The sequence below is a fragment of the Gigantopelta aegis genome, chromosome 4 (genome assembly GCF_016097555.1).
Source record: "Gigantopelta aegis isolate Gae_Host chromosome 4, Gae_host_genome, whole genome shotgun sequence".
In the NCBI taxonomy this organism is placed as follows: domain Eukaryota; kingdom Metazoa; phylum Mollusca; class Gastropoda; order Neomphalida; family Peltospiridae; genus Gigantopelta; species Gigantopelta aegis.
In genome coordinates this window covers 18,038,732-18,182,910 of record NC_054702.1, presented here as the reverse complement: position 1 = coordinate 18,182,910, position 144,179 = coordinate 18,038,732, and the positions used below count along the sequence as shown (strand labels likewise).

The window sequence follows — 144,179 nt, the reverse complement described above, 5'->3', positions numbered from 1 at the left end:
AATGAAAACCTATATAATGAAATATACTACAAACTGGTCATTCAATTATATTAAAATAAAACTGTTTCAAGAAAACTCTGAGCCTGTAAAGAACAAAATTAAAATGCTATTGTAATCTTTTTATCCTGTATTCATTTCCAATGATCCCAGTTGTCATTTTGTACATTAAATATTCTGTAATATATTATTCTTGCATGAATATTGTACATACCGTATGCTTTTGTCATCGGAAATGCTAATGAAAGACTTGTCATTTTTCATAAATAAAGCAGCTCGGATGTTTGAAGCATGACCACTGAACACCTGAGGCTCTGCAATAATACAAAAACACCAATTATACATACTTAACAAGAGAAGTCTCTCAATATATTTAATACAAACACAAATACTAAGAAAACTGAAATTATGGCTCATGCTAAACAAAATATGAGTTGTAATAATTATTATTACCCATATGGCTAAAAGTATTTTAGTACATATCAAAATGATACGTTCCACTAGAATGCCAAGTGGGACGTAACACTTCATGACATCATCGATTGGCGCACCACAACCTTACAGGAATGTCAATCAAATGAATCGAGTGATATAAATTAAGACTGATTATGGGTAATAAATAGGATAATAAACTCGCTACCATTTTGTATCATGTCTTTGTCCCCCATGAAATAATTTTAATTGTCCTCACTAAAGCTCGTGACAACTGAAAATTATTTCACTCTGGACATAGTCTGTCCCGGACCAGACCACTGGCTATCCAGAGACCGGACCCGGGATGGACATGCCCGAAACGTTAGTGGTACAGGGGCATGTTAAAAAGGTACTCTCTCTCTCTGGACATAGTCTGTCCCGGACCAGACCACTGGCTATCCAGAGACCGGACCCGGGATGGGTATGCCCGAAACGTTAGTGGTACAGGGGCATGTTAAAAAGGTACTCTCTCTCTCTGGACATAGTCTGTCCCGGACCAGACCACTGGCTATCCAGAGACCGGACCCGGGATGGACATGCCCGAAACGTTAGTGGTACAGGGGCATGTTAAAAAGGTACTCTCTCTCAATGGACATAGTCTGTCCCGGACCAGACCACTGGCTATCCAGAGACCGGACCCGGGATGGACATGCCCGAAACGTTAGTGGTACAGGGGCATGTTAAAAAGGTACTCTCTCTCTCTCTGGACATAGTCTGTCCCGGACCAGACCACTGGCTATCCAGAGACCGTACCCGGGATGGACATGCCCGAAACGTTAGTGGTACAGGGGCATGTTAAAAAGGTACTCTCTCTCTCTGGACATAGTCCCCGGACCAGACCACTGGCTATCCAGAGACCGGACCCGGGATGGACATGCCCGAAACGTTAGTGGTACAGGGGCATGTTAAAAAGGTACTCTCTCTCTCTCTGGACATAGTCTGTCCCGGACCAGACCACTGGCTATCCAGAGACCGTACCCGGGATGGACATGCCCGAAACGTTAGTGGTACAGGGGCATGTTAAAAAGGTACTCTCTCTCTCTGGACATAGTCTGTCCCGGACCAGACCACTGGCTATCCAGAGACCGGACCCGGGATGGACATGCCCGAAACGTTAGTGGTACAGGGGCATGTTAAAAAGGTACTCTCTCTCTCTGGACATAGTCTGTCCCGGACCAGACCACTGGCTATCCAGAGACCGGACCCGGGATGGACATGCCCGAAACGTTAGTGGTACAGGGGCATGTTAAAAAGGTACTCTCTCTCTCTCTGGACATAGACATGATATGGAATGGAAGCTCGTTTAATATCCTATAATTACATGATAGAAAATGAAAAACAAATGAAAGGAATATTTGCTTCATGACACCTGAGCACATTTTAACCTCCAGTTATCAACACTTAGGACAGGAAACCTGCTGCTGTCACATATGCACCTCCTATTAAAAGGGATCTCTTATATGCTCTTTGTTACAGACAGGACAGTACATACGATGGCTTTCGATCCATCCATCATAGGACACTGATTATGATGAGGGAAAACTTGAGTCCACCGAGTGAGATTATTCAAATGACCCATCACACCGTAGGTGAGTGCCTTACCACTGAGCCACTGAGCGATATCTAGCCAGAGTACTGTTCCATTGGAGAGCTAGATGAACCTTTGGACAGTTATAATCGTTCTCTTGTTCAGAAATAATTATTTAAAGAAAACACATTTCTGAGTACGCTCGGTAGACAAACATTTCCACTCTAATACATCAATAATCCCATGTACATTGATCATTTTCTAGTTTGTATCCCAACTACTAATCCACATACTACAGGAAGAGACCTGACAGCACCCCATTTCCACAATGTTTCAGTTAAATATGTACTAGTTGCTGATGGGTTTCTTCCTGTAGTGTGTGCATTGGCAATTAAAGTGCTGTGCCAGACCATACACTAAAATTTCAAATTCAACAATTAAATGCTTTCTTAATTCATTGCAATAATATTTTACACCGATATGTAAATCAATAATTACGAAAATGCCCCATAAAAGTATTAAAACATCACTCCCGTAGAACACTGCCGGAAACGACCGAGTAAAATTCTCGGTAAAAACATTTGCCTGTAAATAGCCATGACGTCATGAAGGGAACGCGCTTCACAGAAACCTACCACGAGACGACTTTCAGCGCAAGCGATAGTGGGACCGACAGCGACTGCCAAGCTCATTGATCATGCGATTCTTCTTTCGATGATGAATAGTGTAGTAATGACGACTGGACTAATATTTGTGCAACACAACAAATAATGCCTTATCAGTTTGAACCTGGAACATCTTCCGATGAACCACCGGCCTGACAGATGACGATGAAAATGGTCGTGGAGACAGGTTACCACTAATTTACAACTTTTATTCTTGTTTTGTTCTTTAGCTTTTGGTGCGAATTATTTTGCTACACTGTATGTTCTAATACTTGTGATGTAGTAGAGAAGACGATAAATAACTCTTGAATTCTACGAGTCAAGTGGACCCGATATCAGTAATTTTAAGAAATAAACAAAAACGACTTTTAGTCCGTCCCCATCCCTCTATGAAGATGTGGTTTTTTATGAACAATTTCAGTTTAGTTTGACGTTAAAAAAAAAGTAAAAGTGTTTTGGAAATAACAAAACAATACTATTTTTTGTGTGTAGTTGTGAAAACAGTCTGCTCAGAAATAAATAACTTATTTTAATTTTAAAAAATAAACAAAAATGACTTTTAGTCCGTCCCATCCATGAAGATATTTTTTTGTGCGAATAATTTCAGTTTAGTTTGACGTAAAAAAAAAAGTAAAAGTGTTTTGGAAATAACAAAACAATACTATTTTTTTGTGTGCAGTTGTGAAAACAGTCTACTCAGAAATAAATAACTTATATCACATTCCATAGTATGAAAAAAGGTTTTCTTTGTGGGAAGGTATAGTAAAATTAATTTAATGTATTTATAGTCGGTTTCACAGGGAACGCCTTTTTTCATACTATGGAATTTACAAGTCATTTATTTCTGAGCCGATTGTTTTCTAAGATGCATACAAAATTAGCTTCTTTTTTTTCTTTTTTTACAAAAAAACCCTACATTTTTGTAGGATGGGACGGACATGGCTATAGATACTTACTTGTTTGTACTTTATTGTTTTAATGTTTTCGAACTGTAAAGAAAAATCTCACAAATGAACGAGATGCAAACGACAACAAATCGGATCTCGATGATTGCACGAACCGTGCATGAAAAAACAAACTGACCGGAGTTGAAAGCATAACGCAATTTGGGACATTGACGATATGCAGCCCAAGGTCGTTTCGGTGTGGATGGCATAGGCTGTTGTCATTTGTTTTGTGTCGCAGAAAAATTGTTGGTACGGCATCTTTTTTTAAAAGCCATAACACATGGTATTCCCATATCTCGCTTAAGCCGACAAGCCAGTTCGGACGAATCGAAACTAAGTGCCTGCAGTCAACGGTCTCCGGCATTTTCTTCCTGTCCAGTATTTTCACGTTGTTTTAATAAAATTTACACACAGATTATTCACAGCAACATTACTAGGAAATGCGTGAAGACTAAATTTATCGGCTTTTGTATTGCTACAGCCGCCAACAACACGCCGTTTAACCACAATAAACACAAAAGAAGCAATGAATAATGACGCTGACTATCGAAGGGAGTTCCCTTCGTGACGTCACAGATCAAATCTTACGGAAATTCCCGAAACGAATTCAGCTGGTTCTGTTTTTCAGGGGAATATTTTTAAATGGAAAATATACCGTTATATAAATTTTTTACATTTTTTTTTTTAATTTTCTAATCATATTAACTAATATCTTGATTGTATAGCTCAATACATCATACATCTGGAACAGCACTTTAATATGTGAAATATCTAATATCAGAGAACTGAAAAATTATTGATGTAACGGTATCTAACGTCAAACAATGGAATATTGTTGTATTAGAGCGGCATACTTAGCCTACCTGATGGTAAAAAGAAATTTTATGTTTTCTTCGAACAGCAGAATACTTGAGCTAAATGACATCCCACCACTATAAGTTAGGTTACTGCAAAAAATACCTGAAGGCTTGCGCATAATAAGATGATTTTGTTTAGAAACAGAAATGACATAAAACAACTTGTGCAAATTTGATTTAATCTGATCTGAAATTATGAATAACGACCTTTATTTTAGTACTTTTTCAAAATCATTTCAGCTTTATTTTTAAATGGCTATTGGCATCTCATCTCTGATCGGTTATACATCATCATGCCTGGAGATGTTGAATTTGAACGTACTACAAATACCATAATCATACCTTGTTCTGGCTTAGAAATATCGAAGATTCTGAGATTTTTGTCGTGACAGCCTGTAAGCAGAACGCTACTGTCCGAGGAGAAGTCGACACACTTGACAATGTGTTTGTGTGGAAACGTGTGCAGCTCTTCTCCCTTCTCTGCATTCCAGAGCTTCCTGAAAAAACAAAAAACATCCAACAATCAGATGAGTGCATGTCTGCAATATTTTGAACAGCAAAACAGTTTGATTGGGTTTTAAATCAATGTTTTGAACACTGTACTAAGACGTTAAAGTAAAAAAGTTCAAACATCATGCATGATATAGGTAGCTCATAAGAACATAACCAATTGTATAAATCGTAATATTTGTCTTGTTAGTCGGCTATTCTGAGGCACTCGTATTGTGTGGCGTCACCTATAGTGATAGTTCATTGATTGAAGTTGACAATAGTCACTTTTCGCACCATTGTTTTGGCTACGTACAAAAAATATAACATATTCCTTAATTTCACTTCAAATCCATATTTCATTAAAGGGACACACCCTAGTTACGGCTAATTGTTAACCATTACGGCATTGTTTTTCGCTATTAAACCCATTTTTTCACAAATAAAATTGCACTTTACTTACATTTTATTATTTAGAATACACATGTCCATTCACCTGAAGTGCTTTTTGGTAATCCTGGTAATCCTGATGTTTGTAAAATCACGAAATGCATTTTTTGTATTTCTTAAAAAGCTGCTTGCACTCGAGAAAAAACTGTTACGCAAGCAAGGTCCAATCTATTTTTACAGGGAATCTTCCTGTGTAAACGTCACAGACGTTGGTATACCACGTGACCGTTATCATTTTGGTTCGGTTTGTTTTCTCGTGCACGGTTCGCGCAATCAAAAATCCGATTTGTTGTCGTTTGCTTGTTGTTCTTTTGTGAGATTTTTCTTCACAGTTCATGAACATTTTCAGTAACAATAAAGTTCAGACAAGTAAGTGTCTCAATACAAAACGTTACAAACCCTTAAAACCAATAATTTTGCTACGTCCAGTGTTCTCGCTGGGTGAAAATTAAAGGAGGGCGGCCGCTCGGCACCATACCCTTCAAAAAACCCAAACACACATCAATAAACGAAAAGCAAAAAAAAAAAAAAAAAAAAAAAAAAGGGGGGGGGGGGGAGTAGTTTGGTTACCATATTGTTGTGTGTTGGTAGACTTTGAGAAAAGACATACTCCTTATTTTGCCTACAAAAAAGTGCAAAGGCGTTTATAAAAAAAAAACCTCGTCTTTTAATTGAACCGAAGATGATATCGGTCTGACATTCACAGGCAGTTCCGGTTTTGCTGGACCAATCAAAGTTTTAATATTATTTTTAATAAAGATTTCAAGATATACGAAAAACAATAAAGATGTTTGTAAAGTGATCTCCTAATGTCAGATACATTTTTGTTATTTCCATCTGATCGCTGTGATAAAATATTATTGCCAGCTGATAAAAAGTAGTTTCGTTTTTGTAAAGACGGTGTATATATTATTTGGCACTCAAGATAAATGATTTTAATGATAAACACTACCACTTCCGTTGTTTTTATAAGTGTTCATATCCCCACAAAATGAAAAGTTTACAATATTTTATAAAGAACTGCTGAATAAACAGAATAACAGAAAGTAAAAAGCATCAGTTTCAACCAATTATATCTGCAACTGAGGACAAAATATCAAACGATAGTTAGTGGAAACAAAAGACAGAATGACCGTTCTGATCACATGACAAATTTGGCGCCAAATAAGAGGGGTTTTTTTCAATCGGAGATTGCCGAATCCGTAAAAAATAAAAAGTTTTCATTGCTTACATAAAATATAACTTTTATTTTGTCTATCAAACATACAAATGAATACAGATATTGGACAAAATAGAGGCTGTTAAAAATACTGTTAAATTACGTTACAGTAACTATCGTAAATGTTTCGTCAATTGCTTTTTCGTACACAACGCGGCTTGTTTCCTTTGATGTCCAGTGTGCAGACTGATCGTTGTTTTTTGTGTGGAAAAAAGTGCATTTGGAAATAGCAGAGATAGGTGTTGAAAATAAAGTGGGGCGCTCAAAAATAAAGGAGGGCGCTCAAAAATAAAGGAGGGCGGGGAACGTGAAAGGAGGGCGGCAAAATGGAATAGCGGGGCGGGACGCCCCGCTTAAATGGAGCAGCGAGAACACTGTAAGTCTTATGATATCTGGAGAGGGGATACAACCAGGACAGAACAGTTGGAACATGTCCAGGAGAGGTGAAAGGAACGCACCCCAAGTCTGTGAAATTTGTCGTGACGTAGGCATTGTTGTGCTTCGAGCGACATCTACCGGTGACATCAGAATACTAACTTTCAAAATTATTTCAAGCAATTGGGACATGGGGATTCCCATGGTATTTATCGATATAAAACCTGCTTTTTCACTCCATTTGATAAAAACGTGATCCAAGTGTGTTACAGGTTTGTAGATTAACCAAATTATAATTTATTTTCGCTGGATGGAACTAGGGTGTGCGGCTTTAATAGTACAATTTAATTAAAAGGTTTTTTTCAAACACAGTCAGGTGCTTTAATAAGTTCTGTAATTTAAAAAAAAACCTTTTCAATAGCAATTTTGCATTGTAATTTTCCAGTGTTCTGAAATACTTAAATTGACCCCTGTCAAATTGTTGCAAGTTCTATATTGAGAAAGCAATACTGTTTACAGGTCGGCCCATGTACGTTTTTATTTTTCACAATTTTAGACAAAATATAAAGGCAATAAGTTTAAAATGATGAAAGCAATAAAAAATCTAATATTTATTGCGTAAAAAGCCAAAATAAGGCTATTTGTGTGTATATACATGTGTGTGCAGTCTTCATCAGGTAAAATAATCCTAGAAAAAATATAATATTTAATAGCACAATCATTGTTTTAGACATATATAATAGCGTATTATAACTGACGCTGTGAAGTCGGCAGCACCAGTAGCTGCCACTGTTGCATCCTTGTTCAGTGTCGCTCCCCACACAGCTCCTTTGTGACCCACAAACGTGCCAATCCAATCTCCCGTGTCACCTTGTCTTAGCATGGGCTTGCCATCTACAATAGCAAATAATGACAGTTTAAATTCTTATAATTACACAGTTTAAGAAACAATATATACAAATGTACATCATCATCAGGGCTATCTCTGATTCTAGCCCGAGTACGCTGACCATATGAAAAGTAGATGGACATCTGGACAGTTATCACACTCTCTAATCATCAGACAACAATTTGGTACAGCAGACACATTCAAGCAATTACTTATTGATAGATCCTTCATTGACAACAATTAGCTATTAAATAAGTAACTACTGCTCAAGGCCATAATAAAAAGAAAGTTCTAACCATAAAAAAAACATGAGGAAAACTATATGTGGGACAGACAGATGGACAGACAGACAGACGGAGATGAAACCTATAGTCCCTTCCAGTTGGACCGGTAGGGGACTAATAACAAGTCTGATTAAATGCCTGAAACTGCCACCCAGGACCACTGTTCTTCCCTGCATATGGAAAAAAATAAGGACTACCACTAACTTTGTTTTGCTTTCACTTGGTCTAACACATGCTAGATATAAAATATTACTATTTATTTTCCTAACATTGTAACAACTATATCCAGAGGACATGATCTCAATCATCAATGTAACATTGGTAATGAATACTGAACAGTGTAAGGAGTGGCGGATGAGGATGGGGGTGGGGGGGGGACTACTTTGAAAGTCACTTTACGTGTCTAAAAACAAATAAAGAACCTATGAAATTCTTAATAAAAACAAACCTTTACAAGCACTAATTAGAAAATAACCGTATGAGGTTATATCGCTAAAAGCAAGATGTACAACTGGGCGCGTATGACCACTGCAAGTCAACGGAGTCTGCCGCATGCCTGCCATGTTGTCCTCGACACTTCCGCAATTACGCTGAATAGACTGGTCCTTATGCAAACATCATAGTATCGGTTAACCGTCATTCAAAGGCATGTTCGGTTTGATTGCCGGAGTATGCTTGGAGTATAATTTGTACACAGTGTAGCAGGTGCATGGGTGTTTTTGTGTAGTCATCACAAAATGCTTGTTTGTGTGTTCTTGAATTTATTTACAGTGTAGATGTAGGTATTGTTATACACGACCCTGATTAATACATTCTATACCTAAATATATATTATAAATATTCAAATTATTCATGAGCATAAAAAGTATAGAAATAACAGCAATTAAATGAAATGAAAGGTGAATACATTTGCCTGACACCATAATCATATGCATAATAATAATCACAAGGCCGTAGCTAGCGGGGAGGGTGTAAGTGGGAAAATGCCCCCCCCCCCCCCCCAAAAAAAAAAAAAACCCCAAACAAAACAAAAACCCTATATAACTGCATGATTATTGAAATTGACGTTTTAAGTATGTAACTTCCCTGAAATGGCTGCAAAATGGTATTTCATAGCCTCTAGATCTCAGTTTCCCGGGGGGAGGCATCCCCCCAGACCCTAAGTGACCTGCGCCTTCTATGCTCGTTCGTTCCAAAAAAATATCATTCACCCCCTTACACACACACACACACACACACACACACACAAACATCCATCCTAGCTACGGGCCCTGAAGCACATTCAGTACATCAATACTAATTTAAGCCAAATACAATATTTTATATAACACATTTGCTATATACAAATTTAGCCAAATACATTTTATTTAACACATTTAATCACTATATATAAATACTAAATACATACATGTACAATACAAATGTACGTTTCTTCCAAGTATATATATGGGTCCCTACTTGATTCCAATCCGTTTTACTAACAAATTAATGTTCCGATTTAAAGTATATTACTCAAATAAATATACTAACATATATTATATGTATTTTAACAAGATAGAACCTGAGATTTGTCACGTTGATGGTTTTTCCACAGACCCATACGATGTTTGGATGATGGGGGGTGGGGGGGGTGGGGCACAAACCATATTTTAATATTTATATTATATATACAGGGCCGTGGAGGGGGGGGGCAACTAAGTAGTTAAAAAGTCTAAAACTCCTTAAACGGTTAAGAAGAGAATTTTCTTTAAGTTTCTATAATGCTTTCCGAATGTTTTCGGGGGGGGGGGACTGTCCCCTTGCCCCCCCCCCCCCGCTAGCTACGGCCCTGATATAAAGTAGGACAAAAACGTACAGGGCAGAGGCGTGTCCCATGTGAAGGCACATATAACAATAATAATAATTTCTTTGTACACCCCCCCTCCCCCATATTTTACCATATAAAAGATGAATGAATGAATGAATGAATGTTTAACGACACCCCGGCTATTGGGTGTCAAACTATGGTAATGCAAATAAATAAAGTGATGATCAACATCAATATAAAAATTCAAGATTTAAACAAAAACAGTGTAAAGAATTGTGCAAAAACACAAATATCACAGATAGATACTGAATTTTACTCAAAACTTTAATTGTGTGCTGTATTGGCCATTCTCAAAGAAAATGTTACACCCCTGCACCACGGTGAGGTTACAGCACGCGCAGGGGCATATAAAAGATAGCCCGAGTACTCCGACTGTAAGAGCGCAAGACGGATATTTGGACGGTTAGTAGCCCTTACAGTCAGATACCAAGCTATGTAATTGTTTCGCAATCACTGCCCACCAAACGGTAGTCAAAGACTTTCACTCTAATCAGTGGCGTAGGCAGGATTTTGTATTGGGGGGTGGGCACAATTATATCGAGTACGCCACTGATCACACCTAAATTTTCCGGGATTGGTGGGGGGCATGACCCCCTCCCCCCCCCCCGTCTATGCCACTACAACCTGTTTGACGTCAAATACCTTTACATCGATCATTTTCGAGTTCCCTGATTTATTAAAAAAAATAAAAAAATCCACATATTAATCACTAATACACACACTAAGAAAGAAACCCGATTGCAGCACCCACATTCTGCTAAGCTTTGGCCAACTCCGACGCCAATATAGCCTATTCCAAGTCTCACTGACCAATATTAAGAAAAGTATTAACTTAATGTGCACTTTTCACACGTTTTGGTTGGGGGGGTTTTTTTTGGGGGGGGGGCAACTAAGTAGTTAAAAAGTCTAAAACTCCTTAAACGGTTAAGAAGAGAATTTTCTTTAAGTTTCTATAATGCTTTCCGAATGTTTTCGGGGGGGGGGACTGTCCCCTTGCCCCCCCCGCTAGCTACGGCCCTGATATAAAGTAGGACAAAAACGTACAGGGCAGAGGCGTGTCCCATGTGAAGGCACATATAACAATAATAATAATTTCTTTGTACACCCCCCCTCCCCCATATTTTACCATATAAAAGATGAATGAATGAATGAATGAATGTTTAACGACACCCCGGCTATTGGGTGTCAAACTATGGTAATGCAAATAAATAAAGTGATGATCAACATCAATATAAAAATTCAAGATTTAAACAAAAACAGTGTAAAGAATTGTGCAAAAACACAAATATCACAGATAGATACTGAATTTTACTCAAAACTTTAATTGTGTGCTGTATTGGCCATTCTCAAAGAAAATGTTACACCCCTGCACCACGGTGAGGTTACAGCACGCGCAGGGGCATATAAAAGATAGCCCGAGTACTCCGACTGTAAGAGCGCAAGACGGATATTTGGACGGTTAGTAGCCCTTACAGTCAGATACCAAGCTATGTAATTGTTTCGCAATCACTGCCCACCAAACGGTAGTCAAAGACTTTCACTCTAATCAGTGGCGTAGGCAGGATTTTGTATTGGGGGGTGGGCACAATTATATCGAGTACGCCACTGATCACACCTAAATTTTCCGGGATTGGTGGGGGGCATGACCCCCTCCCCCCCCCCCCCCGTCTATGCCACTACAACCTGTTTGACGTCAAATACCTTTACATCGATCATTTTCGAGTTCCCTGATTTATTAAAAAAAATAAAAAAATCCACATATTAATCACTAATACACACACTAAAGAAAGAAACCCGATTGCAGCACCCACATTCTGCTAAGCTTTGGCCAACTCCGACGCCAATATAGCCTATTCCAAGTCTCACTGACCAATATTAAGAAAAGTATTAACTTAATGTGCACTTTTCACACGTTTTGGTTGGGGTTTTTTTTTTTGGGGGGGGGGCAACTAAGTAGTTAAAAAGTCTAAAACTCCTTAAACGGTTAAGAAGAGAATTTTCTTTAAGTTTCTATAATGCTTTCCGAATGTTTTCGGGGGGGGGGGACTGTCCCCTTGCCCCCCCCCCGCTAGCTACGGCCCTGATATAAAGTAGGACAAAAACGTACAGGGCAGAGGCGTGTCCCATGTGAAGGCACATATAACAATAATAATAATTTCTTTGTACACCCCCCCTCCCCCATATTTTACCATATAAAAGATGAATGAATGAATGAATGAATGTTTAACGACACCCCGGCTATTGGGTGTCAAACTATGGTAATGCAAATAAATAAAGTGATGATCAACATCAATATAAAATTCAAGATTTAAACAAAAACAGTGTAAAGAATTGTGCAAAAACACAAATATCACAGATAGATACTGAATTTTACTCAAAACTTTAATTGTGTGCTGTATTGGCCATTCTCAAAGAAAATGTTACACCCCTGCACCACGGTGAGGTTACAGCACGCGCAGGGGCATATAAAAGATAGCCCGAGTACTCCGACTGTAAGAGCGCAAGACGGATATTTGGACGGTTAGTAGCCCTTACAGTCAGATACCAAGCTATGTAATTGTTTCGCAATCACTGCCCACCAAACGGTAGTCAAAGACTTTCACTCTAATCAGTGGCGTAGGCAGGATTTTGTATTGGGGGGTGGGCACAATTATATCGAGTACGCCACTGATCACACCTAAATTTTCCGGGATTGGTGGGGGGCATGACCCCCTCCCCCCCCCCCCCGTCTATGCCACTACAACCTGTTTGACGTCAAATACCTTTACATCGATCATTTTCGAGTTCCCTGATTTATTAAAAAAGATAAAAAAATCCACATATTAATCACTAATACACACACTAAAGAAAGAAACCCGATTGCAGCACCCACATTCTGCTAAGCTTTGGCCAACTCCGACGCCAATATAGCCTATTCCAAGTCTCACTGACCAATATTAAGAAAAGTATTAACTTAATGTGCACTTTTCACACGTTTTGGTTGGGGTTTTTTTTTTGGGGGGGGGGGGGGGGGGGGGGCAACTAAGTAGTTAAAAAGTCTAAAACTCCTTAAACGGTTAAGAAGAGAATTTTCTTTAAGTTTCTATAATGCTTTCCGAATGTTTTCGGGGGGGGGGACTGTCCCCTTGCCCCCCCCCGCTAGCTACGGCCCTGATATAAAGTAGGACAAAAACGTACAGGGCAGAGGCGTGTCCCATGTGAAGGCACATATAACAATAATAATAATTTCTTTGTACACCCCCCCTCCCCCATATTTTACCATATAAAAGATGAATGAATGAATGAATGAATGTTTAACGACACCCCGGCTATTGGGTGTCAAACTATGGTAATGCAAATAAATAAAGTGATGATCAACATCAATATAAAAATTCAAGATTTAAACAAAAACAGTGTAAAGAATTGTGCAAAAACACAAATATCACAGATAGATACTGAATTTTACTCAAAACTTTAATTGTGTGCTGTATTAGCCATTCTCAAAGAAAATGTTACACCCCTGCACCACGGTGAGGTTACAGCACGCGCAGGGGCATATAAAAGATAGCCCGAGTACTCCGACTGTAAGAGCGCAAGACGGATATTTGGACGGTTAGTAGCCCTTACAGTCAGATACCAAGCTATGTAATTGTTTCGCAATCACTGCCCACCAAACGGTAGTCAAAGACTTTCACTCTAATCAGTGGCGTAGGCAGGATTTTGTATTGGGGGGTGGGCACAATTATATCGAGTACGCCACTGATCACACCTAAATTTTCCGGGATTGGTGGGGGGCATGACCCCCCCCCCCCCCCCCCCCCCCCGTCTATGCCACTACAACCTGTTTGACGTCAAATACCTTTACATCGATCATTTTCGAGTTCCCTGATTTATTAAAAAAAAATAAAAAAATCCACATATTAATCACTAATACACACACTAAAGAAAGAAACCCGATTGCAGCACCCACATTCTGCTAAGCTTTGGCCAACTCCGACGCCAATATAGCCTATTCCAAGTCTCACTGACCAATATTAAGAAAAGTATTAACTTAATGTGCACTTTTCACACGTTTTGGTTGGGGTTTTTTTTTGGGGGGGGGGGGGGGGCAACTAAGTAGTTAAAAAGTCTAAAACTCCTTAAACGGTTAAGAAGAGAATTTTCTTTAAGTTTCTATAATGCTTTCCGAATGTTTTCGGGGGGGGGGACTGTCCCCTTGCCCCCCCCCCGCTAGCTACGGCCCTGATATAAAGTAGGACAAAAACGTACAGGGCAGAGGCGTGTCCCATGTGAAGGCACATATAACAATAATAATAATTTCTTTGTACACCCCCCCTCCCCCATATTTTACCATATAAAAGATGAATGAATGAATGAATGAATGTTTAACGACACCCCGGCTATTGGGTGTCAAACTATGGTAATGCAAATAAATAAAGTGATGATCAACATCAATATAAAAATTCAAGATTTAAACAAAAACAGTGTAAAGAATTGTGCAAAAACACAAATATCACAGATAGATACTGAATTTTACTCAAAACTTTAATTGTGTGCTGTATTGGCCATTCTCAAAGAAAATGTTACACCCCTGCACCACGGTGAGGTTACAGCACGCGCAGGGGCATATAAAAGATAGCCCGAGTACTCCGACTGTAAGAGCGCAAGACGGATATTTGGACGGTTAGTAGCCCTTACAGTCAGATACCAAGCTATGTAATTGTTTCGCAATCACTGCCCACCAAACGGTAGTCAAAGACTTTCACTCTAATCAGTGGCGTAGGCAGGATTTTGTATTGGGGGGTGGGCACAATTATATCGAGTACGCCACTGATCACACCTAAATTTTCCGGGATTGGTGGGGGGCATGACCCCCCCCCCCCCCCCCCCCCCGTCTATGCCACTACAACCTGTTTGACGTCAAATACCTTTACATCGATCATTTTCGAGTTCCCTGATTTATTAAAAAAAATAAAAAAATCCACATATTAATCACTAATACACACACTAAAGAAAGAAACCCGATTGCAGCACCCACATTCTGCTAAGCTTTGGCCAACTCCGACGCCAATATAGCCTATTCCAAGTCTCACTGACCAATATTAAGAAAAGTATTAACTTAATGTGCACTTTTCACACGTTTTGGTTGGGGTTTTTTTTTGGGGGGGGGGGGGGCAACTAAGTAGTTAAAAAGTCTAAAACTCCTTAAACGGTTAAGAAGAGAATTTTCTTTAAGTTTCTATAATGCTTTCCGAATGTTTTCGGGGGGGGGGGGACTGTCCCCTTGCCCCCCCCCCGCTAGCTACGGCCCTGATATAAAGTAGGACAAAAACGTACAGGGCAGAGGCGTGTCCCATGTGAAGGCACATATAACAATAATAATAATTTCTTTGTACACCCCCCCTCCCCCATATTTTACCATATAAAAGATGAATGAATGAATGAATGAATGTTTAACGACACCCCGGCTATTGGGTGTCAAACTATGGTAATGCAAATAAATAAAGTGATGATCAACATCAATATAAAAATTCAAGATTTAAACAAAAAACAGTGTAAAGAATTGTGCAAAAACACAAATATCACAGATAGATACTGAATTTTACTCAAAACTTTAATTGTGTGCTGTATTGGCCATTCTCAAAGAAAATGTTACACCCCTGCACCACGGTGAGGTTACAGCACGCGCAGGGGCATATAAAAGATAGCCCGAGTACTCCGACTGTAAGAGCGCAAGACGGATATTTGGACGGTTAGTAGCCCTTACAGTCAGATACCAAGCTATGTAATTGTTTCGCAATCACTGCCCACCAAACGGTAGTCAAAGACTTTCACTCTAATCAGTGGCGTAGGCAGGATTTTGTATTGGGGGGTGGGCACAATTATATCGAGTACGCCACTGATCACACCTAAATTTTCCGGGATTGGTGGGGGGCATGACCCCCTCCCCCCCCCCCGTCTATGCCACTACAACCTGTTTGACGTCAAATACCTTTACATCGATCATTTTCGAGTTCCCTGATTTATTAAAAAAAATAAAAAAATCCACATATTAATCACTAATACACACACTAAAGAAAGAAACCCGATTGCAGCACCCACATTCTGCTAAGCTTTGGCCAACTCCGACGCCAATATAGCCTATTCCAAGTCTCACTGACCAATATTAAGAAAAGTATTAACTTAATGTGCACTTTTCACACGTTTTGGTTGGGTTTTTTTTTTTGGGGGGGGGGGGGGGGTCTTATTGTCAATTGTTATAATTTATGTCAGCCTATTAATTTAACCAATTTTTTTTTAATACTTTTTTTTAGCCTTGAATAAATTAAATAGTTTGTGTAAACTTCACTGAGCAAAGAATTTTTTTTAATAGTTTTAATCAAGTGGTCATTAAATGACGTCATTTCGAAAAGCGCCGTTAGCTTCCTCGGTAATAGGTCTGTTCACTTCCATGTTTTGTTTAGTTAGTTGGAAGTAATTCTGACCCATTCTTGTCACCGATGTACGGTGTAATATACAGAATACTATACTCGTTCCCGAAAGAGTCATTTATATTACAACTCGTGTTTTCGATCATAGATCACTGGCTTTCGCTCACGTAATATAAATGGTCTCACGGGAACTCGGTTTAGTATTCTCTATTACTTGCTCATTCGATGTTGCTGATGTTTGGCTTCCTGAGCTAAATCCTTGAATTTGTTTTTTACAGTGTACTATTTCAGTCATTTGTGGGTTCGAATCCCTAACCTAAAGTCACAAAAAGTTCAAATTGCCTTCACAAACACAACAAATAAAATAATCTACTCCTAAAACAATAGTATGACGTCACATGTATGGTTTTAAATCTCAATAACGGAAATTCCTATGTCCGTGGAGAGGGGTGTTGGTATGTATTAAGTATGTTTAAAAGGAGAGTGGTCTCGGTGCTACAACACGTTACATGGGCCAGATTTTGCGCTAGGCCTACGTAATTGTTGAATGTCACACGGGATGTGCAAAGCCAGAGGAGTTGTCACTCGAATTCGGCTAGATTTGCGCCACAAAATAACTGGCATTAGGGTCCAGACATCAACAGAAATTGTTATTAAGTGCAGCGTAGCAATCTAAGAAGAAATTGTATATAACAAAGCAAGCGGGGAAAACAAAACTTTCAGTTTTGATACGGTATATTATTTATTCTTTATATGTAAACTACTGGTTTATATTATATATTTATATTGGTATGTAAGTGTTAGCAATACATGTATGCACCATATTTTTAACCGATCAGTTGCATCTTTAGCCCTCAAACCTCAAAATACAGCTTTGGTAAAGTTAACTTCTATCATCTATGCATCCACTCCAGCTTTACAATCGGGGGAAAACGTCAATACTGAACCAATTTTCCAACTACATTTTTTCAACCTCATATTGTAAGAAAACAACTAACTTGACACTATTTTGATGTGTGTAATAGTTTAAGGGGGTTATAGCGAAAACGGAACCGTGCCAAAACGGCCCCAGGCGAAAACGGAACCAAATTGGACAAAACGGAACCTGTGTTGGCTAAAAAGGCACCAAAAGGAAAAATATCCGCCCGGTACCCCCTTCACCTAACCCTAACCCTAACCCTAACCTTAACTCCAACCCTAACCCCAACCCTAGCCCTAACCCCAACCCTAACCCTAAACCTCAACCCTAACTAAAAATAATAATGGAGGGGACCGTGCGGATATTATACCCACCAAAATATGTGGACAAAACGGAACCTGCGTTGGCTAAACCGGCACCAAAATCGATGGCTAAAACGGCACCGAAATCAAAACCAAAATTAAGGCATATAAGGCATACACTTTTTAATGAACTTTGTTAGTTGCCTTTGATGACAACTTTATATAACTTGATAAGAAGTCCAAGCCTCCAAACCATTGTATTTTGAGTTTAATTGTAGGCTATTATATAAGGGAAAAAAGATCTATGACAACCGGATCCCCTTACTTGTTTACTTAACGCACAGCCTCCCAATGTGGAGAGCTGCTATCCATTGAGAACTAAATAGCATAGCAACTTTGTTTCACTAATGACAATGACAAAGAGATTTACGTGCACATTCAGAGCAAGCTGTTGTAGCACACGCCTATCCTGGTCACAGGGACCGGCCTTGGCCGGTTCCCTCTGTCCAGGACAGGAAAGAGTTGGGGGAGGGTAGTAGAGAGGGAACGCCTGCACTGGCAAGTGCAAGGGAGCACCAGCAGTCCAATGTTGGTGACAGGTGGGGGGGGGGGGGGTATTTGGTGCTATGGAATTTTGAAAGTCCCGTAGGATTATGTCAAAGAGGAAGAGGTGCGCGTTTACATAAAGGAAATTTGGCGCAATTTTGATGGTCGTTCTAATTGAAATGGTGAAGAGAGCCAATAGGTTTTGCTTTTAGTATTCCGAAAGTGGCTCTTTATTATGACCGTCTTGGTGCTGTAGGGTGTCTCCCTAGGTTGCCCATAGGGCCCTTTGTTTCACTGCAGAGATTACCTATTTATGAAGCTGACACAGTACTAGACTGGCTTCAGTCAAATTGGTGTGTAAAGTGCTTTTTTTTTCTTTTTTTTTAAACGTGCACAAATATCTCCATTATAGATGTAAATATTTTGTATAAATAAATAAATAGGCGAACAAAATAAATAAAAATAACAACTATTCAGCTTGTTGGGTTGAAGTTATCCACTTTCAATATTTTCGCTAGTTCTTTTGCCGTTTCAGTTAAAATTGGCCCAGATAACGGCATATCTTTCAGTCGGGCATTCGCAAACCACTCAGAAAGGGCCCCCTCAACATTTGCTACTTTTCCTGTTCTCTGCCGTTTCTATTTGGATTAGCATTGCTGTGATACTGGTTACGAATTTCCTCTCTTTTGGTGGATACTTGAGAAACTTGTGATTGGGAGCATTTGATTATCAAAACATCTATTGACTGTTATTCCAAGTAGGGCCTCGATTAGTGACGTCAAGCATAATCTTAGCACGTGCTCAAGCTAAAAATAACAGTTGTACTGAAGGCACTAATTTACTCTATTACCTTTTTAAACACAGCAACAACTAACAGATCTCATGAAGGAAGTCAGATGTAATAAAGTAAAATGATGTTTATTTATTTACAAAACAAGCAATCGATTGTTGTGTACTTAACCAAGCAAGCTGTGCAGTGAACACTGTGAGCTTTGATGTTTTGTCTGCGACACTTCGGCTAGACGGAATCGGTGATGGGGATTAACAGTTAGTTTCACATGTTGAATAATACGATTTTGACTGGCTTTATTCGGCAACAAACCTAAATCATGATTCCCCCCCCCCCCCCCCCCCCCCCCCCCCCTCTCTATTATGTGTGGTTCCGTTTTAGCCAATACAGATAGGTGCCGTTATAGCCACAATCGGTTCCGTTTTCGCCAATAAAAATGGTTCCGTTTTGGTAGTGGTTCCCGTTTAAGGTACATCTTAGTGAGTCTAATCCGGCATTCATGATTGGATTTGGTGATTTAATTTTATTTTAAGAAACTGCCAGTCACCAAATGTGATCAAAGTCTCATTTGAGCATCTTTAAATATTAAAAAATAATGGCATTAGTTGTGCCCCCCCCCCCCCCCTAAATTTAAAAAAAATAAAATAATAATAATAATTTAATATTTAAATAAGTAATAAAATAAAATAATTATTTTCAAGAGTGATCATCTTTTTATAACATTTGAGCCACTATTAAGGTAGACCGGATGTACATGTATCATTGTATGTATTGTCCGAACCAAATTCTTGAAATTATTAACAAACTTCTACAAAAAATTACTCTCCTACCTTTAATTGCAGTTAGATTTCCTCCAAAGTTTGTCCAGACACAAATCGCAAAAAAACCACTACAAATATACATATTCCACACAAGAGACTGCAACGATGTCACCGATATCGTCTTTGCTGAGATTGCATAGGAAAAAATACATGCAGTTTTCTGCCGTCTGCCATGTTGCTTGTTTATGGAATACTCTTCAAGAGGGGTGAAAGCCTCCAAAGTATGTGACACAATTAATATGAAATCAATGATCTCTGGTGGTATCATTAAAAAAATAATAATAATAAAAAATTATAAATAATATGACATCACGTTTGCTTTTATATCATAACATGTTATGACGTTGTTAGATTAAGTCCTATCCTTTCACCCCTCTTGAAGAATATTCTATAAAAAGTCAAAATCGCAGCTGGCATAAAATTACATGCTTTTTGCCCAATGCGCTCTCAGCGAAGTCGATATAGGTGACATTGTTATTATCTGGTATGTGGAATCTGTGTCATTGTAATGGTTTTTTTAAAGATTTCTGTCTGGACAAACTTTGGAGGAAATCTAACGGCAATTAAAGGTAGGAGAGTAATTTTTCGTAGTTGTTAACAATTTGGTTCGGACAGTAGTGTAGTCTAAAACAAATATAAAACAAAGACTTCCTGACCCAGTTCATAACCATTCAGAACATCTCATTTCAGTATCATGTTGATACCGTTGTTATCTTATAAACTATGCTTGCTTTAAAAAAAAGATAATTAAACAATTTCAGTTATTTAAAACAAACCGGTAATATGAATATATCGTGTGTGGGCTACCTTGCAAGTTTGGACCACTGAAAATGAAAATGTATTGGCCCAGGTATTTTGTTTTAGACCACCAGGACACAATATTTCACGAGAACCGTTGTTCTGTTCTTGTGTCGGTTACGCAACTTTAAAATCACGAGAACCGCCAGTCGGTTACATGGTGAACAATTACATTCTAAAATTAAAAGTATCATATATCAGTAATGAAAGTGAAAACCAGTTTATGTTTTTAAATGCATTTGAACCACCAATGTAGCATAGGACCGTAGTTCAAGTGTTTAGAATTTGGTAGGCCTAACTCATCGGTTATGAGAACTATATTCAGGTAATCAAACAATCGGTTACCTAAGTAAAACTCACGTAAACTGACTTCCGGTTACCTAAGATTTTTAAATATTGTCCCCTGCATACTTTTCTTATGAATTTCAAGCCCTGCCTAAATATGATTTAATATGTATCCTATAGTGTTCACTATCCATCCGGCTAAACATATGTATATGGGGTGCACAAATGGAAAATCTCATTTCACTAGCTCACCAGACTAGAACCAACTAAAATTTCTCAGCCCACCAGACTTTCTACTAGTCTGCCAGCCTATATTGTTTTAACATAGTTTAACATGTATATATATATATATATGTTTGACAAAAACATAATGGACACTTGGCAACTTGCTAAATGATCAACATCACATGGCTAACGAAATCAAGCCAGTGATAGAAATAAGAAAGAAAATTAACTTGTCCACCGGACAAGTATACCACAAAATCTACTTGTCTGCCAATATTTCCACTTTTCCATCTATGTAAGGCAGGAGGTGGATGCAGAAGGAAAAATTAAAGCCCTTTGCAATTTTGTGTCTGGTGATTGCAAGAAATTGTAGATTATTTTACAGTTGAGATAGTTTAGGCGTGAAACAAAAGTCATATAAAAATTTGTGTTTTTATTTAGGATTCATTGAAAACCAGTCAAATTGTTCTTGAGCACATTCCATTCAGAACACGTCACTGCCATGGTTTTCAACTTTAACTTTCAGCTGAAGGCCTGGAAATAATTGTTTGGCAATGCTTGTCGAAATGACCTATCATAAATGAAAATGTGACTCACCAAATGTTAAAATAATGTTACTGTTGTCCTTTATTAATCATGTACTGTTACATATACTAGTATGTACAAGTTTACATGATGCAGTGAATCTCCTCTAAACAGTAGCCTAAACCCATGTGCCAAATTGGGCCCAAATAAGTTCGATGGGTATCCAGTTTACAGGGGAATTAATGTAAAAGTCTTTGTTGTATTCTGTTCACTATTAAATATGGAAAAGGTAATAAACCTGTCAAATAACAACTACAATCAAATGTGGATAAAATGATGCAGTTTATAAGTAATAAACCTGTCAAATAACAACTACAATCAAATGTGGATAAAATGATGCAGTTTATAAGTAATAAACCTGTCAAATAACAACTACAATCAAATGTGGATAAAATGATGCAGTTTATAAGTAATAAACCTGTCAAATAACAACTACACTCAAATGTGGATAAAATGATGCAGTTTATAAGTAATAAACCTGTCAAATAACAACTACAATCAAATGTGGATAAAATGATGCAGTTTATAAGTAATAAACCTGTCAAATAACAACTACACTCAAATGTGGATAAAATGATGCAGTTTATAAGTAATAAACCTGTCAAATAACAACTACACTCAAATGTGGATAAAATGATGCAGTTTATAAGTAATAAACCTGTCAAATAACAACTACAATCAAATGTGGATAAAATGATGCAGTTTATAAGTAATAAACCTGTCAAATAACAACTACAATCAAATGTGGATAAAATGATGCAGTTTATAAGTAATAAACCTGTCAAATAACAACTACAATCAAATGTGGATAAAATGATGCAGTTTATAAGTAATAAACCTGTCAAATAACAACTACACTCAAATGTGGATAAAATGATGCAGTTTATAAGTAATAAACCTGTCAAATAACAACTACAATCAAATGTGGATAAAATGATGCAGTTTATAAGCACTTAGCTTGGGAGGTCGGGGTGTGTTTTCATCATCAACAAGTTGACATTTTGTCAAACTTTTGACATGTTGCAGTTTCATTTGAAAATAAAATACAGTCGACATCTTTCCACAAATCCAAGCCGAAGTATTTACTTTGTTAAAGACACGTTAAAAACTTAACAACTAAAAAATAAAATTCATGATTGTCCGATCAATGCAGAAAGGCCTACGAGATGTAAACAAATTCCTATTACGTTCGCAACTCAAATAACATCTATCTCATGATCTGCCGCACCGGCACCGGTCACGCTGAAGTAGTAGGGCCTAGATGATCATAGGCCTAAATGTGTGCGGCCAGTGGGCTAATCTCACCCGGAAAATTTTGAAAATAACTCATATATATAGATGCGATTTCCTGGCATCTGGGGATAGTATTTTGCCATCTTTCATTGCATAAAATATTATTCTCGATTTATGGTTTTCAACATGCCAACAGCCAGCAATAGACAATTCCCCTGCATGAAATTTGCCCGGACCCTTGTCAATTACTCGCAAGGACTAAGATTTACTAAAAATCATAATATGCAAATTGCCAATGATGAAGTGACGGGCGGCTGTCTGTCAAAAATTACCGCTCGCTGATTGGATTAGAGGAGCCAAGCTGTTGAGAGGCAATCTACGTTGCACCGCTGAGATTGTGCCGCTTGTATTAACGACTCCCGTTTTATCACTGCTGGATATTGGGGAGGCCCGGTTTTAATTTTTTTCGACACGTGGACATTTTGATGGGCGTTCATCGTTGTTCTTAGAGGGTTGGCGAGGAGCAAATTCTAACTTCTCAGTATTTAACGACTGCTGTACGTACTATGAACGCTACAGAAATTGTCTTTATGACGTCATTACAAAACAACCCTGTTCCTCGCTTAACCTATGACGTATTTCTGCCAGAAAATTTGCGACCGGTATATCGGTGATTTTACCACCTGAAATTTTTAGCAGGGATCCAATCAGATTCGTTCTTACAAATGTGTTGAATTAGAATATTATTATTATATACTCCAAGTCCAGGCTAAATATAGCGATAGGTGAATAGAACTGACGGAAGTTTTTTTCATCATAGTGGATTGATTTTCGACTTGGCAGCATTTTTTATCAGATTGGCGGACCCGTCTGTGAAAATCTTCAGCTTGGCGGCGCAAATTCTCAGCTTGGCGGGTATACAAGCCGCTTACTGGGGTTGGAGAACACTGAGACATGGGAAACTTTTTCACGGAAAACTTGTAGTCATTTGAGTAACAGTTCAAGTATATGCACGTGCACGATATGGTAAAAAAAAAACCCCACAAAACAAAACAAAACCCCTTTAAATATGCATTGTAAAATGTACTACATTGCATTGCTTCAATGCAGAAATACTTACTCTTAATATTAATTAAGTTTTTGTTTATTAAAGCATGTACCGGGCAACGCCCATAACTAAAGTAGTGTCGGAAATAGAATAAAACTGATTTTTGTCCATTAATTATTTCATATTAAACCGACAAGTAAATATTTTGTAAATATCTATTTAATTATAATCTACCTAATTTAGCATTATTTGTTTGGGCTCTCATTGATGTACAAGGTGGTGTTTACTCTTGAAATTAAAAGAAATATGTCCGTAAACAGGTGATTTGTGCACTTTATAGGAACAGACTATAACACATTTTGATCTACATGTGTCAGTTTCATTTAACCTTAAACAAACTTTTAAGTTAAAACTGCAAGTTAACTGAGTAGTTTGAATTGCAGCATAAATTATTAATTATTATCAGCATATTTAGTGAATATAAATTCAATATAAGTACATTAGAAATTTACACAGTCTTGCAACCACTTAAAGGTGCTACCTGTATATATCATAGTTATATGTGAGCATCTGTTTGTGATAAAGATTCTTCAATAAAAATGTATTTTCTACTGGTAGATAAAATTATTTTGTTAGAATCATTTATGGGCATATAGTTGAAGGTGTAGTCTTTTGAAGTTTAAAGCAAAATTTATTTTAATTTTTTTATTTGCAATAGCTGTCATTATGCAACTTGGAGATAGCTCCTTTAATACATAGCACCTTTAAAACTGGTATACTAGATCAAGCACTCAGAATGGTTCTTGACAGTTTTGCTCAAACGTTACTTAGAAATGTCTACAAATATTTTGTTTTGGAAAGGGATAGGGGTAACCATCCTCAGAGTGGGTCCCTCACATATTGCAACAACAATGAAATTGACACATGTCATCAAAATTTGTTATAGTCTGTTCCAATAAAGTGCATAAATCAACAGTTTACCGACATCTTTCTTTTAAGTTCAAGAGTAAACACCACCTTGTACATCAATGAGAACCCGAACAAGTAAATGCTAAATTAGGTAGAGTATCACTAAATAGATATTTACAAAATATTTACCTGTCAGTTTAATATGAAAGACATGATCGATGAAAATCAGTTTTATTATATTTCCGACACTACTTTAGACGCTTATTTAGACCCGTAGGAACGATATCTGGAGTGGGAGATGGTCACAACCTCTATGGTGGGGAGACGAGCCATATTTTAACTTTTATTTATATAGAACGGGCCTTTTATTTCCAGACTTGTTCTGATAACAAATCAACAAAAAACCATGTAATCGGGCTTATCCTGCCTTTTCACAGGTTTGTTTTGTCAGACACAATTATTTTTAAATAACTTATTTCATAAAATTCACTGAAGAGATATATGTAAATGTAACTTACACCTAAATAATAAAATGATAAATGTTAACTACTATGTTTTTTAATCGTAAACAGGCTTTCATTTTATCACATTACCGATGATGTAATTAATCAGTAATTCACAAACATCAAACAAAGGAAAACTGACTTTCACATTTGTGGTATTTTAATAGACAAAACAATTTTTTTAAAATACGAATGCTATCGAATATAATTTGTTGATCAAATAAATTATTTATGTCAGCCGAGACGTTCCGAGTGGGGAATTTGGAACTCAATCACAACTCCAAGGTATTCCGAATATTCACAAGCTATTGTGTTATCAAGACCATGTTTATTTAACCCTCAAACCACGATATTTTTATAACATTTTGCGACGAGACACCGCTGATTTTTAATATATTTTTTTAAGTACAACCATAAATTATGATACTGTTTTTTAAAACACAATATTTTTTACTTGTCCGCCAAATAACCACTAAGGTAAATTATGCTTGTCCGAGTACATTTTCACTGGACAAACGGACAAGTGCTTATTTCGAACGCTGCAAGCCCGAAACCTTGATTGACATATCAGTACATTTTGAAATATTCTGTTTTACATTTTTTTAATATATATACATGTATATATATATTGTACAAAATCCAAGTGACATCTTGCAAGTATTTAACAGAAAAATCTATTCCAAACACATTGGCATCACACTCGACATAAACAAGCCATTTCTAGGAAGTATTGACCTTTGACCGGCTCTGTTTTTGGAATGTCATGCTAGGGCAGTTTGGAACTCTGAAGTCATCTGTTGTAAATGTGGTACATGTATATATTGTTGTGTAATTCATCATCATTCTGAACTAAACGTTTTAATAGTTTGGAATTTTGGCATGGCTGATGCAGAGTTGTAGAATCAATAGCAAAACAAAAAAGAAGTAAAAATAACAGTCAGGAAAAGACCGATTTCCTGTCGGACTGGTAGCTGCATTTTTTAAACTCATCCGTCAGAATTATTTGGTGAGCGAGCGAGTACTTTTCTGCACTCGTGATATTATATACACCATTATTACTATCCACCCTTACAACAGTGATAAAGAATCTGAAAGCTTTTCTAATCTTATTAGTTATTTCCAAAGTCCATTCACAAAATTAACGGATATAGTGAATTAGCAGACATTTCAAAACTAGATCATCAGCAAATGATTATGACAAAAGTAGATAGTTACATTTTCATGCACTGCTTGGGAACTCCAATTAGTGGGTCACGGACACACCCAACAATTACTAACGGAATTAAATATTATTCATTGATTTGGGTAGTTAATTCCTATTTTTAAAAAACGTACTTTGATATAAAAAATGCAGATGATTGAGTACTAAAAAATCATGGACCAAGATACGAAACTTGCAAACAAAAATTATTCCTCCTTAAAGGAATGCTCACGCAAGGCTTTTGGACTGGTATGCATATTCAACGATATAATTATAATGCACATTATTTCTTAATATTAACAAGTATAATATATTTAATTAATAAAATGGTTAAATGTGACAGCTATTATATATAACGGGTGCAGCCATTTTGTACCATCCTAATGAATACGCCCTCTGGCGAGCCGGTGGTTACGTAATACTTAACACGTCACATCAGGAATTAGTCTTAGAATTGAAGAAGCAAACATACTTGATTTTTGCGGATGTATCGCAATGTTCTGTAATAATATCCATCCCAGTAAGCCAGCAATAAGTATATATTATTTTTCAATACAAAATAAACCATCATTGTCAAAGTGTCGAAATAACTGTATCATGTTTTGTCCATGCATACGTCCTGAAATGATAAACAGAGTGTGTTCTTAGTTAATTGGTCTATTCTTTCCATGGCGTGTACCTCTGATTCCTGATTGGCAGGTGTATATTTGGACGGTAACCAGTCACGGTAATTAACTACCAGTCTAGACACAAAAAATACATGCTAGTTTTATTAACATCACAGGGTATTGTGGGATAACCTGCCACCCCTAACATGGTAATAGACATTATTAGCCGTCCTGCTTTATTACTGTAAATAATTATGTAACGCCCTTGATTTAGTAGACTTTCCCATCTAAAATCATAAAATTGACCAATTACGTAGTCCCAAAGAAAAGACAATTATCATTTGAGTATCGTGAGTTGTTGTTTTTTCTCCAACGTACCCTACCAACAGACCTAATAATATGCATTTTTTCTTTGGATTTTTTAAGTGAGAAAAATACCTTAGCTCCATTTTGTTCTATTAATGCAAATTGAAATATATTTAGTTTAATACATGTAGTTTATTAAAGTATCAAGTCATTTATGTTGTTTTACAAATACAAGTTACGTTGATGAAAGCGAAGCACCGTGTCGTAAATTAATGCATTTTATTAACTTAAATTATGTGTTTTTCATTTCTTAAAGTGTCAGTATGTGTTGGTGGTCCACGTATGCATCTTTCCAACACATAAGGCTCATGTTTGAGTTTACTTCCACTTTATATTTTTTAGTGAATGCAATAAAAATAATATTTGGGGCCTAAATTAAAACAAAAGAGTAGACAGGTTTAGTCCATTTCAACTAATGTGTCCTAACAAGTAGTATGGCATAATACACATTTCTAATATAATACAGGACTACGTGTATATGCAAACCTTTGCTTTGTTCCACCAGAATATGTTACTATCACAAGCATTAGGTTTAAAGGCTTAAAGTACATACATGTTTATTCAGTGATGCAGATGTTTGGCCTCGTGTACTTGTTTACATGGTAAACGTAAGATTTTAAAATATTGATCTCTGGTTTAGAATTGATAGCTGACTGATCTATGTACATACATGTATGTATATATGCATGTATTTAATTTTGTTTTCAATTTTATTTTCAGATGATCAAGTCTATGGTGAATATTCACATTGGAATACATTTATCTCATCTGCTTTCATTTTGAAAGTAATAGAATAAAAAGCGAACATAATAATTAAGACATTAAATTATTTTTACATAAATTTGTTACTGGACATGTCAGGGACTGCTGATTCCCAAACGAATCAGTTGATGTCTGATATCTTTGGGTCATCGTGTGACGAGGACTCTGATAACGATGAAACAAGTAACAGTGTGCACTCAAAGTCTCGTTCTTCTCTTATGAAATGCACACATGATGAGTCTGGTTCAAATTGTGAGTCTGGTAACATTCTAGACAAATCAGAACTTACTCAGTCTGAACATTTTAGCCGCAATGAACTACAGGCATTTGTTAAACCATTGCCACTTGTCAATGCTGATGTTAGAAACAGTTTGTGTAGTCCTGGTGCTGGCAGTGAAAAGGTTGATGGTGGTGAAATACACAACAAGAAGTTGAGCCGACCTGGTGATGGTCATGATTCCAACACTGCACTACTACAACAAAGTGAGGAAAGTGTTGATCTGTACAGTGATATCCTTCATCTTGCTGATGGAGACAATGACATAGAGGACCACTGTGGTGGTAGTTTAAAAGACAGTGCTACAGACCATCTAGGAAGTGATGACTTTGCTGATCCTGGCCGCAAAGTGGAACGATCGGTTTATTCAAGAGATGCATCCAAACTGACGGACAAAGATACTAGTGTTGATCTTTATTCTGACATTTTGAACGATGGCTGCTGTGAAAACGGGATTATGTCAGGATCCATCAACACAGCAGTGCCTGTCAATCCCAAATCATCACCAGGTCGTCACTCGGTTGACAATAGCTGCCTGAGCTCGACCCAGCCTCTTGTTAAAAGCCCATTGCCATCACTTGACTTGTACACTGAGATTTTATGTGATGACGTGGTGAAGCGGGACTTGTCCAACCAGGAGGTAAATTTTAAACAGCTTTGTACAAAAATTATGTATAGATTTACAAGATATAAATCATATACATAAATTGAACATTTATTAATGTGCATGCAGGGAACATTTTAATAGGATATTCAACAGGCTTCCAAATTTATGTCCCGAGTGACATATTTAACGAGGGACATAGACATGATATGAAATGGTAGCGAGTTTAATATCCTATTTATTAACCAGCAGTGTTCTCGCTTCTCCATTTAAGCGGGGTGCCCCGCCCCGCTATTCCATTTTGCCGCCCTCCTTTCACGTTCCCCGCCCTCCTTTATTTTTGAGAGCCCCTCTTTATTTTCCAGCACCTATCTCCGCTATTTCCAAATGCACACTTTTTCCACACAAAAAACAACGATCAGTCTGCACACTGGACATCAAAGAAAACCAGCCGCGTTGTGCACGAAAAAGCAATTGACGAAACATTTACGACAGTTACCGTAACGTAATTTAACAGTATTTTTAACAGCCTCTATTTTGTCCAATATCTGTATCCATTTGTATGTTTGATAGACACAATAAAAGTAATATTTTATGTAAGCAATGAAAACATTAAATTTTTTATGGATTCGGTAATCTCCGATTGAAAAACCCCCTCTTATTTGGCGACAAATTTGTCACGTGATCAGAACGGTCATTCTGTCTTTTGTTTCCAGTAACTTTCGTTTAATATTTTGTCCTCAGTTGCAGATATAATTGGTTGTACCTGATGGTTTTTACTTTCTGTTATTCTGTTTATTCAGCAGTTCTTTATAAAATATTGTAAACTTTTCATTTTGGGGGGATATGAACGCTTATAAAAACAACAGAAGTGGTAGTGTTTATCATTAAAATCAATTATTTTGAGTGCCAAATAATATATACACCGCCTTTACAAAAACTAAAGTATCAGCTTGCGATAATATTTTATCACAGCGATCGATTCATTCGATGAAGATGGAAATAACAAAAATGTATCTGACATTAGGAGATCACTTTACAAACATCTTTATTGTTTTCGTATATCTTGAAATCTTTATTAAAAATAATAATATTAAAACTTTGATCGGTCCAGCAAAACCGGAACTGCCCGTGAATGTCAGACCGATATCATCTTCGGTTCAGTTAAAAGACGAGTCTTTTTATAAACCTTTTTGCACTTTTTTGTAGGCAAAATAAGGAGTATGTCTTTTTTCAAAGTCTACCAACACACAACAATATGGCAACCAAACTACTTCTCCCCCCCCCCCCCCATTTTTTTTTTTGCTTTTTTTTTTTTTTTTTTTTGAAGGGTGTAGTGACGAGCGGCCGCCCTCCTTTAATTTCCACCCAGCGAGAACACTGAACCATAACCAATCTCAATTTATATCGCTCAGTTCATTTGGTTGATGTTCCTGTAAGACTAGTGCACAAATTGATGACATCAGTGTTGCGCCCTACTTGGCGTTCTAGTGGGATGTATCACTGATATGTACCAAGATATTTTCAACCATATGGGTAATAATGTTTATTATCACAGGGCTCCAACTTAGCAATGGCACTGACAGGATATAAAGTGCTATATGTCAGGAGCGTAACGGATGGCACTTTTGTGCCACTGAATAAAAATTACTGACGTCAGTAAAGTTCCGTCTCAACTCCTACAAAAATGTTTTTTTTGGTAAATTTCAGTTCTGTTTGACTTAAGAAGAAAAGTAAAAGTGTTTTCAAATTTTTTAAAAAGACTATAATATATGCTCAGAAATATATAACTTGTAGTAAATTCCATATCATGAAAAACGTGTTCCCCATGGGACAGACTATAGACAAAATATATACACGTGGGGCACCTTAACTTCCAGTATTTAATAAATATACAGAACTTCACATGTTGTTTTCGCTTCCTATTTATTGCAAGAGTTTATTTTGCTCAAGAATATATACCACAAGACCGTGTAAACGAGTGCAATAAATAGGAAGCAAAAACATGTGTGAAGTGCTGTATTTATTACATACCTTCCTTTATGTTTTAGAAAAACATTTTTTAATTTAACGTCATAACAACATTTTCTTAAATCTATGATCAATCCTCCTTTCATTGATTTACTCAATGTTAAGAATCGGACTCCGTGGTAGACTTGTATAATGTTTCAAATATGATGTGATGTAATTTGAAAATCATGTATGACGTCGGTAACAAAAAAACACTAACTCCAGACCTTGCTTTTTACGGTGCGAGGGTGCGATCATGCTCGTACAGCGCACATAATTTCAATTTGATAAGTGTGAAAAACAGCGTACGTTACACTCAACAAACGGCGCATATAAAATATATGGGTACAGTATATTTATTTCCACTGTTTACAAAAATCAACAGTTTTCATAGCTCATTTAGCTGATAGGAATGTCCTTTTATTAAAACAATAAAAATTAAAAACATGGCAGTGGCTTCCATGCAGTCGTTAAACTGGTATTTCTCTTTGTTGAACAAGTCAGGAAATACTGGTTTAATAGAAAATTTGGTAGTCATACCAGTCAAAATCCAATAGAAGCTACACTGCCTATTTTATTTATTTTAGAGAGTGATTTTTCACTCGCCTTAGCATATTGAGGTGTGCGATTTTCCACTCACCTATAATTTTCTAAAATCAAGGACTGTAACTCCAGTAAAAATAAACAGGGAATTCCCCATTTAAAAGTTCTGGTCCAGATAGCACATAATATTGTGTGTGATACAAGATAAATTTATCACACGGCTTGAAAATGTTGTTATCACTATAGTAAGTTTGAATAGGTATGTAATAATATACATGTATGTAATATATTATGTACAAAGATGCCATGCAGCCCCATTGCCCTGACAGGGCTAGCTCTGGGTGTAACAACTAACTGGTGATCATACTCGAACACAATTTTAGAACTTTTATTAAATTAAAACATTTTAAATATACATTTCACCCATAACCACCCAGTATGAACAATTATGATCTGTTTGTTTTTATTATGTTACTATGTATCTTCAGATTATTTTTGGCAGAAAGCATGATTATGGGTTTTTGTTTATTTGTGGGGGGTTTTTGTACAAATTCCATGCATAATTTTGCAGATTCGAAGACGTTTCTTTGAAGCACAAGACTACATCTCTTTCCTGCATGAGAAACTGGACACTGCAAGAACGAGCAATGAGAAACTCATCGAGGAGAACTCTGTTCTCAAGAAGAACATGTCATCCTTGTTGCTGACCGCACAAACAGAACTCCGGCGAAAATCATCTCAGATTGTGTCACTGAGGTAATTTAAACCTGTTGATCTAGAACTCCGAAGTAAATCATCTCAGATTATAGTCCCCATCAGTTCCCTGAGACTAGATTTTTAGCTCCCCTTAGCATGTACACGTATTAGTATGGTAATATTTTTCGTTGCAATCTAAGCTAGGGGAGCAATTAATAGCAGGGCTAGCTCTGGCACTCACCAAATTCGCCAAGTGCGAATTTTGAAAGCAGCTGGGAAATTTTAGTTTGGCGAAATAATTTCATGTAATAATTAACCTTTATTTTAGAAAATAGCTGTCGACACATTTTGTAAAGAGCATTGTATCGCTGTTTTGTGTCTTAACATGCATGTATGCTTATGAGAGCAGGGAGACAGACGGTAGTGTTGGAACTCAGGATCTCCCTTCCACCACATGTACACACCAAAATCTATTGCTCACGGGATCTTTTATGTGTTCATGATTATAGACAGGATAGTACATACCACAGCCTTTGATATACCACTTGTTGGATACAGGTTGGGATGGGAGAAACCCAATTCTCTCACCCCCCCGCATATATGCAGAATGAACGGACTCATGTGAGAGAGCCATTCGTGACAACGAAGGGAACTAACTCTATAGTTATGTTTATAAACTCATAATTTAGCTTTAATAGGATAAAAACGATATCTTTTGTCATTAAAAAGAGAGAAATGTATTATTTTCATCCTGAAATCCAACAAGAATAGTATTTTGATACTGTTCATATTTGGTATTACCAATCTAAAGAACAAGACTAAATACTGTGCAGTGTTTCTGCCAGAGATAAATTTTTGGGTATAGCGCTATGGAATTGAATGCAACCACAGTCAACATGGGCTATGGGGGGCCTCCCCCAGAAAGAAAATGGGTTAGGGTTAGGGTTAAGAAAATTATACAGTAATGATAAGTCATTAATTTTGTCAAAAGGTTAACTTAAAAAAAATTGTATCTGCAAAAACATTTGGGTATGGTGCCTGTTTTACTCTCTGGCGGGAATTCTGCTGTTGTATGACATCATTGAAAATTTTTATCAGACTTGTATCAGATTGATACTTTGTAATTAAAACCTGCATTATGTTTTTAATATGTAGTGTCAAACTATTTAACAGATGAAACAAAAAGTGCAAATATGATAGTTTAGCTTATTTTTCATTAAATGTTGAAAGAAAAAAAGTAACTTCTCCAGCCATTCTCTGTCTGTTTAAAATAATAGTTCATTTGTATCAAATGAGTGAGAGAAAAATAATCCATCACATATGCAGTCATGTGAGAGAGAAATAGTACACCTTCGCTTTTGGAAATTTAAATCCCATGACCTGGCAATCTTTGTCACAAGTCAAAATTTCCACTACCTTGGGTGTACTGTTGAAACGATGGATTGTTATATTCCATTGAGAACCATTGATCCTACAACTGATCACACCTCAAGTCTTGTGAGGAGGGTTGTAGCTCAGTGTTCTGGTCCTAACCACCATTGGTTCATCAAAGCATATGCTATGTACTCAGGGCTAGCTTTGGCACTCGCCAAATACAAATTTTGAAAGCAGTTGGCAAATTTTATTTTAGTTTGGCGAAATAATTTCTTGTAATTTAATTGACATTTTTTTGAAAATAATTGACAATTTCTGCAATTTTTGAAGTTTAATAGACAATTTGGCAAATTTGGTTGAAAGTAATTTTCGAAAACATATTTGAAATACATGAATAAAGTTCTCCTGATCATGAAGATGGTAACGTTTAGCTTCAATATGTGTAACGGTTGATCATGTTAATGCAATTAAAATGGTGTCAGTAACAATTTTTATTGCCATAAAAAGTATGAAAAAAGTAATTAGACATGGTATTATTTATGATGTACAATAAGTGCTGTTACCTGAAGAAATGGTGAAAACCATGTATTGTGAACAAAATAGAACTTGATCACAAATAAAGTATTGGTTATGGAAAATACCAAGACGTAGACATAACAGATACAAGACCTGATCTATCGTTTGTGACTTATTTTGAGGGGTGTTAGTGTTGTGATCTGTTATTTTTTTCCATTAGTATACATACATACCTGTATATATGATAGCAGGTAACACATAATGCTCGGTGATTAACTTGTTTCTTTTGTTTGTATTTAATATTGCATTGCTTGAATTTCAGAAGACAGACTCATCCTGCCGTTGTGAATGCTTTGGCCAAACTACGAAAGAATGGATACAAAGATAATCCTCTTCCTTCGAGTTCCAGTCACTTGTCGTCACTGATATCCGATGAAAGCTTTGAATATTCTCAGACACATGGGGAATCTTCAACGCCACATGTACGAGATACTGACTTTAAAAGCAGTAGGTTGGCCGGCAGTTGTGTTGAGTATGGTGACAAAAAAACGTCCAGAGACGCAGATGAAAGTGAAATACCAAAAAGGAGAAAACATGAAGAAGACTATACTAATGATTTCGAAAAACAAAAAGTACCACCTTCTGTAAGTGCTAGGGAGAGAACAGCAAAAAGGATTTTAGATAAATGTCCTGGAAGTTCTGACCCTTCCAACAGACAGAGGGAAAAGCACTACTCAAGAACTGGTGACCTCAGAGACAAGATAGTAGGCATCTCTTCTAGAGATGATAAACATTCATTCAAGGAGGACAAAAAGGCATATGAAAACGATAAGAGACGAAAAGGTGAAAAGGAAAATGGTGTAAGAAAAGAGCACACATATGAAAGGGATAAAAAGACCAGAAGTACCTCCAAAACTGACCACAGTACAATCCGAGCAACTGACAAATATGACCGGAGAGAAAGAAACTCTCATTCTGACAAAGCTAGACAGAAACATTTGGACCCAAGAAGTCATCGAAGTTCCCCATCTTCCAAAGTAAAGAGCTGTAGTTCACAAAACAGATATGCTAGTTCTGATAATTCGCCCTCTAGAATTCGCAGTCAGATTAAAAAACATACTGAAAGTTCTCATGAACGTACACATTCTCATAGACAGGGGGACAACCATTCTACGCCTAATAAGAAAACGGATGTAATCAGTAAGTCAGGAATGTGTAGTAAATCTGGAAAATGCCATTCTTCAGAAACAGTACGTACTGACAGTGACGAATGTTATATAGCCAGTGAAATAAACATTGGTTCATCTGATACAAAACACAAGCCAGCGACACAACATGATGAAACATTTTCTGTAAAACGAGTGGAAAGTGACAAAGAACGTCATAAAGAAAACGAATTTTGTACAGAGCAGAAAAAGAAGGAATGTGGAGTATCTAAAGTTATTGACAAATGGAACACTGATAAGTCTGAAGACTGCATAACAAAAACAGATTGTGGCATGTCACAATCGGTTAATAAGTTACATGTATGGCAGCGCAGCCAGTCAGGAAAAAGACTGTTCTTGAAATCGGTCCAAGAAAATGTATTGGATATTTCACAAATTAAAACTAAGGAGTTCACAAGTACAAGTTGTCTGTCCTTGGAGTCCACTGATGCAGTTGCTTGTCCTAAACAGATGCCAGAAGCTGTATCTGTTAAAGATGCTGGTAATGTTTCATGCTTGGAAGGTCGGATGAAAAAACAAATTGTGTCTAAACAGGTGGATTCTGCTGTTAGGCCTTGTATGACTGCAGAAGACATCACCAAGGATGAGTGTAAAATGGATGTGAGGACCGTGGTAGATGAAGTAGTATGCTGTGATGTCTCTTCAGCAACTCATGACTCGTTGGAGAACAAGTCACCAGTATCAGCCAAATCAACTGTCTTGAAAGCTGGTAATCACGATGGTCTAGAGAGGAATGGTACCCATCTTTCAAAAGGTGTTTACACAGAAAACACTGACCTCGGGGATGGTGCAAGTCATTCAACACCAATTTCACAGAAACCGGCTATTCTTAAAGATGATGTTGAACAAGAAAAAGGTGTTAGTGATTCTGACATGAAAACATGTACAGAACCAGGTCACCCTGGTATTGAAACAAGGGGCAGTCCAATTCACTTGACCTCAGAGTTACCAAACCCGGTTAGTATGGAATGTATTGATCATAATATTGAACAAGGGAACTTTGTACCAGTTTTACGAGTAGTTGATATGGAAAGTGGTGTGGCTAATGTTGAACAAAGCAATTGTCCAGATAGTTCACCACAGGTTTCACCAAACAGAATTTCTAAGGAAGCTGGTGATCTGGGGAGAACCAGTCATGCACCATTGATTTCACACAAACCAGTCGTTCTGGGACACAGTCCTTCACCAAATAACATTTGTAGGGATGGTGATAATAAGAGTAGTTTATCACGGGTGTTGGCAAAATCAATTGGTTTTCAAGATGTTGAACATGTTAAACAGGTAGATGATGTGCATCATCAATCAATAACTTCAGAAAAAACATTAAATGTGAAAGGCAATGAAACGGCTGTTGAACAGAGAAATAGAGCCAGCAATTTACCTCTGGTTTCACTAAAACGAAAGCGGGTAGCAGATGGTGATCAAACTACTACACAAAGCGATAGAGCAGTTCATTCGGTGAAAGAAGTTATTCTGGAAGGTGGTGACCATATTGATGAGGTGAGTCATTTGCTGGTTTCACCAAAGGAAACTTGTATGCAGTATACTACTGTTGCCAGCACCACTTCACATAACAGTAAGAATACGACTACAAAGGAAGTCTCATCTGTAGCTAAAACTGATGAGACGAATGACTCCACAGGGAAAATACCAACTAACAGTAGTACTCAGAAAAATGGTTCTAGAAAAAGTACCAAAAAGTTAAAAAAAATTAATGGCTCTGCAAATGTATTGAACAATGTTCCAGACGTACCAAATCTGAAAATTAAACCAAAAGAGATACAAGACAGTAATGGTATCAAAGAAACATCAGAAATGGTTGAATGTAAATCTAGTAACCTAAAGGATGGTGAAAGCAGTGGAGAATTATCCAACTTGGCAAAATCATCAAAGCACAGTGATTCAGCAGCTGTAATGCAGAGAGAGGTTTTGGTATCTGACGATCAAGTTACTTGTAACCCAAAGTCAGCTATTCTCTTTGAGAGTTGTCCTGCTGAATGTTTGATCCAACATGAGAGCAGTTCCAAAAATGCTGCACAAAAAGTGAAACTACCAAAGAATAAAGTGCTTGAACAGTGTCAGCCTTCTGGTAATATTTCACCAAAAATTGCTGCGAAAGAAGTGGACATTGTTCAAAGTACAGAAAAGAAAGAGACCCCTGGGGTAGAGGTAGTATCGTCCTCACTTGAGACATTGGGAACTTCTGATACCAAACAAGATCACCAACCATTATCTATCATTGTAAGCATTCCAAAATTAAATATTATCATTCCTGTCCTTGACTGTGGGTCAAACAACCATGGTAAAGATGCTAGATGTCTTGAAATTGATAATCCTGGTAGCAACAAGAATGAGGCAGCTGTTGCAAAAAATGTGGAGAGTAATATATTGAAGCTAGACTCAGAGCATGTAAAACAGAAGCATACTGCATCATCTGCTGTTCTCAGTTCTGGAAATAATGCTGAATCAAAAGGTGATCCATTGGATAAAGAACAACCTTATGTTCTTCACAAAATTGACAATATTCCACAGGAGATTAAGTCATGGAAATCTAGACTGGACAAATTTAAGAAGTCCAATTTCAGCTTATGTGAAACAATGGAATATCCAGTTTTCTCAAATGTATCGGCAAATAAGAGTGTGAGTTTTAGCACTTTCAGATACACAAGTGTCAATACATCCACACCAAATTCTAAGCCACATGCTTTAGGAGTCAATGAAAAGTTGTCTGAATCCAATCATTTGACCTTCAATGAAAGTGCAATATTGTCTCATTCTCGGAGTTTTTCCCCTGAATGTGACATTGGTTCTGAAGCCGCAGGTCTTGCAGTTCCAGTTGGTGAAACTTGTGTAACACAACATGTTGAAATCCAAAATCATTCTGATGTCTTCAAGCTGGACCATAGTCAGCCAACTTCAAATCAGTCTGGTGATGTTGTGTGCGATCCTAATCAGACGACTATTCCCGACATCTCTGCCATCAGTGCCACTAAGGTTATAAAAACTGAACGGTATCTACCAGACTGTGAAGCATCCTATGGTAGCAGTGATGCGTATTGTTTGGACTCAAATTGCGGAAGTTGTGTAGGATGTGTTAAACTTAGAGATAAACAATTTCCATTTAAAGGGAATTCTTCAGTTGCTAATGTCACTGATAATATTGACAGAGACATGGACAATGATTGTGTTGTCGAGAATAGGAAGGTTGATATTGATGCAGATAAAGGCCTTCCATTAAGGGATACCTTGAAAAAACCATTGTTTCCAGCTAGATATTCTGATTGTGATGATGGCAGATCAAGTATCAGTGATGATTTACATATCATCCAAGTTTATTTGGATGACTCTTACTCTTCCGATTCTGTTTTAACTCAAGATTCCTCTGTTACTCTTTCTGAAATGGTGGAAACTAGTTTTGAGAATGGAACCTGCAAGTTAGTTGACAGAGACCCACTGACAGAAGATAATGCTTCAGACAAATCAAGTATAGTAACAGATAATGATGAATGCTGTAATTCGTTTACAGTGGCCAATACCAGATGTGACAAATCAGGTGACGTTAGTGTTGAAGATACTGGTTGTAAGTCATCATTTAACACCATGCATGAGCAGCTAGATGTTACTGCTAATGACAGTGAGAGACCAGGTTCCTTTACATGTGGTGATACAGTTGTACTTCCAGATGAGAAAGTAATAACAGAATGTCTTGGGGAGTCACCAGATGAAAGTGTAAAAAAATTTGAAGGGTGTGCAAGGTCACGTTTGTATAGAAAATGTTTAAAGTCTAATGATACATTTAACAGCCAAACGTCTGTGAACAATTTAGAAACAGGAATTGCTGAAGATTTAAATACCCATTCTGGTAGCAAGATGTGCATTTCAGCAAGGCAGTCAGTATGTGAAAAAAGACGTTCACTTGATACTGGTTCAAGCCTTTTACCTGCTACTAAAAACAATATGCTCAACACTGCCGATGTTCAAACACACTGTGACAAAAACAGTGTAAATGTAAAAGAGAATAAAGATAGCCACAGTGTAGTCCAGGGTTATGCATATCAGCATGATGAAGAAAATAGAGAGGCTGCACAACAGACATTAAACTCTCAAAATCTGATAGATCACAAGACCAATACTGAAACAAAGGAGATGGTGAGCACAAACAGTGGTGAATCAAAGGATATGGTGAGCACAAACAGTGGTGAATCAAAGGACATGGTGAGCACAAACAGTGGTGAATCAAAGGACATGGTGAGCACAAACATTGGGGAATCAAAGAACATGGTGAGCACAAACGTTTGTGAATCAAAGGAAATGGTGAGCACAAACAGTGGTGAATCAAATGACATGGTGAGCACAAACAGTGGTGAATCGAAGGACATGGTGAGCACAAACAGTGGTGAATCAAAGGACATGGTGAGCACAAACAGTGATCAATCAAAGGACATGGTGAGCACAAACATTGGTGAATCAAAGGACATGGTGAGCACAAACATTTGTGAATCTTCAAAGGATTCTGACTCATCAGATTCATCTGATGAAGAAAATTCAAGTTCTGATGAAGAAAGTTCAAGTTCTGATAATACATCATCAGATAGTGACAGTGACGTGGATGAAACAAAGTCAGTTTACTCTGCTTCAAGTGAAATTTCTAATTCTCAGCAGACTGTGAATGGTACTGACGATTCAAATGTTTCTAAATTATTTGAGAGACTGAAGCCCATAAATGAATTGTTCAGTAGCATGCCAAGTAATGAGAATGGAAACACGGACACATCCAAGCCATGTGTTTCTAAAGTTTCAAAAACTTCAGTCAGGAACACACAGACAAGTAAAGCAAAAGATTCCAAAGCAAAGGATACTACAGCAAAAATAATTTCAGATAAAAGTGATACTATGAATGACAAAGACAATCCCATTTACAATGAAAACACCATTGAGTATCCATGCATTTCTGTGGATGCTGATGAGTGTTCAGTGCAGCTGCATTTGAACAGTGATGAAACAATAAGTGATGATAGCTCTTTAGAGGACGGGGAATTAGGGAGTGAATCTCCACGTGACTACAATGTTAGCAAACGTCTAACTGAAAGAAAGCCTAATTATGAACCCCTGATCAAATTGAAGACATCACACATTTCAACATCCACTACTGGACAGAAAAGAGGACAAAGAAAGGGAACCAAATTGAGTGTGGATTTGCACCGACCTATGGCTGGTGAATCCCATTCCTCAAATCAAACCAGCAAGGAATTGCCAACGTTAAATCGGTATAAAATACCACGGAAAAGTTCCTCGGGTTCACAAAAAAGGCCATTTTCACATGCCAACAGCATTGACAGGTCTCCTAAAAGAAAAAGACTTGAAAAATCACCCATGTTTCGAAAACGTGTTGATTTAAAAGACATTGCCAAAATGTATTCTGGCCGTTCGGCGAGAATTGCTTTTTCTCCTCGTAAACATAGTTCATTTTCTCCTGTTAAATCACGAGAAAGACGAGTGTCAAGAGTTACATCTCCACAAAGAACTGTAAAGCACACATCCCCCATACATGGTCGTTCAGTAAAAAGGGCATCGGAGAGAGGATGTAATGGACATACCTCTGGGAACAAGAAACCAAAAGGGCCAAGAACTCCACCAGAAGTTCCTCGAAGAAAAGATGAAGGCTGCAGTAGTAGGTATTTAAGTGAAATGTCTGAAAGATGTAGAAGGCATTCTGGTGATGACAAAGGTAGAACAAACCAATTAAGAAGCCCATCCCCACTGAGAGGGTCTGTGAAAGATGATTATGCTAATAAACAGAATGGTAAGGATGCCAGGATGCGATCATCACAGCACACATATAGGAGACGGTCTACTGATAGCAGTCCTCACAGATACCATGGGCCAAGAACACCTCCAAGGAGTTTCAACAAAAATGAATATTTCGATAACGAAATGCACAGAAATCACCAGAAAGAAAAACGTTCTTATTCTACAGATAGATATGGCAGTAAACATTCTGGTGATGGTGCATGTGAGAGTCTACCTGGAAGAAGGCCTAAGCATGAAATGTGTTCATCAGATTCAGATAGTGCTAAAATCAGACGAACAAAGTCTCATTCTCCCACTGCATGCACATCAAAGTCATCATCCTATGGCCATTCTAGGTTGTGGAAAGGCCCCAGAACGCCTCCATCTCCAGTGCAAGAACGAATTACGAGGCATTAGAGATGTCATATGTATATACATGTAGTTTGAAAAACAATTGGTTGTTATTTAAGGATTTCGGTATAGACAATGCAAATGGTGCCATTAATTTGCAAATTTATGTTTTAATGTTTCAATTTTTGTTTTTTGTTGATTAATATATATTTTTATCACCACAGTAAAAGTTTATTTTTAATGATTTCTATTTGTATATTAATTTTTGGTATAAAAAGGAGAGCAATTACCCATCCCACCCCAAGCCTGACACATGCATGGCCTTGATGCTTGAACTTATATTAGTGAATGTGCCCTATAGTTGATGCTTTAAAACTTTTGGTTTTTATCACCATCTAGAAACATATCTAGGCTTCATTTCTTATAATTTGAATGCCATAAAAAGGTTTTTAAATAAAAAATAAACGTAACCAAAAGTTTAATGTTTACCAGCACTTTTTGGACATACCTAGACATTTGTTTTTGAAGGAGGCAATCACGTCCGTGCACTGCAGTCAATTTAGCTTGAAGGGTTTAAAACACAAAACTCCACCTTTGAAGAAACCATACATCTAATGTGTTCCGATTGCACCATTTTAATTTACAGAATCCAGGGCTTGAGGTTGGACACAAGAATTATATGGATTTCAGTGAACAGTTCAAACTTCCAGCGTACTACATAGTAATAATATGTTAATTGAGGCCCATATAGTCTGGGCGTAGACAGGGATGGGGTGTCACCTGGAAGTGGAATTTATACTATAGTACTGTCGGAAATAGAATAAAAATGATTTTTGTTAATTATTTCTTACATATTAAACAGACATGTAAAGATTATGTAAATATCTATTTAATGATAGTTGACCTAATTTAGCATTTACTTGTTTTGGCTATCATTGATGTACAAAGTGGTGTTTACTCTTGAAATTAAAAATAAAGATGTCGGTAAACGGGTGATTTGTGCACTTTATTGGAACAGACTATAATAAATTTTGATCACCATGTGTTAATTTCATTGCTCTTACAATATATCAGGGACTGTTTCTGATGACAGTTTACCACTATTCCTCTCCAAAACAAAACATTTGTAGACATTTATAAGTAACTTTTGAGCAAAACTGTTAAGAACCATTTTGAATTTGTGATCTATTATACCGGTATTAAAGGTGCTATCTCAAAGTTGCATAATGACAGCTATTGCAAATCATGGTGGGTTTTGTTTTTTTATATATAACATTTTGCTTTAACATTTAAAAACTACACCTTTAACTATATGACCATAAATGATTATAGGAAATAATTTTATCTACTAGTAGAACATACATTTTTATTGGAGAATCTTTATCACAAACAGATGCTCACATATAACAATGATATAGCACCTTTAAGTTGTTGCAAGATTGTGTAAATTTCCAATGTACTAATATTGAATTTATATTCACTAAATAATTATGCTGGTCATAATTAATAATTTATGCTGCAATTGAAAATAATCAGTTAACTTGCAGTTTTATATTAAAAGTTTGTTTAAGGGTAAATGAAATTAACACATATCATCAAAATGTGTTATAGTCTGTTCCAATAAAGGTCACAAATCTGTTTACTGACAACTTAATTTTAATTTCAAGAGTAAACACCACCTTGTACATCAATGAACTTGACACATATCATCAAAATGTGTTATAGTCTGTTCCAATAAAGGTCACACATCTCCTGTTTACTGACAACTTCATTTTAATTTCCAGAGTAAACACCACCTTGTACATCAATGTACTTGACACATATCATCAAAATGTGTTATAGTCTGTTCCAATAAAGGTCACAAATCTTCGGTTTACTGACAACTTCATTTTAATTTCCAGAGTAAACACCACCTTGTACATCAATGTACTTGACACATATCATCAAAATGTGTTATAGTCTGTTCCAATAAAGGTCACAAATCTCCGGTTTACTGACAACTTCATTTTAATTTCCAGAGTAAACACCACCTTGTACATCAATGTACTTGACACATATCATCAAAATGTGTTATAGTCTGTTCCAATAAAGGTCACAAATCTCCGGTTTACTGACAACTTCATTTTAATTTCAAGAGTAAACACCACCTTGTACATCAATGTACTTGACACATATCATCAAAATGTGTTATAGTCTGTTCCAATAAAGGTCACAAATCTCCGGTTTACTGACAACTTCATTTTAATTTCCAGAGTAAACACCACCTTGTACATCAATGTACTTGACACATATCATCAAAATGTGTTATAGTCTGTTCCAATAAAGGTCACAAATCTCCGGTTTACTGACAACTTCATTTTAATTTCAAGAGTAAACACCACCTTGTACATCAATGTACTTGACACAATACTCATATCAAAAAATGTGTTATAGTCTGTTCCAATAAAGGTCACAAATCTCCGGTTTACTGACAACTTCATTTTAATTTCAAGAGTAAACACCACCTTGTACATCAATGTACTTACACATATCATCAAAATGTGTTATAGTCTGTTCCAATAAAGGTCACAAATCTCCGGTTTACTGACAACTTCATTTTAATTTCAAGAGTAAACACCACCTTGTACATCAATGTGAGTCAAAACAAATAAATGCTAAATTAGGTAGAGTATCATTAAATAGGTATTTACAAAATATTTACTTGTCAGTTTAATAGGAAAGAAATAATTGATGAAAATAATTTTTATTCTATTTCCGACACTACTTTAGTACTATATTTGTGTTGCTGAACTTCTCGAGTTAGAGGATCTGCTTGTAGATCGCTCCAGCTCGGGGGTGAAATTGTGTTTTAGCCTATTTTATTAAGGTACCTCGACACATTTTATGACATATTTTTGAATTAGTATACAGAGGTGTAATATAACTCTTTTCTCCAGAATCATCAAAGATATAATAAATGTTATAGTATCACTGGATAGCTACATGTAAGGGCTTTCTAATGAGTATACATTCTTAACTCAGTATTTTTCAAGCACAGATATTTATAAAAAAAAAAAAAAAATTAAAAACCGAAAACAAACATTTAAAACAAATTTCTTCAAAAAGTCACATTTCAAGTTATTGTGGGTTGTTAGTACATATATATTTATATTTTTGGGTTAGGCTAATGTATCCATACATATTATGTGTTTGGAGATCTATATCGCTATGCAACGTGTTCAACTAGACAAAACATATCCCCCCCCCCCCCCCCCCCATAGCACAATAAGCTACCATATTTGACATGTTTGTGAAATTTGTGCATTTTGGTGGGTGATTTATTATATCATAAAATTTGCATCCATTTTATAATGTTCATCATCATCAGAACATACATTCATATCCATGAACCGCAGAGTGGGTGGGTGAGAGGCCCACTTTGTTCCTGATAGTGCTCAGAATGCTGAAAATTCCGTATTTGAACATCCGAGATAAAAAGTTATCTTGGTAGATAATGCCCTCGAACCCCCATTAATAGGTCCAGGCCCTTTGTCCCATTAACTTTCCCTCCCCTGTGCCATCAGACTGACCGTGCCCCCCGCTACTTTCAAATAGCTCTGACAGTTCCCCTTCAAATGCAGTCCACGGGCCTTAATATCACCCAGGGATTCTAGCCCAATATGTTAAAATAGAGAAGAGAGATAACATCTTTCAGGAATGGTGTTTTTATTGATGAGACAATCCTGACTTTACTGCTATATACAGGTATTGTAGCATGCTTTCCACAGATATAGTCTTTATAACTACTGAAATGTTATATTAAACTCAAGTTCATGTTTACAATATCAGTGACTATATATACAATATGTTGTTGAACATTCTAATGTTGATAGTAACCACAACTCCATTTTACATCCCAATAATTTTGTATACAGGGCTTGAAACTCGCCCAAAAATATGGTGGCCCCAAAAAATAATAATGGATTTTGGCAAATTATGGTAAGCGAATCATGACCCACCAGCAAGATTTTAATGTGGAATAAATATATGCAATACAAATATTAATAGTGGCTCATATGTTATAGCTCTAAAGAAGATCAACCAAATAATATTATTTGGGCGACTTACGCTATTATTTTCTAATATTTAAGTCACACAAACCGGACACTGGTTGCAACAGGCCATTTCGAGCCCTGATATACATGTACAAAACAACAAAAAACAAAAACAAAACAAAATACATCACAACATAGGTAGGAAATAAAGTGAAGTTTGGTCTACCACAAGCAATATGACTGAACAGAAACACATTACTTGTATGGATATGGATATTCTAAAAGGAAAAGGTATATAATGTGTCATTTTTGTCAATAAAGAGGTTACATTAATGGGATATGACTTTATGATCTTTTATTGCATCAGTCTGTTTCTTTATTATACGCCCGTCTATGATGGGTTGTATTATGGCATGGTGTTGTCCGTCCACCCATCCGTACGTCGATATGTTAACTTTGTCTTGTCCAGACAATATCTTGCATACAGGGCCATCAAACATCACTTGTAGGAACAACTTGGGATTGTGGTGTGTTGCGTACAATTACTAGGTCACTGTGACCTACTTTTCACGGTCTACTGCACATAACATTAAATTCTCGTCCAGCTAATTTCTTGGTTCAATATTGTTAACATTACATACATAAATTGTTTCTCTGTCAATATAAATGTGTCACCAGAGTACCCATGCTAAACAAAATTTCCCTTTCTAATAAAGAACAACTTCATTAATCAGACGGCACCTTCTCCAATGGATACAGTATTATGAGTAGTTGGTCAAAAAGAAACTGTTTATCCATCCCATTGCAAACATTTCACATAATTAGAATTAACATATATACATGTATATATAATACGAAAAACAAGGGTATCGGTGAGGTACATGATATATCCGTCAGGAGTTTGATGAAAACCATAGAGATTAATGAACATGTTATGGGTGTAATTCAGTTCTAATTATGTGAAATGTTTGCAATGGGATGGATTAACAGATATATATATATACTCTTCAAAAGAAGAAACGCAAAACCACATTGTTGTAACATTTGGAGAATTGATTTAATTATTGAATGGTGAGTCCGATAATTACCAAATGTTGCAGGATTGTTCACAATTCACTCTAGTCCATTGTGAGTAAGTGATAGGACACACCACCAAGGTCAAGGTCATCTGGAGTCAATACCGGGTGTGGCCTCCGCGTGTGTTGACAACTGCCTGGCACCGCCTGCCCATTGAAGCAACCAGAGTACGGATGACGTCCCGGGGGATGGTGGCCCACTCGACCTGCAAGGCTGCTGCCAGCTCGTGCAGGGTCTGGGGCTGTGGTTGTCGCTGTCGGAGGCGTCGGTCCAACTCGTCCCATAGATGCTCAATTGGGTTCAAATCCGGTGATATCGATGGCCAAGGAAGGACATTAATGTTGTTGTTCTGTAGGAAAGCCGTTGTGAGACGTGCTGTGTGAGGCCTGGCGTTGTCATGTTGGAACACTGCGTTGGCGTTGGCCATAACTGGAACGATGTGTGGCCGGAGGATCTGGTCAATGTAGCCCTGTGCATTCAGGTTGCCCTGCACGTGGACCAGGTCAGTTCTGCCAGTGTGTGAGATGGCTGCCCACACCATGACACTACCCCCGCCGAATCTGTCCACTTCCTGCACGCAGTTTGCCGCATAACGTTCACCACGACGCCTATACATGCGACATCTTCCATCATGACGTCGGAGCAGAAAAAATCGGGACTCGTCACTGAACCACACCTGTCTCCATCGCAGTTGAGGCCATTGTCGATGAATCTGGCACCACTGCAGTCGGAGTCGACGGTGTTGTGGTGTTAAGATGACACCTCGAACTGGACGTCTGGCACGAATTCCTACCTCACGTAGGCGGTTCCGTACGGTCTGGTCGGATATCCTGCGCAAACCTGGTATTGCTGCGGCTGTGGAGGTGGCAGTAGTCAATCGTTCCCGAAGGTGGCGTACCCGGATGTAGCGGTCCTGCCCGGGGGTAGTGACCCGTGGTCGACCGGATCTAGGGAGGTCACGTGTTGATCCATGTTGCTGGTAACGGTCCCACAGTCTGGAGATGGTGCTTGGGGACACATGGAATGCCCTGGCAACGGCCGTTCTGGATTCGCCTGCGTCTAGTCGGCCGATGGCATTGTTTCTCTGCGGTTCACTGAGACGTGGCATGTCCTGGATTGTCAACTGTCGGCCAGATACAGAGGCCAGGCAAGCGAACACCCTGCACTTTTATACTGTCGGTGTTCATGTTGCACGTTTAGTGGTGACATGGTTTGCACGTGGCTGCGTTTTTGCGAATGTTCACATTTTGGAACTTTATTGTACAGTAGCTGCGTTTTATCGAATGTAACCGTGGGAATGTGTTTGGGACATGCAATGACCTTATATTCACAAAGCATGAACCGGTAGGAAACATAAAATCGGAGTTATAACCCATTTGTACCCTTTTGCGTTTCTTTTTTTGAAGAGTATATATAAAGAGCACCTCTTCAGTGGCTGCCAACAGTCAAGTCCATGAAAGCGAGCACTGGGCGCCACCAGAAGCTTGTTTTGTCATTTTAAGCATGTAAAAGCAACAAAACACAATGTGATAGAATGCTTTGCTTTCAAAAATAGTTTAGTACTAGTGTGTCACATTGCAAGTGTCTGACTTAAAAATATGTACCTGTTGACGTGGTGTCACATTGCAAGTATCTGACTTAAAAACATGTACCTGTTGACGTGGTGTCACATTGCAAGTGTCTGACTTAAAAACATGTACCTGTTGACGTGGTGTCACATAAGATGTCTACAAAAAATGCGAATGCATATCTTGTGAACTTGTATTTTAGGCAGCAACGGTGTCTAAAATACGGCATGTTAAATTGAGACTGATTTAGCAGTATTTTCACAGCAATTACAACAGCGAAAAACATTGGTTTTGTGGGGGGGGGGGGGGGGGTCGTGATTTAGCTCAGTAGGTTGAGTGTTCGCTTGAGGTGTTTGTGTCGCAGGATCGAACCACCTCGGTGGATCTATTCAGCTGACTGTGGTTTATTTTCGTTCCAACCAGTGCACCACAACTGGACAAAGGCCGTGGTATGTGCTTTCCTGTCTGTCGGAAAGTGCATATAAAAGATACTTTTCTGCATTGGGAAAAAATGTAGCGTGTTTCCTGTCATGAGTCCGAATTACCAAATGCTTGACATCCAACAGCCAATGATTAATTAATCAGTATGCTCTAGTGATGTCGTTAAACAAAACAAACTTCTTCTTTCTTTGTCATGTCGGTGCAAAGTAGATTCGATTTTTAGCCTCCTTTTTTCTTTTCTTTTTTTAATTTTTCCTTCCTAGTTGGTTTTTGTTTTACAATTTTTATTTAAATATAAATAATTATTTTAATATATAATAAATTTGTACAGGCCGTGGAGCACGTATGTATATTAGAAAGTATCATTTGATAGAGATGGGGCTGTTGATAACTTGTTATTCACAACGTTCAGTAATGTGTATATATCTTCTGATCTGAGTTGCCTTCTGGTAATCCTCATTGGAACTTTATTCACTGATTAGGGGGTGGGATGTGGCTCAGTGATACAGTGCTCGCCTGATGCGTGATCGATCTACGATCGATTCCCATCGGTGGGCCCATTGGGCTAGTTCTCGTTCCAGCCAGTGCTCCACAACTCAGCCTGAACTGGTGTAATAAAGACTGGTATGCACTATTCTGTCTTTGGGATGATGCATATAAAAGATCCCTTGCTGCTCATCGAAAAGAGTAGCCCATGAAGTGGCAACAGTTTGTTTTCTCTCAATCTGTGTGGTTCTTAACCCTATGTCTGACGCCATGTAACCGTAAATAAAATGTGTTGAGTGCGTTATTAAATAAAACATTTCTTTGCTTCCTTGGTTATTGACCAATTATCTCCATTATGACAGTTTTTCATTTGGCAAGGTGGGGTGATAACATCTATTTCTCATCGGCTCCTTTGATGCCTGGAAGTTGTTTTATTCCACCTGAAAACTTTGGTCACCAGCTTAGTCAGTACTACAGTAGCCTTTCTAACCTTCGATGAACCAAAATGAGCATTTGATTGGGCATAAGTGGCAAACATTGACTATTAATGCTGTTGTAACTGCTGTGAAAGTACTACCAAATCAGTCTCATCTCCACATACATGGACATCGTTTGTTTTGTTTAACGACACCACTAGATCACACATTTATTATTAAAATCATCAGCTATGGGATGTCAAACAGTCATTTTTTACATATAATCTAAGAGAGGAAACCCGCTATATTTTTCCATTAGTAGCAAGGGATCTTTTATATGCACTATACCAAAGACAAGATAGCAAATACCACTGCCTTTGATATATCAGCCGTGCACTGGCTGGAAGAAGGAATAGCCACATGGATATAGATGCACTGTTTCCTAAAGTAGATGAGATATTCATTTGCATTTTATTTTTGTTCCTGTACATTTTTTTTTATACCAAAGATATATGCATTCACTTTCAGTGTTTTTGGAGCTGTACGGGATTCAAAAAAATTATATTGGAGATTCCCACCACTAGAGCACATTGATTTATTAATCATCGGCTATTGGATGTTATACTTCGTAATTTTGTTTACATACAGTCTTACAGAGAGAAACCCGCTATATTTTTCCATTAGTAGCAAGGGATATTTTATACCACAGCCGTTGATATACCAGTCATGGTGCACTGGCTGGAACAAGAAATAGTCCAGTGGGCCTACCAACGGGGATCGATCCCAGACAGACAGTGCATCAAGCGGGAGCTTTACAACTGGGCTACGTCCCACCCTTCCAGTAAAAGAGTACACTGCTATAAACTCGGTTCATGAATGACCTTATACAACGTCTCTATTGCAAAGGGGCCGTGATAATGCTCAGTCGGTTGAGCGCTTGTCTGAGGTGGTGTACCGGCCTCGGTGGCGTCGTGGTTAGGCTATCGGACAACAGGCTGGTAGGTACTGGGTTCGGATCCCAGTCGAGGCATGGTATTTTTAATCCAGATACCGACTCCAAACCCTGAGCGAGTGCTCCGCAAGGCTCAATGGGTAGGTGTAAACCACTTGCACCGACCAGTGATCCATAACTGGTTCAACTAAGGCCATGGTTTGTGCTATCCTGCCTGTGGGAAGCGCAAATAAAATATCCCTTGCTGCTAATCGGAAAGAGTAGCCCATGAAGTGGCGACAGCGGGTTTCCTCTCAAAATCTGTGTGGTCCGTAACCATATGTCTGACGCCATATAACCGTAAATAAATTGTGTTGAGTGCGTCGTTAAATAAAACATTCCTTTCTTTGTTTTGTCTGAGGTGCTTGCGTAGCAGGATCGAATCACCTCTGTAGATCCTTCAAGTGATTGTTTGGGGGTTTTGTCGTTCCAACCAGTGCACCACAACTGGTCAAAGACCGTGGAATGTACTATCCTGTCTGTGGGAAAGTGCATATAAAACATCTCTTGCTGCTAATGAACAAAATGTAGCGGGTTTCCTCTGATGACTGACTCAGAATGACCAAATGTTTGATATCCAATAGCTTTTGATTAATTATTCAATGTCGTTAAACAAAAGAAACATTGATTCATCATCCACAATGTACAAAAAGACTTAGTTGCCCTGAAAACTCGTCTCGGGTCAATCTTTATTTTCAAATGTTCTGGGGATTATAATCGAACCACCCAATTGCCCTTGAGAGCCCGTCTTATTTGTCTTCAGCAAACACAGACTTGCCACTTTGCTTAGACTGTGGTGACACACGCCCTCCCCTCCCTGCCTTTACAAAATACTGGTTCCGCCCCTGCTGTAATACGGAAACATTGCTATTGATAACCATAGACGTTTTGAAGCGTCCAATTCCCCACGGTCCCCTCTGTTCCTACGGACCTGTAAATACAATAAAATAGCAATATTCCTAAACGCCTCAATAATTAGTCAAAGAACAACTAGAATATTTTGTGTTGTTTTTCGTCAGATTTTATTCTTCCTTGTTTTTACATACTATATAAATACAGCAAAACCAGTTATCTAACTGGGGACAAAAACAAAAAACGTCCAACTTAAACGGCGTGTTGTTGCCTCAGGTCGGGTTGATTCCGGCATCCTGTTAACGGGTCAAACTAATACCATTGGCCATTTGCTGTTTTCTTGATGAACTTTTGCTGTTTCTGTTCGACTTCGGCCTCATCGCAATGTTTTACCGGCGATGTGCATCTTCTTTTTGCCTCTGCCTGTGATAAAATCGCCGTTACCCCTGTAGTATTTACATGCCTGAAAGGAAGGAAAGAAATGTTTTATTTAACGACGCAATCGACACATTTTATTTACGGTTAGTTGGCGTCTGACATATGGTTAAGAACCACGCAGATACAGAGAGAGGTAACCCGCTGTTGCCACTTCATGGGCTACACTTTTTCGATTGCAGCAAGGATTTTTTTTTATATGCACCATCCCACAGACAGAATAGTACATGCATCGGCCTTTGTTACACCAGTCGTGGAGCACTGGCTGGAACGACAAATAGCCCAATGTAGCCACCGACGGGAATCGATCCTAGATTGCGCATTAGGCGAGTGCTGTACCACTGAGCCACGTCCCGCCCTACACATGCCTGAAAAGTCGGTCATGGATCAAATGTTACACTCGGTGCAGAAACATTTCCAACGTACAGACAATGGAATATTTGAAGGAAAACAAACATATATTGATATAAATGTGTGAACCTGTGCAGTGGCTTATGATCATGAAATATACATTAAAAAAATACGCGACAGTATCTAGGGGGCATGCCCGCCTCGCCCCCCCCCCCCCCCCCCCCCCAAAAAAAAATAGGAAAAACATTTCATCTAGTTTATACACACGTACGGACATACGGTACGCGTTTTAATGTCCTCAAATTAGTGTGGTATCAGGACAAAAGGGGCGCCTTTTCTTATCTTTCTGGGCCCCGTTTTACGAAGCGATCTTAACGGTAAGATTAACTTATGTGTATTGGGTAGCTGTGCAGGTTTTTTTGTGTGTGTGTGGTTTTTTATTTTTTATTTTTTTATTGGGGGAGGGGATACTTACAGACATTCGAACTCCTCAGCAAAGCAGTTTCCGCAGATGTAAGTTCCATCCGACATGCAGACCGCTGAGTGCTTGTATGGCACACACCTGAAGTCATCCATGTTGCCTGTGCACCATGCATGAGTCATGGTGATTGCTGAAATGGGGAATTGTAAGGCCCTTCAACATTTACGTAACGCAAAACTATGTTTTCTTTCGGTCCGTAAACATAGTTAAAAATATTAAATAATATTACACATGTTACAATACATATGTATCATGTAATGTTATGAACAATTCAGTTCACTTTATTTCCTTAAGGCACATAGAAACATGTTAGGATCAAACTGTCAACTGTCACGACAAAGTTGGCCAACTTGACGGTTGCGTTGTAATTTCCTTAACTCCCGACTTATACGGGTGCGCTTAGATTAACAGCTATTGGGTTATACGACGAGAGCAGAGTTGTAAGAGCGCTCAGACTAGCAACTGGACAGTCGTAGGAGTGAGAGCAGACATTTGGCCAACTTTGTCATGTCAGTTGGTCGTCTTAGTCTAGCATAACGCTCAGCCTCTTGCCACGCAACTTACGCTCACATTTACCGTGGCTGACGTTAATTACATTAACAAAATCATTCAATTTAATTCACTTTATTTACGTATGCCTTACAGTACATAAGAATGCACCAATATACTATTTAAAATATTAATGAAAATTATATATACACAACTTAAACTGGTTTAACTCTGCTGGTTCAGCTAAAACATTTATGGTTACAAACAAAAGGAGAAAAGTTTGTTTTGTTTAACGACACCACTAGAATACATTGATTTATTAATCATCGGCTATTGTATGTCAAACATATGACCATTTTGACACAGTCATAGAGAGGAAACCCGCTAAATGTTTTCATTAGTAGCATGGGATCTTTTATATGCACCATCCCACAAACAGGATAGCACATACCACGGCCTCTGATATACCAGTCGTGGTGCACTTGTTGGAATGAGAAATAGCCCATTGTGGTCCCCGACAGGGCTCGATCTTAGACCAACTGCGCATCAGGCGTGCGCTTTTACCACTGGGCTACGTCCTGCCCCTTTTGGTTACAAATGACGAGCGTTTCCATTGGAACATGAAAATGATATACCGGTACAAGGCGGAAGTATAGTTATCCGCACTTGCGCAAGACTTCCTAACTACGGACTGCGAGTCAGTTAGGCCGTTGCAAAAGCACTGACACTGAAACAAGTTTTGTTCACACTTTCATTTTAAACTGTTTTAGTTATACTACTTTAATTTAACCACATACCGAAATGTTTGAGCTATATCAGTATAGTGAAACGATCGTGTTCTCACTTGCACTTTAAACTGGTTCAGTTACTTGTTTAATAAAGTTTTATAAAGGGTACAGTGTAAGTGTAGTATTGTGAAAAGATCGCGTCCACACTTAATTTTAAACTGGTTTAGTTACTAGTTTAATAGAGTGCAAGTGTGAACGCAGTTATATACAACTTAATAAACTTTTTTTTAATAATTTACAAATCAACACTATTTATTTATTTATTTATGTATTTATTTAATCCCAAACAAAAACTCACAAAAAAGAAAAGAAAAAAATATAAACAAAACATACTATAGGAGCTCTACTGTCTACTCCCACTGAAAGTGTGTTGGAATATGACCTACCAGTGCGTGACAGCTGGAAAGTGCACATAAAAGATCCCTTGCTGCATTAGAAAAATGTAGCGGGTTTCTTCTGATGACTACGCATCGGAATTAACAAATGTTTGACATCCAATAGCCGATGGTTAATTAATCAATGTGCTCTAGTGGTGTCGTTAAACAAAACAAACTTTAACTTTCTTTTAGACTGTAAATAAAATCTAAAGGAAAACCGAGAATGGCTTGTTACCAGAAAAAAATCTAATGTTTCGCGATCTTTTCTATATGCTTATGAGTATATATTAAAAACTATTCGAGAATGTAGCTTTAAGTTTAAGAACAACTTACCAAGTGCGACTGCGCAGAGAGCTAGAAGAGTCTTCATATCTGCAGTGTAAAATAACCTGGTTTTCTTTGCCTTGATGTTGCTTGTGTCTGAATTTCCCAGTACTGTCGTTAGCCAAAGCAAAACCCCCTTTTATACCGTTAGCGATGCCTTACAAGTAGTTTCTTACAATTAACCCTGCATTCACCGATCCCATATTAATTTATTGTTATTAACATTTCCTTGATGTTATGCATAATTGTGATTGTCCTATTAAGGCGACACGCTGCTTTGTTTCCTAATTAGCATTCGAGAGGAAATATGAAAATTAATCATTATCGCAACGAGTAAGTATGGATGATTAGACGTAATCACATTTACTGGAATGTTGTATACGCAGGAATGGAATATTTAACTCTACAGAAAAAGTAAAAGTCGTTACCTCTCTGCTGACGTGGATCCCCCTCTTTTAATTTCTGTCCCATTAAAGAGTTGGTGCATGTGCCCTTTTCCCGTTAGCCCCCCCCCCCCCCCCCCCACCACCACCACCACCACCACCACCGCAAATATACTATGGCTCTTGGATGGTTAAACCATAAGTCTACTTTCAGCACATGAAAATGGACACGATTAGTTAATCTACAAGCCTAATCAAATCAAATTCTTTATTCGTTCAGACTATATACATAAAGTCAAATGTACAATGTACAATTATACATTGTGAGCAAGTAAAACTGGGTTAATTTTTCCTCTGGGAGAACATTATGAAATTATTATATATTATATGTATATACATGTACATTCACAACATTTCACGCATTCTTTTTAAACTTTGTCTTATATATTCACAAAGTTTATTAATAAATCCTAAAACCTGCAACACACGTTTGGATAAGTTCATAGCAATGAGAAGCTAAAGTCTGTGGTGTTTAAACGGAAATACCATCTAAAACTAACTGGAGCTTGTCTCGATAACCATTACTTCTTAGACCAACATGCGTTTTCAGAATTATGAAAAATGCATTTTGGTGTATTGCAAAAACCTAAATGACCAGAACCTCTTCTGGTGTACGAAAGTGAATATTCTAAATAATAAAATTTAATTGATCCAAAAAACGGCGTTAATAGTAAATATATATATATATATATATATATATATATATATATATATATATATATATATATATATGTCGTAGTTTTAAAGGCGCAGACCCTAGTTTTAGCCCGTGAAAGTGGTTATTCTACACACCTGCAAAACATTTGGATAAGATTATAACAGAGAAAAGCTGAAGTTTGTGATGTTTAAACGTGAAAATAGCGTTTAAAACTAGACTAGAGTCTGTCTCGATAACCATTAGTTCTCAGACGAACGTGCGTTTTTAGAATTATGAAAAATGTGTTTGGGTTATTACAAAAACCTGGATGACCAGAACCACTTCAGGTGTACGAAAATTAATATTCTTAATAATAAAATATAAGTACTCCTAATTTAAATGATTGAAAACGGCTTTATTAGTGAAAAATATGTCGTAGTGTTTAACAACTAGGGTCTGTCCCTTTAAAAACTAGGGTCGGTAGGTTCTGGGTTCTATTTTCAGTACAGATGCCAACCTAGAACGAATTTTAAGGGTTCCCAGGGACCAAACAAATTCCCATTGCCGATAATATTAATATTTTCGGATACAAACTCATTCAAGAATGTTACCAGCACGCCAATAAAAACTGTGGCATCTCATTTTTAATGAGGCGGGATATAGCCCAGTGATAAAGCGATCGCCTGATGCGCGGTCGGTCTAGGATCGATCCCCACCAGTCAGCCCATTGGCTATTTCTCATTCCAGCCAGTGCATCATGACTGGTATATTAAAGGCCGTGTTGTGTGCTATTCTGTCTATGGGATGGTGCATATAAAAGATCCCTTGCTGCTAACTGAACAAATGTAGCGGATTTCCTTTCTAAGACTATACGTCAGAATTAACAAATGTTTGACATCCAATAGCCGATGATTAATAAATCAATATGGTCGGACTGCTTGTGCTCCCTTGCACCTGCCAGTGCGGATGCACTGACCTCCTCTTCCACCCCACCCTTCAATCCCTTTTCTGTCCTGGACAGTTCACAACTGGTCAAAGGCCGTGGTATGTCCTTTCCTGTCTGTGGGAAAGTGCATATAAAAGATCCCTTGCTGCATCAGGAACAATGTAGCGGGTTTCCTCTGATGACTATATAATAGATCTCTTGCTACTATTGGAAAAATGTGGAGGATTTTCTCTCTTAAACTATAGGCCTATGTCAAAATTACCAAATGTTTCACATCCAATAGGCGATGATTAATTAATCAATGTGCTCTAGTGGTCTCCTTAAACAAAACAAATAAACAAAATTGTAAAGAGGGGAGGTTACAAAATTCTGAAAAGGACAACTTGAGTTTGTCGAAGTTTAATGTGCCGAGATTCCAAAGGAGATGAAATCGGGGGGGGGGGGGGGGGGGGGTAGGGAAATAATATTTTACATCCAAATAATTTACTTTTTCCTATGTACCTTAAATTCTCCACCAATAACATTAGTAAATAATGTTAAGCCTGTAATTGGTTTGTTAGTTTCACACATATTTTGCAGCAGGTCCCAGCAATTTGCATAGCTCGGCAACACGGGTGTTCTAATTTGCTGACCACTTTGTAGTAAATGTCACAGATGACGAAAAACAACATAATTTATTAACAGTGTTTAGCTATTAAGGTTAATCACCCGTAGATTAGCTTGGTGTGCTTTGCATTAATTAACCAACCATTAATTTCCATTCTTTTTCTCCACTCCTTTTTTTTCTCTCCCGCTATTCTCCCCTCTCTCTCTCTCTCTCTCTCTCTCTCTCTCTCTCTCTCTCTCTCTCTCTCTCTCTCTCTCTCTCTCTCTCTCTCTCTCTCTCTCTCTCTCTCTCTCTCTCTCTCTCATTTCCTGCCCCCTCTAATTCTCTCTGTCTCTGTCCGTCTCTGTTTCTACAATACATGCGTCTGTTTCTGTCTCTGTCAAAAAATCAAAACAACAAACAACCAGATTTGAATGTAAAAGTAGCTCAGTGGTAAAGCGCTCGCCTGATGCACGAAACAAAAACAAAAAAAAAAAAAAATATATATATATATATACATTCGAAGTGTTTTTGGTCATCCTGGTGTTTTTAATATCACAAAATACATTTCTCATATTTTTAAAAACGCACGTGCGTCTGAGAAGTAACAGCTATGGAGTCGAGTTTTAGTATATTTTTAGAGGCTATTTCACCATTTTAAAGTCACAGACTAATGTTTCACTCAGTTGTAACTTTATCCAAATGTGTTACTGGTTTGTAGATTAACTAAACTTAGTGTTAATTTTCACGGGTTGAAATTAGGATCTGTTCCTTTAACTAAACTTAGTGTTAATTTTCACGGGTTGAAACTAGGATCTGTTCCTTTAACTAAACTTAGTGTTAATTTTCACGGGTTGAAACTAGGATCTGTTCCTTTAACTAAACTTAGTGTTAATTTTCACGGGTTGAAACTAGGATCTGTTCCTTTAACTAAACTTAGTGTTAATTTTCACGGGTTGAAACTAGGATCTGTTCCTTTAACTAAACTTAGTGTTAATTTTCACGGGTTGAAACTAGGATCTGTTCCTTTAACTAAACTTAGTGTTAATTTTCACGGGTTGAAACTAGGATCTGTCCCTTTAAGGAATGATTTAATTATTGTTGTAACTAGGAAATCTGAGGAGTGATTTTTGTTTGTAAGTTTCATATGTTGGCTCATAATCTTTCTGTAGTCTTAATCATCAACATTACTGCTATACTAACATACAAAACAAACAAAATCCCATAAAAATCAAATACCAAATGCACCTATTAACAATGTTTTTGACCCATTAGGAACTCCGTCGGTGGGCCCATTGGGCTATTTCTCGTTCCAGCTAGTGTACCACGACTGGTATATCAAAGGCCTTGGTATGTCCTATCCTGTCTGTGGGCTGGTAAATATAAAATATCCCTTGCTACTAATGGAAAAATGTAGCGGGTTTCCCCTCTATGACTGTGTCAAAACGACCATATCATTGACACCCAACAGCCGATTATTACTAAATCAATGTGTTCTAGTGGTGTCGTTAAACAAAACAAACTTTTTAATCTAGCCTGCGAAACGGTTTTTTTTTTCTTACCCCTAAAGTTAGGTCAAGTCGCCGATAAATCAAAAATGTTCACTTGCCATTTTTTTTTTTTTTTTTTTTTTTTTTTTGTAAATTGAAAGGGTTAAGTATTTCCTTCCTTTCCTCAGTATTTTCTTCTCCAGTATCGGATTATTTGGTTTCACTGGTGGGGCGGGATTTAGCCATCTTGGTGTATCCATTCAACTGATTGGGTTTTTTTCTCGTTCCAACCAGTGCACCACAACTGGTTAAAGGTCGTGGAATGTGCTATCCTGTCTGTGGGATGATGCATATAAAAGATCCCTTGCAACTAATGGAAAAATGTAGCGGGTTTCCACTATATGTCAAAATTACCAAATGTTTGCCATCCAATAGCCGATGATATATAAATCAATGTGCTCTAGTAGTGTCGTTAAACAAAACAAACGTTAAACTTTGTTTTCACTGGTAAAACAATAATGCATTAATTTCATAACAAACTGAGTAAAGAGATATTATTTAATGAGATAATAATATGTGAAAATAGATATATGAGAAAGAAAACATAAATTATATTTAAAAAATGAAACTTCACTATTGACGCATATAATTAATTACGATGAAAGTTCGCTATTGAGGGCTAGAACATTTGTTTCCGGGTATGTGTCGAAATGGTTTTGTTTAGTTAGAGTCGCCACGTTTTTCTAGGTAGGGTTTGATTCCCGGAAACACATTTTGTAACGTCCAACATAAATAATGTAACGTAAGTAAAGTCATGTAATGTAAGTTAACACTGAATGAGTGAACATGGGACTCCAAATGGAAGCGTTCGGTCCTATTACATTTCAGGGACGGTTCCTGAAATGTTATAGGACCGAGCGCATAAAAAACGTTTATATTGTTGTTTCATTGATTACAAAAAGGCCTTTGATAGTATTAATAGAAATAGTCTTTGGTATAAACTAATCGGATACGGTGTCACAGGAAAACTATTAACTATAATTAGATCAATGTATAATGATGTTAAATCATGTGTTAAACACCACGGGTCCTTCTCTGATTCTTTTTCAACTAGTGTGGGTTTAATGCAGGGAGACGCACTATCGCCTATGCTCTTTTCTCTTTTTGTCAACGATATGAACTTGACCTGTTAAACCACTGCAATAACTCTTACGAATTGAAATATTTGAACTTATTATTGCTAATGTATGCTGATGACACAGTTATTTTTTCAGAAAGTATAGAAGGCTTGCAAGAAATGTTAAATTGTCTAAATATATATTGTTATAAGTGGAATTTATGTATTAATACCGATAAGACCAAGGTTCTTATATTTCGTAACGGAGGTATTATACGAGATAATGAAAAGTGGTATCTAGGGGATAACGAATTGGAAATAGTAAATGAATTCAATTATCTGGGATTGGTATTAAAATTCAATGGAAAGTTTGTTGAGACACAAAAATGCATTGCTAATCAAGGTCGCAAAGCTTTATTTGGTTTGCTGAGAAAATTTAATGATTGTAACCTTAATGTAGAAACTAAGTTATATTTGTTTGATACTTATGTTAGCAGCATATTAAGCTATTGCTGCGAGATTTGGGGATACCATAGCGCTACAGATATTGAAAAGGTACACATCGATTTCTGCAAAAGAATACTTGGTGTAAGTAAAAAATGTACTAATATGATGGTATTCGCAGAACTTGGTCGCTTTCCTTTAACCACTTCTCGAAAATTCAGAATTATTAAATATTGGCTGAAAATATTAAATACTAACAACTGTATTTTAAAGAGCTGCTACGAATTATTATTAGATGATATCAATCTCCCTAGATTTAATTGGGCAAATTCTGTGAAAAATATTCTACTAGAAGTAGGCCTTCCTCACATATGGGATAGCCAACAGGTCGAAAATAAAACTTCTTTCTTATTCACAGTTAAACAACGTTTAGAGGATCACTTCATCCAGGATTGTAACAGAATAATTGATTCGTCATCTAAAGGATTCTTATATCAACATCTAAATCCTACTCATAATGTCAAGAACTATCTAAAAAAACGCCTTGAATTTGTATACAGCAAACTGATTACCAAAATACGATTATCTGACCATTGCCTTTGTATTGAAGTCGGGAGACGCCAAAATACCCCAAGAGAAAACAGATTATGTACACTATGTGATAATGAAACAATCGAAGACGAATTCCATTTTATTCTGAGTTGTCCTTTTTACCATGATCTAAGAATAAATTACATAAAGAAATACTTCTACGTCAGACCTTCCGTGTTTAAGTTAATCAAACTATTGAACTCGGAAAATATAAAAACTTTAAACAATCTTGGAAAATATTTATACAAGGCTTTTCTAAGAAGGGAAATGTTCATTAAAAATTAATATATTATGTTTACCCTCCTATTGACATTTTATATACTCTATTCATGTAATTTTGATTGTTAAATATCACACTATGTATATATGCACAACTGTTACTATGATAATAATATTGATGTTTATGTCGCGCCTATAGCCAGGATGGCTTTGGATAATAAAGAATGCCTAGCATTCCTACGACCATCTGGAATGTAATAGGAACGAGCGCTTCCATCTGGAGTCCCATGTTCACTCATTCAGTGTTAACTTACATTACATGACTTTACTTACGTTACGTTATTTATGTTAGGCGTTACGAATACAGGATTATGTAAAGGGACGAAACATAAACAGCTGGGTGGGGTCCTGAACGTGTGTTAATATTAATGAAAATGTGAATGAGGGACAGTGATGATAAGGTGCAGCTTGTGAGAAGCCTGGGACAGGTTGTCCTCCCTTAAACCGCTCCTGAATTGTAAGAAATGCTAAATCGTAACGATTATAGACCACTTGTACACTATAAGTTAAAGTGACAGACCCCAGTTTTTAACACTACGGTGTATTTTTCTCCATCATAGCCGGGATTTTTTTATAATTGAAATTAAGATATTACTTAGATTTTATTGTTTAGATCCTCCATTTTCGTACATCCGAAGTGTTTCTGGTAACACCGGTGTTTTTCATGGGTTGAAACAAGGGTCTGCGACTTTCAGAATAAATCTAGCCTTATTTTGTGCGCCAAAATATAAAACAAAAGATGATTAAGCACTGTCCTCTATGCTGCAGTGCTTTCCGCCAAAGGAACCAAAACAAACACACAAACACACGCGCACGAATGTACGCACGCACGCCGAAATACACACACACACACACACACACACATACACACACAAACCGCACATATACACGCAAACACGCACCACACATACACACACACACACACACAAACCGCACATATACACGCAAACACATACACACACACACACAAACCGCACATATACACGCAAACACGCACCACACACACAAACCACAGATACGCACGCACACATACACACACAAACCACACATGTACACGCAAACATGCACCACACATAAATACACACATACACACCACATATACACGCACCACACACACACACACAAACAAACCACACATATACACGCAAACACACACACACCACACATATACACGTAAACACACATACACGCACACACACACACACACACAAACCACACATATACACGCAAACACGCACCGCACACACAAACCACAGATACTCACGCACACATACACACAAACCACACATGTACAAGTAAACATGCACCACACATAAATACACGCAAACACACACACACCACACCACACATATACACGCACCACACACACAAACCACATATACCACGCACACATATACACACAAACCACACATGTACACGCAAACACGCACCACACATAAATACACGCATACATACACACACACCATACAATGATGTACGCGCAAACACGCACCACAGATAAATATACATACACACACACACACACCACACATACACGCACCACACACACACACACACACAAACCACACATACACGCAAACACACACACCACACATATACACGTAAACACACACACACACGCACACACACAAACCACACCTATACCTATACACGCACCACACGCACACACACACACACACACACAAACCACACATATACCCGCAATCACACACACATACAAATAAGCCACACCTATACATGCAAACACACACACATACACACACAAACCACACATATACACGCAAACATATACACACACACAAACCACACACGTACACGCAAATACGCACCACACACACACACACACACACACACACACACACACAAACCACAGAAACACACAAATACATACACACAAAGAGAAAACTGGTTACTATCTTAAGATATCGATTTATTGATAATGCATCCATAAAACGTAGACTTGCATGGGGATAAAACAAATACAATATAAAATTTAAATAAATATCAAATATATTGAGAATGTGTCCGTAAATGTAGACTAATGCTGGGATCAGACTGTCAACTGTCACAACAAAGTTGGCCAACTCGACGGTAATTTCCCCAACTCCCAATTAAGGCGGGTGCGCTCAGATTAATAACTAATGGGTCGTATGAGTTATATACGACGAAAATCGAGTTGTAAGAACGCTCAGACTGGCATCTGAACAGTCGTAGAAGTCGTGAGAGCAGAAAGGTGGCCAACTTTGCCCTGGTAATTGGTAGTTTGAGCCTAGCATTACACCAGGAACCAAGATATTCAATATGAAATTTAAATAACTAAATATGAAGATAATGTGGCAGTAAAAATAGACTTGCTCTAGGCCCAAGATATCCAGTGTAAACTTTAAATAAATAATAAACATGTTGGGAATGTGTCCATAAATGTACTTAGACTGTAGACAAGGCCCAAGATATCAAAATCAAAGAAGCAATGAAACATAAATTAATAATGAATATATAAAGGATATTCCCCGAGTGTCTTGTGATAGCATAATATATCAGTACGAGTTGATAAAAGTATATAGGATATTTATACTTTTATCAACGAGTGCTGATAAATTATGATATCACAAGACATGAAGGGGGGGGGGGGGGGGTATTCGTTTTATCATCCATTATTATTTTCATTTTAATTAGAATGCAGTGATTAAAATTTGACCAGTCAAGATTATAAGAAGCGATATTTCCTAAGAGAATTTCGCAGGAGATATCGCAAATTATAGTGCCAGCGATCTCTCCAACAAAAGCCTTTAATGGATGATAAATTCAGAAATCCATCCGTAGATGTAGTGTTGTACTGAGACCCAAAATATTTAGCATAAACATAACATTAATAATACATAATTATATTGAAAATATAATGTCCAGCAACGCAAGACATATTTAAATCTTAAATGAATATTTAATTATTATATTGACAGAGACATTCGTAAATGTAGGCTTGCACAAGGACCCAAACTATCCAATAAAATACACACGCACACACGCACACACACACACACACACACACATAGAGACATACACACCACACATATATACATACACACACAGAGAGAGATATAAAACATATACACACACATACATACACACACACATACATACATACATACATACATACATACATACATACATACATAGATAGATATATATACATACTTACATACATATGTATATCATGTATCAATAACTGGGATTTAGATAAAACAAACGATTAACAAGAAAATCAATGCATTTCAGAAAGTGTCTGTTAAATTTGTCTGAGGGACACATTAAAACTGTTATCATAATTGTGTGGGAATCAAAATTTCACAGCACTCTGTACGGCTTTTTGTTCACCGACTTGAGCAATACAGCGTATTTTTTTAATCAGCGTCATAAAAATGTCTGCTACAAGCTCGACGATCTCGATTGCAGTGAGTAGGGAGAATCCTAACCATAATCCAACCTGGCCACCGATATCAGACAGCAACGTGTTCCACTGAAACACACAGAGAAACATCACTGATGTTAGTATATAAACACACAGAGAAACATCACTGACGTTAGTATATAAACACGCAGAGAAACATCATTGACGTTAGTATATAAACACGCAGAGAAACATCACTGACGTTAGTATATAAACACACAGAAAAACATCACTGACATTGGTATATAAACACAGATAAACATCACTGACGTTGGTATATAAACACAGAGAAATATCACTGACGTTGGTATATAAACACACAGAGAATATCACTGACGTTGGTATATAAACACACAGAGAAACATCACTGACGTTAGTATATAAACACACAGAGAAACATCACTGACATTGGTATATAAACATCACTGACGTTGGTATATAAACACACAGAGAAACATCACTGACGTTAGTATATAAACACACAGAGAAACATCACTGACGTTAGTATATAAACACACAGAGAAACATCACTGACGTTGGTATATAAACACACAGAGAAACATCATCGACGTTAGTATATAAACACACAGAAAACATCACTGACGTTAGTATATAAACACACAGAGAAACAGAGAAACATCAGTGATATAAGTATATAAACACAGAGAGAACATTACAGATATTAGTATATAAACACACAGAGAAACATCACTGACGTTGGTATATAAACCCACAAAGAAACATCACTGACATAAGTATATAAACACAGAGAGAACATTACAGATATTAGTATATAAACACACAGAAAACATCACTGACGTTGGTATATAAATCCACAAAGAAACATCACAGACATAAGTATATAAACACAGAGATAACATTACCGATATTAGTACATAAACACTGAGAAACATTACTCACGTTGGTATATAAACCCACAAAGAAACATCACTGACATAAGTATATAAACACAGAGAGAAACTTCACTGACGTTAGTACATAAACACTCAGAGAAACATCACTGACGTTGGTATATAAACCCACAAAGAAACATCACTGACATAAGTATATAAACACAGAGAGAACATTACAGATATTAGTATATAAACACACAGAGAAACATCACTGACGTTGGTATATAAATCTACAAAGAAACATCACAGACATAAGTATATAAACACAGAGATAACATTTCAGATATTAGTATATAAACACTGAGAAACATTACTGACGTTGGTATATAAACCCACAAAGAAACATCACTGACATAAGTATATAAACACAGAGAGAAACATCACTGACGTTGGTATATAAACACAGAGAAACATTACTGACGTTGGTATATAAACACACAAAGAAACACTACTGACGCTGGTATATAAACACACAGAGAAACATCACTGACGTTAGTATATAAACATCTCTGACGTTGGTATATAAACACACAGAGAAACATCACTGACGTTAGTATATAAACACAGAGAAACATCACTGACGTTAGTATATAAACACACAGAGAAACATTACTGACGTTAGTATATAAACACAGAGAAACATCACTGACGTTAGTATATAAACACATAGAAAACATTACAGACGTTAGTATATAAAAACACAGAGAAAAATCACTGACGTTAGTATATAAAAACACAGAGAAACATCACTGATGTTAGTATATAAACACAGAGAAACATCACTGACGTTAGTATATAAACACATAGAAAACATTACAGACGTTAGTATATAAAAACACAGAGAAAAATCACTGACGTTAGTGTATAAAAACACAGAGAAACATCACTGACGTTAGTATATAAACACAGAGAAACATCACTGACGTTTGTAGATAAACACAGAGAAACATCACTGATATAAGTATATAAACACAGAGAGAACATTACAGATATTAGTATATAAATACACAGAGAAACATCACTGACGTTGGTATTTAAACCCACAAAGAAACATCACTGACATAAGTATATAAACACAGAGAGAACATTACAGATATTAGTATATAAACACACAGAGAAACATCATTGACGTTGGTATATAAACCCACAAGGAAACATCACTGACATAAGTATATAAACACAGAGAGAACATTACAGATATTAGTATATAAACACACAGAGAAACATCACTGACATTAGTATATAAACATACTGAGGAACATCACTGACGTTGGTATGTAAACACACAGAAAAACATCACTGACATTGGTATATAAACACACTGAGAAACATCAATGACATTGGTATATAAACACACAGAGAAACATCACTGGCATTACGAGTAGTATATAAACACACAGAGAAACATCACTGACATTAGTATATAAACACACAGAGAAACATCACTGACGTTGGTATATAAACACACTGAGAAACATCACTGACATTAGTATATAAACACCCTGAGAAACACCAATGACGTTGGTATATAAAGACACAGAGAAACATCACTGACATTAGTATATAAACACACTGGAAACATCACTGACATTGGTATATAAACACACAGAGAAACATCACTGACATTAGTATATAAACACACTGAGAAACATCACTGACGTTGGTATATAAACACACAGAGAAACATCACTGACATTAGTATATAAACACCCTGAGAAACACCACTGACGTTGGTATATAAACACACAGAGAAACATCACTGACATTAGTATATAAACACACAGAGAAACATCACTGACATTGGTATATAAACATATAGAAAAATATTACAGATATTAGCATATAAACACACAGAAACAAACACACACACACACACACACACACACACACACGCACGCGCGCGCACACACACACGCATACACACATACACACACATCTTGAGAAAGATTACAGACATTAGTGTAATAATATATTAATACAAAAGTGTCGCATTGGTTTTGAACTGAGAGTTTATTGGGATTTCATTTTTGTGGATATCACGGTGGCTGAGTGGCGGTTACAGTCGTGGGTTGTCAAATGTCAAGCGAATCAATGCAGTTCGAATCCCGCCAACTGATATTTTGTGTTTTTACATAATATAAACACACAGAAAAACATCACTGACGTTAGTATATAAACACACAGAGAAACATCACCTACGTTAGTATATAAATATACAGAGAAACATCACGTATGTTAGTATATAAACACACAGAGAAACATCACGTATGTTAGTATATAAACACAGAGAAACATCACGTATGTTAGTATATAAACACGCACAGAAACATCACTGGCGTTAGTAGTTAAACACAGAGAAACACCACTGACGTTAGTATATAAACACACAGAGAAACATCATGTATGTTAGAATATAAACACACAGAGAAACATCACGTACATTAGTATATAAACACGCAGAGAAACATCACTGACGTTAGTATATAAACACAGAGAAACATCACGTACGTTAGTATATAAAAACACAGAGAAACATCACGTATGTTAGTATATAAACACACGGAGAAACATCACCTACGTTAGTATATAAACATAGAGAAACATCACGTATGTTAGTATATAAACACACAGAGAAACATCACGTACGTTAGTATATAAACACACAGAGAAACATCACTGACGTTAGTATATAAGCACGCAAAGAAACATCACGTACGTTAGTATATAAACACACAGAGAAACATCACGCAAGTTAATATATAAACACGCACAGAAACATCACTGACGTTAGTATATAAACACACAAAGAAACATCACGTACGTTAGTATATAAACACACAGAGAAACATCACGTACGTTAGTATATAAACACACAGAGAAACATCACGTATGTTAGTATACAAACACGCACAGAAACATCACTAACGTTAGTATATAAACACACAGAGAAATATCACGTACGTTAGTATATAAACACACAGAGAAACACCACGTACGTTAGTATATAAACACAAAGAGAAACATCACTGACGTTAGTATATAAAAACACAGAGAACCATCACTGACGTTAGTATATAAACACACAGGGAAGCATCACGTACGTTAATGTATAACCTCCCAGAGAAAGATCACTTACAATAGTGTGGAAATACACAGAGAAAATGCCACTACAGCTAGAAATTAGTGTTAAAAAAAACAGAAAGAAAAAACATCACTCAGATCAGTGTATGAACACCAAAAAACCCCACCCCATTACTGACGTTAGTATATTAAACACAACAACCACAAGAGATCATCTGTTCCAATAAAAAAGAAAAAACACTACTGAAAATAGTGTAAACACAGGTAAACATCACTGACTAGTATATAAACATATCACGTGTTCCACTGAAACTCACGGAAGAACACTACTGACAGTGTTTAAACAACCATAAACCATAACCGAGACACCACAAAACACATTCACAGAAACAAAACACATAGACCCATGCACATACAACACAACAGCAAATGCATACAAAACACGAATACATACATAGGTAAATACAGACACATACGAAACACGAATACATACATAGGTAAATACAGACACATACGAAACACGAATACATACATAGGTAAATACAGACACATACGAAACACGAATACACACATAGGTAAATACAGACACATACGAAACACGTATACACACATAGGTAAATACAGACACATACGAAACACGAATACAGACATAGGTAAATACAGACACATACGAAACACGCAGACACACATAGGTAACTACAGACACATACGAAACACGAATACACACATAGGTAACTACAGACACATACGAAACACGTAGACACACATAGGTAACTACAGACACATACGAAACACGAATACACACATAGGTAAATACAGACACATACGAAACACGTATACACACATAGGTAAATACAGACACATACGAAACACGAATACAACATAGGTAAAGACAGACACATACGAAACACGTATACACACATAGGTAAATACAGACACATACGAAACACGAATACACACATAGGTAACTACAAACACATACGAAACACGAATACATACATAGGTAAATACAGACACATACGAAACACGTAGACACACATAGGTAACTACAGACACATACGAAACACGTATACATACATAGGAAAATATACATGCATACAAAACACATATAAAGACAAAGGCAAATACACTCTAAAATGAAACACTGAATGAACGCACATACTCAGCAAACATGAATATGCACGCAACAAACACAAATCAAATAAACACACCCAAATCAAATACACACATCACATCTAACAAAACACAATTAAAACGCACACGGGTCATTCTACAGAAAGCGTCACTTTTCAAAATACAAATTCAAGATAAAACAATTAAAAGATATAAATATTTATTGTTAACTTTTAGAAACTAGATGAACAAAGAAACACAAAATTATATCTGGCCACGCAGAACTGTAATCGGCCTGCACGTGCAAACACGTTACTCTATGAAGAAGTTCATTATGTCATTGGTGTTACCGGACAAGTGGGGTTCTTCAGCAGTGTGATCCAATTAGTTTATAGTGATCAAGAGCACGTGGATGTGTTATTTGGGTGTCCCTAATAACATATATGGAATAACTTTAGAATTAAACACTATCCAAGGGTGTAATTGTGCATTCTACACGGATATTCTGTATGTTACTTAAATTATACGCTGTGGCAGTTTTAATTATTTAAAAATATGGAGTCCTTCAAAATAATTTTCACCAAAGTCATAAAGGTAGAAGGTATGCTTTCCTAAATAAACAATTTAAATTTCAAATATACATTTTCTTGAGAAATGACAGCTAAAATATTCTTGCGTAACATCAATGACAAAACAAGTAACACCAATGACAATACCGTGATGTCATTCTAATGTTTCCAGTACATACACTATACAGCAAATCAAACAAATTATGTCACTATTCAAGAAATAAATCATAAGAACTAGTCATTATTCAAAAGAGTTAACTATTTCCTTTTAAACTAAAAAGCTATTTTAATGCAGGCTATTCAATATTTATTAAAATAAAATTTAAATAGCTTTTATTTGAAATGAACAAATACCTAATGTAATTTTCCGATATTTGACTACAACTTGGTAATACATTTTCGGTATGATTTTAACTTTTCTTTACATAAAGTTTAACCTCTTAAACAGGAAAGGTTAGTAGTTTCTAACTGCGTTTAGCATTTGGAAAAAATAAAATTTTCGCGCATGTGCCGTTCAACATTTTCAATTTTTAAAAACAACTACATGATAAAATATATATTTCTGAACTATGTACAATGGACGAACACTTTGTTTAATTTTTCTTTAAAAGGAAACAATCAGTTTGTCCAGCGTTCCGGCCCGGTCCGCGTTTTACCAACGGTTCCACAGGGAACGCCTTTTTTCATACTATGAAATTTACTACATGCTATTTATTTCTGAGCCGATTGTTTTATAAATTGGACACAAAAAATTTAATAGTATTTATTTTTTATTTCCAAAATACTTTTACATGTCCTCTTACGTCAAACCAAACTGGAATTATTAACGCAAAAAAAGAAAAGAAAAAAAAACCCCACTTAAATTGTAAAAAGGATGGGACGGACTATAGGAAACTTAATGCTTTTAGGAGTTTGTAAAGTTTTGTATTCAGATATTTACTTGTCTTAACTTTATTGTTAATGGAAATCTTCACTAACTGTGAAGAAAAACCTCACAAATGAACGACAAGCAGACGACAACAAATCGGATGTTAATTGCGCGAACCAAGCATAACGCAGTTAGGGACGTTGAAGATATACTCTTTACATTACAGCAAAACATTTATAATTTATCCAAAGTGCCATTATGCAACTATGATGCTGCACAAGTCCCTTAAATTTTCAAACCATCTGCAAAAATATGCAAAGCGAGGGAAACGGCATCTTATTCAAACGCATTGCCATTGGTGTTACTAATTGTCATTGGTGTTACTCCGCACCTGGTAACATGACAGGTAACACCACTGACAAATAAGTGCATAATTAATTCATGCTCTCTAAAGAAACAGTTGAGAAAACTGAAAAAGTGCATGTTGTAGCAGACATACGATGTCTACAATAACATACAAAAAGTTTCTTAAATTTAGTAACCATTACATAAATACGAACGTAACACCAATGACAGTGAATAAACCCACTTTTATATTTTGACAATACATTCAGGACATTTAAAGAAAACTATTCACAACTGTTAATATGTCTGATGTTTTTGACAAATGAGTTCGATGGCCGATATCTAGCGGTGGAATGTTTCATCCAGAGAGCATTTAGTTTCTTTTGTTTTCTCATAAGTATATACCAATGACATAAAACTCCAGGGACAAGCTTATATTGCCCATCTTTTGAATACGGAAAATATTTACAAGATTCCTTCTTTAGTGAGAAAGTCAGCCATCAGTACGTATTGCATTAAAGGTATTTAGTGTTATGTCTTCTGTTAAATATTTTAACAGTGCATGTTATGTATAGTGTTATGCTAGCGACAGGTAATACCAATGACATTTTACACTAATCTCGAATAAAATCTCTATCAAAGCTGATTACCAGAGAGAAAAGAAATGCTATGACGGGATGATATTATTAATAAGGTATCGTTAAAGACAACAAATTTAGTTTTCTATATATAAATATAATTTCTTTGTGTGAAGGTACATAAAAGTGACACTTTCTGTAGAATGACCACACACAAAACACAAACATACACAATGTTCATACTTACAGAGTATGACGGAATGGTTTCAATATGTTCATGATTTAGTTGCTTGTAGTAAACGTGAATCTTGGCAACGTTTTTTCTACAGAAAATAAACATAAATGAATGAATGAATGAATGAATGAATGAATGAATGAATAAATGAATGAATGAACATGATGACGCGAACAAGTTTGGATAACTCCTCATATTAAACAGGAAAGCAGAGTTCTGTCCCCTGACGCAAGTGTCGTCAACCTCTTCTGAGCATCATGTCAACCAAAATCAATCATTTGACACTTACTTACGTCTCCGACGCCATATAACAATAAATAAATGTGTTGAGTGCGTCGTTAAATATAACATTTCTTTCCTTACTTACGTCTGTTATGGACACTTCTCATCACATAAAGCTATTGAATTCGCAATTTTTATTTATTGGAAAGGGTGGGGAAGAACGAGATAGGAAGCTTAACACAGTTTATAATTAGATCGAAAACGAAATTTGTTTGCGTCAGAGGAATACAGTTGTGTCTGTACATTGGCGGAGACCTAGTTGGGGGATCACAGCGGTTCCGTGACCCATCTTCCATCCCGCCCGTTTGATGTGGCCTTTTCAATTACTTTGTAGTGTGTTTTTAATTCATCACTTACAATATACACCCCTAAACTGCTCTGAAAACGCGTCTCTGAGCATCTTTATTTGAATAACATCAGGCAGCATTCCCTCGAATCTCCCTACAGATCTATCTCTTTGCCTTCATTTGCTTCGATAAAAAAATCAAAAACCCTCCGTCTTTACAAAATGCTGGATGTAAAACATAAGCTATTGTAGTTTTGTTGTTTTTTCCGGCAACTCAAGTTGGGAGTTTACCTGAGATATTGGAGTTTCGTTTCGTTTTCTGGTAAATCCAGTTTGGAGGAATTGGTTTTTCTGCGTCGTGATACGACTTTGTCGTACACCTTGTCTACCACCACCTCGGCCGGCCACACCGCCGACGACACCTTTGTGTCGTAGTCCACGTCGCTGTAATAAACAAACAACAACAACAACAACAGCTGCTTTGCTTGAAAACATCACTGGAGCACATCGATTAATTAATCATCGCCTATTGGCTGTCAAACATTGGGAATTATAGCACGCAGTCTTCAAAGGAAACCCACCACAGGTTCCATCAGCTACAGGAGATATTTTAACATGCATTTTACCACAGACCGGACAATACAAACCAAGGTGTTTTCCTCTCGTTGGGTATCGATAGGGATGGAAAAATATCATTAGGCCTACGGGAGAGGTTTGATAAACTGACTGAGCTATATGACCACTAATATAACATACAAGAAAACGTTGTCCGACAGAACTGAACAGATCGAAGGAAGGCATGCAAATAAATAATATGGCTGATGTCCACGGCCTCAGTACGCCATCGAACTTAAATCTGGTAGGAACTAAGTTCACACCCCGGTACCGGCTGTTACCCGGAACGAATTTAACGACTCATTTTGTAGGTGTAAGACCATTACACCGACTTCTCTCTCACTAACCACTAACAGCTAACCCACTCTCCAGGACAGACAGCCCAGATAGCTGAGATGTGTGCCCAGGACAGTGTGACGCTTGAGCCTTGACTGGATATAAGAACAAAAATAAATTGAACTGAATTAATAGCTGAAGTTCTGGGCGGTATGTAGCGTTCATTTTAATTTAAAAGTATCAGTTTTGTCTGTTGAAGAAGCCACCATTTTAATTGTGCTGATTCTTTTGTATCCCCCCCCCCCCTCCCCCACAATCAGTTTAAAATGTCCTACGATGTCGTTAAACTGAACACAGTTGCGTAATCAGCAAGCATGCCAACGACAGGCATGTCTGAATCAGTACTAGATAAAAATATGTTAAAACCCTAGCCTCATCATGTAACGCAAAGCAACGCAATTTCTTTAGAACCAGAGACATTTTAATTTACGTGTTTGATTAAATGCTTCTTCTGCGGTTGTTGTTTTTTTTTTGTTGTTTTTTAATCGACATAATTATTATTATTATTGTCATCATCATCATTATCATAATTATCAACATCTTGATCGCCATCCTCATCCTCATCCTCATCCTCATTATCATCATCGACATCATAATTAACATCGTCGTCATCATCGTACCTCGTGTTACACGAAACTTTAATTACAAGTGGATGTTTTGTGGTTAAAACATGTAGTTAAACGAATATTATGTGACCAGTACTTACAAAAATGGAATAGTGATAAATTTGACTCATCAAAAGGTATTAACTACAGAATGTTCAAGCATGAATTTAAATTAGAAAATTATTTGTTGAAACTCTCAACAAAAAATGCTAGAATTCTTTGTAAATTTAGAACTGGTAATGTCAGACTTCCTACTGAAACCGGTAGATGGTTTAATATTGAGAGAGAAAACAGAATATGTCACTTGTGCAACACTGATGTTGGTGATGAGTTTCACTATATTTTTAAATGTACGTCTTTATCTACTGATCGAAATTTGTATATACCTAGTTACTATACCAATAAAGCATGTGCAATTACCTTTTACCAGTTATTTTCTACAACTACAAAAATCACTTTTGTGTAAACTATGTAAATATTTGCAAATTGTTATTGAGAGGGTCAGTCTTCCGGGTTAATATTAATTAAATATTATGTCCATTACCACTGCAGAAAACACTTTGTAACTTATTTTGTTTATATTTTCTCCATACTGCACTCGGTGCAGTTTATGAGAATAAAATTATTGTCTTGTCTTGTCTTGGTAAAATACGAACCTGCAAGATGGTGAACACAATTCGTCACAGCCAAGATCATTATGGAGGTACTCTATGAACACCTTATTAGTGCACTCTGCAATTAAAAATATTAAACAACAAATGTGTTAATGTGGCACATGCAGACACGCACACGTTCACAAGCACACACACACACACACACACACACACACACACACACACACACATATATATACAAACACACGCACACGCGCACGCGTGCACACACACACACACACATGAACATGCCCTGCAAACACACACAAATACACATACACATACACAAACAAACAAACACAAACAAACATACACGCATGTGACGGATCATGCTCTTAATTTTGTTTTCGCCTGTGGGATATTAATTGTTTTAGAGGGCCGTGTGCAGTTTCTAATACACACCCAGCCCAGGTGCGGAGGCCATGTGGCCAGTAGTTACGTAATACCTCCGCGCGACCGGGGTATCTCTAGCGAACTGGCGACGACCAGTCTAGGCTTGTAAGAAAAAGTACCGCTTGGTCGCTGTGGAAATATACACATCATAAGATTCGGTTCCGCGTCCTGTCTGCGGACCAGTCTGGGATTTTATAATAAATAGCTAGGGTTTAGATATATCAGGGAGAAACATAGGAAGGCTTCCAGGGGGAACGTTAGTCCGTCCGGACTGGTAATTATATATTTTCTGCTCTGTGTATAACCTTGATGTGATTGATGTGACTTTTAATATTTTAATACTGTATTATACCAATATTATTTAGACGGTGCTGCCGGTCATCTGACGCAGTAAACTGTAGGCTCACTGATCTAATATACATATAAAGCTTAACCAGTCATCCTAGAGGACCTAGGTAAACTGTAGGTTAGTGTCTTTATTGTGATAGGTACCAGTATTAATTCTGTGTTACAAGGTTACTGAATGAGTATTTACGGGTTAATTAAAAATTAACCAGTTAGGAATAGAGTTGTAATTCCTTTATTAATTAAGATCCTCTGGCAGCGTTTCTCAATTATCACACGTGTGGGTGTTGTGTCACGGTGAAGTGATTAGCATATTGTGTAAACTAGACACCTAGAGATTAACTAATTAAGTGATCAGTTCTGGGTTGTTATTATTTGTTGTTGTTAATTAACTACTGCGGCTGTAGTGTTTAGCTGGTATTGAGAATTCAGATACAGGACGTAGTTTGGCTTTAATCTCGGTTACTGGAGAAAATATGGTTGTCCGGTTACATAACGTTTTCTTGTGTTCGAAGTTTGTGACGGGACCAGTCATTAGTGGTGTTGTGAAGGACTTGCCTGTTGAAAAGATAGGAGTTTTGTTGGGTAATGATTTGACTAGTCAGTGTTGTCAGCCGAAATGTGACCAATTGTTAATTAAAGACAGCCCTTTACCAATAGAAGAGAGTGAGGTTGATGAGATTAGATATCCTGCGTGTGTAATGACTAGGGCTATGGCCAGAAAGGTAGCACGAGATCCAGAGGAATATTGTGATTTGTCTGATACGTGTGTGAACCATGAAATTGGAGTGGATGAGGTTATCAGTAAAATGGTAAATAAGTCAACTGAGGAAATGAATGTGGTGGAACCTGTTGATCTCCCGCAGAGGGGAAATGAACCAGTTGTGTTTGATAGAGGGGACTTACCTTGTAATAGACAAGAGTTAATTCTAGAGCAGGGGGCTGATCCAAAATTGTTGCCAGCTCGCACTACATTGTTAACTGACGGTGAGATGGAGGACCAGATGTCAGGTTATAATATGGACAAGGGAGTATTAATGAATAGGAGAGTTAGAGATAGGAGGTGGCAGGCGACCGAAGTAGCTAGGAAGCAACTGAGCCATGCTCACAGCAAAATAAAATCAGTGTTTGACAGGAAGGCTAGGAGTCGGGAATTTAAACCAGGGGATAAGGTGCTGCTGTACCTTCCCATTAAATGGGGTTCTGTGCAGAACAGGTATTTCTTGCCCTATGTTGTGCACAAACGGATTGGAACACGACATTCTGGAACCATCAAACAGTCAGTGGGCATCACCTGTTATTCTGATTCAAAAGGGAGATAACAGTTTCCGGGTGTGTGCTGACCTACGTCGCGTGAATCAACTCATCAAGGCAGATGCCTACCCTCTACCCCGCCTTGATGATTGCATCGACCGAGCTGGACATGCGCAATACATCACCAAATTGGACCTACTGAAGGGTTTTTACGCCATTCCGTTAACGGAGGAAGCTGGGGACATTCTGGCGATCATCACACCTGACGGCCTCTTCCAATTCCGAGTGATGCCGTTTGGTTTGACAGGTGTTATCAGACCTAGAAAACGTCAGTGTGTATCTGGACGATGTGGTGTTAGCCACCGACACTTGGGATGAACATTTAACCGGGTTACAACAAATATTCAGTCGCCTACAGAAAGCTAACTTGACTGAGAACCTGGGCAAATGTGAATTCGTGAAAGCTTCAGTGACCTACTTAGGTCATACTGTCGGACATGGTTACGTCGCCCCACTGCAGGCCAAGACACTAAGCATCAGCCAGTACCCTGCACCGACCAACCGTCGTGAAGTTCGCCTGTTCCTTGGTATGGCCGGTTATTATCGTCGATACTGTGCTAAATTTGCGACGGTAGCGGCCCCCATCACATCGCTGCTAAAGAAGGAAACGAAGTTCCAGTGGTCAGATGAATGCGAGAAGTCATTCAACCGTTTCAAGCAGATGCTCTCCTCGTCTCCCGTGATGGCAGCACCAGACTACCGAATGCCTTTCAAGCTGGCTGTGTATGCCAGTGACGTGGGAGCTGGAGCTGTGCTGTTCCAGGAAGACGAAAATCGACTGGACCATCCTGTAAGTTTCGTCTCCAAAACGTTTGACAAACACCAGGTGAACTATTCCACTATAGAGAAGGAAGCTTTGGCCATGGTACAAGCTCTGAAGCATTTTCAGATCTACGTGAAATCGGCAGTGCATCAAGTGGTGGTCTTTACGGACCATAATCCGCTCACCTTCATTCACAGAATGAAAGCCACCAACCAGAGAGTTTTGAGATAGAGTCTTCTTCTGCAGGAATTCCCAATTACCATTGAACATATCAAGGGCACATCCAATGTAATCGCTGATGCCCTGTCCCGAAGTTGAACGTTATGATAATGTGTTGACATTCTTGATTTCTGTTTTGTTTTTATATATTTTATTGTATACCAGGGACTCAGAGACTCAGTGTGATTACTGGTAGTCACCTTATTACTATGTGTTATAAATGCGCGGATGCGTCGGTTAACGCACCTTTTGTTTTAATGTAGTATATTTCCCTATTCCTAGAGTAGAGGAAATATCCTTTTTGAGGTGGGGGTGTGTGACGGCACATGCTCTTAATTTTGTTTTCGCCTGTGGCGATATTAATTGTTTTAGAGGGCCATGTGCAGTTTCTAATACACACCCAGCCCAGGTGCGGAGGCCATGTGGCCAGTAGTTACGTAATACCTCCGCGCGACCGGGGTATCTCTAGCGAACTGGCGACGACCAGTCTAGGCTTGTAAGAAAAAATACCGCTTGGTCACTGTGGAAATATACACATCATAAGATTCGGTTCCGCATCCTGTCTCCGGACCAGTCTGGGATTTTATAATAAATAGCTAGGGTTTAGATATATCAGGGAGAAACATAGGAAGGCTTCCAGGGGGAACGTTAGTCCGCCCGGACTGGTAATTATATATTTTCTGCTCTGTGTATAACCTTGATGTGATTGATGTGACTTTTAATATTTTAATACTGTATTATACCAATATTATTTAGACAGTGCTGCCGGTCATCTGACGCAGTAAACTGTAGGCTCACTGATCTAATATATATATAAAGCTTAACCAGTCATCCTAGAGGACCTAGGTAAACTGTAGGTTAGTGTCTTTATTGTGATAGGTACCAGTATTAATTCTGTGTTACAAGGTTACTGAATGAGTAGTTACGGGTTAATTAAAAATTAACCAGTTAGGAATAGAGTTGTAATTCCTTTATTAATTAAGTTCCCCTGGCAGCGTTTCTCAATTATCACACGTGTGGGTGTTGTGTCACGGTGAAGTGATTAGCATATTGTGTAAACTAGACACCTAGAGATTAACTAATTAAGTGATCAGTTCTGGGTTGTTATTATTTGTTGTTGTTAATTAACTACTGCGGCTGTACATTTGTCAGCGTAGGTTAATACAGATTCCAAAGTGTCTTGTGTTTTTGTTGTGTTTTCTAGTGAACTAAACGTGCTATATTATATATACTTTATATAAGATCGTATCTCTGATCATACCTAGACGAGCCACACTAGGGTTTTAAACTGCCCGTTACAGAGAGATCTAATAGATATACAGTTAGGAGAGATATTTGGATAATCGTGTTTTATTCGGTTACGGGTATTATAGGATCCCCGTGACAGGAGTGAAAATTGGGGCGCTCGTCCCGGATCTGAAACGGGACATGCATATTTAAAAAAGTATTGTTTGTAAATGGGGGCTTTATAAATTATTTTTACAAATTACCAGAAGTAGCAACGTTGTTCACTAGAAAATTAATTAATAATAAGTGCGTCATATCTAAACATGGATAAGAATTTGCTGGATAGGCCTACGCTCAGTGTAGTGGAGATTAAGCGAGCACGTAAAGCCGAGTTAGTTGAAATCGCGGGTGAGCGAGAAATTGATTTAACATCAGCTAAAACCTTAGGAGATATAAGGACAATTATTATCCAGGAAGTTTTTGGTGATAGTCCTGTTATGGAAGACAGTGAGATTGTTCCAGAGATAGAGATAAATGAGTTAAGTGTGGAACAACAATTAGCTTTTAAAAAGCTTGAGTACGAAAGAGAGGAACGTGCATTAGATAGAGAGAGAGAAGAGAGAGAGAGAGAGAGAGAGAGAGAGAGAGAGAGAGAGAGAGAGAGAGAGAGAGAGAGAGAGAGAGAGAGAGAGAGAGAGAGAGAGAGAGAGAGAGAGAGAGAGAAAGAGAAGAGAGGGAGAGAGAAGATAGATAGAGAAGATAGAGAGAGGGATAGAGAGAGAGAGAGAGAGAGAAGAGAAGAGAGGGATAGAGAAGATAGAGATAGAGATAGAGAATTCCAGTTAGCAAAATTAAAAGTGGAACATGAGTTAAAGTTGAATACTGAAGAAGTTAGACGGGAAGCCGGAAATGGGTTTAACATGTCAGAGGCTTATAGATCAGTGCCTGTATTTGATGACCAGGAGGTAGATATGTTCTTCCAACTTTTTGAACGGGCCGCTAAGCAGCTAAATTGGCCGCAGTCTAAGTGGACATTGTTAGCCGTGTCTAAGTTTAAGGGGAAGGCTAGCGTAGCTTATAATTCAATGAGTGATGAGCGAGCAAGTCAGTACGACCTAGTTAAGGCGGCAGTGTTGAGGGCTTATGAATTACGACCTGAGGATTATCGTTTACGGTATAGCGAGTTGAGAAAAACGCAGGGTCAGTCTTATAGTGAGTTTGTGGCTAAGAAGGCAGGGATGTTTGATAAATGGGTGGTGTCTCATCAGGTAGAGTCATATACCGAGTTACGGGAGTTGTTGATCTTACAGGACATTAGAAATGGATTACCAGTTAGCTTACGTATTCATTTAGAGGATCGTGATGTCAAAAAGATAGAGGAGGCAGGCATAGTGGCAGATGACTACGTGTTAATACACAAAGCTCAGGCAGTACAGGGTAGCTCTTTACAACAGGGTGATAAGAAGAAATTTCAGCCAGGTTTTTCCCGGGAAAGTAACTATCAGGGAGAGTCATCTAGTTGGTCAGCTAGTCAGGCAAGGAATGTACCTGGTGGGCAAAGTAAGGATAGGCCTGCATTATCAGCCAATGCACGAACTTTTCGTCCACATTGCAGTTACTGTAAAAAGGATAACCATCTTGTCGGGGACTGTTTTAAAAGGAAACGCGATAATGCGCAAGTGGTCGGTTTAGTGAGGTCAGCTCCGTTAGCGAGAGAGTTAGTGGTTAGTCCCATGGCAGAGAAGGTAAACCCGTATGTGTCCACTGGTATGGTTTGTGATTTGAAACAAGAATTGAGTCCTAAGGCAATATCAATCTATCGAGATACCGGCTGTAGTCAGTCACTGATAACGCAAGAGTGTTTAGCTGGTATTGAGAATTCAGATACAGGACGTAGTTTGGCTTTAATCTCAGTTACTGGAGAAAATATGGTTGTCCGGTTACATAACGTTTTCTTGTGTTCGAAGTTTGTGACGGGACCAGTCATTAGTGGTGTTGTGAAGGACTTGCCTGTTGAAAACATAGGAGTTTTGTTGGGTAATGATTTGACTAGTCAGTGTTGTCAGCCGAAATGTGACCAATTGTTAATTAAAGACAGCCCTTTACCAATAGAAGAGAGTGAGGTTGATGAGATTAGATATCCTGCGTGTGTAATGACTAGGGCTATGGCCAGAAAGGTAGCACGAGACCCAGAGGAATATTGTGATTTGTCTGATACGTGTGTGAACCATGAAATTGGAGTGGATGAGGTTATCAGTAAAATGGTAAATAAGTCAACTGAGGAAATGAATGTGGTGGAACCTGTTGATCTCCCGCAGAGGGGAAATGAACCAGTTGTGTTTGATAGAGGGGACTTACCTTGTAATAGACAAGAGTTAATTCTAGAGCAGGGGGCTGATCCAAAATTGTTGGCAGCTCGCACTACATTGTTAAATGAGGGTAAGATGGAGGACCAGATGTCAGGTTATAATATGGACAAGGGAGTATTAATGAATAGGAGAGTTAGAGATAGGAGGTGGCAGGCGATCGAACTAGCTAGGAAGCAACTGAGCCATGCTCAGAGCAAAATAAAATCAGTGTTTGATAGGAAGGCTAGGAGTCGGGAATTTAAACCAGGGGATAAGGTGCTGCTGTACCTTCCCATTAAACGGGGTTCTGTGCAGAACAGGTATTTCGGGCCCTATGTTGTGCACAAACGGGTTGGAACACGACATTCTGGAACCATCAAACAGTCAGTGGGCATCACCTGTTATTCTGATTCAAAAGGGAGATAACAGTTTCCGGGTGTGTGCTGACCTATGTCGCGTGAATCAACTCATCAAGGCAGATGCCTACCCTCTACCCAGCCTTGATGATTGCATCGACCGAGTTGGACACGCGCAATACATCACCAAATTGGACCTACTGAAGGGTTTTTACGCCATTCCGTTAACGGAGGAAGCTAAGGACATTCTGGCGATCATCACACCTGACGGCCTCTTCCAATTCCGAGTGATGCCGTTTGGTTTGAAGACTGCCCCTGCTGCCTTTCAAAGGATGATGAACCAGGTGTTATCAGACCTAGAAAACGTCAGTGTGTATCTGGACGATGTGGTGTTAGCCACCGACACTTGGGATGAACATTTAACCGGGTTACAACAAATATTCAGTCGCCTAGAGAAAGCTAACTTGACTGTGAACCTGGGCAAATGTGAATTCGTGAAAGCTTCAGTGACCTACTTAGGTCATACTGTCGGACATGGTTGCGTCGTCCCACTGCAGGCCAAGACACTAAGCATCAGCCAGTACCCTGCACCGACCAACCGTCGTGAAGTTCGCCGGTTCCTTGGTATGGCCGGTTATTATCGTCGTTACTGTGCTAAATTTGCGACGGTAGCGGCCCCCATCACATCGCTGCTAAAGAAGGAAACGAAGTTCCAGTGGTCAGATGAATGCGAGAAGTCATTCAACCGTCTCAAGCAGATGCTCTCCTCGTCTCCCGTGATGGCAGCACCAGACTACCGAATGCCTTTCAAGCTGGCTGTGGATGCCAGTGACGTGGGAGCTGGAGCTGTGCTGTTCCAGGAAGACGAAAATGGACTGGACCATCCTGTAAGTTTCTTCTCCAAAACGTTTGACAAACACCAGGTGAACTATTCCACTATAGAGAAGGAAGCTTTGGCCATGGTACAAGCTCTGAAGCATTTTCAGATCTACGTGAAATCGGCAGTGCATCAAGTGGTGGTCTTTACGGACCATAATCCGCTCACCTTCATTCACAGAATGAAAGCCACCAACCAGAGAGTTTTGAGATAGAGTCTTCTTCTGCAGGAATTCCCAATTACCATTGAACATATCTAGGGCACATCCAATGTAATCGCTGATGCCCTGTCCCGAAGTTGAACGTTATGATAATGTGTTGACATTCTTGATTTCTGTTTTGTTTTTATATATTTTATTGTATACCAGGGACTCAGAGACTCAGTGTGATTACTGGTAGTCACCTTATTACTATGTGTTATAAATGCGCCGATGCGTCGGTTAACGCACCTTTTGTTTTAATGTAGTATATTTCCCTATTCCTAGAGTAGAGGAAATGTCCTTTTTGAGGTGGGTGTGTGTGACGGCACATGCTCTTAATTTTGTTTTCGCCTGTGGCGATATTAATTGTTTTAGAGGGCCGTGTGCAGTTTCTAATACACACCCAGCCCAGGTGCGGAGGCCATGTGGCCAGTAGTTACGTAATACCTCCGCGCGACCGGGGTATCTCTAGCGAACTGGCGACGACCAGTCTAGGCTTGTAAGAAAAAATACCGCTTGGTCGCTGTGGAAATATACACATCATAAGATTCGGTTCCGCATCCTGTCTCCGTACCAGTCTGGGATTTTATAATAAATAGCTAGGGTTTAGATATATCAGGGAGAAACATAGGAAGGCTTCCAGGGTGAACGTTAGTCCGTCCGGACTGGTAATTATATATTTTCTGCTCTGTGTATAACCTTGATGTGATTGATGTGACTTTTAATATTTTAATACTGTATTATACCAATATTATTTAGACGGTGCTGCCGGTCATCTGACGCAGTAAACTGTAGGCTCACTGATATAATATACATATAAAGCTTAACCAGTCATCCTAGAGGACCTAGGTAAACTGTAGGTTAGTGTCTTTATTGTGATAGGTACCAGTATTAATTCTGTGTTACAAGGTTACTGAATGAGTAGTTACGGGTTAATTAAAAATTAACCAGTTAGGAATAGAGTTGTAATTCCTTTATTAATTAAGTTCCCCTGGCAGCGTTTCTCAATTATCACACGTGTGGGTGTTGTGTCACAGGGAAGTGCTTAGCATATTGTGTAAACTAGACACCTAGAGATTAACTAATTAAGTGATCAGTTCTGGGTTGTTATTATTTGTTGTTGTTAATTAACTACTGCGGCTGTACATTTGTCAGCGTAGGTTAATACAGATTCCAAAGTGTCTTGTGTTTTTGTTGTGTTTTCTAGTGAACTAAACGTGCTATATTATATATACTTTATATAAGATCGTATCTCTGATCATACCTAGACGAGCCACACTAGGGTTTTAAACTGCCCGTTACAGAGAGATCTAATAGATATACAGTTAGGAGAGATATTTGGATAATCGTGTTTTATTCGGTTACGGGTATTATAGGATCCCCGTGACAACGCACATACACATCTTTCAACTCATATCAGGTATTGCGAATGGAATATACTACACAGAAACATAGTCTTTAAAAAGCCCACCGAATATCCTCTTTGTTTCATTTCCTTTTGCCGTCACAGTAATCTCACCTTTCTAATTAATTAATTGGTCAACAAGTGGAATTACCAGAGTAACATGACGTTTCCGACTGACTGATTGATTGATTGGTCAACCAGTACAACCACCACTGTAACCTCATTTATCTGATTAATTGGTCAACCAGTACAACCACCACAGTAACCTCATTTATCTGATTAATTGGTCAACCAATACAACCACCACTGTAACCTCACTTTTCTGACTGATTGATTGGTTAACCAGTACAGCCACCTCACTAACCTCACTTTTCTGATTAATTGGTCAACCAGTACAACCACCACTGTAACCTCACTTTTCTGACTGATTGATTGGTCAACCAGTACAACCACTACACTAACCTCACTTTTCTGACTGATTGATTGATTGGTCAACCAGTACAACCACCACAGTAACCTCACCTTCCTGATAAACCAGTACAACCACCGCAGTAACCTCACTTTTCTGATTAATTAGTCAACCGGTAGAACCACCACAGTAACCTCACATTTCTGATAAACCAGTACAACCACCACAGTAATCTCACCTTTCTGATTAATTAATTGCTCAACCAGTACTAGGGCCTCCATGAGTACTTGAGTACTTGAGCACGGGTCGAGTCTAGCAAGACGCCTAACAAGACTGGAGTCCGCTCACAGGAATCAAGTACCCATGCAAGGAAGAGCACTCATTTAGTTATGTTTGCCATTTTGCCACCGGTTACATTATAGGGCTATGATGAGAATTAGAGGGAAAACCTAACTAGAATGTGTGGAATGCCATACAATGACATGATTTGGCATTCATGTTCAGCGCTGGAATAAAAGATGCATACTACTATTTCACTGTATTCCTCAGTCTCATCAACAGCTAGTGTAGGTGTCGGGTACTCGAGTCCGGGTTCACTTTGACCCTCGACACGTGGAGGCCCTAAGCAGTGCAACTCTCGCTAAACTCACCTTTCTGAATAGAACCGCTGGTCGTGTTGCAGTACGTTATTTCACTTGACTCGTCGATCCTCAGACTCTGACGGGCCTCGTCGCTGCACGGCAGTTTTAAATCACAGCAGCCACATTTCTCGATCACATTCTTCTGGTAACAACTCTTGTCGCAAGCCTTCATAAATAAATTAGAAAATACAAGTTACTTGGAGACAGTTTAAAAGGAATGCCTTTACCCCCCAAATACAGAGTAATAAACATCTATAGTATTGTAATAGGTGATAAAATATCCGAGATATTGCTAGTTGTGTTTTGGCAGTGTTGTTGGGCGCCATTTTGAATATTTCAAAATGGTCAAGGGTGCCATTTTTGCACTAATCGGATCTTCAGTCAGCACCTTTTATGTTTCAAAAAAGAAAAAAAGAAGAAAAAAAGATTGTATTGTTTTTATTTTATTGTTTTAGAAAAAAAAGAGTATCAAGTAGTTGTAAATAGAGTCAGACATTGATATTATCATTGTTGTCCTCAAGTGGGTCACATTTCTGTTATATCGAATTTGCCATTATAGCCAGTTTGTTATTAGTTATCTCCCTTACTATAATAACGTACTGTAAAACGCGTATTATTCGCGAATGTGTAATTTTCGCGTTTTTAATTTAGCCGCGAAAATTACACTTACGCAAATAATAAAACAACCCCCCCCCCCCCCCCCCCCCCCCCCCCCCCCCCCCCCCCCAACAACAAACAGTTTAGCAATTTTGGCATGCTCTTCTGCATCATACAGTCTATATTCACCGTGTCGTTTACGATTTGTAGAAGTGTTTAATATATCAACGGCATCATTGGCGGCCTGTGTCGATTGAACTTCTTCGATCGTTAAACACGTTGAAGGATCAGGTAAACCAACAGTTTCAGGTTTGTCCGCGTTTTTTTTAACCACTGCAAAACTAAACCTGCCATAACGCTGTTTTTGTGAAGAATGATACATGTAGTTGATTTTTGGAACAGACATTCTTACTGGTATTGTTAAGCTGCGAATAAACATTTAGAAATTAGTATAATGAAAAACGTCATCGACAAGTGACAAAAACAAAAGAGGTGAGACGTTTTTAACAACCGGTGTTTAAACATTAAAACAAGATTACTAAAGTAAAGTTTGTTTTATTTAACGACGCCGCTAGAGCACATTGATTTTTTATCTTATCGTCGGCTATTGGACGTCAAACATATGGTCATTCGGACACTGTTTTTAGAGGAAACCCGCTGTCGCCACATAGGCTACTCTTTTACGACAGGCAGCAAGGGATCTTTTATTTGCGCTTCCCACAGGCAGGATAGCACAAACCATGGCCTTTGTTGAACCAGTTATGGATCACTGGTCGGTGCAAGTGGTTTACACCTACCCATTGAGCCTTGCGGAGCACTCACTCAGGGTTTGGAGTCAGTATCTGGATTAAAAATCTCATGCCTCGACTGGGATCCGAACCCAGTACCTACCAGCCTGTAGACCGATGGCCTGCCACGACGCCACCGAGGCCGGTACAAGATTACTAGTACAAGTGTTTGTCTTTATTTCACACTTTCTGGAGAGTTAATTGAACCACATCCTGGATTAATTTCATTAATTGTACACACATTGTGGTCGCCGCTGGACATGTGGCTGCAGCACTTAGCGGAGTCGCTCAGAAACTTGAGAAAGGGATATTACGTATACCTCTGTTGACCACTCTAGTGTCGATTTAATGTTATGTACCAAAGTATAGTTTTGTACGTGTTAGCAATTTAAAAAACAAACAAACAAAACTGAAAAAACAAGAACCATGACACCGCGAATAATACCCGTTTTACAGTATGCTTAAAGGGACATTCCTGAGTTTGCTGCAATTTTTAAGATGTTATCGACTAACAGATACTTTTTAACGAATGTAATTATATATCAAATATATTTTTCTGCATAAAATAGTAGTCGCTGTATATTAAACGTGTTTCCGATCGTTCTGATATTTGTACTAGGCTAAATTTCATTTTATTTCCTAAAATAAAATTATTTGAAGACAAAATCCAGTTTAGGCTTCTTACAAATATTAAGACGACCAGAAACACATTGAATATACAGACACTGATATTCTAAACACAAAAATAAATTTAATATGTAAGTTTAATCGTAGAAACATTTTATTAGTCAGAAGCATCTTACAATGCAGCAAACTCAGGAATGTCCCTTTAATATTTAATATAATACGGAACAGTTTCCGATCCTCGCTCTGATCGCTTCTGAGATCGCATGACCCTAAATGAGAACCGCTGTCTTTGTGGTCTTAAGGGGACATTCCTGAGTTTGCTGCATTGTAAGATGTTTTCGACTAATAAAATATTTCTACGATTAAACTTACATAATAAATATATTTTCTTGTTTAGAATATCAGTGTCTGCATATTCAATGTGTTTCTGGTCGTTTTAATATTTGTAAGAAGCCCAAACTGGATTTTGTCTTCAAATAATTTCGTACGTACGAAGAAAATATTATTTTAGAAAATAAGATGAAATTTAACCTAGTACAAATATTAGAACGATCAGAAATACGTTTAATATACAGCCACTAATATTTTATGCAGAAAAATGTATTCGATATGTAATAAAATCGTTAAAAAGTCTCTGTTAGTCGATAACATCTTAAAAATGGCAGTAAACTCAGGAATGTCCCTTTAACAGCAGCGACAATATATGCTACATAACGTGAGGTCCTCATTAAGGGCCGTTCAAATATTACGTAACGCTATTTTTGTCAAAATTAGACACCCACCCACCCCCTTGTAACGCCCCATAACGCTAGACCATACACACCCAAAATATTACGTAACGCTCGGAGATACCCCCCCCCCCCCCCAACACACAAAGCAACGTGGCAATGTTCATTTATACCCATGTGTACTACGATGACGTATTAAAGTGACGTTTTGCTGTACGATGGGAAAAAAACCGCGGGTTTTCACTTGCGCCATTTTAATTGATCACCATCATGGTTGACAAAGAAAAATGTTGGGTTTACATTTACCTCTAAAAACCTACATTATATATTGTTGTCATGGCAGGCGCGTTTAAGAGAAAACAAAATTGTGTTACGTAACGCTGTTCAATACCCCCCCCCCCCATCCCTTGTAACGCCACATAACGCTTGGACTTGCATCCCCCCCCCCCCCCCCCCAAGCGTTACGTAATATTTGAATGGCCCCTTAGCCGAGGCTATAGACATGGAAGTGTGTATAGCCTCGGCTAATGTAGGCTGGCTATTTACACGGTGGTCGTAGTTTTGGAGGACTGTCCAGTGTAAGGCCATATATAGTAGCTATTATTGTATCATGTACGTATAAAGGGAGGTTTACAAGGGGAGTTTTGACCGGGAGGGGTTTTGCTCATGAGGGGTTTTAACTTAGATTCAAATGACACTAGCGCTGAGATCAGGTCAGGTTATAAGTTTTAACGTGCACATTCAGAACAAGCTGTTGTAGCACACGCCTGTCATGGGCACAGCAGGCGCGTGCGCGGGGGGGGGGTTGGTTTGGGGGTCGAAACCCCCCACCACGGGCTTCGCGCCTGCGGCGCTCGCGGTATCGGGCTTCGCCAGACACCTCGACACCCCCCCCCCCCCCCCTGCAAAATGTCCTGCACAGGTGTCGACTTTCACCGGATCCACCGTCCAGGACAGGTAAAACTAGCGTCTAGTGATGTCTCACCTTGTACGAATACTGGACGGTGTCGAGGATGCTGCTGAACATGTTGATGGTCCGCTCGTCGTTGTCGCTGTACACGGCACACGAGCTGTACGGCGGAGGGGCGCGTGTCATCTGGAACTGTCCACATAAATAAAGTCATTTCTTTTACTATACATTCAAAAGAGTCCGAACGTAGTTAAAGAGACACCATTCGATACAAGTCCCTCGTCCGAGAATAGCCACGAGAATAGTCGATTGTGATAAGACAGACATTGCGATTTCATTCGAATAATCGGTTGCTATGCAATCGGCTATTCTCGTATGATGCACTCGTATCGTGTGACGACGCCTTTAAAGCCGGGTTTCCCGGCTGTTAAAGGGACAGACCCTAGTTTCTGCCCATGGAAATGCGCACTAAGTTTAGTTAATATACAAACAAGTAACACATTTGGATAAAGTTACAACTGAGTGAAACACGAGTCTGTGACTTTGAAAAATATAAGAAATGCATTTTGTGACATTAAAAATATCAGGATGACCAAAAACACTTCGAATGTACGTAAATTGATAATCTAAACAATAAAATCTATAGCAGAGTATGATTTCAGTTATCAAAAACGGCTCTAATAGTCAAAAATATGTCTTAGTGTTTAGAAAAAGGTATGTCCCTTTAACGTATTAAACAGCACAGAAAATAAACAGTCGACCCCTTCTACTGCACCAAGCGAATTTTCGTTTTAAAAGTATATTTCTCGGAAAGCATGACGCGAACTCCCCTTGAAACATTGCTCGCCACAGTCTAGATTGCCTCCTTCCCCACCTACGCATAATTTCCTGCACACCTAGTACGTAATCATAAATCAGAAAATGTAGCAAACGAAAATATGTTGCCTAAAACGTTTACAAAACGGTATGTGTTGACAGACGTTAGCTGAAGAGCAACAGCGAATATTTCAAGTCACGTAGTAATCCATATAAGTCTGCCTTGGACCAAAGAAGAAGAAGAAGAAATAGCGAGAGAGAGAGAGAGAGAGAGAGAGAGAGAGAGAGAGAGAGAGAGAGAGAGAGAGAGAGAGAGAGAGAGAGAGAGAGAGAGGAAGGAAGGAAGGAAGGAAGGAAGGAAGGAAATGAATTGTTTTAATTCTAAGTAGGCAAAATTCTGTTGATCGTTCACGTGGTATCGCCGGTGTAGCGTGATTACCTTGCTGATGCCAATGGACGTTGACGTGCCTGGGCTGATGGAGATGCCGTCGTCCTCTGGGAACGGCATCACGGACTGGCTGTGGATGAGGATCTTGAAGCCCACGGTGTCGGCCACCTCGGCGATATACTCATCCACCATCGCATACATCTCCAACGTCAAACCTATAACGATAGGTAGGCTTCACCGTCGATTACAATGACAGCAGATTTGATTAATACTTTTGAAATCATAATTAAAATAGTTGTATCCATCCTCAACGGTTAACAAGTTTCAACAAGTTAACAGATTAACAAACAAAACCATAACCCACCCACCCCACCCGCCCCCAACAACAACAACAACAAAGAAATAAAAATAACAAAAACAACTAAACCCCGCCACAAAAACAACAATAACACAACAAACGGCTGGGTATAAGCTTCATTCTACTATGGCTAGGGCCGTCATGTTTACAAAAAGTGTAAATGTCTAAACGAAACATATTTAAACGAAATGATACTGTTTAAACGGCCAGACATTTAAATAACTAGTAATCACTAATAACAAATAACAAATTCAGTTTTAAATGTCATGTAGCGGTGTAAATCAAGAGTCTGTTCCGCTCCTAATTAGAAGGAGTTCTGTACACGTTTTGAACTGTTGTCATCTGGACTGAAAGGTGCCGCCGTTTCAGCTTTTGTTCTGCTCCAAAATCGTATTCATTTATTCATTGTTTAGAGCCTATATAATTGTATGAGTAGCTTCAATAAACAAACAGAAAATCTATCTATGTTATATGAAGTGTTAAGGCCCGTACAGACTGGATGCGGTGCGTGTGTGCGGTCCGATTGTTTCGTCTGATGCGTCTGCGTCTTGCGTTTTGGGCATAACCATATAGGATTATTTCACTGCGGCTGGCCGCATGCTATTATGGATGGCACGCATGGCAGGCGTCCAATCTAGACGCTCTCATTGAAACTAGGGGGTGGCACGTAGCCCAATGGTAAAGCGCTCGCTGGATGTGCGGTCGGTTTAGGATCGATCCCCGTCAGTGGCCCCATTGGGCTATTTCTCGTTCCAGCCAGCGCTCCATAACTGGTGTAACAAAGGCCGTGGTATGTACTATCCTGTCTGTGGGATGGTGCATATAAAAGATCCCTTGCTGCTAACCGAAAAGAATAGCCCATGAAGTGGGTTTCTTCTATCTCTCTATCTGTGTTGTCCTTAACCATGTCTGACGCCATATAACTGTAAATAAAATGTGCTGAGTGCGTTGTTAAATAAAACATTCCTTCTTCTTCTTCTCATTGAATCTAATGTATTTCGTGTTGTTGTTTTGTATCCGAACGGATATACGAGCCTCATGCCAAACTACACGAATTGCTTGCCCTCCTTACCATATTGCGTCCCAGTCTTGGTTATCATCGACCACATCCCGGGTTCCTGGTTGAACATGAAGCAGTTGCCGAACTCCCCATTGTGGAATCGAGTAAAGTTTCTGAACGACAAAATTGTAATTATCATGTACGTATTCAACAGATACGGAACAACCAAGGACCGCCCGGCCCCCTTCCCCCGACTCTGCACCATGTCAACATTATCCATGTTGTACATCGTTGATATATTTTGTACAGATATTGCACTCAGCACGTTGTGCATACTCCCTTTGACAGATTATTAGATCCGTCTCAGCTGGAGTCAACATATAAGAGTTTTCTCAGAAATAATCAGATAGAGGCTAGACGGTAATGTGTTTATATTAAATACAAAAAGAAACGCAAATCAAGTGCGCTGTTGTATATATTGTTGGCTTAATGTTTGATTCCATTATATCATTAAAGGGACATTCCTGAGTTTGCTGCAATTTTTAAGATGTTATCGACTAACAGAGAGTTTTTAACGATAGTAATTACATATCAAATATATTTTTCTGCATAAATTATTAGTGGCTGTATATTAAACGTGTTTCTGATCGTTTTAATATTTGTACTAGGTTAATTTCATTTTATTTCCTAAAATACATTTTTTTCGTACGTACGAAATTATTTGCAAAACAAACTGCAGTTTGGGCTTCTTACAAATATTAAGACGACCAGAAACACATTGAATATACAGACACTGATATACTAAACAAGAAAATATATTTAATATGTAAGTTTAATCGTAGAAATATTTTATTAGTCGGAAACATCTTACAATGCAGCAAAGTCAGTAATGTTCCTTTAATTTGGGGAGAGGGTTTGGGGTGGTGTAGTTTTGTTGTTGTTGATGTTGTTGTTGGGGGAGGGGGTAATCGTTGTTGTTGTATTTTTAGCATCAAATGCATCCTGGAATCTTAAACAATATTCTTTAACTAGACACTTCTAAACCAAAAGTTGTTTTTTAATTTGTCTGCCCCTTTACCGTACCTGAATTTTATACAGGTGGGCATCGATATTGGAGGGGTTATCTACACTTATTCTGAGTGTTGATTCCACCTTTTACGCGTGTTACGGGGCGACATGCAAATTTGAAAGATGATGAATGGGGAGAGGACAAGGCCCCATATCGCGAAATTGTATTGGAAGTGAATGCACAACTTGTGAATAACTGTTCCACAAAATGAATACAATCAGTTTTAAACACTGAAGATGATAGGTGCGGAATTGTATTGGAAGTGAATGCACAACTTGTGAATAACTGTTCCACAAAATGAATACAATCAGTTTTAAACACTGAAGATGATAGGTGCGGAATTGTATTGGAAGTGAATGCACAACGTGTGAATAACTGTTCCACAAAATGAATACAATCAGTTTTAAACACTGAAGATGATAGGTGCGGAATTGTATTGGAAGTGAATGCACAACTTGTGAATAACTGTTCCACAAAATGAATACAATCAGTTTTAAACACTGAAGATGATAGGTGCGGAATTGTATTGGAAGTGAATGCACAACTTGTGAATAACTGTTCCACAAAATGAATACAATCAGTTTTAAACACTGAAGATGATAGGTGCGGAATTGTATTGGAAGTGAATGCACAACTTGTGAATAACTGTTCCACAAAATGAATACAATCAGTTTTAAACACTGAAGATGATAGGTGCGGGACGTAGCCCAGTGGTGAAGCGCCCGCTTGATGCGCGGTCGGTCTGGGGTCGATCCCCGTTTTGACCCATTAGGATCCCTGTAGGTGGGCCCATTGGGCTATTTCTCGTCACAGCCAGTGCACCACAACTGGTATATCAAAGGTCGTGGTATGTGCTATCCTGTCTGTGGGATGGTGCATATAAAAGATCCCTAGCTAGTAATGGAAACATGTAGCAGGTTTCCTCTCTATGACTGTGTCAAAATGACCATATGTTTGATGTCCAATAGCCGATGATTAATAATCAATGTGCTCTAGTGGTGTCGTTAAACAAAACAAACTTTATTCATTTATTGATGATGGTAATATGAAAAATAACACACAACAAACAAAAAAAACCCGCATCTAGCTACAGTTTTGGACTACTAGATATGAGGCTGTATTTGAGATAGAAGCTCGGGGGATATTAACCGACTGTCCCCTCACTCTTACAAATCCACCCCCATCACCCCTTCTTACCCCTTTATGGACGATGGTTCTTACCCTGGAACACAAGGCAGACCTTGGAACTCGCAGTTCAGCAGCATGTGATCCATGCTGTAGCCCAGTTTCGCCCTCGCGTTGTCTTTCATGGTGGCCATGATCTGCTGAATGGACTTCGTTATCTCGAAGTCGTCCGAGTATTCGTCGAAGTTTTGCTGTTCATCGGTGCTAGTCTCCGTCTCGTTTGAGTTGTTCTGACATTCACGAAATCATTATTATTATTAGTTTACAAAAATAATGGTATAACAGCTTATTTGCGTGAATTGGCATTATGAATTGGCATTATGAATTGGCATTATTTAAGTCTATAATGAACAATGTTAAAGCTTTTTTAAAAAAACCCACCCCAAAACAAACATATTAATTCACTTTTAAATCCAGACCATCTCCCTTAATACTGTTTTAGTTAAAAAAAACATTCTTCGTAAATAAAAAGGTTTCTTAATAAATTACAATGAAATTGTGTAGATTGAATCTCATTTTTAATACAGAGATGAAGACAAAATGCTGGAATAGCCAAGGTAGACAGTTTCACCTGTATTGTTACTAGTAATCGATAATGCAATATACGGGGACTAAAGGCATAACTACGGGTGCAATTGCTTTACTTTGGCTCTTTAACGAGTTGCTTTTATCGTTTTATCTATAAAAAAAAGAAGAAGAGATTCTACCAATGGAATTTGATGGCAATTTCTTTAGAAACTTTTTTATTTTTACTGAGATGTTTTGCCCCCCCCCCCCCCCCCCCCCCACACACACACACAAACATTAGTTTTAACGTTATTCATTATAGTTGCATGTCTGTTAATAGATTATTTTTTATTCAAACGGTTTATAGTTATCAGAAAGACTGGATTAACGAGACAAGTGGTTAGTATTTAAACCTCGTGCCCTATGAAACTTCACCACTTTGGAGAATATCTGTGCCATAAATACAAGCTGTTTCTGGTCGTTCTAATATTTGTGGTACTGTGAAATCATGTTTGATCTGACATGATGGTATATTTGTGTAATTCGTGGACTAGTGCAGTCAGTGAGTTTAAGAAACATGCATACATATAATACAAATTAATGATACTGCCTTTGTGATCCACGAAGTTAAAGGCATACTGTCACAGATTTAAGAACCTTATTTCTCTAAAAATTAATAATAAATCAAAATTACATTAATTTTTACAGACCAAATCTAGTTATTGCATCACTTTAACTGAACCATGATGAAGTGAAATCCATGTTAAACCTCTCAGCAATGTTAGTTTTTTAATTATGGACAATTGCCATAATTCAGTTATTTTTACAAAATACCATTAATAAGTGGAGTATGGTGGTTACATAGACGGTTAAATAAAAAAAATAGACGGTTAAATAAAGTACATTCAGGGACAAATCAAATATATATATTTTTAAATAATACTTTGTTAGGTCATGTAATAGGTCAGTGGTCTGTGAAAATATGCCTTTAAGTGTCCAACGAAATGTGGGGTTTTCTTTAACAAGACCACAAACTGTGAAGCTCACAAAAATAAAGGATGTCATAAAATAACCCAAACTATAGTCCGTCCCACAGTGAAAGCGGTTTTTCATACAATGCAATTTACTACACGTTATTTATTTCTGAGCCGATTGATTTGTCGATTGAACACAAAAATAGTATTTTTCTGTTATTTCCAAAACACTTTTAAATTTCTTCAAACGAAAACAAACTGAAGTTATTTACAAAAAAAATATTTTAAGAGAATGATGGGACGGACTATAGATTGTACCTTGTAATAATTTCACACGTACCCCCCCCCCCCCCCCCCCCCCCTTATCACAAAATGAATTTCTCGTATTTTAAAAAACGCACGTGCGTCTGAAGTATCAGTTATGGAGTCGAGTTTTAGTCTATTTTTAGAGGGTATTTCACCATTTCAAAGTCACAGACTCATGTTTTACTCAATTGTAACTGTATCCAGGTTACAGGTTTGTAGATTAACTAAACATAGTGTTAATTTTCACGGGTTGAAACTAGGGTATGTCCCTGTAAAGCCGCACTGACCATGAGCTACTGTCCTTGTAGTAACAATTTCACTGATTCGTTTAACATGGGAAGCATCTGCATAGATTTTATGTGTAGCTAGTTTATTAGTAGGAACGTAAAACATGAAGGAAAACGATAGTGCTGTCGTCTGGTATGTAGCTCTGTACAAGACAAAGCCAAAGGGGTGTACATATATTACCTTCTCTCTGATGATTTGTTCTATTTCTCTCAGGTACTCGCTGCTGAGTGCTGATCGTCTGAGCGGGTTGATATTGCAGATAGTCACCGCAGGAAACAGCAGTTCTTTGTTGTACTCTATGGTAACCAGCGTTGAAACCGGCCACTTCTGATATTGTAGTATCACCAAGGTCACGTGGTATACGGCGACGCCTTCAAGTATACAAGAGCATGGCTTGAGCAAGAGCAACTAATATCACTGCGGGAAACAAGTTCTTTGTTGTACTTTATGGTGACCAGCGTTGACACAGGCCACTTCTGGTACTGAAGTATCACCAAGGTCACATGGTATACGGCGACGCCTTCAAGTATACAAGAGCATTGCTTGAGCAAGAGCAAGTGTCACTCTTATCTATGGTCACAGGATATGACAGAGTAGAGAGGCCAGGTCAAACAGAAGGGAATGTTCACCATGGGCGATTCAGGATATCAAAGCCGGTGGCCCCACTGCCGGCGGCGGTCCCTTCAGCGTCATCGCCTCATCCGAGGAGTCCTTCGTCAGTGATAGTTCGGGGGGGGGGGGGGGACTAAATTAGTGGCTCAACAACCAGTGGCGGTCCCCTCTGCTTCGCCGCCTTGTGCAAGGATGTCCTGCGCAGTCATTCCCTTATGCCAGGACCAGCGCCGTCATTGGGAGTTACAAGGATTACCTACGATGATTATATCATGTGGACCAGTCCAAAACCTTCTGCCGCAGTACAGCGGGCTCTTACCCCAAAAGGCGGTGATGACAATGCGGAGAAGAAAAACCTCCTACGGATAAGGACGACCAGATCTCCTCTTGGTCCATTCCCTGTGACAAAATGAAGACCAAGTACAGGCTGTATATTATGGGATTTTTCTGTCCTGAGTCAGGTCATTGGCTATCCAAAGACGGGACCCGGGACAGACATGCTCGAAACTCTAGTGGCATATGATCATGGACTTGGACTTGGCATTATGGGAACCTACGAGCAGCTAGACCTCGTTCCATACATGTAGGTATTCCTGGAATCACCTACACTCACCGATGGGCCAGTTTACCATACACCATGTCAAGGGCGAGCTCATCGTCATAGCGAAACGATAAGGGACTTCCTGGCAAGGGACGACTGTTGAAGGCCATGGACTACCCTACCATTCATAGACTAACCGGCAAGGAACGGCTGTTGAAGGCCATGGACTACCCTACAATTCATAGACTAACCGGCAAGGAACGGCTGTTGAAGTCCATGGACTACCCTACCATTCATAGACTAACCAGCAAGGAACGGCTGTTGAAGTCCATGGACTACCCTACCATTCATGGACTACCCTACCATTCACAGACTTACCAGCAAAGGACGGCTGTTGAAGTCCGTAGACTACCCTACCATTTATAAACTTCCTGCCAGGGGCCTTTCTTGAAGATTATGGGCAGCACTACCATTCATAAATTACACCGGTAGGGGAGATTGTTGAAGACCACAGACAACCCTATCATTCATAAGATCCTGTTACTGGTTCTTGAGGACGACTATGTACAGTCGGCTGGCTGTTCAGCTTCGCTTCTATATTCCACAAGTTCTTACCGCAGTACGAACCTAATCAGCCGTTGTTTCCTTATTAGGCACGCAAGGGCCATGCCAGCTTATTCGAACCTTTCCCCTTGTTTAATATCATTGGACTTTAGGTCACCTATTGAAAATTTATTTATATATTTTTTTTTTTTTTTTTTTTTTTTTTTCGTAAATAGCTTTAGTCCGAAACGCTTCAGTTTGGCGGCCCGCCTAAATTGCTCAAATCCAACTGAAATTTTTTTGATAAAGAAGTCAAACTTTATTTTTGGCATTAATTTTTACATCCGGTCTGGGCATATTGATTTATAGCCCGTCCTACGGGGAACGCCTTTTTGTTTCATACTATGGAATTTATTAGAAGTTTATTTATTTTTGAGACGATTGTTTTCTAAATTGGACACAATTGTTTGTTTTTTTGGTTCTTTCAAAAACACTTTTACTATTCTTCTTACGTCAAACCAAACTGAAATTATTTACAAAAAATACACAAAACCCCCCAACATTAATATAGAATGATGGGACGTATTATAGTTTATGTACTAATTTTTTTATTGCTTTTAACTTCAACCCACGTCAAACTTGCCTTTCTTCCCCCCCCCCCCCCCCCCCCCTTCCCATCTTTGACGGGAGAAGTCAGAGTGCCCAGAGTGGACGAGTTTGAACTATACATGGATTTGGAAAAGAGAATACTGTTGCGATTCGATTCAGTTAAGCTGTTGTTCGCTACCGGCTTCGCTGGTACAGTGGTTAAGCCATTGGACTTTAGATTTGTAGATACTGGGTTCGCATCCTGGTTACGGCTCTCAACCAGAGCGAGTTTAACAACTCAATGGGTGCCATAGGTGTACGGCCACTACATCGACTTCTTTCCCACTAACCATTAACGACTAACGACTAATCCACTGTCCTGGACAGACAGCCTACATGGCTGAAGTAGGTACGGATATAAATATAAATAAAAATGAATGAAAGAGGATGTGAATGAGAGCGATGGGATTTATCATGTGTCAGGCTGTCGTGTCACCGTAGACTGTTATCCGTGTTAGGTGCGTTAGAGCCTTAAAGGGATATTCCTGAGTTTGCTGCACTGTAAGATGTTTCCGACTATTAAAATAGTTCTACGATTAAACTTACATATTAAATATATTTTTTTGTTTAGAATATTAGTGGCTGTGTATTAAACGTTTTTCTGATCGTTCTAATATTTGTACTAGGTTAGTTTTCATTTTATTTCCGAAAACATATTTTTTCGTACGTACGAAATTATTTGAAGACAAAATCCAGTTTGGGCTTCTTACAAATATTAAGACAACCAGAAACACATTGAATATACAGACACTGATATTCTAAACAAGAAAATATATTTAATATGTAAGTTTAATCGTAGAACTATTTTAATAGTCGGAAACATCTTACAGTGCAGCAAACTCAGGAATATCCCTTTAAGGCTCTAACGCACCTAACACGGATAACAGTCTACGGTGACACGACAACCTGACACATGATAAATCCCATCGCTCTCATTCACATCCATTGTGGAATCACTCGTTTAAAACTAAGATATTAATGGAAGCAAGTAAATGAATGTTTTTAACAGTATATATAATTATCTACAGTGAAGCTTAGCCATAACGCTCATTGCGTGAGAGAAGCATGTGAGATTGGTATTCTCCGGATAAAAAAAATAAAAATGTTTTATAATGGAAAATCCATTACCGGGATCTAATCACATTGTCGGCTGAGCCTTGATGATATTAGTGTGAGGAAATTAAAACGGTGTAAACAAAGGTGTAACACACACGTTTACTATTCGAATTACTGTTGGTATATAACGTTACAGGAACCTAACTGAAAATTAGTCACAAGGGATTTTCGTAAATAAAATGTTCTCAATGAAAAATATAGGTAGAAACTCTTGACAATTTTAGTATTCACATATGTAGAATAGACAATATAATTTTTTGTATAGTTTTGTTTGTTTTGTTTTTTGTTTTGTCCTAATTTTGTTTTAGTTGTTGTTGTTTTGGGTTTGGGTTTTTGTTTTGTTCATTGTTTCAGTCGTCATTGTTGTTGAGGTTTTGTTTGTTTGTTTGTTTTGTTTGTTAATTTGTTTGTTTGTGTTTTGTTGTTTTTGGTGGGGAGTTTGTTTTGTTGTGGGATTTTTTTGGAGATGAGAGGGGGGGGGGGTATTGTTGTATTTGATTTTGTCGTTGTTGCTGTTGTTGTTTCTTGGTTTCCATGAATGTGGAGTCTTTTTCAAATGCAAATAAAACCTCTTTTTTTTATCTCACTGTTCTTTCTTTCCATTGAATTTCAAATAATCTTTCCCGATCTAGGGACTCTTTCTATCTCTCAACGTATTTTCTGTCCACCTCCACATCCCAATCCTTGTCTCTCCAACCGAGACAAGTGCTTTATTTTTGGTTATCCGTGCCACACACCTGTGATTCATATCCGCTACATCTTTTCGTTAGTAGTAAGCGATCTTTCCCACAGACAAAACATCACATGCTGCGACCTTTGATATATCAGTTGCACGAGGCATTGGTTGGGACTAGGAAAACCCCAATGGCTCTGCCGAAGAGATTTGATCCCACGACCCAAGCTCCTCAGGCGAGTGCTTTACTGACTAAGCTGTATTCAGCCCCCTAGTCTGTATGAAGACTGCCATTCCCATAAGCGTACGGACTCTCATTTTTGTAGGGGGACAGGCTGGTTTTTGCCCGAATTAAACGAAAATGCCCGATTCTGGATAACAACATTTATTCATATATATTAGCATCATACTACCAAACAGCTATATAGGGTTGCAAACTCATCGCTACGCATTTTTACATGGATTACAAATAATGTTGAGGGTAGAATGATGAAACTACACAGTAAAAAAGGTCTCAGGTTTGCACATTCGGACCGAATATCTGTATAATTTTTGCCCGAATTTTAGGTTTTGCTCCAGAACTGGGGGGGGGGGGGGGGGGAGAGACAACTCGTACGCATATTGCTACTCCAGAGTCTGGTTAGATAAATCTAAATCAGTATAAGACAGAGTTCAGTGGATATTTAAACGGACGTATGTAGATGCACTCACTCACAGCTCAGACAGCAAAGTGATAAATATTCTTATGCTAGGTCATTGTGAAACGTTATCACCGTCGTACGTGGGATGACTTGAATTTGTTTTAGTGTTAGACTTCATGTAACATGTGTTTTTGTTTAGGTATTGATTTATTTGTTTATTCATTTATTTATTTTATTTTTATTTATTTGTTTATTTATTTATTTATTTATTCTGCTGGTCTACATATGTGATATATATAATTATGTGTGTGATAATGTTCCATTAATGTGTTTACCGATTCCCCACGGGCTAGTCTGCTCTACAAATAGCAGGAGAGTCGATACAGTAGTGTACTTGTTCACAGGACGTGATACATGCGTTCCGGAGCCATTACGGGGTGGTGTGGGGAGGGGGTGGGGGGGGGGGGGGGGGTGAGGAACATTTGTAACTGAAAATATTTATGTGATGGGGTTTATCTAAACATTACCGTTAACATTAACACAAGCCTGTCTGTGATGACGTGCATGCTGTTGTTTTGTACGAGTAGTTTATGCGGCAGGAGCGGGTTTCCTCTCTCGCTGTTTAAGTCGAAATAAACACAATAGTTATAATGTTAAACTGTGCTGAGATATCGTTAAGCAAATATTCGTTTCCCCCCCCCTCTCTCTCTCTCTCTCTCTCTCTCTCTCTCTCTCTCTCTTCCATCTCGTTCACCATCTCTCCCCTCTTTCTCTCTATCCTAAAACCCCCCCCCCCCCCCCCTCTCTCTCTCTCGATTTTTAGCGGGTTTATTATACAATTTTGTTGGAATGACATGTCAAGTTATATCTGCAATTTATTTACTTATTGATTTCATTTATTTATACTGTTGTTTGACGCACGTGTGTGATAATGTTCCATTACTATTACAACGTATTCCCCCATGAACGAACCTGTTTTACAAAAAGAGAACCAGTCGATACAGGAGTGTACCGATTCACGGTTAATAAATTAGTTCAGGTCCTATTACATATTACACATACATACATACATAGCATAGCATAGCATAGCGTAGCGTAGAATGTCATAGCATAGCATAGCATAGCGTAGCGTATAATAGCATAGCATAGCATAGCATAGCTTAGCGTAGAATAGCATAGCATAGCATAACATAGCGTAGCGTAGAATAGCATAGCATAGCATAGCGTAGCGTAGAATAGCATAGCATAGCATAGCGTAGCGTAGAATAGCGTAGAATAGCATAGAATAGCATAGCATAGCAGAGCATAGCAGAGCATAGCATAGCATAGCATAGCATAGCATAGCATAGCATTATATTACATTACATAACATAACATAACTTGCATAACATAACACAACACAATATAACATACATACATAACATAACATAACTTACATAACATAACATAACATAACACATAAAATGACAGTGACATAACAACAGCATAACAAAACATAACGAAACAAAACATAACAAAACATGACATAACATAACATAACATAACATAATAACATAACGCAACGTAACGTAACGTAACGTAACGTAACGTAACGTAACAACATAACACAACATACATAATTTTTATCTGGTTTAACGCTTTATATATGTGTGTGATATATGTCTAATATGGTATGACGATATATCATATCACAATAAATATGATCAGTCTAATAAGACCAAAATACAAGCTCTTAATGATTGACTAACGTAGTCTCCAGACTTGGATTCAATTGGTTTAACTTTATATTTGCCTTTAAATGAACCATTAGAATCACGAACTAAAGGGCGACCCCGAGTTCGCGAAGAACGAACGTACACTGAGCAATTAGAAGAAGCAATGCATAAAATGAACATTAACGTGTAAAGGGTAAGACATCTTTGGTCTGTCTGTAATCGAGTAGTGACCGGTGGCCGTGATTTAGCGATGACCATCACATTGGTATTCAGGATTTGCATGGAATGACGCTATTTGTGGTGTTTGTGTCGCACGAGAAATCTACTGTTAGCCACTAACGAAACAACCACACTCAAAATACACATAACTGTGTATAAAGTTAGAACCTCTAAAACTATAATTCCCTATAATTTCACGGCCCCTTTATAAATATCGTAATAAACCGGACACCCGTTAAAAGCGAACTTGATGCGGTATAGAGGATTTTACAACACAACACAACGCAACACAAAATACAACACACCACACAAAATACAACACAACACAACACGCACTCACACATACAACACACACACACACACACACACACACACACACAACTGAAACATGTTTAGAAGTTAACAGTTTCCCGATGGCCCATATGTTAATTTAATAATGTAATAAATATTAATTATACAAAGGTATGTCATCCGTCAGGTGGCCATCTTTTTGTTTTAACTGTAACAGTTTTATTTCCAATAATAGTAAATTCTTAACAAAAACGACTCATTTTATCGGGTTCTGAACCTGTGTCGGTGCTGCACTGTGAAGATGGTAACCTCCAAAACGAAGATGGTGGTAGTTTTGTGTTGCTGGTATGGCAGGGTTGAAAATTAGCAGTCACCCGTGGCGACCTTTATTAGCTAAGGGCGACTAAGCATTTTACAAAGGTAATCCGTTGGGCGACCGTTGATTTTAGTGTCTGGCGAGTATGGTACTAGTTAAAAAAGGAACACCGACACTGAATCGAATGTAACAAAACACACCGCGTCTATATTGGCGCCAACTATAGATCTAGCAGCAGAAGACCTATTACAGGTTCTATATTTTGACAGCGCCAACATAATAAATAACGATCAAATTAATTTTTAAAAAAACATATTAATTTATTAAGTTTTAAACCCATACCGTCTCAAAGAACATTTTATTGTAGGTAAAAGTACAGTGTAAATTAAAACAAAAATTCTATACAAATAACCATCAAACTGCATAGGTTAACTCTTTTTTTTTTGTGATACAAGTTTGAAGGCAATTGATGGAACATCCAAGGTAATCTGAATGACACCACCGTAATACATGATCAGGACCGTATCCCTGCACAAAGCAGAGTCAAATGGGCATTTGGCAAAACAGTGGATGATTCCATGGATCTCTATCTAGGAGAACAGCCACTCCCGAGGAAATCATTTGTTGGGAATTTCACCCCTCTTGTATCACCACAAAGTTTATTCCATCCCTCTTGCATCGCCGCAAAGAGGACTGCCACTCCCAAACTAGTTTACTAAAGCACGCACAGTTCTACATTTAGTCTGTTTCTACTGCATTATCTTTTACCCTGTATTGAAAATGAGATTTTAAAATATGTTTAATTTAATGGTACTTTGTAAAGAAACATGTTTATTTATACTGGATTTCTTTTTTAAATTTTTTTTATTTGAGTTGGTATGGGTTTAAAGGGACATTCCTGAGTTTGCTGCATTGTAAGATGTTTCCGACTAATAAAATATTTCTACGATTAAACTTACATTTTAAATATATTTTCTGGTTTAGAATATCAATTTCTGTATATTTAATGTGTTTCTGATCGTCTTAATATTATTAATGCCCGGCGCAGACGAGCGTTTTTTGGAAATAAAATTAAATTTAACCTAGTACAAATATTAGTACTATCATAAACACGTTTAATATACAGCCACTAAAATTTTATGCAGAAAAATATATTTGATATGTAATTACAATCGTTAAAAAGTCTTTGTTAGTCGATAACATCTTAAACATTGCAGCAAAGTCAGGAATGTCCCTTTAAAACTTAACATGTTTTTATATTAATTTTTACTTTATTCATTATGAAGTTAAATTTCAATTCATTGGTTTTCTTTTAACGGTTATTATTCAACAAAAAAACACTGCAGTTAAATTTCAATGTGATAATTGGAGGGCTAGTTGAATTTGAGAAAGGCCAGTAAGATTTTTCTTCAACTGGCCCTGCTGTCGACCCTGGTTTTCATGTTAATTTTCAACCCTGGTATGGCACCTGTTGCTTGCACTATTCTCTGATTTACAACGCACTTGGCAGGTATTGAAACCTCGGGTTACATTACGGGTTCGTGCAGCGGTGTTATTGAAGTTTGACGGTGTTATTATCGCATCTCGAGCAATTCAAGATCTAGTCTTAATGACTGCTTGTGTCGTTTAGAACACAAAACCATAGTGCCGTATAAATGTGACATATTTAGTCATATGGGGTGGGATTGGGTGAGAGGAATTAAGGGAAATACTTTACCACCCATCACGCATAAAATTAAATAATTGATTTCGTATGTGTTTTTATTTTTATTTAATTTATTTAAAAATACATTATTTAAATGTATGTTTACGTCATGCGTAAATTGTTACAAATAATTCCGCAGCAAATAAATCTACACAGCGAAAGTTAGTACTACAAAAACATCTTAAATCGGTGTCACATTCAACATTATTTTTTATTGAACTTGTTTGCTATAATTTCCGTTGTACGCTGACTTTGTGTGTGTGTGTATTTCTCTTCTATCCAGTGCACCACGACTGGCAAATCAAAGGCCGTGGTATGTGCTGTCCTCTCAGTGGAATGGAGCATATAAAAGATCCTTTGCTACTAATGGAAAAATGTAGCGGATTTCCTCTCCAAGACAATAATATATGTCAAAATTACCAAATGTTTGACATCCAATAGCCGATGATTAATAAATCAATGTGCTCTAGTGGTGTCGTTAAATAAAACAAACTTTTTATCTTTTTTGTGTGTATATGTTGGGGTGGGTGGGTTTATAGACATTTAAAATTATTAATCCTTATTAATATAGTACATTTAAATACGGTGTAGAAAGCAACTTACCAAATCCCGTGAGAACAATGAGAAGCCAAGCCAGTTTCCTCGAGATTCCACCCTTACCCACCACTCGGCCGGCTCCGTGCATACTCGTTTTTTCCGCAAAGTCCCGAAGCAGGTCAAGGGTCGAAATTTCGGCGGATTTCACAGTTGGTTGCGTCATTTTTAACCCTGTTTTTCCTTACTGTTCTCAGAACGGTACTATTCCTTTCAAAGTGCTTTCTTCAAGAAAGATATTCCAATTAAAGTTATGGAGAAAAAAAACACTTTTGAATATCGATTTGAAAGCAAAAGATCATCATATTTATTGTTGCCACTAAATTAACCTTTACACTTTTCTGCAAGCTCACATCGTTGTTTTATCCAAAGTATTTGGGTTTTCTTTCCTTTTTAAATTTTGTTTTCAAATTAATTTACAAATAAGAAAACATTATAACATTTTCAATTCAACATACGAAGAAATGTCCACTTGTAGGTAGTATACCGTGTCACTAATGCCGTAACAATTTCAGCGCATGACTGACAAAGCCTAACACGACCTAGTCTGGTCATCCTAGTGATGACTTCTGTCTGTCATGTGGGATGTTCAACCTAAGATCACGACAGTAGTATTTCCCTGACTACATTGATCGATAACTATCAGGACTTGCGAACACTGTCTATACAAACAATAATTGATTCCTATTGTTACAAGGAAATGGAAATGGTTTATTTAACGACACACTCAACACATTTTATTTACGGTTATATGGCGTCGGACATATAGTTAAGGACCACACAGATATTGAGGGAGGAAACCCGCTGTCGTCACTTCATGGGGTACTCTTTTCGATTAGCAGCAAGGTATCTTTTATATGCACCATTCCGTAGACAGGATAACACATACCACGGCCTTTGATGTACCAGTCGTGGTGCACTGGCTGGAGCGAGAAACTAGACATCACAAACCCACAGAACATATGTTACAATTAATGTCTAAAATCAGTCAATTTGTAAACTGAGTGAAATGTTCAGTCATTTGCAAACTGATTGATTAATTCTGGCAGTTTACAAATTGCCTAATTATTTCAGTCATTTCACAAACCGACTAGAAGAAGCGTGCCATATATATGACAAATTGAAACATATAAAATAATTGATTGTGGTTGTAGTGGTAGTGAGTGGGGTGGAAGTAGGACTTCCACTGGTTTAAACATTTATTTTATATATTATATACTATCACAACATATATATGGCTGGATCTAATCACGACTGAATTTAAATTACGTAATGATGGGCCCATTGGACTATTTCTCGTTCCAGCCACTGCACCACAACTGATACATCAAATACTGTAGTGTGTACTATCCTGTCTGTGGGATGGTGCATATAAAAGATCGTTTGCTACTAATGGAAACATGTAGCGGGTTTCCTCTCTAAGACTATATGTCAAAATTAACAAGTGTTTGACATCCAATAATCGATCATTAATAAATCAATGTGCTTTAGTTAAACAAAATCAAACTATTATTAAATTGTTGAATGTTTTAACGTCTAGGCTGGAATTCGAACCCAAAGCATTTGCCACAGTAGTTATAAAAGAAAGTTGCAACTTGGATCACTTGACCATGCAGTAATGATCAAACCAGTATGCAAACGAATTTTAAACCTTTGGGACAGTGCACCGTTACTTGATAGAATGCTGTGTCTTATACCCCTAGACGATGCATTGATCACCAAACAAACATATATTTAAAACATTAAAAAACACGATCACAATCTACTATTACGGAATAAAACAAAATAGTCCATCACCCAAAAAGAGATAGTATAGTAACCCATGACAGGAATATGCTGTTAAAGAATTAAACGAATAGTCGATTACCCTATGGGAGACAGTATAAAAACAGGATTCGAATCTGCTGTTACAGAATGAAAGCCAAATGGGCAAGCTTATTGTTATTAATATTCATAACACTTACGATTGTGAATGTAACAAATTATTGCGGGTTTTTCATTGTAAGGAATTATTATTTGGATCGAACCATTTAGGGATCGTAACAAAAGTATATTGAAGCCAGAGAGACTAAGTCACTTAGTCTGGGGGGGGGGGGGGGGGGGGGGGGGGGGTTTTTTACGATTTCAACATCTCCATTTAGTCTTTTTATCACTTTCACTTGCTTTGAACTTGAAAATCATCATACAAACACAACCCAAAAGGCTTCAAAACACTGGCGAAGGTATTTCATTGTCGACCTACTGCCCATGCAAACCAGGATATCAAGGTGGCTAGGTGTGTATTACAGTCAACTCTCGTTATAACGGCCATGTTGGTACCACACAGGTCTTGCCGTTGTAACGATCGTAAAGAGTTAGCTCTCTTAGTATGACAAGTGGTTTGGCAATCATGTGTAACAAGTGGTTTGGCAATCATGTGTAACACTAATAAATAATAAAGTAATGAAACAAACAAAACAAAAAACAAACAAACAATTGTTGTTATACATCTTGAGCGTGTTTAGGATGATTTTCTTTAATAAGAGTCACTTCTCTTTTTTTCACTTATCGAAATTTGCGTGTGGCGTCGTGTCGCGGGTGGGTGTGATATTTTCTCCCAATAAACAGCGCATTAAAACATTTCACGATATATTGTAACTTCTAATTAACAAAAAGAGACTTGACAGGAACAACTCAACTCTGCATCAAGATATTAACAACAATACAAGTTGTTTAAAAAAATCTCTACCTTGCACATCAAGCGCTGGAATAGAGCCGAAAAACGGCAATTGTAACAGCAAAAAAGAAGAGAAAAGAAGCATAAATTATCTTAAATTGCTGGAAAATATGACTTGAGAAATAGGCCAACTTGGAGCTTATGTCATTGGCGTCTGATGAAAGATACGAATGGGTAGAGTTTAATAGTTACAAAACCTTTCAAAGTGCCTTGGTTGCCCTCATATCACTGTTTAAAAACATTGTTTCACTATGTGCATTCATGAATAAATACTGTTTGTATCTTTTATATTACTACTGTCTTCCTTTGGTCTTTTCCAAACCTTGTTCTGTAACGTCAATTTGGATGAAGCCAAAGTCAACTGCCCATTTAGTCTTTTTGAGGGGGGTGGGGGGTCAGAATCAAGACTAAGTGACTTAGTCTCTCTGGCTTCAATATACTTTTGTTACGGTCCCTTAGTTGATGGTGGTGGTACGAAAAGACCTGTACGAAAGGACTTCAGCGTCTGATATACCAGTCAATGGAAAGAAAGAAAGACATGTTTTATTTAACGACGCACTCAACACATTTTATTTACGGTTATATTGCGTCAGACATATGGTTAAGGACCACACAGATATTGAGAGAGGAAACCCGCTGCCGCCATTTCATGGGCTACTCTTTCCGATTAGCAGCAAGGGTTCTTTTATAAGCACCATCCCACAGACAGGATAGTACATACCACGGCCTTTGACATACCAGTCGTGGTGCACTGGCTGGAACGAGAAATAGCCCAATGGGCCAGTCAAGGGTGTTATCTTCCTAGAAATGTAGTCGGCAGTTTAGATCAGCGTAATATATAGTATATGGCCTTTAGCCATCCCTCCCCCCCCCCCCCCCCCCCCCCCCACACACACACACTATTTTGGCACATTCGCAATGAATATGAAAAATAGGTTTTTAATGAATGTTCAATATGGGTTCCTTTCTTGGTCAGGGACCTAATTCATTAAACTTTCGCAACTTTGCGATCTCGCAGTGCAGTGATAAAAGTATACAACACGGCTAATGCTACGATTATAGAGTGTATACTACCAAATTAAATTCCACAAACGACAATAGTATTAGTAGTATATGTGGCTAAAACTCCTACCTAGCGTATCAATCGCCATAAACACCCCTCACCCTTAAAGTGAATCAGAACAAATGGCGGTCAAGCTGCTCTAGTTTCGCACAAAATCTAAGTACTTTGTTTTACAGGTACCCCATACATTTTTCAAGCACAAGGCTACTTGACACAGTGGTACTAGATGAAATAAAATTGCATTTTTTGCCTAGATGAAACTAATTTGATTTTACAACCAACACACACATTTATCACCAATCATAGGAATTGTGGTATTAACTGCTCTATCAAAAGTTTGGTGCACCTCGAACTTTGACCCAGACTTCCGTTATTGGTTTAGTACTACTTACAGTGCTCACAGTACTCGTTTAGCGCGTAAAGTGTTTTACAACATTCAATGTTTACATAAATCGATACACTACTAACGAAGCATTATCATTTGACGCCAGTGTGTCATTAAACATGATGTTACTGTGATCACTCCTATTTAAACACATAGATCAAACACCGCGCTTAATGTAACACTGATATATATATATAAAATATATAATAATACAAATGGGTTAATAGTAATATTTTGTTCAGGGTGGTTAAGGACATTGTTGTATTTCAGAACAAAGAAAGAAAGAAAGAAATATTTTATTTAACGACGCACTCAACACATTTTATTTACGGTTATATGGCGTCAGACATATGGTTAAGGACCACACAGATTTTGAGAGGAAACCCGCTGTCGCCACTACATGGTACATGGGCTACTCTTTCCGATTAGCAGCAAGGGATCTTTTATTTGCGCTTCCCACAGGCAGGATAGCACAAACCATGGCCTTTGTTGAACCAGTTATGGATCACTGGTCGGTGCAAATGGTTTACACCTACCCATTGAGCCTTACGGAGCACTCACTCAGGGTTTGGAGTCGGTATCTGGATTAAAAATCCCATGCCTCGACTTGGATCCGAACCCAGTACCTACCAGCCTGTAGACCTATGGCTAATCACGACGCCACCGTGGCCGGTATTATTTCAGAACAAATGAAAACAGAACAGAATAGAACACAGCATAACATGACAAAACAAACGGGAAACCAGAGCACACTGAACTGATCTCTCCATTAAGTTAACTGAATTAAACTGAAATGAACAAACTGAACATGACTCAAATAAACTGGCTGTACTGTACTCAACATATTTAAGTTATACTGGACTAAACGAACTGGACTGAACAAAACTGAAATAAACTGAAGTGAAGTAACTGAACCAACAGAATGGAACAAACTTAACTAACTTAACCGAAATGTATTGAACTAAGTTGAACTTTCTAAGTGACAATGACTAAACTAACTTAACTGTACTGAAATTGGTTTAAACAATATTTATTCACAGATCAAATTGCCTGTTGGCCAATCCCCTGCGCGTGCTGTGACCTCGCCGTGGTGCAGGGGTGTAACATTCTCTTTGAGAATGGCCAAAACAGCACAAATTGAACTTTTTAGTAACAGAATAAAACACTAAAACAGAACAGAATACATTAAAACAACACATCGACAAAGAAGTGAAGATAATTTTAATTACACTGAAACAATTGATCAACTAAACGAAGAAGAAGAACACAATATACTCTACTGATTAAATTACTATTTACAGAAGCTCGTTATAACAGCAACACAAGGACGAAACATCTGTACGGCTTTTAAAAAGCACCTGAAAATTGTCTTATTAGTTTAAACCTTCTTAAGATGATTAATTCATTATTGTTCATTGTCTCCTTAAATGTTAGTGTACTCAGTACAACAGTGTTTTGCAATGCTTTCCATCCCATTTTTATAGACTAAGTGGATAAGTAATGAAATTCTTCGTAGTCGTTATTATAGTTGCTAAGGAATATTCAAGATACTGATTCATGGGCGTACATAGGGGGGGGGGGGGTGGTTTCGATCGACCCCCCCCCCCCCCTGAAATCGCTTTTTTTTATAAATTAATATATCTGACATTGATATCTGACATTATTATATTTACTCAACATAGAAATATATGCCCAATATCTCTGCAATCTATTTTGGAACCCCCCTTTTCAAAATCCTATGTACGCCCATGTGATTACATGGGGCGGTGGTAGAGGTACACCTTTTATATTTATTATTCTCATATTTTTAAACCAAGTATAAAAACAACTCCGCAGATATACCAGGCAACACAGCCAGGCTTCATTACCCGATACTATTATACATGGTCGTCGAGTATATAGCCACTTCTATGATAAGTGGTAAAATGTTGGCGTTCATTGAGGTTGTATATGGTAGTTCAGGGCCGTATCCTGATCAAAATCCGGGGGGGGGGGGGGGGGGGGGGGGGGGGGGGGGGGGGGGGGGGGGGGGGGGGGGGGGGGGGGGGGGGGGGGGGGGGGGGGGGGGGGTTGGGGGGGGGGGGGGGGGGGGGGGGCACTACTTTTTAACAACAAGGGGCGGGACGTAGCCCAGTGGTAAAGCGCTCGCTTGATGCGCGGTCGATTTGAGATCGATCCCCGTCGATGGGCCCATTGGGCTATTTCTCGTTCCAAACAATGCACCCCGACTGGTATATCAAATGCCGTGGTATGTACTACCCTGTCTGTGGGGTGGTGCATATAAAATATCCCTTCCTGCTAATCGAAAAGTGTAGCCCATGAAGTGGCGACAGCGGGTTTCCTCTCTAAATATCTGTGTGGTCCTTAACCATATGTCTGACGCCATATAACCGTAAATAAAATGTGTTGAGTGCGTCGTTAAATAAAACATTTCTTTCTTTCTTTTTATCAACAAATGAAACACTATACAAATTAAACCCTAAGATATGTATGCTATTTTCTGGAGTAAAAAAAAAGTGAGATGCTCGGGGGGCAATTGCCACTCCTACCCCCGGAGGGTACGACCCTGTAATTGACTGGACATATATCCTTGAGAAGTGCGGCCTCCGGTAAGTATAAAGAAGGCTGCCGACAGTGCAGATCGAACGAAAAGAAGCGGTCAGATTGATTGGAACCTGTTATAAAGGCCGTGCTTATTATATTATAGATAGTTTGGATCCTTTGTACTGGAAGAGTGTGTAATGACATATTAGTAACATAAATTATAATTGTGTGGGGGTATGAGGTAACACGAGCCCATCTGCCACTTTAAAATGACAGTACATAAATTAACACAATGAAAATTAGCACAAAATAAATGAACAGGAATGAATAGATCAAAACATAAATATATTGAAAAGATAGAATTACAAGCCCTTAGCCAATGGTGGGTCGGGGGTGGGGGTCGGTCGACCCCACACCGCTGACTTTTTTTTCAATATGCTTCGCGCCCTCGTGAGCCTAAACGATCCCCCACCTTCTCAAAATCCTGGCTACGGGCCTGAATTAGAACATAGATATGACTGAAATAGAACATAAATAAAAAGAATATAAATTAATAAGACATAATATATATATATATATATATATATATATCGCATATAGTTCCGTTATATATGGACAGCACATCAAGAAACAGAATGGGGCATAAGTAGTGGGCAAGTATAGATTCGTAAAAAATAATTCATAAGCCCCGTGAAGGCTATATAAGCCGACTAATGGTATAGCGACGCCTGTATGTGACCATTCCAATCTAATATCTCGATGACGACGGACGTTAGCCCTTGCTCTCTCGATCTGCCCCCCCCCCCCCCCCCCCCCCACCTGGGGGGACTGATTAATAGTTATGGAATGCTGATAGAATACCGGGTCTCGTACACCGGGTCACGGGCAACCGTGACCTTGGTGTACGGAGACCGGATTCAGAAGAAAGGAAGGTGGAAGAAGAGGAGACGTGTGCCAGCGGCGGCGCAGGGGGGGTCAAAACCGGTGGCTAAACCGCCGGCGGCGACTCCTTCTGTTAGACCGCCGAACACCGCTCACCAGAAGACGACCCAGATGGAAGAGGTTCCGGCCCCGGCTGTCTCGGCTACCGTCCCACTGGAAGACGAACGAATTGGACGAGCCTGACGCAGCCATCTGTGTCACCCCGTCCAATCGGCCTCCGACACCTAGCCCTACTCACGCGCCTCCGGACGTATCGCCGACTCCACCGACGACACCCGTTGAGGCGCAGGCCCGGAAGGAGCCAGTTGTGAAGAGGAGGAAGGCGAACACTCCCCCGAGTTCAACACCACCCAAGCCAACTCGCCCCTCCAAACCGCCGCAGCCGAGGACAGAACCAGAGGGATGGTGGTCACTGCAGGCCGGCCGTCTCCAACAGCGTTACCAGCAGCTGGTGAAGACGAACCTCTCCGATGTACGCCATTTGATTAGCCGCCCTAAGGAGCAGGCTTATCAACCACTACCCGACGGACTTAACGAGGGGGAATTCGCGGTGCACCGGCTCAAGATGCGGGAGGGACAGAACGCAGTGTGCGTAACCATCCGCCGGAATGGGAAATTCAATCAAGGTCTGCTACTACAGGAGATGGACAACCCGACATTACATCGTGTCCTGAAAACCGTCGCGGGTCCACACTACCGTCCAATCACCAGGTCGCTAGCAGACTCCGATTACCGGCAGCTCCTCCCGCACCTTGACATCCAAGACTACATCGGAACCCTCTAGATAACAACCTTTACCTCCGTGAGTACCAACCTCTTTTTTGGGCTAGTTAGACTTTAAACGTTTTGGAAGCAGTTCAAAATTCTTATGTTTATTTTTTTTATAAGTAGTCTAACGCATTTTATTTTGGCGCCCGATCAATTGCTCAAAATCACCTTAAAAAACCTTTTGGCTGAGCAGTCTTAACTATTTTTGGTTAAATTTTAGAGTCCGGACATGTTTTGGATGCAGTTATTCTTTGTAGACTTAGGTAAAATACAGGCTTCACCGAGGAATCGAAATTCAGCCAATCAGAGCACGGCTCCCACTCGGTGTACTTCAAGTTTACGAAGTGTCTGCTATTTGGTCCGCGCTCGCGTCGACCTTACTAAATGGCTTTATTCCAAATTCCGCCCACCTCAAACTTACCCCCCCCCCCCCCCCCCCCCCCCCTCCTGCTCCGTGGTGGGCGTGCCTGAACCTCTGTGGATAGGGGCACGTAAAAAGAGTTTCCCTGTTCCCTGTATGTGACGCAACACATAACACGTACCCCCGGTCACCCATTAATCCATGTACCCTACTATTTCATGTACTTTAAAATTTTAATTCACGTTCCAGCCAGTGCACCACGACTTGTATATCAAAGGCCGTGGTATGTGTTATCCTGTCTAAACGATACCTTGCTAGTGGCGGGTTTTCTCTCTAAGACTATATGTCAAAATTACTAAATGTTTGACATCCAATAGACGTCGGATGATTACTAAATCAATGTGCTCTAGTCGTGTCGTTAAACAAAATAAACTATAACTTCAATACGCTACACTCAGCCGAGTCAGCGATGCACGTGCACGTTTTTCAGCATTATCTGCAAACAAATGATGACTGCACGTGCTGCACGTGTTATACTTGAATAAAATGTGACGAAATGAGACGCGAGTACTAAGATTCAGTTTTCAGTATGAGCGAACGGGAGAAAACGAAGTTGAGGACGATGTTGCGTTGTATCTTGCTGTGTGCCTGTATTGTAGCAAGCGCCGCAGACGACTTCACGGACAAATATGCGCAGTACATCAAAGATTACAAGTTTGGAATATTTCCAGGTATTTACTCCGAAACAATGTGATATGCAGGGCCGTAGCTAGGATTTTGTGTTGGGGGGGGGGGGGGTGTGGTGTGGAGGGAGTAAATAGTCTACAACTACTTAAACGGTTAAGAATGTAAGTTTCTTTAATTTTTTACGAAATTTTCTTGCTCCCCCCCCCCCCCCCCCAAAACCCTGCTAGCTACGGCCCTCATGTGATTAGGCTAGGCTTTACAGATACTAGCTCTGATCGAATGAGGACATAACTGTCCATATGTCCGTCTTGCTTTCTTAGGTCTGCGTATACAGGCTAAGTAGATGAAAGAATGATGGGCTAATGACGTAGGTTCAAGTATCGGCTTTGTCCTGAAAAGTTGGGGCGGGCGGGACGTAGCCCAGTGGTAAAACTACGTTACTAACCATTAACCAAATCAAATTTGTCCTGAGTATTCATCAGAATACCAAAAACTAGTAAATTGAGCAAAAACATTAAGAGGACCAGATATTGGGTATATTACTCCCATAAACGGGGTATACGACAGTTGGGAAGTTTGTTAATGAAGCCACTTGAGCACATGTATCATTGGCTATTGGATGTCAAACATTTGATACTAAGGTCAGACTTGCAGTCATCAAAACAACTACTACGTTTCTATTGGTAGCATGAGATGTTTTGTAAGATTTCCCACAGATGTCCAATAGCCGATGATTTATACATCCAATGTGCTCAAGTGATGTCGTTAAACAAAAACCAACTTTAAACTTCGACTAATCTGAACGTACCCGTCGGGAGTTGTCGAAATTGCAACACGACCGCAGAGTTTGCCAACTTCGTGACGGCTGACGGTGATATGATCCTACTGAAGGTGCATTTCATGTTTCTAGGTACGAAGTGGTGTGGCCGTGGAGACGTCGCAGCGGGTAATGAACTGGGATCGCTGCCCGTGACTGACGCCTGTTGCCGAGGACATGACAAATGTAGGCCTAATGTTAAAGGCCATAAATTCTATAAAGGAGTCTTCAACATGTGGCCATATACCAGGTATGATGAAACGGTGGGGATATCGCAGATGGCTATAGTGTTCACAAAGTGTTTTCCGGCATGGGAATGCTAACAAATGGGTTTTATTATAAGGTAGGGACCGTACCGGAAGACTAGTGGCGCCCCAACTCGCCGCTAGTCGGTCTATTAGTTTTTTGGTCTAAAAATAGGCTTGTCTTTTAGGTCCTTTTACGATGTGTTCCCGGAATTAAACAAGAACTCTTCAATTATAGAAGGTAGGGAAATAATTAAATTGTTTGTGCTCGATTCCAAAAACCGGTTTCAGATTTGTTTTCACATCGTATTCCAGGCCAAACCCGAAAGTTGAAGAATATCACGCCATTTTCTGCAGGAAAATATTTATTTTGTAAGTTTCCATGATTTAAGAACAACAAATTATCAAAAGCACAACTTAATACATCACTGACGCCATATATGACACTAGTTTACTGTTGTAAACTTTTATATAACTTGTAGACCCCATAAAAACATTGCTAGGTGTACTGAGATTCTTGGAATCCAAGATGGAGGACATTTTCGTTTGAAACACTTTCCCTGCTATTTATTCTACAGGTACTGTTAACACTGTAGAAAATTAATAATTTTATGCATATGTTGATGGGGAACCTTCAAGCGTTTGAATATTTAGAAGTGTATGAAAATTATGATAATGGCCAAATCAATGCAACAGAGGTGTTTGACTTTTTTATCACATTTTTCCACAAATACTCAATGACACTGAGAAACTTGTTGTTGATGAACTGCAAGCCATAAATAAGATACTCTATATATACATTTAATGATGCTTTTAATGGTTACTGATGTATTCTAACCCAAAATAAGGCACCAAGTTAAATAATTTGCACTGTGCCAATTTTTTTAGTTCTTGTGTAAATGTTTTGCCAAAGTAATATTTTTGAAAAAATGTTTTTACATTATCATTATCTGGGATGTGTTCCATCACTACAGCTATAAATATATGTGATTGTTACAAAATTCTGAAAGTGTCTACGGTCCCTATATAAGGCACAAGACGGGAGAGAGTGGGGGCAGAAGGGTGCAAAAAATAAACTTTTGGCAAAATGAGTTGGCCTGGAACGTTTTCACCATGTATTTCCTTCATTCCATCCATAATATTGCTTGTAATCCATGTGTAGTGGATATATTATATACTCTTCAAAAAAAGAAACGCAAAAGGGTACAAATGGGTTATAACTCCGATTTTATGTTTCCTACCGGTTCATGCTTTGGGACATGCAATGACCTTATATTCACAAACACATTCCCACGGTTACATTCGATAAAACGCAGCTACTGTACAATAAAGTTCCAAAATGTGAATATTCGCAAAAACGCAGCCACGTGCAAACCATGTCACCACTGCACGTGCGTTGTCTGCACGTGCAACATGAACACCGACAGTATAAAAGTGCAGGGTGTTCGCTTGCCTGGCCTCTGTATCTGGCCGACAGTTGACAAGCCACGTCTCGGTGAACCGCAGAGAAACAATGCCATCGGCCGACTAGACGCAGGCGAATCCAGAACGGCCGTTGCCAGGGCATTCCATGTGTCCCCAAGCACCCCCAGCACCATCTCCAGACTGTGGGACCGTTACCAGCAACATGGATCAACACGTGACCTCCCTAGATCCGGTCGACCACGGGTCACTACCCCCGGGCAGGACCGCTACATCCGGGTACGCCACCTTCGGGAACGATCGACTACTGCCACCTCCACAGCCGCAGCAATACCAGGTTTGCGCAGTATATCCGACCAGATCGTACGGAACCGCCTACGTGAGGTAGGAATTCGTGCCAGACGTCCAGTTCGAGGTGTCATCTTAACACCACAACACCGTCAACTCCGACTGCAGTGGTGCCAGATTCATCGACAATGGCCTCAACTGCGATGGAGACAGGTGTGGTTCAGTGACGAGTCCCGATTTCTGCTCCGACGTCATGATGGAAGATGTCGCGTGTATAGGCGTCGTGGTGAACGTTATGCGGCAAACTGCGTGCAGGAAGTGGACAGATTCGGCGGGGGTAGTGTCATGGTGTGGGCAGCCATCTCACACACTGGCAGAACTGACCTGGTCCACGTGCAGGGCAACCTGAATGCACAGGGCTACATTGACCAGATCCTCCGGCCACACATCGTTCCAGTTATGGCCAACGCCAACGCAGTGTTCCAACATGACAACGCCAGGCCTCACACAGCACGTCTCACAACGGCTTTCCTACAGAACAACATTAATGTCCTTCCTTGGCCATCGATATCACCGGATTTGAACCCAATTGAGCATCTATGGGACGAGTTGGACCGACGCCTGCGACAGCGACAACCACAGCCCCAGACCCTGCCCGAGCGGGCCACCATCCCCGGGACGTCATCCGTACTCTGGTTGCTTCAATGGGCAGGCGGTGCCAGGCAGTTGTCAACACACGCGGAGGCCACACCCGGTATTGACTCCAGATGACCTTGACCTTGGTGGTGTGTCCTATCACTTACTCACAATGGACTAGAGTGAATTGTGAACAATCCTGCAACATTTGGTAATTATCGGACTCACCATTCAATAATTAAATCAATTCTCCAAATGTTACGACAATGTGGTTTTGCGTTTCTTCTTTTGAAGAGTATATATATATAGTCGACGGTGTTGTGGTGTTAAGATGACACCTCGAACTGGACGTCTGGCACGAATTCCTACCTCACGTAGGCGGTTCCGTACGGTCTGGTCGGATATCCTGCGCAAACCTGGTATTGCTGCGGCTGTGGAGGTGGCAGTAGTCAATCGTTCCCGAAGGTGGCGTACCCGGATGTAGCGGTCCTGCCCGGGGGTAGTGACCCGTGGTCGACCGGATCTAGGGAGGTCACGTGTTGATCCATGTTGCTGGTAACGGTCCCACAGTCTGGAGATGGTGCTTGGGGACACATGGAATGCCCTGGCAACGGCCGTTCTGGATTCGCCTGCGTCTAGTCGGCCGATGGCATTGTTTCTCTGCGGTTCACTGAGACGTGGCATGTCCTGGATTGTCAACTGTCGGCCAGATACAGAGGCCAGGCAAGCGAACACCCTGCACTTTTATACTGTCGGTGTTCATGTTGCACGTTTAGTGGTGACATGGTTTGCACGTGGCTGCGTTTTTGCGAATGTTCACATTTTGGAACTTTATTGTACAGTAGCTGCGTTTTATCGAATGTAACCGTGGGAATGTGTTTGGGACATGCAATGACCTTATATTCACAAAGCATGAACCGGTAGGAAACATAAAATCGGAGTTGTAACCCATTTGTACCCTTTTGCGTTTCTTTTTTTGAGGAGTATATTATGTTATATGTATATGGTCGATTATTTATTTTAATATTACACTTGCTAAATTAAATAAATATTTACTTGTCATGTACTTGTTGAGCTCTCATTGATGTGCATGGTGGTGTTTACTCTTGAAATTAACATGTCGGTAAACAGGTGATTTGCGCACTTTATTGGAACGTGTCCATTTCATTGCAATATTTGTGACAGTCTCAAACTGTTTACCCTCATCCCTCTCCAAAAATGTGTAGCAGTAGCTTTTGAGCAAAATGGTCTGCTGTGATTCATTATACTGGTATTGGTATTGAAGGGGCCAATCTCAAAATTGCATGACTGCTATTGCAATTTTTTATATATTTTTTAAATTTTGCTTTCAAAATTAGACTACACCTTAACTGTATGCCCACTCGTGATTCTAATGAAATGTGATCTACTAGTAAATACATTTTGGTTGAATCATCAGATGCTCACACATAACTGATGTAGCACCTTAAGTGTTTGCAAGATTGTGTAAATTTCTAAATTATATTGAATTTATATTCAATAAATTATGCTGTCATAATAATTTATGCTGAAATTTAAAATACTCGGGGTTAGCTTGCGGTTTTAAATTAAGTTTAAGGGTAATTCCATTTCCGACACTATTTGTAACACGCCAAGCTGTTTTGCTAATGTGAATGAATGTTCGGGCATTTTCGATAAATTACGGCAAAAATCGCCCCCCCCCCCCCCCCCCCCCCCCCCCCCCCCAATAAAAAATAAAAAAAATAAAAAAGGGGCCCATACGCCTATGGATAATGCACCAAGAGAACTCTGATAAAGTCAATGATTTGTGATGTCCCAATACTCGTTATCATTGGGTTTGGTTTTTTGGTGGGGGGGGGGGGGGGGGGAGTTTCAAGCCCGAGGATTCTAGATATGCAAGATGACTGTGCGAATTTCAGAATTCTATATTTAAATCCTATTACCACTGTATTCGCGATTCTGAAAATATAGCTTTTCAAAACACTTCGAATATTTATTAGTATTCAGTTAATGGATTGGATAATTTCTCTAATCTGTGCAAAAATTCATCATGGCCATTTTGTTTTGTAGGCTACATTGCGATTGCGACACGGTCTTCTACGACTGCTTGAAGAACGCGGAAGCTTCAGAGTCTGAAGCGAAGACTGTAGGAACAATTTACTTCGACCTCTTGGCATCGAAATGTTTCAAGACTGTCGACAAAAAGGTCTGCACTAAATGGAAATGGTAAGGTATTCCAGGAAAGAATCGTAAAGCCATATCGGTACGACTTGCGCTGTCGAAGGGTCCACGAGAAGAACCCATGTCCAAACAGTATTATAACGGTCAACTTTCACATCGCAATGACGCGAAAGTATAAACCTATAATATAATTATGGTAGGCCATAAAATGTTGCTAATTTGTTTTCTTAGGCATGATTATTCCACAATTGCAGGATTGTAAAAAGTGACATCACAGGTTATTCCCGTGGACCCTTCATATGCTTCCGTTCGACCTTTGTCCTTTCGGTTGCTCTGCCCTGCCCCCCCCCCCCCCCCCCCCCCGTCACGTTTCATGAGTAACATTGTACTTTAACTTCATCCGTAAAATATAGAATTGTTCTTGATAATGCAGTTGCGTTTTCAATGCACACGACCAAAATTGAAAATAAAGTTTGCTCTCCAGAAAAGTAATAATACACCAGCCTTAAGATCACGTGTACAGGAGACTGATTTTCAGGAGTGATCTCATCAGTCCACGATGCCCTTGCAGCCCAGCGTTATGTTGACGTTATTCTAAAACCAGTTCTCCAGCCACTTTTGCGCCGTCACCGAAGACCAGGAGGTCCCTTTCTGTTTCAACAAGACAATGCCCGTCCACTTACTGCAAGAATTACCCAGGCATTCCTGCAACAAGCCGGTATCACCGTTATGAAGTGGCCCGCCGTTTCACCGGATTTGAACCCAATTGAACACATGTGGTATGAGTCGGGACGTCGTGTACGTCACCGCCAGCCACCACCGCGTAACGTCGCCGAGTTTGCACAGGCGTTGCAGGAGGAGTGGAGGAACTTTCCTGTGGCTTATTTGAGATGTTTGTGTGCCAATCCTTTAACAGTCTTCACGCATGCTCACCGGCCTCGGTGGCGTTGTGGCAGGCCATCGGTCTACAGGCTGGTAGGTACTGGGTGCGGATCCCAGTCGAGGCATGGGATTTTTAATCCAGATGCCGACTCCAAACCCTGAGTGAGTGCTCCGCAAGGCTCAATGGGTAGGTGTAAACCACTTGCACCGACCAGTGATCCATAACTGGTTCAACAAAGGCCATGGTTTGTGCTATCCTGCCTGTGGGAAGCGCAAATAAAAGATCCCTTGCTGCTAATCGGAAAGAGTAGCCCATGTAGTGGCGACAGCGGGTTTCCTCTCAAAATCTGTGGTCCTGAACCATATGTCTGACGCCATATAACCGTAAATAAAATGTGTTGAGTGCGTCGTTAAATAAAACACTTCACAAGATGCTGACCTTGATATGGGAGTGTTGAACTTTTAGATTACGAATGCAACTCGATTACTGATAACTGGCCATGTTTCCATGTTTCTATGTGAATGTATCTCATGAATACCAGTCATTATGTCGTATTACATTATCCATCAATTCATTAATAGTTTGTTATTATTTGCAATGAAAAGTTCTTTTTGCGTTTTCATTGTTTCAGTATATATAGACGGTGGTATATATAGACGGTGGACTGAATGTACTATCGGTTAATAGAATAAAAATGATTTTCGACGATTATTTATTACATATTAAACTGACAAGTAAATATTTTGTAAATACCTAATTTAATGATACTTTACCTAATTTAGCATTTACTTGTTTGGGTGCTCTATGATGATGTTTAAGGTGGTGTTTACTCTTGAAATTAAAAAGAAATGTCGGTAAACGGTAATGTTTGCATTTTATTGGAACAGACTATAACAATTTTGGTCAACATTGTCAATTTCATTGCTGTTACAATATGTGAGGGATTGTTTCTGATGGTTTATCCCCATCCTCTCCAAAACAATATGTGTAGTCGTAACTTTTGAGTAAAACTGTCGGAACCATTATGAGTGATCCATTATACCGGCTATAGGTTTAATCTCCGTGCTTTTGTTTGTATATCAGATTTCCGGATCAGGTTTTTTTTTCATGCCTTTAAGCTATTGAGCTGAAATTTAGTACATGGCTTTTACCAATTGTTTTTTTTTACAAATCAAGTTGGACTTCAATGGTAATTGGCCTATTTTTCAGTTATAGCCCATGGTTTAGGATATGTGAATGTATTATACAGTTCTCTTGTGCAATGCCTAAAACTATATTTTTGATGGAATTTTGTGTAGTTTTTATGTACGATTATTTTTAACGACACCACTAGACATATGTACTATAATTTCTCATGATTTACCCATTTTTTAACAGTTGTCTCATGAAACTTTTGAAGATAAACATGTGTTGGTCCCGGTAAGGGGACATGTATTGCTTTTAACCGTATTCTTGGAATGCTTATTTTAAAATTCACGAACGTTTGGGGTGGGGCAGTAGTTTTGGCATGTCCGATTGTAACCGTACAGAAACGTACACTGAACGGGTTTAACTCTACACCTAGATGCTGCTTTTATAGTGTTAAAATTGATTTATATATTTTCTCTAGGTGGTCCTGTGCGAAGTACGAGATGAAGAAAGAAGTGGCTTTTGTCAGTACTCCAAAATATCGGACATGATTGTTCAAAAAATGTCATTCCGGTTTCAGGGTTCTATAAAGTTTGTCGAAAAGGATTAGTTTTGTTAGTTTTGTTTTTTAATTAACATTTGGTACAATAGTCTGAAATTGTAGTCTGAAATTGTAATTGTAACGTATGTGGAACTCCTACCTGCAGTGCAGCTCCTACCTGCAGTGCAGCTCCTACCTGCAGTGCAGCTCCTACCTGCAGTGCAGTGCAGCTTCTACCTGCAACTCCTGACAAAATGCCACGGATATAATACTACCACCCCTCGCCATCAAAGTGAATCGGGGGGGGGAGGGGATGGTCGAGCTGCTCGTTTTTGAGATGACGGGTAGTGTCAATGACTACCCTTGTTACGCACAATTTTAGTTGTTTTTTTAACAGGTACCCCATACATGTTTAAAGCACAACGCTATGTACCAGATGAAATAAAATTGCATAGTTTGGCCCAGAATTTGTTAATGACCAACACATGGTGATAATAACAGGACTTGTGGTGTTCACTCCTGTATCAAAAGTTGGGTGCACCTCGAATTTGACCCAGCGGGAAGTTTTTTGGTTTAATACTACCTGCAAGCGGAAATATTTTTTAAATCTGCCAATAACTTGACTGTCCGCGTGGGTTGCATCACCATGCGGTATCTGTCCTCTTCAACTTGCTTTTTTTTTTTTGAGTTGTAACATTTGTGTTTGGGACGGAAATTTGTCGTGAAATGTTTTGGGGTTGCAGATTCCCGCAAGTTGCAATATTATGTAATAAACCGTGTGTGTGTGTGTGTGTGTGTGTGTGTGTGTGTGTGTGTGTGTGTGTGTGTGTGTGTGTGTGTGTGTGTGTGTGTGTGTGTGTGTGTGTGTGTGTGTGTGTGTGTGTGTGTGTTGTGTGGCCAAACACAAATGTTGGCTACACCAATCGGTAACGGTAAGAATTTACCCACCTTTGCATTTTAAAATAATCCAGTCGAGCACAACAATTTGTCCTTGAAACGTCTGAAAATCGGTTGAATCCATGAAATAAAGGACAATAAGAATGGATTTGTTTTTTTTTGCATTTCAAAAGGTTTATAATAGGAAGTACCTTTAGGCAAACTGTAGGTAATAAAAGTTATAGCAACATCATAGCGCTTGACTTGCCCACCCATCGTCAAAAGTTGGGACTTTAACCCTTGTCAATAGCCAGGGTACATTTAGACGACCATAACTAGTCTAAATGTCCGTCCAGCGCTCGGACGGAAGAGTATATTCTGGCTACCTTGTCATTGTCTCTAAGGTCTCACTACACAGATGTCATCTGCCATTGAAACCCATGTTAAACTGCCCAACTTCAAGCGAAGATTGCCCATAGAACGGGTTCTCGTTGGCACCAACAACATACACCATTGCGAACATACATTATATAAGCATTTATTTTCACTCCAGAATTGAGAACATTTCCGTCTCAGTTTTTTGCTATATGATCGCATCTGGCTGTAGTACCGGTCCGAACAGGTGGTTCATTAACCGATTCACTCCGGCTGTCACTTGCGCTATATACCCATGTCCCAAAAGGTCGATGCACAATATTACAAAATAACATGGGCAAAATACAGCCAGAAGGCTTACCATTAAACATACATATTGTTTTAATTCTTCACCATTTCCTAGAAGTGAATATGTGAACCATAACATGTGTCACAATTAGGAACTATAGTGGACCGTGATGAATGAACTCTCACCCGGAAGTGATCTGTGTAGTGAGACCTAAGCTGGCGGTGAAGGATTTCCGTCTCGAGAGGACCAGATGCATGGCTATAATTTTCACTTCTTAACTTTGATAATGTCGCAAGACGTTGGAGATAAAAGGGATAGTTAAACTGCTATAAAATTGCATATCCTGTTAACCCGTAGAGTGATGCAGACGTGTATACACGTTCTAGGTCAAGTATTATGACATCACATGGAACCGTCGTCATAGCGTCGCTATGGTTTGACTGTTTTACATATGAAAACGTTAATAGATAATAGGTGCATAAAATCCTCAAAGATAGACAACGGACGGCTGAGAATGGGTGTTTATTGCAAATTTAAAAAATAAAAAATAAAGATGCGTTTGTTTTTAATCTATGATGTTGCAGTTCTTATTCCTCGGTGTAGGTCTACCCACATGCTACAACAACTGTATTATACATTGCTATATCACCAGAATTACAAGAACTGTAGTTTCACTTCGAAATATTACTAAAACGTAGTTATATGGAACACGTTTTACTATAACGACTTGACGTCTGGTACCCAAAAGGACATTCGCGCCATTTTCGACAGCTGATCACGTGATGTCATTGTTTCCTCTTTCCCAATCGATTTTAAAAAAATTATTTGTTGATGTTATATGAGATGTTATAAAGCAGTTGATATTTATTACAAAAATTGATCATTTGACAGCACAAGTACCACTTCCTTTTATCACGAAAGATATCGGTAGCGCTAACGTATCAACGAATATTTGTGTTTTGTTTTTTGGGGGTTTGGGTTTTTCTTCTTTCCTTCTTTTTAAATTTTTGTTGGTTTTTGTTTGGATGTGCATTAAATCACTAAGTTATTATTGTTGTACTTCATAAAAAAATCACTAAACTTTATGGTACGGTAATGCAGTGGGAAGAGAAAATTTCCTTGAATACGGAGGGGTTTCCACCCTGAAACCCTAACTTGCACGCGCGCCTGAACCGATACAAAGTTTCGCTATTATATTTTGATAAAGATTTAAAGAGATTTGAGAAAAGAATAAAGATTTTTGGAAATCATCCTCTAACGTGGGATAAAATTTTCTGTTCGTTTTATTTTTATATTCTTCAAATGAATCCATCGCATTGACATCGCTAACTGATACAAGTAGTTTCGTTTTTATAAAGGCGGTCAAAATAATATTTGACACCCAAGATAAATTATTTTAATGGTGAACACTAGATTAAAATAAAACTGACATGGAAAACATTTAGTTTCCATGGTTTCGGGCTTTCCGACCGACAGTTAAATTGAGAATCACGTGACAAAGAAGTCTGACCTGGATATGCAAATTGGGTGTATCCTGTTTCGATACAGTCTGTTGTATCGTAGTATTTAGTAATAGGGCCTACATTATTCGTTATAATACATTTTTGGTAGAAGAATACAACTTTTTCTTTTGATTTAACCATTTTCGTTAACACATATCATTTGGGATCTTCGGCAACACATTCAATGCGATATTTTCTGTGCGAGTTTAAACACGATCTTATTTTTCCAAAAGGTGTGCATATATTTCGTACTTTTTTCTTCATATTATTATTATTTATTTTAAAAAAATTGTTCTGATAACGTCTTTGTAAGTGAAAAGTAGTTATTACAGTAGTTGTAAATTAAGTGAAAACATTAATTAAAATGCGCAACTTCCTATTTTTGAAGTAATGTCCGTGCTCATTATGTAAAGTCATGTGTCGAACAGCACGTGCGTGTTTGCACACGGTTAATAGTTCTGCTCAGCGACCATTAAATTGCTAACTCGAGTCACCTCCAGCCCTCCGCTTATTGATATGTAGGGGAACTATATATCAATATAAATAAGGGGAGGACTGGGGGTGACTCGAGCTATTCGATTAAGTGTCGATCCGGTCAAAAATGTACGTTTACTGACCAGCAATATTACTTTACTATTTACGATTGGCTAATGGGGCCATTCGTCGTTCGACACATTTTACCAGGCACAGAGGCATAGAGCCCTGTCTCCGCCGTGCCTGTTTACGTAACGCTCTCGAGGAGATGGGGAATCGTGGGATGCGTTTGTATACCGCTTTTGACTGAAACATATTACAAAAATATAACTTGAAAAGGGTTGCATGATAAAATAAAAAATGTATCCGGTTACTACGTTTTGATATCAGTGTAACAGGCTAGCTGAAGGTCGCCTATTACACTGTTGTCTAAACCTCGCCAAATAACCACGTTATCAAAACGTAAAAACCTGATATTCTATATTTTATTGCGAGTGTGAGAGAGAGCGGGGTATTAAAAGTGCAAGATTTTGCATTACTTATTGTTGACTTGCCACAAAGATCAACAAAAAGGTGTGTGTGTGGGGGGGGGGGGGGTCAACGACAACACTAGAGCATCGGCTATTGGATGTCAAACATTTGGTAATTTTGAAATATAGTGTTAAAGGAAACCCGCTATGTTTTATCATTACCGTATTTGACCGGAAATAAGCCCAGGGGGCCAAGACAACTCATTGTGAGTTTAGCATGGGGTGGGCTTATAATAAATAATAATAATTAAATGAACTAGGAAGAAAACAAAAAAACGTTCAGTAGCACATCTATTAATTAGTGTTCCATTTGTTATTAATAAATAATAATAATAATTTTTTTACTAGTATCTAATTATCAGAAACACACCTTCTATGTTACAATTACTTACTAGTGTTGTTTATTTACATCCAAAATTTAATGCTGAGAAGACTTAAAACAACAGCAATTAACAACAAACTCAATAGCGTATACACACGTTTCTGACACAGGCAGTCAGCTTACACTACAAAGAATTGTCAATCTAGGTCATTGTTCTTAGCCAATCAGAATAAGGTATTTGCTTAATTGGCATTAACTGCGGACCCAGTGTGGTGGTAAAAATAGACATTGGTTTTTAGTTCAGACTTGGGTACTTCAATGAAATACTGCAGGCATGAAATTGAAAACAATGTTACACACTGTTACTGTTAGACTGCTAAATCTCACTGGTGGTAAAATTTTGTGTTACATTTGTGTTTAATTATCTGCAGGAGGTATGACCTTTTAAATGAACTTTGAGCAAACTTGCAATTTCGTGTTATTTATAAGGTGACGAAGTTGGGGGTGGGCTTATTTACGAATGAGGGCCTAATTTCTTAAATGATATCAAAACGGAGGGGGGCTTATTCAAAGGCATGGGCTAATTTCCGGTCAAATACAGGTAGTAGCAAGGGATCTTTTATATGCACCATCTCACAGACAGGATAGCACATACCACTGCCTTTGATATACCAGTCGTGCTGCACTGGCTGGAACGACAAATAGATCAATGGACCCACCGATGGGGATCGATCCCAAACTGACCGCCATCAAGCGAGCGCTTTACCACTTGGCATTGTTATGCCCCTCAAAGATCAACAAAGGACCATTCAACATTAACGTAATGCAGACATTTGTTTTAACCCTAATTTTTAACAGCCCTTGTCCCATCCCATAATGCATATACTACAATATAAGGGCAACCCATTGGAAATGTATTACAATAATTGGGTTCAATTTACAAAATGTATTATTATACAGAGCTCGGGAGTTTGGTGTTGTATCTGATGAGTTTGATCTACGTAATAATACATTTCTTAGTACAAACAAGCGTAATATGCACTATATAAAAAAAAACTACTTTGACCTTTGACCTAATGACCAAAACCCAATATGTGGCTATCTAGCACTACGACCATGCACCAGACAAATGAGGTCAGTTTGTTACCTGGGGGTGGGGGGTGTACAACTATGTATGTATGTGTGTATAGTTTTATAAAATGTAAGTTAAAAAAAAGAGTTTTAATTGGGGGCGTGACTCTGTGCCCTCCACCCCCCCCCCCCACCCCCGCTGGTTTGTTAAATAGTTTGGTAGTGACACGATGAGCAAAATGTGACCTTGCCCTTTGACGGGGTGACCCCCAAAAGCTAGATCTTTATGGATCAGTCTAATATAAGAGTCATAAAGTAGACGTTTAATGTTAGTTTGTTAAACAGTTTGTAGGAAATACATTGTCAATTTGTCTCCTTTTACTGTGACCTTGACCTTTGATCTTGTAACTCCGAAAGAAAGCAGAATATAGTTCTGCTTAGCATAATGGCCATGATGTAGAAGTTTCAGGTTAATTTCTTGAACGGTTCCAAACGAAATACATTGACAGTTGATTCTTTCTATTCATTGTGACCTTGACATTTGATCTGGTGACCATAAATGCAAAATATAGATCAGTGTTGCATAGTAGAAGTTTTAGGTAAGATTGTTTAACAATTTTGTAAGAAGTTTTGTCAGAAATGCCCAACAATTGTTTCTTTTTTTGTTAGAAATGCCCTACAATTGCCTCTTGTATGTGACCTTGACCTTTGACCTTTGACCTGATAATCTATGACCTACAAAGTGATTAGTTTGCCTAATTTAAGTTCATAAGAAAGAAGTTTATAGTCAATTTCTTAAACAGTTCCATAATAAATACATTGACAATTGATTCTTTCTATTCATTGTGACCTTGACATTTGACCTGGTGACCCCAAAAGCAAAATATAGATCAGTGTTGCATAGTAGAAGTTTTAAGTCGGTTTGTTTAACAATTTTGTAAAAAGTTTTGTCAAAAATGCCCAACAATTGCGTCTTTTTTGTTAGAAATACCCAACAATTGCCTCTTTTGTGTGTGACCTTGACCTTTGACCTGATAATATATGACCTACAAAGTAATATGTGCATTAGTTAGTTTGCGTAGTTTGAAGTTCTTAAGTTAGAAGTTTAAGGTCAATTAAGTAAACGGTTCCATAAGAAATACATTGACAATTGATTCGTTCTATTCATTGTGACCTTGACATTTGACCTGGTGACCCCAAAAGCAAAATATAGATTGGTGATGTATAGTAGAAGTTTTAGGTCGGTTTGTTTAACAATTTTTGTAAGAAGTTTTGTGAGAAATGCCCAACAGTTGTGTCTTTTTTGTTAGAAATGCCCAATAATTGCCCCCTTTTTTTAATGTGACCTTGACCTTTGACCTGATAATCTATTACCTACAAAGTAATATGTGCATTAGTTAGTTTGCCTAGTTTGAAGTTCATAAGTAAGATGTTTGAAGAAATTTCTTAAATGATTTAGTATGTAATCCAATGGAAACTACTGTTTTCATTATTAACTATGTACATGACCTTTGACCTCAGGACCTTAATATTAATCAGATGCATTCTTGTTGTATAAGGGTTTGTTACCAGACAGAGGATTATAATAACACTATTCAATGATTTTGGTGAAAGTAAACCTGCTTCAATTTCACCTTTTTGGCAGTTACCCAATTTGCAGTGGTTACCATGGTAACAGATTTTAAAAATTATAAACATTATATTAATTTAAAGGACATTTAATATTCTTAAGGTGTGTGTAATTTGAAGAATAATTAACAAAAAATGTAGCAATAGTAACACTTTTAAAACTAGTTAATGCCGAAAATTATGATGAAACAAAGCTGATAGTACTAATCATTTCATGTCATTTTTTATCAAATAAAGGTATTTTCTAGGGGAACAATCCATTAAAAATATACATATAGTTAATAAATAAAGATATAGTCTTATATTACAAGAACTTTATTAACTTAAAATTATTTTTTTATTAAGTAGTATCAAAGAACAAATCTTTTGAACTTTGTACTTGTTGCCATGGTAACATAAATAAAATAATTTATTTTAAAATATTGTAGTAAAGTAGCCAGTCCATTATAGAATATGTGTATATATTTTCATTTCAATATGCCAAAAATTAAGAGAGGTATCATTAAAAATGTATGATAGGTCAAATTCTTGCAATTGTTTAAAAACAATGCAGCCTAATAAGGGTTAAAATGGATTATATAAATAACCCATTTTGGTTTTTTAACATTTCAGGTCATTTTTATTTAATGTGCCTACATTGGTCAGGTGTTTGTCTGCATCTTCATTCCAAAATATAACTAGATTTTGACTAGTATGTCCACTCCAAAAACGTGGCAATGGCTAGATGTTTACATTGTCCTCAACAAAAATGACAACAAGATTCTGAAATTTTCCCTCAAAACGTGACCATAATGGATATTTTAATTTTTACCACAACGTGACAAAGACGATATCCATGGCTTTAGCCGGGGTAAAGCGATATTGACATGCTTCTGACCGGATGGAATGCCGATTCAAACTAATCGAGTTGCAAGTAATATTAATTGAAAAGTAATCATTGCTTCTTGCACAATATTCAGTGTGTACCTGGATGGTAGTGTCTGTACAGCCAGCATAGTAACTGTCAAAGAGACCGTAAATGGCAAATAATGTAATGGATCTTTCAGTTAGAATTGTGTATTTACAAAAGCCCGCATGTCTGTTACGGATTTATGAAAAAAAGATGTATACAGATGTTTTTGTTCTCGTGAGCCCCCAATTCATCATTGTCTTTCGCTTAATCTTTCTATTTAAAGCCAAACTAGAATGAATATTTACATATAACATACATTTAGATTACAACTGATTGTACGTAAAATGACTTTACATACGTGATTATATTTTTCAACTTAAGGCGTGTTTTTTTTTCAGTAATGGGGAGATACAAAAAGAGACCAGATAAGTTAAGCCTTTACCAATAACAAAGACACCTAGAAGATCCAGTTCTGGCAAAAGGCTGTGTAATCGTCGTACCTCCGACTTTACAAATTGCACAAATAAATGTTTCCTCAATCCATTTAAGAAAGCATCTTCCATATCAACACCTATAAATGTAAATCCTACATCCAACAAGGAATTTCCAACACCACCACAGCAGAAATCATCACAAAAGAAAGGAGAAAAGCGATTTAGGAAGACGTCATTCGCATCTCAGTGTAAATGACAGTGATGATGATAATCATACATTTCAAGTGTTAGATGAACCGTCCCTTGACGCAGACATATATACTGATGATATAGCAGAAACAATGTCGCTCTTCAGAACCAGTGTTCAAAATGGGGGTTTTCCACACAAAAAAAACAAAACAAAACATTTCCTATGTATTTAAAGATACGCTAAAATGGCACTGTCACGGTAATTCATCCTGCATGAGGTATTCTGACGCCAACAAGGACTTGTTTTGGACAGGAACTATTTTTTGGAGGTCAGTTTATCAGATTCATGAGAGGGTTTTCTCGCCTGGATATATCCTGGACCACCTCGAGGAGTTCAACCTGCACGTGCCAACTACAAGGTGGATGAAGGAAAGATACTTAATTCCTTCATTATGACTTGGAATCAAGGACAAATGCTCATGTGTTCTAATGTTACATGCAATTAAAATATACACATAAACTAAGTTTCAACTATTCAAATGCGTTCTTATTTCTAAAAACACCCAAGTATTGTTCGAGACCTGTGAATGCTTATATATAATTGGTTTATGATTTGATTACATGTAGATTTATATTCAAAGGCAGCCTGAATAGTCTATTTATCCTGAAACTGCTCGTGTTACATCACTGACACTATGTGATACCACTGGCAGCAGTAATGAAACATTTAGGTTATCACACTCCAGATGACAAACATCTCAGGGGCTTTAGATTGGATAAAAACGAATTGTGATGCAGTATTTTTAATGTGACGTCACGATTGTAATTCCTAATTTTTCTCTGTTCAGCTTGGAAAAATTAAAAACAAAATTTAGTAGAATGGCAACAGAAATGTAATGCAAATCCCCTCATTTATGAAATAGGTTTCTCAATTCGTGAAGGTTGACCATCTTACTTAAGTCACTGACGTTAGTTAATTTTCAAAACGTCACCTAAGACTAAAACCCATGTCTTAACTAACGAGAGTGAAATAAATACAATAATCAACCGTCACTCGTTGTGAAGCTTTCATGTACACAATACAACTTACGTCATATTGTCATTAAATTTTGTCTAAACACTTCTGAAAACCTCCAGATGTAGGTCAAGGGTCAGTCACGGTCACAGTAACCTATTCGAGATACAAGGCATGCATCCATATATTAGGATTGCTGTTTAGGTGTCCAGTGGGGGACTAACAACAAACTAATACTATATTGCATTATAATGTCGATTTGTTAAACAATATATAAATACTAGATCATTCATTCCAATGAATCTGGAAACGCGGTGTCCTTGGAGATGACTCCGAGTTGAAAACACTAGTCCACAGGCACTCAGCATGTAGCTGTAAGACAAAATGTACTCACCGCCGTGTAGCGAAGCGAGCTTTATCCGCCATTTTGGTAGTGGTATACGAAGTTCAAGCATGTGTCATACGGTTTAGGTTGGACCCCTTGAAAGTGTACAATAAAGGTTCAGTTTCTAGTCTCCAAGACCAGTGAGTAGGCTCAAATCTCATAACATGTTATACCGATTTTAGAAGTAGGGTTTTTTTTCCCCGAGGTTGGCCCCCCACCCCTCAAAAAAACAACAAAAAAAACACCCAAAAACCATTTACACCTTTTTATATTTGACGGTCTCCCATTACTCGATTCGTATAAGGCGTAGATCCCCCAACCCCAATGTGAATCGACCAATATAAAACCATCCATGAAATGGCTACAGCGTGTTTCCTCTCAATACAGGTATTCCTGAACCATATAACCGTAAATAAAATGTGTCGAGTGCATCGTTAACTAAACCATTTCCTTCCTTCCCTCCAATCTGTAGGAAGGAAATGTTTATTTAACGACTCACTCGACACATTTTGTTTACGGTTATATGGTTAAGGACCACACAGATATTGAGAGTAAATCTGCTGTCGCCACTTAATGGGCTACTCTTTTTGATTAGCAGCAAGGGATCTTTTATATGGACCATCCCATAGACAGTCGTGGTGCACTGGCTGGAGCGAGAAATAGCCCAATGGGCCCACTGAAGAGGATCGATCCCAAACAGACCGCGCATCAAGCGAGCGCTTTACCACCGAGCGATGTCCCGCCCCCCTAGATTTGACGGATGCATGAAATTATGGATAGATTGACATAGGGTGCACTAATTTCTTGGCCAATAGTGTTCAGTGTTGCAGTAGTAGCCAAGCTATTCCTGGTAAGAAATAAGCCCGAAGGAAGACCATTGCCGAAACGTACGACGCTTGTAACGCAAACCCTAAACATGTATTTGTAAATACATTGTAGTTGGGGGGTTTTTAATAGTTTTTACAGACTAATGCAGATGCTTTATTCCTAATTGGATAGTTATTTCCTTTAATCTTAATGTACTCTATTTAATAAATATCTGTAGTGCTCCTAAATGGGGTTTGTGAGGTTTGTAATGAAACCGTAAGTGAATAAGTAATTTTTTATTTTTTTATTGGTAGTAATTTTAAATTGTATTGTGCAATTCTTACTATAATATGGAATGTTTGTTTTATCTCCCGTAGACTCAACATAATGTGGTTGAATGTTCTTCATATAGTTGTAAAACAAAGTTTTTTGTGTTCTACTTGTATACTGAACAACAAAAGAAAGTTAGTTTTTTTTGTTTAACGACACCACTAGAGCACATTGATTAATTAATCGTCGACTATTGGATGTCAAACATTTGGTAATTCTGACTGTAGTCACCAGAGAAAACCCGCAACATTTTTTCCCCATTAGCAGTAAGAGAGGAAAAAAAAGTGAGATTCTCAGATGTCAACTGCCCTCCCACCCCGGAGGGTACGCCCCTGCCCGCTCATAATAACGCACATCGGAAACCTAGTCCAAGGCGGACCCAGTTCAAATTACCCACCCACCCCCGATTCGGACTACAAAGAATAGAGCCCACCCGCGTCAGTTATGATATACAACAGTAGTTAAAAAGTCGATTACAAGTAATAGTTAAATCATATGAAATAGTGTTTCAAGTTTTTATTGCATTTTTGTACCATTTTCGCCATCAAATGTTTCTCCATTGTTGAAAATGCACTCGAATAAGGTCGTAAAGTGTATTATTTCGCTCGTACATCAGTAAATGTCCGGACGCTTGAAGTATTTATTCGCTTTTCGGCAAACATAACTTGACTTTTACGCTGATGGGTAGGTCTTCAAACCTTTCGAAAATTTTATTGCATATATTTAAAAGACTTAGAAAGTATATAAAAAGCCAGCTAGTTTGATATTTTAGAGTTTATTGTGTTTTAAATGTTTCGCAATATGTACGGAGTTATTGCCCTTGCGTTAGTATTTGCTACATGTAAGTAATACTATATAATAGGAGTTTGGCAAAATATTTTACCGAACAATTTTTTTTTATATTTGAAAAATAACAAAGTTGCGAATGTGTTTGTGTGATTTTTGAAAATAACAAAACTGACTGACTTAGAACTATTTATTTTGCAATGTGCAAACACATTTTATTAGGGGGAAAAAGAAAGAAAATTGCGGCTACTAGTATTTGGTATAAACTATATTTAATGATCATCAAAAATGCTATATTTGGATTGGCCAGCCGACAAACTTTCAACGACTCTCTGCATTTTACAAATATTTCGTATAAAGCCAATTATGACAAACAAATAATAATTTTATATTTATAAATCGTTAACGGAAAATGACTAATAAGACAGGAATTTAAAATGGCACTAATTTGTGTTATATACTTATATACAGTATAAATGTATTCATGATAAGTAATATAAAATCGATTTTAACGACGTTATTGTAGGAAGGCCTTTTTTTCTTTTTTTTTAATTTGTGTTTTCAACGTAGATGTATATCACTTTTCTTATGTATTTATAGTACTTATTTACTAGTATGTGTGTGTTCGTATTTCAGCCCTGACGGATGGACTGACGGTTAACTGTTCAACATTCAATCCGAGTATCTGTAACCCGGATGTCAATAAGTACTGCTTCTCAGACGGGAAAGTGGTGATTTCAGATTGTTTAGCTAAAGAAAAAATATGCGAGTAAGTTTATAACAGCGTTAATATAATCATTAAAAAGACCAGTCCTAGTTTTTACCATCGTAAAGCTTTTTGTGACCCGTGCTTATAAAACCTTTAGGGCCGATTTCATATGTCTGGGTTATCGGTGAGTTTTGAAAACATATGGGTTAAACCTAGGTTAAACCCTGGGTCATGTTTACTGTGCATTTCACATGTCTGGTTTTCAGTAATCCTAATTTAACACTGGGTTACAATTGTATTGCTTGTTTAAACCTGCCCTTGAGGTGGTTTTTCACTGGGTTTGCTCAAAGTAACTTTTCTTCATAGATAATTTCGCCAGCAAAATGGTGTTTTACATCAGTATCGCAGAGCCATTAAATGTGAACGTATTTTTAGAGACCATTTTAACCCACTACAGTAGCAGATAAAGTCTGGGGGATCAGTGGGTTCGACCCCCCCCCCCCCCCCCCTTTACACAAGATGCCCTTTTTTTCTTCTTTCTTTTAGCACGACTGTATATAGAGAATAATACATGAGTGGCCGTTACATACCATTTATCTTACAACAAGTTGTTTTAAAATGTATCTAACGAGCAAAAGCGAGTTAGATACGTTTTTAATCAGCAAGTAAGATAAATGGTATCTAACGGACACGAATGCATTATTTTATTTCTTTCATATCGTCAAAAATCAGGTTTTAAGCAAATGTTAACATCTTTTTCGACTAAAAGTGATTTACAGCCCAGCCGCTTGTAGCTAAGTTACGCGTCACAGACAAATGATTGTCAGGTTATCTACACATCACAGTGTAATCGATTTCGTGCTATTTTTCCATTGGATGAATGGCATTGGTGACCTGGACATCACCTAAGAGCAGCCAGTCATATGTCTTGAAATTGTCAACACACTTACATGTTAACAAGTATGTGTTGTCAAAAATAACAAATGATGTTCTCACCAATGGGTATGTAAAAAAAATTAGATCCACCCCTTTACACAACAATTATTCACCATGTTCGTGGCGAACTAACAACAAAGCGCCTGAGATATATAGATGATAATAAACAAGATACCAGTTATTTTTAAAACAAAAGTCATGAGTGAAATAATTTTTAGTTGTCATGAACTTTAGCGAGGGACATAAATTTGATAATAACTGGTATCTCGTTTATTATTCTATTTATTACCCCAGCTATTTTTTGTTTAAATACCTTTATTTTAGACGCACAGGCACGTACATGTATAGAAACGATATAAACCACTTTACACATTGTTCTGAGTATTCCTGTTGCTTTGTATTTTAATCACACTCATAGATAATTTTCAAAAACAAAAGTTATCTTTATCACAAACTGCAGTATTATAATGATATGCGTTCGTGTTTGTCTCATCTTAATAAAGGGGGGGAAAGGCGAGACAGGGCTACAGGTTTGAAAATTTAACAAAAGTTTTCTCGTTATCTTCAGGCGTACGGGTCCCTTTTTTGTTTTGGAGTGTGTGTGTGGGGGGGGGGGGGGGGGGATGGTTTTTGCCCCAATTAAAGGGAAATGCCCAATTCTGGGAAACAACGTTTATTCATCTGTGCATTATTACCAACAGCTATGTAGGGTTCTGTACGCATTTTACGTGGATTATAACTAATATTGTGAGTAGAATGATGGAAATACACAGTGAAACGTCTTCAGGCCAGCTTATTTTGGCCAAACATCTCCATAATGTTTGCCCGAATACGGATTGCCCCAGACTGTGGTGGGAGTGGGTAGGAGATAGCTGACCCCCCATCTGGTACGCGAATGCTAATAATATACTGGCAACGAGTTTGAATTACAAAGTAATGAAATGTAAGCTATCCCTCGCCTATGTCCCTTCCTAGCTCTGCAGATAACCCATGTAAAAAGCGTGGTTTTGTAAACACACATGTGAAATGCACCACGGGTGTAGGTCTTGGTGAAGTTTTTCAGTGTTTTACATAAACCAGTGTTAAACCTAGGTTTTCATATAACCTGGTGTTACGTAAACCAGTGTTAAACCTAGGTTTTCATATAACCTGGTGTTACGTAAACCAGTGTTAAACCTAGGTTTTCATATAACCTGGTGTCACGTAAACCAGTGTTAAACCTAGGTTTTCATATAACCTGGTGTTACGAAACCCAGACATGTGAAATCGGCCCTTAGAGTCTTGACTCGAATCTTTAAGGGGAAATCAGTCAAAATATAAAAGTCATTACACCTTGAAATTTTCATATATTATCAAGGTATCCTTATATTACTGGAATGTAAAAAAAAAAACATAGGTCAACGGACAAACGTTTGATACACGGGCCATAAAGTGAATAGGTGTTTGAATCGCTATGACGTTTCCTTTTTGCCGTGTGTAGTCAAATTAATCGTGTTTTATATTTATTAACCCATATTTAATTTTAAACTTTTCTGTAATGTAACAAAGAGAACATTGGTTATGTTGCTTAAAATGACATCCAGCAGACACAAAAGTAAATATCTTCACTACTAAAATGTTGTTGTTTTTTAAATACATTCGAACTGAGGGAAAAAGTTACTTTTTAAAACATTTATTGACCATTTACTTTATGATTGTATACAGGATCTAAAAGTGATTACACCATTATCAGTTTTGCACAGATAGTAATGCTGGGTGAGTAAATCAATATGAGATAATAAAAATGTACTGTCACCGATGAAACTTTAAAAGCTTGAAAAACCCAATGCCCATACACAGATAAAAATTCAAAGAATTCTACCATAAATCGCTTGTGCACTTTTGTTTTAAAAACACCTTCATTGGAGTGATCAACGATGTTCTTAAAAACGCAAACAGTATATATAACGTTATTTGCCATCAAAAATTCAATTGTTGGGGGGGGGGGGGGGGTCATTATTTCCACATATCTGTACGTACTGATACTAATGTCATAAAATGATCGGATATATGATTAAGGACCACACAGATACTGTGGGAGGAAACCCGCTGTCGCCACTTCATGGGCTACTCTTTTTGATTAGCAGCAAGGGATCTTTTATATGCACCATCCCATAGACAGGATATCACATACCACAACCTTTGGTGTACCAGTCGTGGTGCACTGGTTGGATTCCCCTTAATAGCGTCATATGAAAAAATGTGTATCGCGTTGCCATGACTTCAGCCTCAAGTCTTGAGATTCTAAAAGTTTTATAAGCTCTAGGCCAGGTTTCCATAAAATCGTAAAGAGACGCAAATCGATGCAGACTGGTGCAGCCGCTTTACGACGTATCTGCAAAGATAAACAGTGACGTGTTCAAAAGGCTGAGCGCTCGCGAACAATTTGACTGGTACCATCGTCTTCTATCGCATTAGATTAATTCAATATTAAGCACAAAAACCAGTCTAGCGATCGCTCAACCTCCTGAATAGGCCTTCAACGCAGATAGTCTGTGACTGTGTTCCCATACGGGGTTTTTTCTTTATTCTGCGTCGATCTGCATCAGTCTGCGTCTGTTGCTGACTTGTTACAGCTTAGTTTATAAAACACAGAGTCCCTGGTTCGAGTCATCACAGTGGAGGTTGATTCATTTGTAACACAAACAGCAGACATTCTGAGTTTATTTTAATGATTGCACATAACGCAATGATGTTTAGTTTAAAATCTACAAATTCAAATAAATATTATTTTGTTTGGAAAGGGTAAAGTGTGTAGACCTTTAGAAAAAAACTGAACAGAAAAGAAGAGTGTGTGTAGAACTTTAGAAAAAACTGAACAAAAAGAACAGTAAACAGAGTTAAAATTTGTTTTTGACTGAGACTTAAGAGCATTTTTACATTCCCCCTATACCACTAAGGTTTCAGGCATGTCCATTCCGGGTCCGGTCTCTGGATAGCCAGTGATCCGACCCGGGACAGCATTTGTTTTTGAAAACTACAACGTTTGTACTTAATAATATAATACAGCTAAAACCAGACCCAAAAAAATGTTTTTTTCCAAATTATAATCAAATATCAGAAGATGTCATTACAAATGTTTTCATTTCCAGTAAAGCTATTTCAATTAAATAATAATAATAATAATAATAATGATAAAAAGCATCCTGCATTAAAATTGCTTTTTTTGGCTTAGAGGGAAAAGGACCAAGAGTTAACTCTCTTGAATAATGACGTATTCGTATGATTTTCTCTTGAACATGGTATTCAATAAAATAGATTTAAATCCTACTACATTTCTAAACCACCTGTTTTAAACAGCCACCTTACTACATTTCTAAACCACCTGTTTTAAACAGCCACCTTACTACATTTCTAAACCACCTGTTTTAAAAGGCCACCGTACTACATTTCTAAACCACCTGTTTTAAACGGCCACCGTACTACATTTCTAAACCACCTGTTTTAAACGGCCACCTTACTACATTTCTAAACCACCTGTTTTAAACGGCCACCTTACTACATTTCTAAACCACCTGTTTTAAACAGTAACCTTACTACATTTCTAAACCACCTGTTTTATACAGCCACCTTACTACATTTCTAAATCACCTGTTTTAAACAGCCACCTTACAACGGTAATGTTCTAAACCTGCTGCATTTGATTCTATTTTCAGTGCGAATGACACCTCCGTTATAGACGATACCTGGGCTGCCTGTTCAATAGAAGGTTGTGGGAACAGACAATCAAACTCGACCCTGTTATTGGCATTGGTCACCATTGCAGGAATTCTGAAATTCGCAACGAGTTATATTGTTAAATGAGACTGTTGATCAGTTTGGAGCCAGCAGTACAATACAAACTTTTAAAATTATCTAGAAACAGAACCAAATATTAAATCTATATATATTTGTTTTGAAGAGTTATATAGTGTGATATTTTGTGTAATCGTGCAAGGACTAAATGACTGGGGACTCCCACGATCTGTGATCCTGCGATGTAATGGATTAATTACATTTATCAATAAATATTATGGCGTTTTTTTATGTTTTGTTGTTATTACTGTTTTAATATTTGCCTTGAAAGACTTTAAAAGTTAACGTTTGTTTTGTTTAACGATACCACTAGAACACGTTGATTTATTAATCGGCTATCGGATGTCAAACAGTTGGTAATTTTCACAAATAGTCTAAGAGAGGAAACCCGCTACAACTTACATTAGTAGTAAGGGATCTTTTATATGCACCACCCCACATGCAGGATAACACATACAATGTACAATTTGTAAAAAAAAACAAAAAAACCCCCACATTGTTCAGTATATAAATATAACAGCTGTACTCGCCTAAAGTGAAGAATGTCGTCTGCTCATGATGTCTGAAATTACTTTATCCTACCTAGCTCTATATTTCATTATTATTTTGTTGATCTGACTCTTAATAGTTGGATATCCGTTTTGTATGCGAGTAGGGGAAAAAAAGACAAATAATTAGTCTTCACTATGAATGAGTATTACTGTTTTTAAGCAAAATTAATAAATAAAAGTAGTGTTTCAAATGTCCTATTTTGTGTTCAATTTGTAAAAGAATAGACCTCTATCACATTCACATTGCGCATGTGCGCGAAGAGTAACGTCCCTTGCCGAATTAAACTGTATCCAGGCTATTTACAACTTGGGAGAACAGTTATCATGAGCGTCGTGAGTAGCTTCGTAGGAGCTGTGAATCTGTAGCGACTAACGTACATATTTTGTATCAGATGGTAAAATGGCTGCGAAAAACGGTCTACTAAAGTTTACATTGGAATGGTTTAAGATCAAAAGCAGTCAAACATTAACTTAGACGAAGTCTGGGGCGGGACGTAGCGTAACGGCGTGGGATCGATCCCCGTCGGTGGGCCCATTGGACTATTTCTCGTTCTAGCAAGTGCACCACGATTGGTATATCAAATGCCGTGGTATGTACTATCCCGTCTGTGGGATGGTACATATAAAAATCCATTTCTGCTAATCAAAAAGAGTAGCCTTTGAAGTTGCGATAGCGGGTTTCCTCTCTCATATGTCCGACGCCATATAACCGAAAATAAAATGTGTTGAGTGTGTCGTTAAATAATAATAAAAATAATATTAATAAAAAATAGACGAAGTCTCTTGAGCCGTCTATCAATGGTTTTAACAACGCAAAATTAAAAGATTCATACAATAAAATTAACTTAAGTGGAATGTGTTTGCTACTTTTAACAATTAGAAGCATAGTTAAATATTTACGCGGATTTCCAGTGATCTTTAATTCTCCACATGTATCAGTATTTAAAATGTAATAAAATATTTGAAATATCTGGTTCTTACGAAGTTACGTCAATTCTGGAGTGTCACTGTAGTACATCTGCTTAAATGTCAATAAATGTAGCGCCGTGACCTTATTTATTTTGATTTATCTTATTTCATTTATCTTATTTTATTATATTTCTATCTTCTTTCTTTTATTTACTTTTCTCTATCACTTATATCAGTCACATACAACTTCATTTGAAATATCTGGTATTTACGAAGGTTAAAAATTTTATTTATTTATTTATTATTCAATTTGTTTTCGGATCCGAGCCGATGGTTTCTCGGGCGTTAACAACAAAATATTTTTTATTTCGTGATAAGCAATAATTCACAAATGATCACTCCGTGACGTACAAGTTAACCTAAAATTGACTTGTCTGTGACGCACAAGTTAACTATAAACGCTAGGGCCGTACAAAGGTTTTAGTTTTAAAAGGCATTTAAAGTTATTTTAAAAAAAATTCAGAATATGTAAGAAATAGAATATAACATTCGCGTCCGTTAGATACCATTTATCTTCTTACAAGTTGTTTACAAACGTAACCAGCTCGCTTTCGCTCGTTAGATACCTTTTAAAACAACTCTTTATGAGATAAATGGTATCTAACGGCCATTCGTGTAGTATTCTCTATTTAAATCACATAATTATTTATCGTCTGCTTCGTAAACAACGAAATTATATTTTCTCGAATGGTTTATGCTTCATACATTAACACATCCTCAAAAACGGAGCTCCAACTGTTAGAACCAGGTTAAAGACACTGACTCTTATGAACAGTTAAAGTGTGTATTGTTTAACGACACCACTAGAGCACATTGTTTTATTAATCATCGGTTATTGGATGTCAAACATTTGGTAATTTTGACATATAATCTTAGAGAAAACCCGCTACATTTTTCCATTAATAGCAAGGGAACTTTTATATGCACCATCCCAAATACAGGATAACACATACCACGGAATTTGATATGCTAGTCATGGTGCACTAGCTGGAACGACTATTTTATGAAGTACGTACATACTACAAACACCAGAAAATAAATTAAATAAACACAAAAACAAAACAACAAAAACAAAAACAACACAATAAAAACCCGATAATATTTTTAAAACGTCTAAGTTATGTGTAAGTTAATGGTAAAACAAAAGTATTTTACACTTCCTAACTAGATAGAGAAATTTTATTTTACTTATATGTTGACACTTTCATTATTTCCAACACACTTTTCCTTTTCTATTTAAAGGGATATTCCTGAGTTTGCTGCATTGTAAGATGTTTCCGACTAATAAAATATTTCTACGATTAAACTTACATATTAAACATATTTTCTTGTTTACAATATCAGTGTCTGTATATTCAATGTGTTTCTGGTCGTTTTAATATTTGTAAGAAACCCAAACTGGATTTTGTCTTCAAATAACGTCGTACGTACGAAAAACATTAATATTTTAGGAAATAAAATGACTAGTACAAATATGAGAACGAACACAAACAGGTTTAATATACAGCCACTAATATTTTATGCATAACAATATATTAGATATGTAATTACAATCCTTAAAAAGTCTCTGTTAGTCTATAACATCTTTAAAAATTGCAGCAAACTCAGGAATGTCCCTTTAAGCCAAGCAAAACGTATTTCATTGTTGAAACACTTTCTGTTGAGGCTGGTACGGAGTGTGGTATCAACTAAACTACAATATTACC

At 38.1% G+C, this 144,179-nt stretch overlaps 6 protein-coding genes across 6 annotated transcripts in view; 3 read left to right on the top strand and 3 right to left on the bottom strand.

Annotated features, from left to right (window-relative positions):
* LOC121369626 (serine-threonine kinase receptor-associated protein-like) overlaps nucleotides 1–8,743 on the bottom strand; it is a 14,086-nt gene extending 5,343 nt beyond the window's left edge. Inside the window, exons 1-4 of the mRNA XM_041494653.1 lie at nucleotides 8,623–8,743; nucleotides 7,760–7,895; nucleotides 4,811–4,965; nucleotides 212–311 (exon numbers count right to left, since the gene is read on the bottom strand). Coding sequence (XP_041350587.1) covers nucleotides 212–311; nucleotides 4,811–4,965; nucleotides 7,760–7,895; nucleotides 8,623–8,737 — 506 coding nt within the window. The 5' untranslated portion in view covers nucleotides 8,738–8,743. The remainder of the gene's footprint in view (nucleotides 1–211; nucleotides 312–4,810; nucleotides 4,966–7,759; nucleotides 7,896–8,622) is intronic.
* Nucleotides 8,744–16,994: 8,251 nt separating this feature from the next.
* Nucleotides 16,995–41,962, top strand: LOC121369625. Its single transcript, XM_041494652.1, has 4 exons — nucleotides 16,995–17,184; nucleotides 28,311–29,269; nucleotides 32,358–32,542; nucleotides 34,695–41,962. Exons 2-4 carry the CDS (start codon nucleotides 28,445–28,447, stop codon nucleotides 41,803–41,805), a joined length of 8,121 nt encoding a protein of 2,706 aa, XP_041350586.1. The 5' UTR covers nucleotides 16,995–17,184; nucleotides 28,311–28,444; the 3' UTR covers nucleotides 41,806–41,962.
* A 9,795-nt stretch (nucleotides 41,963–51,757) lies between these two features.
* On the bottom strand, nucleotides 51,758–55,015 carry LOC121369624. The gene is made up of 3 exons (XM_041494651.1): nucleotides 54,859–55,015; nucleotides 52,866–53,001; nucleotides 51,758–52,067 (listed from the first exon to the last, which is right to left on the bottom strand). The coding sequence occupies exons 1-3, from the start codon at nucleotides 54,893–54,895 to the stop codon at nucleotides 51,917–51,919; spliced, it is 324 nt and encodes a 107-aa protein (XP_041350585.1). The 5' UTR covers nucleotides 54,896–55,015; the 3' UTR covers nucleotides 51,758–51,916.
* Nucleotides 55,016–64,090: 9,075 nt separating this feature from the next.
* LOC121372552 (amiloride-sensitive sodium channel subunit gamma-like) lies at nucleotides 64,091–106,058 on the bottom strand. The gene is made up of 11 exons (XM_041498943.1): nucleotides 105,971–106,058; nucleotides 96,528–96,718; nucleotides 94,309–94,502; nucleotides 92,091–92,191; nucleotides 90,712–90,875; nucleotides 89,532–89,648; nucleotides 85,816–85,972; nucleotides 75,314–75,389; nucleotides 73,393–73,545; nucleotides 72,546–72,621; nucleotides 64,091–64,899 (listed from the first exon to the last, which is right to left on the bottom strand). Exons 1-11 carry the CDS (start codon nucleotides 106,050–106,052, stop codon nucleotides 64,720–64,722), a joined length of 1,491 nt encoding a protein of 496 aa, XP_041354877.1. The 5' UTR covers nucleotides 106,053–106,058; the 3' UTR covers nucleotides 64,091–64,719.
* Nucleotides 106,059–115,310: 9,252 nt separating this feature from the next.
* LOC121372261 (phospholipase A2-like) lies at nucleotides 115,311–123,633 on the top strand. Its single transcript, XM_041498552.1, has 4 exons — nucleotides 115,311–115,471; nucleotides 116,338–116,494; nucleotides 120,906–121,061; nucleotides 123,509–123,633. Exons 1-4 carry the CDS (start codon nucleotides 115,330–115,332, stop codon nucleotides 123,576–123,578), a joined length of 525 nt encoding a protein of 174 aa, XP_041354486.1. The 5' UTR covers nucleotides 115,311–115,329; the 3' UTR covers nucleotides 123,579–123,633.
* Nucleotides 123,634–135,488: 11,855 nt separating this feature from the next.
* LOC121371394 lies at nucleotides 135,489–141,121 on the top strand. Its single transcript, XM_041497260.1, has 3 exons — nucleotides 135,489–135,529; nucleotides 136,111–136,243; nucleotides 140,815–141,121. Exons 1-3 carry the CDS (start codon nucleotides 135,490–135,492, stop codon nucleotides 140,960–140,962), a joined length of 321 nt encoding a protein of 106 aa, XP_041353194.1. The 5' UTR covers nucleotide 135,489; the 3' UTR covers nucleotides 140,963–141,121.
* The last annotated feature ends 3,058 nt before the right edge of the window (nucleotides 141,122–144,179 follow it).

Coding starts and splice junctions, on each gene's coding strand:
- LOC121369625 (XM_041494652.1), top strand. CDS start 28,445: ATGTCAGGGACTGCTGATTCCCAAACGAATCAGTTGATGTCTGATATC. Junction 29,270..32,357: donor GGGACTTGTCCAACCAGGAG/GTAAATTTTAAA, acceptor ATAATTTTGCAG/ATTCGAAGACGTTTCTTTGA. Junction 32,543..34,694: donor TCTCAGATTGTGTCACTGAG/GTAATTTAAACC, acceptor CTTGAATTTCAG/AAGACAGACTCATCCTGCCG.
- LOC121369624 (XM_041494651.1), bottom strand. CDS start 54,895: ATGAAGACTCTTCTAGCTCTCTGCGCAGTCGCACTTG. Junction 53,002..54,858: donor TCTCTGCGCAGTCGCACTTG/GTAAGTTGTTCT, acceptor TCCCCATTTCAG/CAATCACCATGACTCATGCA. Junction 52,068..52,865: donor GCTGAGGAGTTCGAATGTCT/GTAAGTATCCCC, acceptor CCTTCCTTTCAG/GCATGTAAATACTACAGGGG.
- LOC121372552 (XM_041498943.1), bottom strand. CDS start 106,052: ATGCACGGAGCCGGCCGAGTGGTGGGTAAGGGTGGAATCTCGAGGAAA. Junction 89,649..90,711: donor CGTCCATTGGCATCAGCAAG/GTAATCACGCTA, acceptor TTATGTGGACAG/TTCCAGATGACACGCGCCCC. Junction 64,900..72,545: donor AAACCATTCCGTCATACTCT/GTAAGTATGAAC, acceptor TGTGTGTTTCAG/TGGAACACGTTGCTGTCTGA.
- LOC121372261 (XM_041498552.1), top strand. CDS start 115,330: ATGAGCGAACGGGAGAAAACGAAGTTGAGGACGATGTTGCGTTGTATC. Junction 116,495..120,905: donor AACATGTGGCCATATACCAG/GTATGATGAAAC, acceptor TTTGTTTTGTAG/GCTACATTGCGATTGCGACA. Junction 121,062..123,508: donor GTCTGCACTAAATGGAAATG/GTAAGGTATTCC, acceptor TATTTTCTCTAG/GTGGTCCTGTGCGAAGTACG.
- LOC121371394 (XM_041497260.1), top strand. CDS start 135,490: ATGTACGGAGTTATTGCCCTTGCGTTAGTATTTGCTACAT. Junction 135,530..136,110: donor TGCGTTAGTATTTGCTACAT/GTAAGTAATACT, acceptor TTCGTATTTCAG/CCCTGACGGATGGACTGACG. Junction 136,244..140,814: donor GCTAAAGAAAAAATATGCGA/GTAAGTTTATAA, acceptor TTCTATTTTCAG/TGCGAATGACACCTCCGTTA.